At 40.3% G+C, this 144179-nt stretch overlaps 2 protein-coding genes across 2 annotated transcripts; one reads left to right on the top strand and one right to left on the bottom strand.

Annotated features, from left to right (window-relative positions):
• Positions 1–33960: 33960 nt before the first annotated feature.
• LOC137500414 (mediator of RNA polymerase II transcription subunit 20-like) lies at positions 33961–53331 on the bottom strand. Its single transcript, XM_068227237.1, has 3 exons — positions 53087–53331; positions 52667–52809; positions 33961–34854 (listed from the first exon to the last, which is right to left on the bottom strand). The coding sequence occupies exons 1-3, from the start codon at positions 53098–53100 to the stop codon at positions 34775–34777; spliced, it is 237 nt and encodes a 78-aa protein (XP_068083338.1). The 5' UTR covers positions 53101–53331; the 3' UTR covers positions 33961–34774.
• Positions 53332–53527: 196 nt separating this feature from the next.
• Positions 53528–134324, top strand: Mon1 (vacuolar fusion protein MON1 homolog). Its single transcript, XM_067146461.2, has 8 exons — positions 53528–53834; positions 71559–71734; positions 81862–82059; positions 85825–86068; positions 95310–95485; positions 125678–125798; positions 131712–131993; positions 132208–134324. The coding sequence occupies exons 1-8, from the start codon at positions 53550–53552 to the stop codon at positions 132346–132348; spliced, it is 1623 nt and encodes a 540-aa protein (XP_067002562.1). The 5' UTR covers positions 53528–53549; the 3' UTR covers positions 132349–134324.
• The last annotated feature ends 9855 nt before the right edge of the window (positions 134325–144179 follow it).

Raw genomic sequence — 144179 nt, 5'->3', positions numbered from 1 at the left:
TTAATATAATATAAATCCGAATAAGTAAAATAAAATATAATAAATTAATACAGTAATTAAGTGAAATGTCCAGAATTTGAGCGCCAGAGTTCACCTAAATGGAGCATTAAACAGTCAGGAACTGCACCTAGGTTCTCCAATAACTTCTCCACTAATTGAAAATAAACTATCATATTCTGACCTAACCATAATCTATACATTAGCACTTCACCAAAACACAAAAATACAAAATAGCAACACACTTAATAAATATTTACAACTGTTGGAAGACGCCCGATATACATTCAATAATCATCGAACAAAAAGCATTTAGAAACGACAGCGAGGACTGTACTACCATTTGTAGTGAGTCCGATGACCAGTAAATACAATTTGTAGATGCAGATAATTGCTCTTCACTCCTGTGTATCAACACAAATTGCCGGCACTGACCATCAACACATGGTTTATTACTTTGAGACTGTACCTTGGTTTTAGAGAGAATTTCGTTTGCACAAATACACGCACAAATACCGAAAGTTGCCATGAGATACAGAAAACAAAGCACATGTACGAGATAAGTAGCCTACATTATCACAATAAATAATAATGCTATTTGCTTTACGTCCCACTACCTTTTTAAGGTTTTCGGAGATGCCGAGGTGCGTAATTTAGTCCCGCAGGAGTTCTTTTACGCGCCAGTAAATCTACCGACACGAGGCTGACGTATTTGAGCACTTTCAAACACCACCGGACTGAGCTAGGATCGAACCTGCCAAGTTGGGGTCAGAAGGCCAGCGTTTCAACCGTCTGAGCCACTCAGTCTGTCACACCAGAGCCACAATTCTCATCGGTGCCGGGAAGTCCCGGTACCAGTGAGTGATTTTAGCCCGTCGACCCAAATTGGGCCTTGAGTGCTATTTCTTCATAAGGTACTAGCTAGGAACTGTATTTTTGTTGGTTGGTTGTGGACCTTGAAATTTTAAATCACGCTGACCAGGGTATGGTCTGCACCCCTCTAAGGGGTGGGGTTTAGGCTAGGATGTCCTTAGGTCTTCGGTATCGAAGACCCACGGTATCATAATTTCCTATATTCCTGATCAGCGGATTTTTGCTCTCAGTGAGCGCGTCGTAAAATTTCGCGGCAGTGTTGCGAATCCTGCTATGAATGGTTGGGAGTTGGTACCGTTCATGCAGGTCGTCATTTGATTCATACCACTGGGCACCTGTCATTCGGCGCACCGCACGGTTTTGTACGCGCTGTACCTTTAACAGGTGCGTCTTAGCTGCTGTGCCGCAGATAGGGCTGGCATACTCAAGTATTGGTCTGATAGTCGATTTGTTGAGCAGGAGTCGGTTTTCTATAGTTAGCCCTTTGTCGGCTCTAATCATCGGTAGTAATTTTGATAGGCGCACATTTGCCTGCGCAGTGATATTTGAAATGTGACTTCCGAACGTTAATCCTCTGTCTAGGGTGACACCTAGATACTTAGTTTGCTTAGTCCACCTGATGGGTTGGTCGAAAAACATCAGGGGCTCGGGGGTGGGGGGGAAGCGTTTAGTAAATAGCGTGGCGCTACTCTTGTCAACATTAATTTTAACTCTCCACTTCTCTAGCCATGGCTCGAGAGTGGAGAGCGCGTCTTGGAGGTAATCTTTTAGCTTAGGTGTCTGCCACGAGACAGAGGATATCGCCGTATCGTCCGCGTATAGGTGTAATTGCGCGTGCGTTGGTTTTGGCATGTCTGACATGAAAAGATTGAAAATTGTCGGCGAGATCACACTGCCCTGTGGTACCCCAGCCTCTATAGGCCGTGGGTCCGACAGGGCTGTGCCAACCTGCACCTGGAATTTTCTGTCATCTAGGTAGCTCGTTAGTAGTTGTAGTATGTAGGGCGGGAAACCTAAGGTCTTTAGTTTAAAAATGAGTCCTTGGTGCCAAACCTTGTCGAACGCACGCGCAATGTCGAGAAAACACACTCCTGTGTGTCTACGGTCATTGTACATCTTAGTAATTGTCTCAGTGAGACGGATCAACTGGTGGCAGATGGAATGGCCCTGTCGGAAGCCGAACTGTTCGTCGTTCATCACTTTAAGGTCGTCAATAATTACATTTAACCGGGTAAGGAAAAGGGTCTCAAAAAGTTTGGAAATGATACTGAGAAGGGATATTGGGCGGTAGTTCTGTGGGAACGTCTTGTCTTTTAAGGGTTTTGGGATCATAATTACTTTCGCTATTTTCCAGCAGGCCGGGAAATGGCCAAACCGGAAAATAGCGTTAAAAAGTTTAGTTAGACATGTCAGTGCCTTTCTCGGGAGATTTTTAAGAAAGGACGCTGACACGCTGTCAAGCCCAGGCGATTTCCTGTTCTTCAGTCGTTTAATAGCGGCGAACAGTTCGGATGGCGAAATGAATTTAAAGTCTGGGGGGAGGTTAGTCTCGTCAGTCTCGTGTAGTTCGTTTTCGACGAATTCTACGAAATTTTCGTCGCAAGGCTCGTCGTTGGGGGTACACGCCCTCTCGAACGTGTCCGCCAGGGCGTCGGCCTTCTCTTTGTCTGAAAATGCCATTCCATTCCTACCGTGGAGGGTGGGTATGCCAGTCCTATTATTTGTGAATTTAAGAGCCAGCCTGTGGAGGGAGTTGTCAGCCACGTTTAGGCCCGCTAACCTAGACCGCCAGGCGGCCTGCCTGTGGTTCCTAATTAAGATTTGAAGGTTACGCTTGCACCTATTCCACTTACGCTTCAAGTACGGGTCCCTGGTTTCGCGCCATAGCCTTCGAACTCTGTTCTTAATTTTGATCTGGGCGAGTATCTCAGAAGGGAGCGTGTCCTTCTTTCGTTGGACAACGCTCGGTCCCACGGCGGCAGATTCTGCGGCTCTAACGATAGCAGATGAAATCTGCTCCGCTAGGCGATCGATGTCGAACGGGCTTTTTACACTGGGACTGCCATTAATTTCAGATGAGAGAGCTGTACGGAAATCGGTCCAATTGATTTTTCTGTTATAGATGGGAATATGGGTGGGGGTAAATTCGGGCAAGGAGTCTATTGTCATGAGGACAGGTTTATGATCGGAGTCGAAGAGGTCTTGGGTTCGGAGGTCAAGGTACTGGTTGATTCTGCTAGAAATGGCAATATCCAGTGTATCCGGCCTCACGTTCGCAGCGTGAGAGAAGAAGGTGGGGCGGTCAGGGCCGTGCGTAGTGAGGTGTCTCCTGTCACAGTGGCGGGCAAGCTGTCTACCTCTAGTTGTGGTTGTGCGGCTGTTCCAGCGGGGGTTTTTTGCGTTAAAATCCCCCGCTAGCACAGTCGGCACACTCGGGTCTATAATACGGTCCAGGTCAGCAGGGTCGAAGGTGGCTCCGGGGGCGATATAACACGCCGATAGGTTGAGAGGTCCTCTGTGCGTAGTAACCTGGATAGTGGTGGCTTCTAGAGATGTTAGGTTATCAGGGGTGGGTACCCTGTGGTGGGTGAGACCCACCTTAATATAGACAGCCGTACCGCCCCTCTCGCGGCCAATACGGTCGTCCCTGTATAATCTGTAGTTATTGACGTGGCACGCCTTGCCAGGTTTGAGCCATGTCTCTCCGACTAGTACTATATCAATATTTTCTTCCGCCAGATATTCAGAAAATTCCAGGTGGTCTCTCTGTATGCCCTTGGCATTCCAGTAGAGGACTCTCAACTGTTTCGGACGTGTTTGATTAATTTTGCTCGCCATTTTCGAAGAAAGAGAGGGCGGCATTCATGATTACTTCGAGCTTCTGTGCGGGGGTGGGGGCCTGGGCGACTTTCTGCAGAGTCTCCCTGAGGACCTTCAGTATCCCTCTAAGGGAGGGGTCTCTAAAGAGCCTCATGAGCTCCACTAGATCAGACGCTTGGCTGGGGGGGGGGCTTGGGGGGGTACCTGAGATGGGGGTGGGGTGGTGGGTGGGGGAGGGAGCGCCGGGAAATCAGCGCTAGAGAATGCGGGCGAAGGGGCGGGGGTGGCAGCTGGTTGGGGCTCAGCTGAGTAGGTTGGGTTGGCCGCCAGGGCGAAGGAAACATTTTCCTTAAGCTTAGCGGGACGTGCGGGGGTGGGTCCAGTGGCGCCTTTCTTGGAGGAGGGGAGGCGGTTTTGCTGTTGTTGAAGCAGTCTTAGATAATAAGAGCAGCCCCGGTAATTTGCCGTGTGTTGCTCCTGACAGTTCGCACAGCGCGGCTTCTGGGTCTTATCTCCCCTTCTGGGACAGGCCTGCGTGCTGTGCGACTCGCCACATATTACGCACTTCTCAGTGCAGTGGCAACCTCCGGAAGTGTGGCCGTATTTCTGGCACCGGAAGCACTGGATAGGGCCTTCCGGGCTGACGTACCTCTCGATTTTAACTGCTATATCTAGCAGGGTATTCACTTTGAATATAGTATTTACCTCGGAGGTGCCACCTGTAAATGTGACGAGGAATATCGGGAGCTTACGTCTTGAGCGGGTGGAGGTCAGTTGCGCCACGGTCGCCACTTCAAAGCCCTGGGCTTCCAGCTCTGTGCGGATTACCGCAGGGTCTTGAGAGACGTGGAGACCGCGGACGACAACCTTCCTGTATCGCTTGGCTAATAGGGTTCGGGTGTGGAACTGCCCTTTGACATGAAGAAGTAATACCTTCAACGTCTCGAAGTCCTCGGGGGTGGTGGTCTGGACCCTGACTCGGTCGAACAGTACTTTCATCTTGTACTCAATCTGATTATCACGGAGCATGGCGATGAGATCGTTAATATTATTAACGTTCCGGATGTAGACCGGAGGGATTCTGATGCGGGGCCTGGTGGTTTGCTCCTGTACCCCGTCCCGGCTGGTAGCGGGGGGAGGAGGGGGGGGGGGGGGTGGCGTCTGAGTTTGAGAAGTGACGCTTTCAGAAGTCGATACGGTCTGTACCTTTTGCCGCTGAGGCTTGGGGGCAGATTTCTCAGTAGGGGTTGGTTCTGTAGCATTTTCAGGAATAGTATGAAAAATGTTATTATGGTTCTTGAGAACTGGTTGTCTAGCTGCTACTTCCAGCCGACGGGGGCCGCCCTTACGGCGCTGTTGTCTCCCGCTAGGAGAACGGAAACCCTCTTCGTCCCCGGAGGCGGGGGGGGGGGGGTTCGTCTTCGGACGATAAGTCGGGGGCTGAGGACGCAGAAGTGTCCAATTCGTCATCGGTGGTAGGGGGGCGCTCGTCGTCGTTGCTGTGTAACGACGCTGGGGACGGCGTCGGGGACTTTGGGGAATCGAAGTTCATCACGAATACTGGGCTGGGAGGGGTGCTCCCTCCAAGACTGGCATTACTAGGCGCTAAAGTGGCCTGTTCCTTCTTTGAGTGCTGTAGCCTAGTCTGGACACCCGGTGTTATGGACTTAGAAAGGTCCTGCACGGGGGCGCCTAAGGTCCTAGGGCCTAAAGGCTCATTAGGCATGTTACTTTAGAGGTGAAAAGTACTGATAATAATAATAATAATATTGACATCGGTATCCAAATGTGGATATTCAGCAGTGTGGTAATAATAATAATACGATTTCGGGCCTCCTGCCGTAGCAGGAGGGGGGGGGTCCTAAGAGGGGGCACGCAGTCAGTGGTATGTTGTGTTGTACCAACAGAAATGCAGTCGAATTACGTAGAACGTTTAGAGCGGGAGCTGGGGGGGGGGGGGATGTCAAACACCCGTAGGTGGACGGAGTGATGTAACCTTGTTGGTACTGTCGTGTCAGGGCAAGTTTTTCAAGTGGTTAGAGCCACAGACAAGCCACGAGCAGTAGTTCACCAAGGTTACGGACTGTAGTTTATGTTGGCCGCCCGGGCGACGAAAATCGGGTACCTACGACTAGGCCTGAAGCACAACAGGTCCTCCGTAAATTGTACCCTTGGCTTGCGTCTCCCTACCGTATCAGTATACTTCCTCGTCTCCACTCCATCTCGATCTCTTCAAGCTTGTGCCGGCCTATCTGTCCGACCAATCAAGAGCGAGAGATATCCGTGCCATGGTACGCGCCCGCCAAGGCATGGACTCTATGTGTGATTCACTCAAGTATCCCTTGAAGTTTTTCCAAACCTTGAAATGGCTGTGTGTTTCCCAACTGTCTGTACAAACTAAGTAATATATCTAAAATGGAGAGCCTTTCCATCTTCGAATATACTTATATTAATACACCAATGAAATAATACTACTACTACTACTACTACTACTACTACTAGTACTAATAATAATAATAATAATAATAATAATAATAATAATAATAATAATAATAATAATAATAATAAATACAGTGCGGTGGTGTGATATTTGTACCACCACCAAGCTTACACTTCTCGTACCCACGGCATTTAGTGGGCTAGAATGGTTAGCTCTAAGCTCTGGCAATTACGTCCCCAAAAATTAACCGGGAATAGGTTGAGTGAACTACAAGGCCATGTGCCTCTCAGGAAATAGAAGCCCCATTCTATTTTTTTAATTTACTGACAGGGAGTCGAATCCACATCCTTCAGGTAAAACAAGCACTACTGTACCGCCTCGGCTAGGTATCCCATCATCATTATACGTTACAAAAATGTTGCAAAGTTTGGGCTGGGAAGACTTGGGAGAAAGGAGACGAACTGCTCGAATAAGTGGTATGTTCCGAGCTGTCAGTGGAGAGATGGCGTAGGAGGACATCAGTAGACAAATAAGTTTGAGTGGTGTCTTTAAAAGTAGGAAAGATCACAATATGAAGATAAGTTGGAATTCAAGAGGACAAATTGGGGCAAATATTCGTTTATAGGAAGGGGAGTTAGGGATTGGAATAACTTACCAAGGGAAATGTTCAATAATTTTCCAATTTCTTTGCGATCATTTAAGAAAAGGCTAGGAAAACGACATATAGGGAATCTGCCACCTGGGCGACTGCCCTAAATGCAGATCAGTAGTGATTAATCGATTGATGTATTGATTGCTTAACCTTTCACTAAATATCTCTAAATATCAGTGCATTACGAACCTATCCCTCTCCTCAAAACAATGCATCCACAACAAACACAGAAACCCAACATCAGGTCAGGCTACCCTAATAGCCGAGCACTTATGAGCAAAACAGTATTCAGTTGTATAATTCATCCGTTCAGAATGAGCACCTAGCGAGTGAGCAACATTGATTAGCAACCAACAGAGGAACCGTTAGTAGGCATACCACCTGCGCTAATGCATGCTGCTCTATACTGAGTGATTAATTACCACAACATCTAATTATAATATAACTTACACGCATGCCACCGGGATTCCAGTTCAACAATATATAAATCAATCACTAATCCCTGGGTGTAACATCATGTTTCTTTGTTAAAGGATCCGAAATTAGGCGGTTAATGAGTGATAGTCCAATACGAATACAATACGTCTTCCCTATTGTGTTTTAGAAATACAAGAAATAGACAGGCTTATACAGTTCTTTGAAATCGAATTAAACAATTCTGTGCGAGATCTCCTCGAACAAAATGCGGAGGACAAACGCACAGAAACTGAAAGACTGAATTGCCGCTAAATGATTAGTGATATGTTGATATAAAACAACATTTCGAGTCTTCTACATCGGGGCATTTGAATTCGATGGCTCCTAACGAATCGATTAATTTATTCATTCTCCCCTTCTATGAGTGAGGAAAACAACAGAAAATTACCTCTCTCCTCATTTCTCTAGTATGCCTCTTCAGTGACAACAAAGCAATCTATGACTAAGTTTTCCAGATTTCCCGATTTTGGCGATATCTAGGTGATTTGTAGCATAGTTTCATACTTCCCGATTAAATATACATTTGGCTACATATTTCCCAACGTTTCCCTCCTTATGATGACAAATTTCATACAAATATTACAGCAGTTTTAATTGGCTACTTCGTTGGAATAATCAATTCTACGTCATAACATCCAGGACAAGGTACGAATAATCGATTGCACGTACGCTAATCGATAGTTCAATGACGACTAAATAAGAGAAGGGAAATCCGAAAATTCATTTTTTAGAAGAACTGGTTGCTTTGTGGTTTCAGATTTGTGTTGGTCTGTTTTTTAATAATCATCTTATTAATTTGCGTAATTTGTATGTCTGTTCCTTAAATTTGCCGTTTTAGTATATTATCATTAATTTTGAATACTTTATTAGTCTAACATTAAAAATAAAATTTATTCCTTTGAATATATATTAATTGTCATAAAAGTTGGCATCTTTCAGAACGTGACCAACCATCTTTCAGTTCCAGTGTATTACGGATGAGGAATTTCAGCTTCTAAAAAGGGTCAGTTTCCCCTCAGTTTTGCGAAACTGATGGAATTTCCCTATTTCTTTGTGGAACTGTTGGGATCCAACCAGCCTTCGGGCTGAGCACTCAATCTACACACTCTTCATGATACACGCATGACTAGTTTAAAGACACCGAACTGTCGGGCAGTTAAACTGGCGTTAAATGCCCACTTTAGCAGTCCAACGGTTAGCGCCAAGGCCCTACACCGTTGGCTGCGCAGTAGCGTGTGACTGGGGAAGAGCTGGCCATGCGAGGAGATCGTAGTATGGAATGCATGCATTAACTTCAATTACGCACGAATGAAAACACCTCTCGACAGGTTATTTTTATTCCTGCGCTACAGGATAACACAGTAAGACAAGATGTTCATTAGATACATCCAAAATAAAATGTTAAAAAGGTGCCGCTTTAGAAAACAGAACATCCGTACGGAAATGTTGCATTCCAAGCATCAGGGAAACTTAGCAATTCCCAGGTCCTAATTCATTAATAATAAATGGCACAGCCTACACCGACTAACGTGAATATACGCAATAAATATACAAGAATCAAGACGGCAATAACGCGGAAATGATACTTATGGATACAAATTGAACACATTTATATTGTTATTGAACAAATCTCCACAAATTATTTGGATAGCTGGCCTATAAGTAACAGACGTAATAAAACAACATTTAGAAAACTGGATAAGAAGACTTCAAAATACGCTAGTAATGATAGTAAATATATACCTACATGTCTTAAATTTAGAGAACACTCTCTAAAAACAGATAAACATTGTATACCAGTAGATTAATTTAATAATCTTCAAGAAATAATATGTAGCTCACATTACGCCTACTATAATGATCATGTTTTAAACTGATTTGTTTGCATATTCGGAATAGACACATGCAATTAAATCCTAGACTCGGCAGTTAAGCTATCATGAAAATACCAAGAGACAGCAGTTTACAACTTCAGTATGATTTACAGATCATGAGGAGAAAAACAATAGACTTAAGAGACTGGAGAACATCAGTAATCCATCAGTTCTTTCAATATTTACAGTATTTACAAACAGTTGTATCAAAAGCAAGAATATGCAATATTGGCAAAACGAAAACCTGTGAAATAGAATCTTTTCTATGAAAGTTACATGGTTACATGGTTCTTTCTGAAGAGTAATCACAGCAGGTATTATTCAGTACTATAAACAGATTGTTGAAAAGGTACATGACTGCAGAAATCTGTAATAATAATAATAATAATAATAATAATAATAATAATAATAATAATAATAATAATAATAAAGCTATGCCCAGTGTTCACAACAAGTAATTTTACTTACTTTACTAATTCCCATCTGAATGAAATTTTTCTTTTTTATTATTTCCAGGATATGAAACAGTATATCAGTATGAGTATGCCTTCAATTATGATTTCTATATGGTTTGGAAAATAGCTATCTAAAATCTACTGAGATATACTGAGATTTTTATATGTTTTGTGGGGCTTTCTGCACTAAAATAATTGTGCTCAGATGAAATGCACTGTGTAACAACACTGACTGAACTGCTATATGGACTGGGATCTATGATGTTATTCTGTTGATTTGTCCCTCCAAAATCTAACTTTCTTTTTAAAAATCCTATGGGGAGCCTTGTCAATCTGAAAAAAAAAAAAAAATATATAGGCCTATTGGGTCTACCAAATGCAAAGCCCTATCATTGATAAAAAAAAGAATAAAATGAAGTAATACAATATCTAATCCAAATTACTTGACCTACAAAGTACCTTTTAGATGATTTGGAAAGCAAACAGTGTTAGCACTGCATCATCTTTCAGAATTTTATTCCCTTCAGATTGCCAAAAACTTGCTTCTGAGAAGTGAATTGAACATAGTCTATGGGAATAAGTTGGAACAAACTTGTCTCCTTTAACAGCAACAAGCCACTTTGACAGAAGTTCAGGCTTATTCAATGGAAAACTGTAAGCGATGTGTCTAAAAATGTTAGTCATGTATTCAAAATCAAAGAAATGTATATATTTCTATCTCCTCCTTTTTTTTTCTCAACCATTCCTGGTACAATGATAGAGCATTCTCCCATTGATTTATCACAAAATATTCTTCTGCTTCATAAATAGAACCTCATGTGATATATTTCAGAACAGAGTGGTGGAGCCAGCTATCATTCACATTTCACTAAATTATTTTATGTTTTGAAAATATTCTTCCTGAAAGAAAATCATTACTCTACCTCATAATTCTAAATGTATCTAACAATGAAAATACCTAGCTTAGTTTAAGTTTCTGTGGATTAAATATACAATGACTGACAGAGCAAATGCAACACCAAGAAGGAGTGGTCAGAACTTTATGCCAATTGCAGGGTAGACTGACGTCACTGAGGTATGCTCATGATGTGAAATGCGCCGCTGTGCTGCGCACGTAGCGAACGATAAATGGGACACGGCGTTGGCGAATGGCCCACTTCGTACCGTGATTTCTCAGCCGACAGTCATTGTAGAACGTGTTGTCGTGTGCCACAGGACACGTGTATAGCTAAGAATGCCAGGCCGCCGTCAACGGAGGCATTTCCAGCAGACAGACGACTTTACGAGGGGTATGGTGATCGGGCTGAGAAGGGCAGGTTGGTCGCTTCGTCAAATCGCAGCCGATACCCATAGGGATGTGTCCACGGTGCAGCGCCTGTGACGAAGATGGTTGGCGCAGGGACATGTGGCACGTGCGAGGGGTCCAGGGGTCCAGGCGCAGCCCGAGTGACGTCAGCACGCGAGGATCGGCGCATCCGCCGCCAAGCGGTGGCAGCCCCGCACGCCACGTCAACCGCCATTCTTCAGCATGTGCAAGACACCCTGGCTGTTCCAATATCGACCAGAACAATTTCCCGTCGATTGGTTGAAGGAGGCCTGCACTCCCGGCGTCCGCTCAGAAGACTACCATTGACTCCACAGCATAGACGTGCACGCCTGGCATGGTGCCGGGCTAGAGCGACTTGGATGAGGGAATGGCGGAACGTCGTGTTCTCCGATGAGTCACGCTTCTGTTCTGTCAGTGATAGTCACCGCAGACGAGTGTGGCGTCGGCGTGGAGAAAGGTCAAATCCGGCAGTAACTGTGGAGCGCCCTACCGCTAGACAACGCGGCATCATGGTTTGGGGCGCTATTGCGTATGATTCCACGTCACCTCTAGTGCGTATTCAAGGCACGGTAAATGCCCACCGCTACGTGCAGCATGTGCTGCGGCCGGTGGCACTCCCGTACCTTCAGGGGCTGCCCAATGCTCTGTTTCAGCAGGATAATGCCCGCCCACACACTGCTCGCATCTCCCAACAGGCTCTACGAGGTGTACAGATGCTTCCGTGGCCAGCGTACTCTCCGGATCTCTCACCAATCGAACACGTGTGGGATCTCATTGGACGCCGTTTGCAAACTCTGCCCCAGCCTCGTACGGACGACCAACTGTGGCAAATGGTTGACAGAGAATGGAGAACCATCCCTCAGGACACCATCCGCACTCTTATTGACTCTGTACCTCGACGTGTTTCTTCGTGCATCACCGCTCGCGGTGGTCCTACATCCTACTGAGTCGATGCCGTGCGCATTGTGTAACCTGCATATCGGTTTGAAATAAACATCAATTATTCGTCCGTGCCGTCTCTGTTTTTTTTCCCCCAACTTTCATCCCTTTCGAACCACTCCTTCTTGGTGTTGCATTTGCTCTGTCAGTCAGTGTATTTTTACCAGCTGGTTAAATTTAAGAGAGGAAAAATATATCATTTAGGATGTAAAATTCCCTCTCACCCTATTCTCATCTTGAATACCAATATTAAGCCTAGTGATTTCATCAACTCAACCAAAACGAAATTTTCTGAGCACAAATTAAAATTGAAAATGTGTTCTAACTTTTCTATTACAGGAACATTATGATTTCACATAAGAAAGAAGATAAAGGAGCTTGAATATTAAGCATATATGAATATAACAGTTAAACAGGTAGATTGCTTAGTGTTTTCTAGTTTAATGTAGGAGTCAGCCTAGAAAAACTTCTCTGGAACAGCATATTTAACAATTCTTTTACTATAAAGAAGATGTGAAAACATGGATAATGGTATCAATAAATCATTTTTCTGATAATTGTTAATAATCTGAAGTCATGATTTTACCTAAAAATAGATGGGTTTACAAAGCTTTATTAATCATATTTTTCGGATTCTAGGCCCGTGTTTATCGAAATTTTAATACGGGTACACAGTCTGTAAGAACAAAATGTGCGCTTCTTCAGAATAGCTGATTAGTTCTTAAGAATTGTCCCTAATGAAATGAAAAACGCCAAGAAGAAGAAGCCTAAATACTGAGAATGCCACGTCCATACATCCCTGAATCCACCAATCTGTATCCCATTCTCGATTATGGTAATTTTATAACATTTCAATTTCTACTTACTTGTGAAAAGAAATACCAGATCCTTTCTGATACCGACTGTGCAACTGAAAACTGCACAAGAGGTCACCATCGTGAATAGTTCTCCACTCCGCACTTACGGCTTAACTTAGGTCTACTCTCCTTTAATATCGCCGATCAATGTAAGCTCGCACTTATCACTAAAATAGTTGTCAATACTATAAATTATCCTTTTATCACGTAACACAAGCACAGATCCGCTAACCGATAGAAATCACAATGAAAAACACACAAGAAACTGTAAACATCACCACGTGTTAACCATGCATTCAAAACTGAAGTGCCCGCAACATGGCGATGCGCGAAGATATTCCATTTTCCGCATAGCACCAACGCGCTCTGTGAGTCTAGATAAGTAATATTAAAGTCTTTGGTTAGCGCTATTAGCTGCCTTCCTCGGAGGCGCGGGTTCGATTCTCGGTAGTGCAAGAAATTTAAGACTGGCAAGAAAGATCGTATGTGGTTAAAAAGCTACATGCAGATCATCTTCAATGGGGAAGTGCCTGTAAAAAGCTGCACTATCGGGACGAGGACATGAGATTATATTTCTTTAGTGAAATCAATTCGAATGTCGTAAAACATCAAAGGAATACAAGAATTACCATGGTCAATGCTCATCGCTGGAATACATCTCGAGACAGTGAATAAACTTTGTGTTGTGAATTGCTTCGAAGGAGGGGAGTTCGCATGTTGTTATCGTTCCAATGGGGCATACTTTGCCCTACCTGTGTTCTACGAAGCTTGAAACATGTACGACGTAGCTAACTGACCACAGACCTCATCCTCGTCCAACCCAGCACCATACCCAATGCAACGATGCATACGGACTTTTACAGGGTCAAATAAACAAATCAGTCCTTGGAAGTTATCAAGTATGCAACCCTACCATATCCCAGGCAACTGGCTGGTACAAATATTCTCACGTGGGATTCGAACCTCCTACCTCGCCCACTATCCGCCATCACATATCTCCCCGCCCCGCTTGCCATATGAGCTACTGCGATACTTGACCTACGGCGCCCACTTCCCAGCCTGTAAGTACCGTGCTCCCGGCCTGTGCCCCATCTCCTGTTTTAAAGTAAGTGTTCTGCGTATCTGTACTCGTTTTATGGGTTCATTTGAGGTACCCATAATGAATCAATAGTGGCGCTCACGATTCCTGCTGTCTTCTAGCCCGTAGAAACACATCTCGTTAAATTACCCCGGTTTAGGGAGAGGGACCGATGTTTTTCAGAATTGTAGTAAATGTGAAGGGATCACTGATCTCTATACATGGATGGCTGGTAGCTTGGGTAGCAGTAAGCCGAACAGAAGATGACTGGCGTAGTAAGATGGTAGCGAGCGCACGGTGCAGTAGACCACGAGGAGCGCGCTTGCTTTGTTTATGCTTAGTTCAGTGACGCCAGGTCTCCTGATTGAGTTCCACGGGTGTTCTGTGCTGTGTTATTGCAATATCCCACACATTTACAAATGAAATACATCAATGAAAAATCACTAGTTTAGATATTTCACTCGCTGAATTGAAACCACATGTTACTTCTGCATGTTAGTAAAATATAAACAAACAAGGGAGCCATGCTTGTACTACTACGATTAACACAAATACGAATTCCTAAATGTAAATAATACAAATACACAATATATTTAAACTATCAAAGTATGCATCTGTGGCAGATATAAATTGAGTACTATTTGGAAGAGGTACAACGTTCTCTCCGTCAGTTCAAATTACAATATTTCCTAACATTGTATTGATTATGTAGTAAATACGTGACTGGCAGCATGCCGAAATGTACTTCTACGGCAAAAATGCCGCGAAATACTTGAATATCCAGCGAAAAACACACAGTAAACTATCATCATGACGTTACAGGAGAAGTAGGTGTGGTTCTGGGTTTTTAAATGTCCTGCGGGCTCATATTAAATGTCCTCTACAAGCTTTTAATAAGCCGGAATTACTAACATAAAAATATTTTCTGAAAGAGGAAAATAGGGCTATTTTTGTACACTGACTGACAGAGCAAATGCAACACCAAGAAGGAGTGGTTCGAAAAGGATGAAAGTTGGGGAAAGAACAGAGACGGCACGGACGAATAATTGATGTTTATTTCAAACCGATATGCAGGTTACACAATGCGCACGGCATCGACTCAGTAGGATGTAGGACCACCGCAAGCGGCGATGCACGCAGAAACACGTCGAGGTACAGAGTCAATAAGAGTGCGGATGGTGTCCTGAGGGATGGTTCTCCATTCTCTGTCAACCATTTGCCACAGTTGGTCGTCCGTACGAGGCTGGGGCAGAGTTTGCAAACGGCGTCCAATGAGATCCCACACGTGTTCGATTGGTGAGAGATCCGGAGAGTACGCTAGCCACGGAAGCGTCTGTACACCTCGTAGAGCCTGTTGGGAGATGCGAGCAGTGTGTGGACGGGCATTATCCTGCTGAAACAGAGCATTGGGCAGCCCCTGAAGGTACGGGAGTGCCACCGGCCGCAGCACATGCTGCACGTAGCGGTGGGCATTTAACGTGCCTTGAATACGCACTAGAGGTGACGTGGAATCATACGCAATAGCGCCCCAAACCATGATGCCGCGTTGTCTAGCGGTAGGGCGCTCCACAGTTACTGCCGGATTTGACCTTTCTCCACGCCGACGCCACACTCGTCTGCGGTGACTATCACTGACAGAACAGAAGCGTGACTCATCGGAGAACACGACGTTCCGCCATTCCCTCATTCAAGTCGCTCTAGCCCGGCACCATGCCAGGCGTGCACGTCTATGCTGTGGAGTCAATGGTAGTCTTCTGAGCGGACGCCGGGAGTGCAAGCCTCCTTCAACCAATCGACGGGAAATTGTTCTGGTCGATATTGGAACAGCCAGGGTGTCTTGCACATGCTGAAGAATGGCGGTTGACGTGGCGTGCGGGGCTGCCACCGCTTGGCGGCGGATGCGCCGATCCTCGCGTGCTGACGTCACTCGGGCTGCGCCTGGACCCCTCGCACGTGCCACATGTCCCTGCGCCAACCATCTTCGCCACAGGCGCTGCACCGTGGACACATCCCTATGGGTATCGGCTGCGATTTGACGAAGCGACCAACCTGCCCTTCTCAGCCCGATCACCATACCCCTCGTAAAGTCGTCTGTCTGCTGGAAATGCCTCCGTTGACGGCGGCCTGGCATTCTTGGCTATACACGTGTCCTGTGGCACACGACAACACGTTCTACAATGACTGTCGGCTGAGAAATCACGGTACGAAGTGGGCCATTCGCCAACGCCGTGTCCCATTTATCGTTCGCTACGTGCGCAGCACAGCAGCGCATTTAACATCATGAGCATACCTCAGTGACGTCAGTCTTCCCTGCAATGGGCATAAAGTTCTGACCACTCCTTCTTGGTGTTGCATTTGCTCTGTCAGTCAGTGTATAAATAAAAAGAAAAATCGAGTTTTTGGCTTAAAATACGAAACATTCAGTTATAACTCCCCTTAAGAATGCATAATTTCGTGGCATACATACATAAAATTTACAGCAATGTTTCCAGAAACGGTTTTTCACTCCTATTGTATTACCGATTGCTAATTGCATGTATTCAGCACCTAAGTTAATATTTGTGTCGTCGGTAGATGCGGAGTGGGTTGTTGTCCCATATGCTCTGTACTCTGACCGGCCAACCGAGCAGAGTAAAGTTGGCCACGGCTCTACCGTGGCTCTACGCCTCTGCATTCGGGAGACGGGCCTGGGACACAGTGCCGGACTTCACGCCTGGTCCCACCCGTCGGCTGTCCTGAGAATGGTTTTCGGTGGTTTTCCATTCTCCTGCACTAAGGCGAATGCCGGGACAGTTCGTAGTATAGGCCACGGCCGCCTAACCCCTCACCTTCTCCGCACATCTCCTTCACCGTAACAAATCTCCCGGCCTGAGAGACGGCGTCACCGTCTAAGAGGTCCGTCTCTCCCTTCAGGGGAGGAATGAAAACGTTTAGTAGTTAGTAGTTAGTTAATATTTGTCGGCTGTTATTATACACTCATTTTTATTGCCATCCCGGAGATTTACTGACCTCGGAATGACATGTTGGTGTTCCCAATGTCCTTATGCTTTGAGTGAACATGTCCCTATATTTTTAATTATTCCAATGCGCCATTAATTGCGATTTAAAATTGACTATATTATCACTGCTTCCCCATAAGGAGAGCTCTAGGATGGGTACACCAACATGGCGAACCGCGCGCTCAACTTGGCGTACTTTCTCCTGCAGCGGAGAGCTGCCATCAGCGATCCATGTAGAGATCAGTGGAAGGGATGCATACAACTGGATTGCAAGGGGCTGGTGGACCATATGGTATAGCATTGCGCTTCGTGTAACCGCATGGGCGCGTATTGCAATACACTAATCCATGCATTTTAAGTAACGTCATCTGACATGAGAGTGCATGACTCATTCATATGTGTGGAACATTAGTTCATATTATTCTCGGAAATCTTATCAGAGACCGTCCGTCGTACTCGCCCACTTCCTGTAAGGGAATGGAGATAGGTAATTTTAATTTCCCTGTGTTGAAATTGATGAGATGATGGCAACATTAGGATTACTTTTCATTCGATTATTTCGAAAGCATTCACCATCTAATTGCCCCAGTCATTCTGATGGAATTTCAAATAAATAATCGAAAAATTAATCGAATGGAAAACAATGGAATGACCGAAAATATAATCGAATGGTAAATATAATCGTAAAATGAAATTATGGAATAGGCTATTATTTTGTATTTGACTATCCCATCAAATGAACTTTGAAAGTAAATGAGTGAATTAGCAGTCGTAATATTTAATATCTGTAAAATAAACCTTATTTAAGTAAATGACGTCTTCTGGCCCCACAATCGTACTAATCCTCAGCACTACCAATTGACTATTTATTTTAACTAGCAGCAGGCAATATATTTATAATTTTATGTCACCCGGCACCATGGATACATGGTTCGCATGGTGGCCTTTGGTCCAAGGGGTCCAGGATTCGATTCCTGGCCGGGATTTTAACTTTCATTTGTTAATTCCTATTACTTGGGTACTGTGTGCCGGCCCCGCGGTGTAGGGGTAGCGTGCCTGCCTCTTACCCGGAGGCCCCGGCCAGGTCACGGATTTTTACCTGCATCTGAGGGCTGGTTCGAGGTCCACTCAGCCTACGTGATTACAATTGAGGAGGTATCTGACGATGAGATAGCGGCCCCGGTCTAGAAAGCCAAAAATAACGGCCGAGGGGATCAGTCGTGCTGACCACACGACACCTCATAATTTGTAGGCCTTCGGGCTGAGCAGCGGTCGCTTGGTAGGCCTTGGCCCTTCGGGGCTGTTGCGCCATGGGGTTTGGTTTGGGTAATGACTGTGCCGTTTCAGCATTAGACTTCATGGATTGGAAAAAAGGGCGTATTTCTATTTTTCGTAAGATTTCATCTATTCGCTTATTTCCATCGATTATCCATCGGACACACTTAAGCCGAAAGATTTATTCATGACGCATCTGATTATTCTACGCGATATAACTGAATGATTTTTGAAACTCATTGAATTACCGTATTTGATTATTTATTCAATTCTTCAAGTAACCGGATCGAAGTTATTCGATTATTCTATCACTAGTAGGGTGGGCATTTATGCATTCAAAGAAGAACTGGTCCTGCTCGTGGGTTTTGAGACTGGGTCAGGTAGAGAAACCTACTCACATTAATCCTCTTCTTGGTATTCGTGAATTTTAGACTCGTGAGTTCTGAGATGAGACGTGCTGATGAGGTAAAATCCTACCTCACGTCATCCTACCTGTCTAAGTCCTATCCTTGCAAGTCAATATGAGGATCCATCTTAAAGGCGCTTTGAAGGCAGAAGAGCCAACTTATTTCTTGGAATTGGCGATGGAAGGTTAAAGAAAGAAGATTGCAAAAATCCATATTCCAGATTATGTCTATAAAGTTGTTGAAGTTTTGAACGTATTGTGTGTTAAGATTTACCCTGGTTTGATCGATTCACACTTTAAAGACCCTAGTTGGCTTAAGGAGAGTTATTCTCACACCTAAGAAGGACTTTCTACTAAGATGGTCTATGGACTCAGTGGTGAAGATAGAGGACGTGGTTCCTCCATACTTTAAATCCACCAGGTAATCCACCTCACATCTCACTCTGAAAGTTGGAACACCAATAACGCGGCTACGAAATCTGATACCTCCTACGCTTTGTAATGGCACGAGGCTGCAAGTGAAGCTGTTACGTAGTAAGGTGATCGAAGCAACCATCTTCACAGGATGTGGTACGCGAGAAACAGTTGTGAACTCCCACATTCTTTCGACTCCCTCCAATTACCACTTCCTATTCAAACGACAGCAATTTCCCGTCAAAGTATGCTTCGCAGTCGCAACGGTGGCGTGCCAGATGCGACCGTGCCGCATGCGACCCGTGCCACTAGCGACCGCATAATCTGTAACCGTGCCGGATGCGACCGGCGTTGACAAGCAAATTGCCATTTAATAAGTTGTGTCATCACCCAAGAAAAGTAAGCTAAACGAAGTGCAATGACATTTCAATAAGTCCTATAAGCAGCTTCTGCCCCTACTTTACATAACACTTCTGGGGGAAACTCGTTTTACAACACGAAACATGGTGATGCGTTTACGTCTTTTCCCACCGGGCGAGTTGGCCATGCAGTTAGAGGCGCGCGGCCCTGAGCTTGCATCCGGGAGATAGTGGGTTCGAATCCCACTGTCTGCAGCCCTGAAGATGGCTTTCTGTGGTTTCCCATTTTCACACCAGGCAAATGCTGGGGCTGTACTTTAATTAGGACCAGGGCCGCCTCCTTCCCATTCTTAGCCCTACCCTATCCCATCGTCGCCTGAAGACCTGTCTGTGTCGGTGCGACGTAATGCCACTAGCAATAAAAAAGAGCCTAACTGAAATTATTTACGACTTAGGCCTATTAACTTATCGTGTCCTATTAGTACCAGGAGTGTCCGAGGACGTGTTCGACTTGCCTGGTGCTGGTATTTCTACATGACCCCATTGGGCGGCCTGCGCGTCTGGATGTGGGATTATGATAATGAAGTAGGGAGAGATGAAACCCGGTTTCGGCACGTAGCCTACTCCTCTTGAATAATACCAAGGGGTCTGCTCAATGCTTTACGTCGCCATCCGGCCTGCGCGTTTGGATTTGAATCCCGGCTTTTGGCATGCAATCTAGTGATTAGAAACTGTCTACCCCCAACTTTCCTACCCTGCCGGCCAACATTCTGATGGTGATTTTTTTTTTCATCGGCTAAGTGGCTCAGACGGTTGAGATGCTGGTCTTCCGACTCCAACTTGGCAGGTTCGATCCTGGCTCAGTCCGGTGGTATTTGAACGTGCTCAAATACGTCAGCTTTGTGTCGGTGGATTTACTGGCACGTAAAAATAAGACCTGGGGGACTAAATTCCGGCACCTCGGCGTCTCCTTAAACCATAAAAGTAAGTTACTAGGATGTAAAGCCAGCAACATTATTATATTTTTCTTTCGACCAACGGCACTCGAACCTGCTAACAACGGTGTCAGACCTTTATTTTAGAAAAGACCAAGTTAGCTACTTATAAGCAATCTGCCACTTGGTGACAGCCCTTAATGCAGATCAATTGTAAGTGATTGATGGGTCGCATGCGGCACGACGCTTTTCCGCTCGGTCGCTATTGGCACGATAATGGCCGGGTCGCATCCGGCACGGTCGCATCTGGCACGTAACCGTGGCAACAAACAAAGCTCAGGAACAACTGTGACTGGCAGTAGACTCCCCACTTCGAACTTCACATGAGAAACGACGTATGCAGAGATCCTCATGATGTTTCCCGGGTAACGCTTAGAGCCATACCGTTATAGGTCTATAACCACTCACAACTTTACCTACATTCCGTATACAATGTAGAATCGTGTGGCGAAGCACGAAGCTAGTATTGTGGATAAAACTCACCTAAACTATGGTCAAAGAGTTCCTTGTTAAACTGACGGCCCACTCCCGAAGAAGAAAATGAAGTAAGTAGAAGTGCCTTAACAGTGCACTAGCCTGTGTCTTGGAGAGGTATGGCATATGAACTGATGAGCTACCACTCACTGGGCGGAACACTGATTATTTCACTATTGATGAATCCTGAATACTTTAAATTTTTGTTGATTTATTTTATTGTTATTTGTCTGACCGAGAATAAGGTTTATAACTGAATTACTTTAACTGGCTTAAATAATTCGACTGGTCCGGATCAAGTAATTTGATTTGCACAGCACCACTTCGCCAAGAAAAGAACGGTCTTCAAAGATCAAAGTCTAAGCGTGCAAACCGATCATAATTTCTCTCTTTGTATGTACTTTCTGTAAAGCTAGTCTGAGCTCAGTCTAGAGCAAGGCAAAAGAGGAGACTAAAACAGGAAGTACAAGAGTGCAAAAATATGGAAATACTAATTTGGCTATTTGTAGACAGAGCAAGTAACCCGTGCAGAGCTGAAACTAAAAATAACTCCTAAGCATGTATTGTCCTGAGATTAGGATATGTATTGTAGTGGTTACGTGTTTTAAAATATGAACGGTGCTTGTTATTTATATGAAAGTCACATTAAATATAAGCCGCGAATCCAGGTCACGACGAGGAAATTGCGGAGACGGAGTTAAGAGTAGGTTAACCGAAGATGAAGGGGCAGATGATATGCAAGAGCACGAAGACAACAAAGTTGGAGAGAACTGTGTTAGTAGAGGGATGGAAGAAGCTAAACGACGCGGGTAGTGTAATGAATGGCTTCACATTGGAAGTATAAGCAAAACTTTGTTGTCTGGGCTCACATTCACCAGATATTGTTAAGGAGTCAACAGAGAGAGAGAGAGAGAGAGAGAGAGAGAGAAGGCGGATATTTAATTAAAGTCACCCCCCTACCATCTCCACCAGAAGAGAGAGGGGAGAAGAGATTCTTCCTGCTCCGCGCTGCATAAATGTAGGCACATGCATACGAACAGAACCTTTGACTAAGTTTACGAATAGGAAGTTGTAAGCTAACGCACTACCCACAGAGTAACTTTCAATCTGAGAAAGCTTAGAATACTCCAACATTCGTACATATATGCTTGTAGTAAATCGCAATGACCGGCTCGAAATACGGTTTAATATTTTATTGATATCTGAACCAAGAAAGGAAGCTTGTAGTTTTACGTGATTAGATTAAAGCCACGGAACTTCAGTTGTACGTGAAATCCGAACCACAGGGACATAACTATTTATTTCAGAAAGACCTTATGAATTGGTCGGGATGTGAACCACGACCGCATTGGTGGGCAACCAGCGACGAAGTCACACGGCCATCATGGTCCTAGTCTGAACTGAAGAAAGTGACTTATTAGAATCGGTAACACCGCCTTCATCCCCAATACTGAAGCATTCATTCACGTTTAGAGATGTTCTAAATGATAAAATGCAACGATTAGCATCGTACACAGAAACAAACCTGGTGGCGGTGGTCAGTGCTTTAAAGGAAAGTACAACTGTGCAACCATCCTCTATTAACACTAGTCAGAGGGAAAATGGAAGAGGTCCAATACTTCGAAGAATGAAGGGATCGGCAAGATTAAGTGAAGGGCCGCGTAGGGCGTGAAAACGAGACTTCCTGAGCCTGGAAAACCTAATGCCGTCGGAGTGAGAAGAAAACATGAGTTGACCAAGGGAGGTTAGACAGGAAAGGGAAAGCGAGGAGCTTGGCACAAGTAGTCGAAGCAATACCAGACTCATATTGGGGATCGGTGGTCGCCAACCCGCGCTCCAAAATTCAGAGCAGCCCAAAGGCTGGTTGGATCCTCAAATGGCACCACCAAAGGTTATGCAGTTATAGGGAAAAAGCGGTGCCAAAACAAAAAACGACCGAAGTATGATGAGGAGTGAGGTAGTTTGTCACTGCTTTCCTCACTGATCTGAATGGTGCTCTTGCAGCACGACTGGCCCTGTAAGTACCACCATTCATAGCTTTCAGATGGACAAGTCGTGCTCAGAATGTAATTTTTAGTACCATCCATGCCTCAGCTTCCATATTGTCACAGACATAAATGAGACTGAAACGTCGGTGAAAGCTGCATTTTACTCTGCCTGTGCCAAGAGACAGATACAAATACACTGTATTCATCAAGAAATATCAACAAGAGTACACAGGTGAAAATAAAAATAGCTCCCGAATTTGACTTATCCTGTGATTACGGTATGCACTGCAGTGGTAAGCAAAGTTTCTCAGCAATTATTTTATAGTTTGAGTAACTGATTAAGTATGTGGTATAGTGCCTGGATGAAAAAGCAGCTGTCCAGGAGCTTGATATGTATGTTTGAAAATCTGGAGTACGACCAATGTGGAGAAAAGATTACTGGACAGTTTGGAGCTAAACAGCATGCACCACATCTTCAATCCCAACGACTGGAAGATGGGATTCGGAAACCAACTCAGACTTGTGTTCCTCTCTTCTGATCATCTAGGATATAATTTTCCTGCTTTCCGTAAAGTTTCACAAATTTTCCCTGCAGTCAGCATCGCCAAAGGCTGCCTGGGCGAGGCGGTAATGGCGTGCTCGGTTCGCCCGGAAAGACGTGGGTTCGAATCCCCGTCACGAAGTCGTCAAATTTAAGAAACGAGATATCCACTTCCGGAGGTGCACATGGCCCTGAGGTTCACTCAGCCTACACCAAAAATGAGTACCAGGTTAATTCTTGGGGGCAAAGGCAGGCGGGCGTACAGCTAACCTCTCTGCCCCATCAAGTGCCGAGATTACGGATAGTGGAGGCCTTTACTTTCCACCCCTCCAGGGGCCTTCATGGCCTGTACGGAGATGACTTTGCTTTGCTTTTGCAGCATCGCCAACATTTTTTGGAAGTTGGTATTCAGATACCCATTGTTAGATCTCTACTCCCTCATGGAACTTTGACAAAGCTAATTGAAGAAGTTTCTCCAATGAGCTTGATAATAACATCAGATGGATTCCATCTATTGTCAGTAGTAAATGAATCTTTTCAAAAATGGTATTAGCAACTGCAAAAAAGCACATTCCCAGAGGAGTGAGAAAGGAGTATATTCCATGATAGAATATTATGGAATGTGAAAACTTTACAATGAACAAGAAAATGGCTCCGAAGAATAACTGATGCCCTCCGACATAATTCACACGAAGCAAGAAGGAACAGACTGACGAGTCCACAGTGCTTACGCCCACTTTCGTCCACGGGTATAATGTCTACAAGTATATGTGTCCATACTTATAATCCACGTGCAACCCGCTAAAGCTACTGAAATACCTTAACTTTATGTCAATGTAAATAATGCAAAAAATCCAAACTCGTGTCCTCATCCCGAGGTGGTGCAGCTCTTTTCAGACACACCCCCATTGGAGGTGAGCTGCATGTACCATTTCAACTACATACCAGCCCTCCTGCCATTCTTACATTTCTGACAGTACCGGGAATCGAACCCGGGCCCCCGAGGAGGGCAGCTAATAACACTAACCGTTAAGCTACGGAGGCGGACAATGTAAATATTAAAATGTATATTTATTTAAGATTAAATATCTTTCCAACAGATTACATTATAATTTGGATTAAGGACAAAGTTAATACATTTAAACTCAAAATATTTTTGTTGATTTCTTCCATTCGGCATCCAAACACACGACTAAGAAATATCGTCACTGCAGATACATTTATGCCAAAAATTAAGAGTGTTCGCATTGGAGAACAACGGGATCGAACCGGTATGTGTGGCTCGTTTCTCCGGGAAAACACTACAGCCATTTTTTAATTCAAGAATTTCCATAATTGGGAAACTTAAGCAGCTAGGGTTGCCAAATACCAGAAATCAAATACCGGACAGATGTGCGATCGAGGAAATCAAAGGGCTCGAATTCTGGAAGTTGTAAAAGTTTCTGAACGATAAATTGATTATTATGTCGACATCATAGACAGAAACTCTGGCATATTTCTCTCGATGTTCAATATACGCGATAACTGCCGTCCCGGATAGGAACTGTCCGGGAGACGCGGGACATTTAGCACGAATACGGTATTGCCCAGTAAAATCCGGGACGTCTGCCAACCCTGAGCAAGCTTGCCAAGGTCATTACCATCACTAATATGCAAATAATTCATTTTCATTCCACTAGCCTGAAATACTGACAAGACAATACTAACCTCTTCAGATTTCAAATGTCGGTTTTGCTCACCTAAAACAAAAAAGTGTCATGAATCATATACATGACTTCACCATCACCATCATAAAATAGTTCAATAAGCTCTACTGGTTCACCACTGCTCTCTTGGAACCTCTTAGGATGCTGATACTCCTGATCCTGGTGCACTGGAAAATCTTCCTTCACCCAGTCCGATGTTTTCCTCTTTGCTGACGACTTCTTTGTTGTAGCTCTTTGTTAGAAAATCAAAGCAGATGAAGCAGTACTGATAGGAGATGAAGTACAAACACAATTCACAGACATTGTTGAGGTACAAATACTGACTTCACCTGATATACTTATGTGGGCTAATTCTGTGACTAATACTCGTTCCCCGGTGACGTTTTTCACTGATCCATCCGCCTGAGATAATGACTGCTTACCGGAAAGGCAATCCGAACTATCGTCATCCTTATCACTACTGCCCTTATTCTAATTAAACCCACCAAACGGTAAAAGAGTTATTGTACCTTCTAAACTACCATCAGCCTCTGCCAAAATCTGTGCTACTTCGTACAAACTGAACCTGAAAAGGAAAATATGCTACAGACATTACACCTCCCCATTGATATCCGTAATTTCCAAATGGGAACCGCCAATTCAAACTAATTTTAATAAATCAGAGTGAACAAAACTGAAAAATTGCACTTATACGGAATTTTGTAACTCATTCACTACAATAATTTGTAGAAATAGAGAAGTTACACCACAATGTGTAAAAGTTACAGCCTACCTTTTACGGTAGGGCATGATGACCGGAAAAATTATTCCTTTCTGAACGATAAATTGAACAATGTGCTGTGGTGGAAAAGCGAATACATCAGTCTGTTAAGAACTACCAACGTTAAAATACACCACAATGAAAAATTCTCGCGAGCCAACCGTGTAAGAGCAAAGAAAGAATAATTCTACACCTTCCCGTTTGGGAACGACGGGATTAAATTGGAAATTGCGGATGAGTTTTAAACTATTAAAAAACTAATTATTAAAACTGTCGCTTCAATGGCGACCTTTCAGGATAAAATTTGTCAGTAAAACATGCCTCTCAGATGGACAATTTGTTCGTGGACCTATCGTCCTGGAAACGCATTGAAACCATGAAGTCTATGAACTTCAAGCGGACAAAAAGAAGGGCTTGGAGTCTCCCGAAACATTTTGGGAACCACGTCATTGCTCTCATATCAAAAGTAAAAACTATCCCAAATGAAAATACAAAAATTGTACAGAATCCAGTATTTCCGCTCCCTTTAATGAAGGGGAACTCATTACAGCCCTGGAATTGATTAAAAATAGTCAAGCTCCTGAATTTGACCTCATACATATAGAATTTCTTTCATTTGGAGGTGTGATTAGTTACAGGAGTTAGCTGCTGGCTTTCCATCCTTAACGATGAGCTTTAAATCATGGTCTCAAAAATCGCGAGGCAACAGGAAGGGCATCTAACCATAAACCCCTGGCCAAAACCTACATGTCTTTGGGTGTCTCCAGCGACCCCAGTAATAGTTAGGATGAACTGAAGAAAGTTTTTTGAATACAAAGAAAGACAAGGGCCGCGAAGGACGTGCAAATGAAAGACTCTCTAGGCCTCGAAACCTAATACCATCCGGGTCGGAAAAGAACAAGCGTTTACCAGTTCTTGCTTAATCAATCGCTTGTGGTGTTTGTCTGGCTTAACTTTTGACATGAAAGCAATGACTTGGTTCCCAAACCTTTTCAGGAGACCCTAAGCCTTTGTTTTGACTGAAGTGGAATGGATGAAAGTCACAAGTGGAAGCAATGCGAGGATTCAGCTAAGGGCCCCGTGGTCACCAACGCACGCACTCAAGTTAAGAGACCCTTGCGCACATACCTTGGTAAAAGAACAAGGAAATGGCTATTACAGTTCTTTTCAAACATCTTGACTGCAGGGAAATTAAGTAAAATTCTTTCTTGAATAAAATTACTGTGTCCACCTATTCAATACAATTATATTTTGTAGTAATTAAATTCTACATGAATTATAAACACTAGAGCCTTGCCATACTGAAACCTAGAAAATCAACTGACCATGCAGAGAGCTACTGCCAATTGCGTTACTCAGCGTAAGGTTCAAACTTCTGAAACGGTTAATTTATAATAGGACCAGCCCTTTGTTCTCAGCAGTTAATCAGTTGAACAGGCACGTTTCAGACCTCGTGGAAGTTATGAAGTACAAGTCCTTGCTTTGACAACGCACAATGAAGCAGGATTTGAGAAGAAATTGTAAAGTGGAGCTGTGTTTGTAGACCTAACGGTTGCATATGATACGGTCAGGAGAGATACATATTTTTAAACGTGTCAAAATGTAGGCTTGATTGATAAACAACGTGCTTTCGAACAGGGTACTTTAGGTGGTGATGAAGAACACGCTCAGCAAACCTAGAACACTGAACAAAGGTCTCCCTCAAGGATCTATGCTTTTTCCTCTGTTGTTCAACTTTTCGGCCCACACGTCGAGCAACTCCCCTTGCTGACCATCCTCCTTGACATAATGTGATTACGCGTACATGCAAGCACAGAAATGGTGTCCCGACGTAAACAATCAACACTGCCCCACTCCAGTACTGAAAGGAGGTGAGGGAGTGAAGGGGTAGTGTCCAAGGCCACTCCAGTACCGAAAAAGAGGGGAGGGAGTGAACGGGTAGTGCTAAAGGTACAGTGTGTGTATTGATATACATCCACCACTGTGCCCATTTCAATCACAACAGTCTTGTAGCGGGCTGTCTACCTGCAGCAATGCTTTAAGCGTGGAGGTGGGGCTATACCATGCTTTATTTATACCGGGACACCATTTCTGTGCTCGCATGTACACTATCACATGTCTACAATGCACGTCGTGCCATCCTAGACGCTCACTACACTGCTTAGAACACACTTCTACTGCTTCTGTACTAATGCTTCAACTTCAACCGAAATACTGTCTCCCATCTGAACATAGCGTTCTGTCTGCGGGTTGGTGTACGTATGTTAACACACATCCCAAGGGTCGTCTTTCCGGTCTGCATAGAACAGGCTAAGATAGCAACAAAGTTAAATGACACACACGGCTGATGCAAAACATTTTTTAATGTGTGTAGATGCAACTATTGAGAGCACGAATTTGTAAAGGAGAAATTAAAACCTTCGAATATACACTAGCGAAATAGAAACTGTTACACCGTGAAGCACTTCTCTTATAAATGCCAAATTTTATGGAGATTATTAACTAACAAGCAACACGTATTCAATGATTCAAAGTTCGCCTCTTTCAGAAATAATCCATCCAATATAACGGCAAATTTAATAAGAGGTGTGATCATATCAAGCATGCATAGACACTCGTCTCGTAATCGTGAGGGCACTGAATCAAACACCTTCGAATGTCATCTTGAGGGAATTTCTCTCCACGCCTTATGCGCGTTTTGTCAATTTCTGAAGATTTGTGGCTGGAGGCTGGTATTACAACAAATGCCTTCCCATGGCATTTCAAACATGCTCTATGGGAGACAACTCAGAGAAACGGACAGGCCAATCTAGGATCCGTGTATTCCTTAAAGCTTCTCTGCTCCGATTGTAGCGTGTTCTCTTGCATTACAAGGCTGGAACATGCCGTTTGGTATGGTGGCCATAAAGAGTATGTCAAAACGGTGTGCTACTCTTTCCACATACTGGCGTGTAGTAATTTTCCCACTGAAAAACCAAATCAGTCATATGTAATAGCTCATCATACCATAATCTTATGGGTTGGAGAAGTAAGCCTCTCAAGAATCAAATACGGATTTGCCCTATCACCGGTTCCCCTACGGACATGTCGTCGATCTGACAGTCCAAGACAGAAGTGAGCTTCGTGATTAAACACCACATAATGTCATTCATTAGACCAGATCCTTTGGCTCTGGGCATTGCAAGTCTCTGTTATTTGTGGTATTGGCGTCAAAGGTACACGCCACATGGGAAGTCCTGATTTCATTGTCAGCACAGATTTAAGCAACCTATTTCCGATGGTTCGTAGCGATACTATGCATGTAACTGATGTTGGGATTTCAATTGTTGCCATTAGCCTAATGACCAGAGCCATCCGCACAATTCGACGATTTTCTCTTCCTGTAGTTTTTCTAGCAGGACCTGTTCCTGACCACCTTACTACAGTATTCTTCTGAGCCCTCACCACTCGCTCTGCAGTCATTGCACTACAGTCAACTCTCTGGGCTATTACTCTGTTTGATGCTCCGTGTGTCTCATGCCAATCTTGTAACCATTCTCAAATCAGAGGTTGCTGTAATTTCGCTGTGTACGTCGTCTTCAGTCTTCCTGAAAGAGTACGGCGTTACTGCAAATATGCTCGCATAACAGTGAAATTGTAGTCAGATCACCTATTTGGCATAGGAATCACATACCCACAACAAATTTCTTTACAATACGTTAATGACTTAGTGGTATAACACTTTATTTTTTACAATTTGCTTTACGTCGCACCGACACAGATAGGTCTTATGGCGACGATGGGATAGGAAAAGCCTAGGAAGGAAGCAACCGTGGCCTTAATTTAGGTACAGCCCTCAGCATATGCCTGGTGTGAAAAGAGGAAACCACGGAAAGCCATCTTCGGGGCTGCCAACAGTGGGGTTCGAACCTACTATCTCCCGGATGCAAGCTCACAACTGCGCGCCCCTAAACGAACGGCCAACTTGCACGGTATCTGCAATAGGGTTGGGCAGACCGGAACAGTCAGTTGTTCCGGAACATAAGGAGCTTGAGGTGGAGTGTTTCGGTACAGTGTGCTGGCACACGGGACTGTGAGTGCACGGCAGAGAGAACTTCCTGAGGCAATATGACATGCTCCGCGTCAGCAGGAATGTGCTGCTGTACACGACGTGCTGTGTTTAGTTGGGCCAGCATAAAGCTGCACGCAACGTGAAAGAACAGTCGTAACACCGAAATACGTGCCCAATAATCACGTTTAAAGGCTGCTTTTAGATTAAGATTTTTCGGTCAATAAGAAATACATATAACACGGTCACAATGGCATTACCGGTGTTTAAAAGTAACTAATCCGAGGATATTTTCACCAGTTGAGTGTATCGACCTCTATTGTGAGTAATTAGGGCCGGGATAAAACTTCACGGCACGTGAAAAAGCAGTCGGAACTCTGTAATTCTTCTTCTTCATCATCTGTTTACCCTCCACGGTCGGACTCAGCGAGGGATCCCACCTCTACCGCCTCAAGGGGAATGTCCTGGAGCTTCAGACTCTGGGTCGGGGAAACGACTGGGGAGGATTACCAGTTCCTCGCCCAGGCGACCTCACCTGCTATGCTGAACAGGGACCTTGTGGGGGAATGGGAAGTTTGGAAGGGATAGACAAGGAAGAGGGAAGGAAGCGGCAGCGGCCTTAAGTTAGGTACCATCCCGGCTTTTGCCTGACCCAGAAGTGGGGAACCACGGAAAACCACTTCCAGGATGGCTGAGGAGGGAATCGAACCCCCTCTACCCAGTTGACCTCCCGAGGCTGAGTGGACCCCGTTTCAGCCCTCGTACCACTTTTCAAATTTCGTGGCAGAGCCGGGAATTGAACCCGAGCATCCGGGGGTGGCAGCTAATCACACTAACCACTACACCACAGAGGCGGACACTCTGAAATACGCACCCAAAAAATCAAGTCTAAACGTTGTTTTTAAGATATACGCCATTTACGTACAATATACAAGCGAAACACGAAAATAAAAATTAACCCCTACAAGTAAAACAAGAAGATAAAAATTAAACACTATATACAAGCGGAACAGGACATTAAAATTAAAACTATACAAGCAGAACATGAAAATAAAAATTGTGGGATGTTCAAGTTTGAAATGTCTTGTCATTGTGCCAGTTGAAGATCCCTTTGCAGACAAAATAGAAGAACCGTCGAAACAGGGACATAGTGTCCAACCCTAGTATGTAACACTTTCCACGTTCGGTAGTATATATGCGCAAATTGGTTCGTTCCTTAACCTCATGCAATCTGTCAAGTAACTAAGCGGAAAATGAAAATATGTGAAAATATATATAAATTGCAAGGCAAAAATGGAGGTGAAATGCTAGATAATGGAAGAGTTTACACTCTACTCATCGGACTGCCATAACGTGCCAAAGTGGTGATGGTGGTGTTGATTATTATCTTAAAAGGTACCACTCGGCAACCAATCTCTCTTAAGACTCTTAAGAGAAAAATGGAAGAGGTCAGACCTTTCGAAGAACGAGGGTATCGGCTAAAGAAAGGATAAGGCCACGAAGGCCATGAAAATGACAGATTCTCTTGCTTTTACAAACTTACTGCCGCCGAGGACCAAGGAAGGTCGTATAAGAAAGATAAAAGTGAGGAGGCAGGCACAAGTTAGAAATAATGCTAGTCTCGTCCGAGATCCAATGGTGGATACACATGTCTCAAAAGGAGGGATAATCTAGGAGGAAACAATGAACAGATTCTCATGCAGGCACACATTTCTTCACAATCATTAAAATCCTCTCAAAGTGTGTGTATAACAAACAATATTGATAGAAGAACTGAAATACCTTCGGCACACAGGCCAAATATTTTAAAGACCGCTCTGTGCAGAAATCGATATGCCGCCAGGCTGGGGTGTTACCACAGAATACAAACAGCCAGAGGTAGAGCGCTTCCCATTCCATGTGTAAAAGCGAGAAAAATTAAAAGTTGCGATATCCACCAGACAATACAAGCATGAGGCTTCTCTGAGGGAAGTGAACGACGAGAACTAAAGCACGACGAGAAATGCTGACAATGAGAGAAAGTATGTGCTCTGCTTAAAGAGGACAGGGTTAAAGCAAAATATCACACTGCGAAATTATTCCCGTATTTTGATCGCTTAGCACCATAAGCCGGATCATACAACCGCAACTGCGTAACTGCAACTAGAAGTATTCCTGAGTTCTGTTCTCAAGACAACTAACAATACATCAGATTCAATTCTTTCCCCAGGAACGACTGCTTCTAGCATTAGAGGTCAGAAGTTGAAACCGAGTGCGTACGTTATGACAAAAATATAAAGTGAGAAACAAATCCGGAAATGACCAATCTCGAGCTTCAGCTTGCTGAATTCGCCAAGACTTACAAGGCTTGCTTTAGTTTTCCTTCATGTAGTGGGGCTTGGAACATATTAGTCAAACGCCCCGAGTACATTGAATCGGACACTTCGGTGGTACTTCGTATCTAATGGCGTGAGCTTAAGGGGGAGTGAAATGAAAGTGAAGGGGTTTCTTTCTAGAACAAACTGTTTAGTCTACTGGGCAACTAATTTACACTGTTTCCCCGGAGCTCACTCGTTTGCTGCTAACAGTGACTGTCGTAACGGAACAGAGGTTCTGTTTCTGAACGAGCAAGACGTTGGACATGATTGAACTTAATGAACATTAACTTTATTATTGCACTAGAATACGTGCAAACAGAATTACAAATTAAATGGCGACGGAACAATTGTTACACATTGCTGGCACAATTTCAATTATATACTTAATATTCAAATCAATAACCACCTTGTACGCATTTCTAAATTAAACAATGAATATCAACTACATACAAAGATGTAAATAACACTAAACTATGAGCACAAATAATGGTACTATTTTAGGTTTCAAAGCACATACATAATTGAAACGATAAAATACTCGTATAAACAGTTTATAAAAGAAACAAAGTGAAAATAAATATTGCTACTGTTTGAGAAATGGGGGCCGAAGGGGTAGTACGTGGTCCTGTGGGTTCGCTTCTTGCTGGTGGAAGTGTACTAATAAAGAACAGGAAATGCCATTTATTCCTACCAAGTCCGATACATGCATCTCCACGCCGTGACCCCTGGGCAACGGGTACACGGCTAAGTCACGTAAGGGCGAAAAAGCGAGTTCCCGACGCTTCAAAATGGGGACCCACCAGCTAGGGGAGACAACCTCTGCGGAGGTTCGGACCTGCCTTCGGGCAGAATAACCCTTACTTTACACCCACCATGACGCCACCACCTCCATACTGGTCCCGTTCCACGATGTTCCTGTGGTTGTATCGGCTACCCGCTTCTCTCCAGATTAATGTGCGATGGGAATCGTTCTGCAAACTGAAGCGGGATTCGTGTGAAGAGCACATGCCTCCATTCATACATGATCCAGTTTCGATGTTGTCGGCTCCACAGTAAACGGGCCCGTCTCTGTGCTGGAGTGAGCGGGACGCACACCGGTGGACGTCGGGCAAACAGCCCTGCTGTTCTGAGCCTCCGGTACACAGTTTGCCGGGAAACGGCAACCCCTGAGACGGCTGCAAGCTCCGTCGACAACTGTCTTGCAGATGCACTCCGATTTCCTCGGGCGGTTAAGGTCGGATCAGTCCTGCTGTGGGGTGGTTTCCCTGCGTCGACCTGGTACTGGCCTACGACTCCTGTGTCTCGAAATCGTCTTCAAAGCCTGGAAATTACACTTTGTGGTACATTCAAGGATACGGCAACTTCGGTCTGTGTCTGGCCTACTTCCAGACGGCCGAGTATTCTACCCTGAAAATCGGGGTCCAAATGGCGTCGTTGTGCCATTATGTTGTCATGTTCACCATGAGGCTACACTCCGCACACTATAACAGGCCAAACACGTCTGAGAGAATATGGGGCGCAGGCACTGGCTCTGTTTACCTTGCGGTTACGCCGCTGGTCAATGTAGGGAACACTCTTTTCCTACACAGAGAGTATACGTAAGGTTGGTAGGTGCATATGTCGTGCGATTTGCGGTCTATTTTCTGTTGCCCTGTTTACTCGTAACTTATGCTTAACTTGTGGTCACTAGTGTATGTGGGTTAAGAGAAGCCCTTGTATGGGCATCACGGAAAGTTAACAAACCATGTCACGAGAAAGAGACTTCGCATGGCACATGGAAAGGAAACAATATTTGTGCAGTTTCCTTTAGAAACTACGTACAGAATTCTCGCTTTTACGCAAAACCCTCGATTTGCAGACACTTTATACGTTGCACATCATATGCTTGCAGAGGCTCTTCACGCAGACCTCGATGCACAGTCCACTCGAAAACACCAACATCGCGCGCAACACTTCGCGTGCTTCTCTCCGGGTGCCACTTTCCGTGATCTTTGCTGACCACAGTCTCGACAGGGCGGTAAAACACTGCCAGTGTTGCGGAGTCGGTAGTACGCGACAACGAACGTTCTCCTATTGAGTGTGTCTTCTGATGTAACAGTTTAGAAAGGACAACGTCGCCTGTTTCATCTTTGCTCATCGACGCCTTGTCTTCGCATGTTTGGTGGAATGGTATTCTGCCACTCCATTTGTACGAGAATTTCTTCATTTAGATCTACGTCCGACAATAACAGGTTTCCAAAAGTATTGCTAAGAAAGCAAACTATCAGGTTTATGAAATGAGTTGTCATAGTTATTTTCTCTGCGAAATAGTGAAATGTATTGTCTTATGTTGAGAAATAAAACGGGTGACAATGAATCACGCCGTCTAACGCCAACTTAAAAGATATGTAAGTGGAGAGCTCACATTTGCACGGCTTGTTTTCGATCAATCAGTCAAAATGAGGTATCTAAAGGATGAGGAGACTTTTCGAGCGGTCACACTGTTGAAGAATGACAGGGTTATTCGTGCAGAAGCTCCAGACCTTAATGTAGCTGAATCTATTGTTGGAAGGGCCTGGGGGCGATTCACCTCCTTGACAGGGTTTACACTAGGAAACCAAGCCAGGTAGAAAACGTGACACTTCAGCGGAGTATTTCAGGTGAACTCTTATTCAGGAAGAACATCAGGATGGGAAAGATACTCCAGACAGGATATGCAGACCAGGTAGATAATTGAGGTGGCACCTTTGGTAGAAGATCGATACTGAAAAAAAAAAGAAATGCAAGGATAAGAGTTACTCTACAGCTTGGGAAAATATCGCAGTCTTTGATCTAAGAAAGACGATCATAATCCAAAATGACTTACAATGTAAGAAAGGTGCAGATACTTGTCTGTGTGGTTACATACAGTAAATTGCTGCAAGGGACTTAGGATTAGTTTGAATGAATTCTACCACTACGGCAACTATGAAGCGGGTTAGAATATTTTCCAACAAAACAGTGATATACTGTATTATCTCCGGACATCCTGCTTTGTTCATTCTGGAATGGTGCAGCGCGGTTGTTTGCTTACAGGTAGCAATCCTTCACCCTCAAAACTAAACAACGAATTTTAATGTACGATACATAGGAATACGAACAAGAAGAAACACACAATAGGATAAACACAATGACATGTCAGTGTCGAAGAGGGAGACACAGAAAGAGGACATAAGGACAAACACAGGACAAGGATTATCTCAGCATCTTCCAACATTGCTGTCTTCATAAAGACTGGCTCTCTCCTCTTCAGTGGTCTTTAGGATGAGTCCTTCTATCCATGATACTGCTTCATTGAGATTCTCTCTTTGTGGCAACGTTGTTATTGTGATGGTGTCGACACTGCCAAGTGCTTATATGTCTGTCTTTCTGCTTAGCTTAATTGGGGTTTTCGGTCTCTTTTTTACTATGTTCTTGACTTGTAGCAATCTTTCTACTGGCAGGTGCTTCCTTTCCACTTCCGGGATGATGTTTTGTTCTAGTAGTTCAAGTTTGGAGTTAACAAATATGAGGTCAATGGTCTTTGCGCCGTTATGACAGAAGTAAGTGAGAGTTGCTTTGTTATTTACAAGTGCGAAGCCTTCCCCTTCCAGGAAGCTCAAGACATCTGTCGTTTTTCGCGAAGGGGTATCTACACGGCAGTTCAGGTCCCCTGCTAGTATGAGTGGGTCATCCTGGGTGGTAGTATCCAAGCATTGACTTATTTCGTCTATGATATTTACTGTTGTGAGCTCCGGTTGAAAGTAAACACATATAAGAACGCAGATGGTGGTCCTTACTACTAGGGAGTGTCTTGATTTCTGGGAAATTGAGAAGCGCGAGAAAATTTCTGTTATGAGACATGTGATGCCACCCTTGGGTCTGACCATAGCGCCTTGCTCCGCCATAGTATTGATCGCGTAATGCGTGTTTATTGTGTTCCAATCTTCTGTAAGGAAGGTTTCCGTCAGGAACACTATATCGTAAGGCTTGTAGAAATTATTTGGAACGCGTGCTACTGATGTGCTAAGACCTTCAATATACCAGTTTAGTGACTTTATTTTGAGTTTACTTAGATTGATGTTACAGCTGGGCGCCTTCGTGTTTCTTGTTCCGAAAAGGTATTGTCTCACCAGCACTCCTGCTAGCCACCGGTCTGGCTGTAGGGCTTGTTCGCGGCAACCAAGAGGCACCCCGAGTCTGAAGACCTTTAGGCGGCCCTTTGTTTCCAGTTCATCGCACTCGATCTCTCCTGTTATTTCCTTTTCATGGAGGAGTCGAATGATTTTCACCTTTGTGGTATCTTGATTGAGTTTTCCCACATAAAGCCATGCGGATCTATCTCCTGTTCGGAGCCCCGAACCTGTTGGGCGCATCGTGCCTATCATGAAGGGTCGTGCATTGTTCCCTCTCGTCTCTTGTTGTTCCCTGTATCTTCTTCCTGGACTAAAGTATAGCCTTCATTTTCGTCTTTATTTTCTTCATCCACCGGTAGGGGTGTGGCGGTTTTTGTTGAACTCTCTCTAGGACTGGTGGCTCCCACCGGTAGGGGCGTGACAGTCCTCGTTGTATTCCCCTCTCTACGACCGGCCGCCTCGAGATGTGTTGTTTCCTGTCTCTGGTGGTGTTCCGATACCTCATCATTATTGTTTTTACCAGCTGGTGTCGCATTTTCCTTCGTGCTTTGGATATTTCTTGGTAACAATCTCTGGCGCATAATTTTTCGTCTTTATTACACTGTTCCATGAATTTTGGTTCGGTTTTCCCTTATTTTGCAAGATCGATTTTTCTTCTCGAGAGTTGATGTTTACAAGATGTACAACTTTGCTTCCGCCGTTTGCCGATGGGTGGCGACAACGGTACGTAGCGGTCGAACGAAACAGATCGCAGACGTCAGGCAGTTAGCTTGGACCTTGGTCAACATAACCGCATTCGAACTTAGTCGATGTGTGTCTGCATCATAAAATTGTTCTCGACTGAGCATGGCAAGCGCCAAATTCTCGGCATTTGCGGGAGGTGTTACTGTTTTGTTTCAATATGAAGAAAACAGCGGCTGAGTCTCATCGAATTCTCTCACGTACGTATGGTGAGGACGTTATTAGTGGAAGAACGTGTCGTGAGTGGTTTCAACCCTTCAAGAACGGTGATTTTAACGTCGAAGACCCGCATAGTGGTGGAAGAGAGAAAGTTTTCGAAGATGCAGAATTGGAGACATTGCTGAGTGAAGACTCGCGTCAAACTCAAGAAGAACTGGCACGATCAGTGACACAGCAAGCCATTTCAAAACGTCTCAAGACCATGATTCAGAAAGAAGGAACTTGGGTCCCGTGTGAGTTGAAACCAAGAGACGTTGAACGGGGACGAAAAATGGGTTCATTACGATGACCCTAAACGCAAAAATATCCCAGCCATGCTTCAACGTCGACGGCAAAACCGAATATTCAAGGCTCCAAGATCATGCTCTGCATCTGGTGGGACCAGCTCGGCGTCGTGTATTATGAGGTGTTAAAACCCGGTGAAACAATCACAGGTGCTCGTTATCGAACGCAATTAATGCGTTTGAGCACAGCATTGAAAAACAAACGGCCGCAATACAGCGAGAGGCACGATAAAGTGATTTTGCAACACGACAACGCTCGACCCCACGTTGCAAAAGAGGTCAAAACATGCCTGGGAATGTTAAAATGGGACGTCCTACACCCCACGCTGTATTCTCCAGACATTGCTCCCTCTGATTATCACCTGTTTCGAGCAATGGCGCATGGCCTGGCTGACCGACATTTCCGATCTCATGAAGAAGTCACAAACTGGATCGATTCGTGGGTCGCTTCAAAAGATGAACAATTTTTTCGAAACGGGATTCGAACACTGCCCGAAAGATGGGAGAAAGTCGTGGCCAGCGATGGACACTATTTTGAATGATACATGTGTAAGTAATCTGTTTCATTAAAGCCTCCAATATTGAGGACAAAACGGCGGAAGCAAAGTTGTACACCTTGTACTTCCGGTTTGGGATAAGGGGTCTTAATGACTGTCCCAGGTAAATTTCTTAGAATACGTTCTTCATTCAGTCTGTCTAGTTCTGCTGTTATATAATTTAATTTCTTATTTATGTCTGACTATGTGCTATATTTCTTTCTGTATAGCATTTCCTGCTTTATATAAATGGAAGTCCTGTTCACATAGCCACATTAATTTCGATCTCTTTTTTTGTGTCCTTTAAAGCCTGGAATTGACCTTGTAGTTCAGCACATACTTGGTGGTGCCACCTGTGTAAGGTTCCATCACAGTCAACAGCTGTTTCGGATTCTTCCACTTTCTTGTCACAGATGGGGCAAACGTCTACTTCTCAGTCTACTTTACGTACTAGTACTGTTGTTGTTTACACAGCAAAGCCAAAATATAGAATTTATGCTAGGAACAAGATTGGCGTCGAGAAATGTTATATAATGTGAGCGTGTGACACAGTTGTTCGCTTAAGATAATGAAGGTTTAGAAAATTCATATAGATCGAACATACTACCGATTCAATTCAATTTCATATCGATTCAGTTGGCAGTATTACCGGAACCGGGAGAGCTCCCTCCTTACTCCCCACCCCCGTAAAAAAAAAGGTATCACTAAACGTTTCGCGTATTTTAGATGGCCTGTGGATTAATTCATCGCGTAGCATGTTTATGCTACCATAGAATGTTTTCATTTTTCAAGTCCTTGTAAATATGCTTGCTTGCTTACGGCACATTGCTATTTTTCTATTTGACAATCACGGTATCGTAAGTAAAGCCATACTCTGATTTCCAATGTGACCCCTTTCCTCCCAGAGGTTAACCTCGTAAGAGTGTAAGCTTAACAGACTAAGTTCGATACACAGACTACAGATATTTAGGCAAATTAGGAAATAAATGTGGAACAGAATAGTCTTCAATCGCCAGTTGGTTCTTGAGAGAAGCGCTTCTTTTCCTTCTATCACAAATTCGTCAAATTTAACAAATAAACCTTCTGAAAAGTGGGCATCACAGACGTTGGATGTTTCAGTTAAAAAAAAAAAAAACTTTGTAACTTCTCAATGTACCAGTACTGAGATCAGGAAAAGGCTTCTGAAAGCACATGTTTGGAGTTTAGCTTTATACGGCTGTTAAACTTGGATTGTGGGACCTGAGGCAGAAAGGAGGCTAAAATCATTTGAGATGTAGTGCAACAGACGAATGATGAAAATGAAATGGACTGATAAGATAACAAACGAGGACGTTCTTCAAAGAGTGTGAGAGAAAAAAAAGAAAGAAAAAAGGAAGCTGTGGAATTGTATCGTGGAAAGAAGAAGGCATCTTACTGGACACCTAATAAGAAGAAGAATTAATGAAGAACTCCTAAGATATATGAGACAGAAGTGCCATGCGATTTTCGGCAGAATGTTGCTTCACCTGTTCGCAAGAAAGCCGGTGCTGACAAGTGTGAAAACTACCGCACTATTAGTTTAGTATCTCATGCCAGCAAAATTTTAACACGTATTATTTACAGAATGGAAAGACAAAGTTGAAGGTTGAAGTTGCGTTGGGAGAAGATGTTATTTTGGCTTCAGAAGAAATGTAGGAACACGTGAAGCAATCCTGACTTTACGTCTGATCTTAGAGGATGGAATTAAGGACAAGCCCATGTACATGGCGTTCGTAGACCTAGAAAAGGCATTCGATAATGATGGTTGGACCAAGCTATTTAAGGTTTTGAAAGTGATTGAGATCAGATACCGAGAACAAAGAATTATCTACAAACTGTATAAAAAATCAGTCTGCACTGGTAAGAATCGAGTACTTTGAAAGAGAAGCAGCAATCCAGAAAGGAGTGAGGCAGGGGTGCAGTCTGCCCCCCCCCCTTTCAATGTTTACATAGAACAGACATTAAAGGAAATCAAAGGGGACTAAGGAAAGGGAATCACAATTCAGGGAGAGGAAATCAAAACCTTGAGATTTGCTGATGATATTATTTTATCTGAGACTGCAGAAGATCTCGAGAAATTGCTGAATGGTAAATCTTGAGTAAGGAATACAAGATGAAAATAAATAAGTCCTCTTTTGCTAGTGGCTTTACGCCGCACCGACACAGATAGTTCTTATGGCGACGATGGGATAGGAAAGGCCTAGGAGTTGGAAAGAAGCGGCCGTGGCCTTAATTAAGGCACAGCCCCAGCATTTTCCTGGTATGAACATGGGAAACCACGGAAACCCAATTTAGGGCTGCCGACAGTGGGATTCGAACCTACTATCTCCCGGATGCAAGCTCACAGCCGCGCGCCCCTAACCGCACGGCCAACTCACCCGATATAAATAAGTCCAAAACTAAAGTAATGGAGTGCAGTCGAACGAAGGCAGGTGATGCAGGTAATATTAGATTAGGAAATTAAGTCTTAAAGAAAATAGATGAATATTGTTACTTGGGTAGTAAAATAATTAACGATGGCAGAAGTAAGGCGGGCATAAATTTCAGACTAGCACAAGGAAGGAAGAGCTTTCTTAAGAAAAGAAATTTGCTCACTTTACACATTGCGAAGACATAGCGCAATGTAGTGTTTACAGTGCGCTATGTCTTCTGGTATGGGCTAGAATAAAATTGTTACTTTCATTGACAGTCTCAGTTTTATTCTTGGCTTTGACAATATGAAAGTGGCTGAGGTATGAGTGACGCTAGTAATGCTATTCCTTATGCAGCCAGTCCCCGCTATGAATGGTGTGGAAATGTCGCTCATAGGGTCGGTTGGTGCACGCATTTCAGTGGGCTTGGCAGAATGATGTGCAATAGCAACTTCTGGCTCAGTGAGGAAAGCAACGGGAAACTACCTAACTCCTCATTTTCCTAGTACGCCTCTTCAGTGACACCTAGGCCATCTATGACAGCTAAGGATGAACCTGTTGAGGATCCAACCAGCCTTCGGGCTGAATACCCAACATACATAAATAGGAATTAGAAATATGTTTCTGAAGACTTTCATCTTGAGCGTGGCATTGTATGGAAGTGAAACATGGACGATAACTAGCTCAGAAAGAAAGAGAATAGATGCTTTTGAAATGAGGTGTTGCAGAAAAATGCTGAAGGTGGGATGGATAGATCAAATCATGAATGAAGAGATACTGAGTCAAATTGGTGAGAGGAGATTGATTTGGCTAAATCTGAAGAGAAGAAGAAGATAGGACACATCTTAAGACAGCCAGGACTTGTCTAGTTGGTTTTTGAAGGAAGTGAAGGGGTACACCAAGGTATGAATATGACAAGCAGATTAGAGCATATGTAGGATACAATAGTTACATAGAAATGAAAAGGTTAGCACAGTATAGGGTGGCATGGAGTGCTGCATCAATTCAGTCTATGGACTAATGACTCAAACAACAACATCCTATATACGGCAGATGCCGCCCACCCTTGTCGGAGGGTCTGCCTTACAAGGGCTGCACTAGGCTAGAAATGGCTATATGAAATTAAGCCACTGACGAGCAATCAGATATGCCCGACTGTGGTTTTCATTTCACACATTACAGTATTCTGGAGACATCAGTATCTAAACTGAAAAACAAGTCAACTGGATCAGATGAATTGAATGTTGTTGTTGTTTGAGTCATCAGTCCATAAACTGGTTTGATGCAGCTTTCCATGCCACCCTATCCTGTGCTAACCTTTTCATTTCTACGTAACTATTGCATCCTACATCTGTTCTAATCTGCTTGTCATATTCATACCTTGGTCTACCCCTACCGTTCTTACCACCTACACTTCCTTCAAAAACCAACTGAACAAGTCCTGGGTGTCTTAAGATGTGTCCTATCATTCTATCTCTTCTTCTCGTCAAATTTAGCCAAATTGATCTCCTCTCACCAATTCGATTCAGTATCTCTTCATTCGTGATTCGATCTATCCATCTCACCTTCAGCATTCTTCTGTAACACCACATTTCAAAAGCTTCTATTCTCTTTCTTTCTGAGCTAGTTATCGTCCATGTTTCACTTCCATACAATGCCACGCTCCACACGAAAGTCTTCAAAAACATCTTTCTAATTCCGATATCAATGTTTGAAGTGAGCAAATTTCTTGAATGTTAAGATGATCAAAACGCTAGGAAAGGTTGGACAACGGTGGATGTTCAGAGTACTGAACAAAGTTTGGAAAGAGAATGCAATACTCAATGACTGGAACCAGGGAGTTATCATCCCACTGTTGAAAAGAGGTGATAGGAAGAAATGTACCAATTACAGAGGTGTAACTCTACTGTCACATGGCCTCAAAATCTACGAATGCAGCCTTGAGAGCAGGAATAGAAGTACAGTAGAGTCTCGATTATCCGACCTAAACGGGACCTGGAGTATGTCGGATCAGCGAAAATGTCGGATAATACAGAATAACTTTGAATATGAACTAAAACAAACAGGAAGGTCATACTGTATTACTAAAACAATGACATGTTTTACGGTACATTATTTATTGAAGTATTAATTCAATTGTACAGTACATGCAGTACTGAACCAAAATATTCCAAATGTCTTACGAAAAGAAACTTGTCAAGAATTAAGGATGAAAGGAGTTTCCGCCGACATTTCCTCTTCAGTGTTTCCAGCATATGTTGGAACATGAATTTGATGTCACCACTTCTAAGTTGCTGCTCATTTGGGTGTGATGGAGCGTTGTCTAGTTGAGGAAGAGGTTTTGTAGGGAGATTGTTTGAAGCTGGAAATGTTTCTACATCTGGAACAAACTATGTAACGAAACAGTCTTTAAAGATGTCAGCAGACATCCAGGCAGCCTTCTGATTCGTGTTATGGACTGGAAGAGAAGAAATATTTTTAAATGCCCTAGGCTTCTTTGATTTACTAATCATAAACAATTTTCCTTTTAAGTTACCAGTAACATTACTACAGCCAAGAACAGTAAATCTGCGAGGGCTGCGAGAGTTTTTGATGGCAGCATCTTGAAATTTCATCCAGTCTCATAAGAATTAAAAATCTGATTACCGGTTAATCCTTCAGCAAGTATTATTACTTGACGTTCCTTTTAGAATGTCACAACCTCATCGGAGTTTTTCTCCACAGATATTAAACTGCCTAATGCCGTACCGTGTTTTCCACTGATGAAGCCAACCAGCACTGGCAGGCAGCAAATGTAAGGTCGGTCCCCTTCCTTCTGGAAATACACCGCCTTTTCTTGCAGAATGGGGCCAGATATTGGCTGGCCCTTTTCCCGGTTTTGAATGAACCAAAGAAACAGTGCTTCACTTCTTTTTCGTACACACATTTCTTCATTGTTTTTCTAATTTTCAGTGCTTCACTTGTTGCTCTGGTAGAGCACCATTTTTAAAAACCTTCCCTCTTTACTTTTCCACTCTCCCACTGTAACACGCCCAATACCAAATTCTGAAACCACTTTTGAAAGCTTCCCGTTTGTCCAGTCTCTTTAACGCACTCAGCTTTTCTTCCGTAGAAAGAATCACTTTCATCCGTTTACTCGCCATACTCACAGAGGATATGAAAAGTATAACATTCGCACCCAACCGATACTACACTGAACAATGACTGAAGAATCGCTCCACCTGTTCTTGAGAAAAAATCGGTCCTACCGCCAGCAGTCAGGCCAGTGGTGTTCCCACGGTCGCACCCTCCACACCGGGTGTCCCAGAATTTAGTCTCCATCAAAAGTTCTAAATTAAGTCTACCAGTGTCGGATAACACGGAACGTCGGATAAGCGAAGGTCGGTTGAGCGAGACTCTACTGTATGTTGAACACACACTTGAGGAGGAACGACATGGATTTAGCCCTCGTAGATCAACTATAGACCTCAATTTTGTCACCAGAATGGCAGAATGGAAGAAAGGGAAAACAGTCCTATAATTGTTTTTCTGGATATCAAGAAAGCATATGACCATGTACCATGCAGGCATATATGGGAATGAGACATAAGAAAGTGCCCGATGACATTGTAGCATGAGTACAACGATTATATAATGAATCCAAGAGTTGTGTACTTGGTTTGAAATGAAGAGTGGAGTCCAGCAAGGAAGTTGTATTTCACCACTCATCTTCATAATCATAACGGATGAAGTTTTAGAAGCAGTTAAAAGAAATAATCCAACAGCTTATGCCCTGGTTTTTGCTTATCTAATGGTATGGGGTGAGATGGAAGCAGAAGTACAAGCCAGACTAGATCTTTGACATGAAGCTTTTACAACCACAGGTCCTAAAATCAGCAAACAAGACAGTTGGCTCGGTGATGAGTAGAAACTCTCCAACTGTCAATCTAAGAATTGGAAGTGAAGAAAGAGATATTGTAGACACCTTCCAGTATTTAGGTAGTGTTCTGTCTTCCAACAATACCATATATCAAGAGATTAGCAACAGAATACAAAATGCTTCCAAATTCTATAATGCTGTATGTCAAATATTTTCAGATGTAACCTTTCCGTTAGTTTCTAAGATCAGCTCGTACAAAATATATCTGGTACCTATGTCGATGTATAATCTAGAACCAGCAACACTTAATAGATCGACAATGAGTCATCTTCAGGCAACAGAAATAAAGTTCTTCCGTTCTTGTCTACAAAAAATAAAACTGGATAAAATAAGGAATGTGGATATTCGACAGCAGCTTGGATTGGAAAGAAGCCTGTTAGAAACCCTAGAAGTGGAGAGATTGCAATGGTGATATGGTCCCTACAGTACTCCATGAGCATACTTTACCACAGTGTTCCTGAGAAGAGACCTTGTGATGTTTGGGAGAAGCAGATTTTCAAGGACCCGGAGATGTAAACGACATTACATATAGAAACAGCATCTGTGGATGGACAGGAGAAACTGGAGCAAAGAAGAAGAATATACAAACATCAAGGAGGCTCCTTCAGTGTACCCAATAATAATAATAATAATAATAATAATAATAATAATAATAATAATAATAATAATAATAATAATAATAATAATAATAATAATGTTCACAAGAAAATTTTGTATAGCAGCATTATCTCTGTGCAGTTTTTTCAAGTACTGCTGCTGCATGCACGAAGCCTGTCTGCTGCTCTGATCTTCCTCTGTAGCCAGCCACTGAAAGCAAAGCAAGTAGTGTCTTCTCCGTAGAGCAACGAGTTGATTACCTATGTTTATTAGGACTAGTGTATGTTGGATGGAAGAGGCATCTGATCTTTAACCCCGATCATGTCCTAAATCAAGTCTGAATGCTCTGCCGAACTCACTTAATCATAAGAAAGTGGCTTTGAAAAAAACATTTATTGATGTATTTACTGGAATAATGCAAAGCTACATAATATTTTGTGATGCAATCAATGAATAAGCATCACAATGTATCAGCATAAAATTTCTAGGATATGGCCAGAACCAATTCTGTGATGATCCCACAGCATAGCAGATGGTCTGAAATCCAGAAATGTAAACTCATGATGCAGAATGGGCAGCTTGCAGGCAGTGTCTGATCAAAAGTGGGCAGCTGAGTTTATCCCATAGAAGGTTGGTGGCAGGAAGGTTATGCAGCTGGAAAACTTATGCTAATTAACACGTTCACTGCGTGTTAGTAGAGGATGACATATCCTCCAACCTGAGCAAAATATTTGTGTAGAACTCTTTAAAAGTTGTAATCATTGGAGTTTTAAACGTTGGTAGGATGAGTTCTATCGAACTCGTGGACTTAACACACTCATTTGTTAAGAAGGAAGCCATACTTTCCAGTGTCGACGCAGTGAAAACTTTTCAATCTGTCGAACACACAAGTTAAATATAAATATTATACTATAACATGCCTGTAAAAAACATGTTGTTAACAAGGAATAAAAATACACACTATTAAACAAAGAATGACATGTTCAGTTCTTAACAGAACCTCATCAGGCTATCAAGTCACATTCAAATATTTATAAATAACATTTATGTTTATCTCTGTTTAATATTTAGGAATTTAAATTCTAGAACTTATCTTAATAATGTCCTGCTTTGTCTCCACTCCAGCATTAACAGATAAATATAAAATCATTTCTAAATATTTAAGTGTGACTTAATAAAATCTGATGTTGTGCTTTTAAGAACAAAACATATCATTCTTTGTTTAATAGTGTGCAGTTTTATCCCTTGTTTAATAATGTTTTTTTTTTACAGGCACATTGTAGTACAATATATCTATATTTAACCTGTGTGTTCGACAGACTGAAGAGCTTTTAAGTTACATTTATTCCACTCACGCCTGGCACGTGACCCGCACGGTGGTTGAAATCGAGAGATAATACCGACTTCAACATTGAAATAGATCATCTGTTTGGAGTGTGGAAGTACATTTTGGATCACTAGATGTTAGAAAAATGACTGGCAAGGGAATAAGAATTGGGGAATGAATGAGAGAATGTTACGGAATGGACCTAATAGTACACTGGACTTGCACAGTGTGCGGGATGACAAGGAGAGTTTTTCTTACCATGCGGGAAACCTGGGATTCACATTTTCTAGCAACCATCCCATGACGGGCCAGGAGCGTTCTCCGCACATGCTTGTAAACTAGCGACACATGCTTGTAAACTAGCGTCACATGCCCAGCGTGTGATCCACACTCAACGTGTCAATTACTAAAGTGGTATAGATGCAGGGGCATTCCCTTTAAGCAATGCAAAGGAGGCTCACCTGTTCTGAATAGTGAGCCACGGGTACCGTATAACTTAAGGAGTAGTTATGTCTAAAGAAGATAACTCAACGTTGAAAGAGATCATTTGTTTGGAGGGTGGAGGTACATTTTGGGTTACTAGATTTTAGAAAATTGACTGGCAAGGGAATGAAAATTGAGGAATGAATAGGAGAAAAAAGGTTGGATAGGCTATATTATAATTACAGGAAACTAAATGGAACGGCCAGCAAGTCAGGGAAATGAGAGAAGGTTTCAGGCTGTTCTACAGGAGTCAAGATAGCAGGAGGAATTATTTTGGAATAGTACTGTGCACTGGATTGAAGGAGAGAGTTACAGAAGTGAGTAGAACATCAGACAGGATTGCCGTAAGACCTAGCTGTGTCGGTGCGACATAAAGCAACTTGCAAAAAAATCATACCGGATTATAGTAGTGCATAGCAGTGGAAGATGGAGCATTATTGTATTTTGTTAAGAGGGAAGCCATTCTTTTCAGTGTCTACTCAGTTGATGTAACTTCAAAGCTTTTGAAGGGAAAGATGCATTTTAGGATGACTTAAGTTGCAAAATTACAAAGGTAACACAAAACGACAAGTTAATAGTAAGCTCTGTGGTGATTTCATTGGATATGTAGGAGAGAGCAGTGAGTGCTCTGAGAGAATACAGGATGTGCAAGAAATAACAAGAGCCAGTTGATTATTGATTTTACAATTGCTGCTGATCTCACAATACTGAACACCTTCCTTTAGGAGCTGTTAAACCAAAGAACAACCTACAAAAGCAATAGTAGAGGAACATAAATCGGCTACATTATCGGGTTGGACACAACATAAATAAACGGTTGTAAGGTGTTGCCTGGAGGGACAGTGAGACAACAACAGAGACTTGTAGTGTGCTGTGCTAAAGTGACAAGGTATGAAGCTGAAGAATAGCAAAGTGGTTAAAAAGACAAGATGGTTCCCGAGCGATAGAACTGGAGGGATAAATTTGAGCAAAGAGTGAATGCTAGTCGCTTTACGTCGCACCGACACAGATAGGTCTTATGGCGATGATGGGATAGGAGAGGCCTAGGAGTGTGAAGGAAGTGGCCATGGCCTGAATTAAGGTACAGTTCTAACATTTGCCTGGTGTGAAAACGGGAAACTACGGAAAACCACCTTCAGGGCTGCCGCCAGTGGGGTTCCAACCCACAATCTCCCGGATGCAAGCTCACAGCTTGCACGGTCAACTCAACTGGTAAAGTCAGTATTATTATTATGTATGACCATACTGCAATCGCCAGATCAAAAAAAGTCCAAATACTTACCTATCTCAGCCAGAAAAATCTGAGGATGGACGGAGTATGGCAGAGATAAAGAGCCGTACTGCTCAAGGTAAGATTGCTTTTATGCAGAAAAAGGAGTTGCTGTGTAGCAATAAACTCAGTCTGCCCCTTCATATGAGGATCCTGGTACATGCATTTGTTTGGAGTGTTGTATTGTATGTCTCCGAAACACGGACAATAAACGAAAGTTGTGTAAAACATCTTGAAGCCTTTGAAATGTGGTGTTTCCATAGAATCATTAAAGTTTGATGGACAGAATAGGTGACAGATACTGAGATAATGCACAGAGTAGATCAGAAGAGATATCTGATAGAACCAATTAGCAAAAGACGTATTTTTTGGTGGAGCCGCACCTTATGCCATTTGCAACAAATTATTGTAGAAGGATTCATTAATGGAAAGCGCTTGTGCTTGTTGTTTAAAGGGGCCTAACATCGAGGTCATCAGCCCGCTAATGGAAAGCGACGTCGAGGAAAATCAATATATACACATATATCTCTCTAGCACATCCAGGAAGGTACCGAAATGGGAAGCTACGAAGCAATGAAAAGGGCTGGAAACAACCGAATAGTTTGGCATAATTTAGAGACAACAAACCAGTTTCTGGATTGAATTCTCAAAGATGATGATTATAAAGATAATTATGACTATTATTAGCAAAGTACTGAAATTTCTAGGGATATACTAAAAGCAATGTGTTGGGATATAGTAACATACCCCAAGTATTTATGTATTTGATTATTGCTTGCATGAAGAGCTATGCCAAATTAACTGACAGTTGCTGTAGTAGCCCCAGTGTACAACAGAAAGGCTGATAAACATAAAGCAGATATTTACAGATCAGTCAGCTTGACATGTGTTGCATGCAAGCAGTGGGAAAGCAATCTTTCTGATTGATCAATCAAACACAATCAATCAATGAACTGCATTTATAGTTCAGTTCTTATGAGTTTTGACTTGATATCTGAGCGCTGCCTTTTGCCGGAGGCCAAGTGGATTAATGAACAGCCAATCATAGGCAGCCAATCGCTCTGATAGAGCGCGTTAGACTCTAGTTCCGGTTATCAGTGTTGTCAATCTGTTTACCATTGACCACATGCTATCAGCTGTGTGTTGTTCTGTGCTCAGTTCTTCTCGCGGTCTTTGTCATTTCACTCGGTCATTCTTGACTAACAATAATGGCTAGCAATTACGAGTTGATTGAGTGGTTGAAAGAGCCCAATATTTTGGCTCGCAATAACATGAGGAAAGCGGGATCTCGCGCATCTTGTGAAACAAAACAAGCCCTATTGCCCAGTTTACCTGGTAGATGAAATAGCCAGGAGGCGTGGGGATAAAACTGTTTGCCTTCCACCACACCATTGCCATTTTAACGCCATAAAACTGATTTAGGCCCAAGTAAAGGATTATGTAGCTGCGAATAACTGATTCTTCACAGTTTCAGAAGTTGAAAGACTTCTTCGGGAAGCCATAGGCCGTTTACAAATAAGTGCGGAAGACTGGAACAAGGTTGTGAGAGACAATCCGAGATAAGTGAAGCTTGGGAGAAGGAAAGTATAACAGACGATTATGTTGAAGACGTTATTATGTCTTTACGGTCAAACAAGATTGAAACCTCAACAGACGATGACAGTGCCGATAGAGACTCAGAAATGAGTGGTATATTCCCTTTGTAGGATTTTTCCTACCTTAGGAGAAAATGACTCGATTAGCAACGCGAGCTCTTCTAGATGGTGAGTAGACATTTCATTTTCTTGCGTTGTATCTGTTCGAGCATTGATCTATTTTTTATCTTATAGCCTTATCCTAAATACTGTATGTTATGTGTTCTTGTTAATCTTGCATGAGTTACGTGTGTTGCTACAAAGAATAATTGATTCTGGACTTATATTCAGGTATATACATTTCCGTTCATCTTGTGTGTCATGAATCAGCTGTTTGTACTCGTAGCAATTTGGCACCAATGTCTGACTTCCGGTATAATAATTATAATTTCGTGTGGCTATTTCTAGCCGAGTGCAGCCCTTGTCAGGCAGACCCTGCGATGAGGGTGGGCGGCATCTGCCATGTGTAGGTAACTGCGTGTTATTGTGGTGGAGGATAGTGTTATGTGTGGTGTGTGAGTTGCAGGGATGTTGGGGACAGCACAAACACCCAGCCCCCGAGCCAATGGAATTAACCAATTAAGGTTAAAATCCCCGACCCGGCCGGGAATCGAACCAAGGACCCTCTGAACCGAAGGCCAGCACGCTGACAATTCAGCCAACGAGTCGGACTGACTTCCGGTTAACTGTCAAGTCGAAACTCATAGAAATGGAACTATAGGATTATATATTTACTACTACTAATAAGCATTGTCCTGCAAGTGCAGGGTCTGCTCCTTGAGTCCTTAAATGTGATTTTGCACTGTCGTGGACATTGTTTGGCCTCTAGCTAATGTCCCACATATCCTCTTACTGCATCAAGCCAATGCTGTTTTGTTTGTCCAGGTGGGCGGACACCATATAGTGGAGGTCACTGCGTAGGCTACCTGGAGTATCAGGTAAGGTTAATGCACTATGAGGGGCATAAATTTTTGAAAAATGTTATAAGTACATCCCGTGCCATGCAACATTAGTACCACGGGTCTCCACTTGTATTGCAAACATCTATGTGCGGAGTGACTGTAGTTTGTCTCCTCCTTGTAGACAATGTAATCGGGCGGTGCACAAGGCTGTGCTCATGTTAACGTTTATTGGTTGATGCCACCGCAGAACGCCTGCACGGAGACAAGAAAATGGTTCGTTAGCCAGATCATAGCATAATGTGATCCTACGTGCACTATCTCCAAAATAAAATTTCTCAAATCATTTCAGTCAGAATAATATGCAAGAAGCGATTCATTGTCATTAATACCGTATAAGCAAGCAATTGAATATGAAGAATGTGGGGGATCTATGCCCTCATGCTTGACCTGCCATGTTGAATCTCTAGCCTCTATGACATTGTCCGTTACCGAAGGCTCAACGGAAGCTTTACCCCCATTCACCTCCATAGAGTTAGTGTGGAGTGTGGTAAATGAAAATGTTGGGCGTAATAATGGAACTCGTAGAAATCAGGACATTAACGAGGCTCTGGCGAGTGTAACAGCTGAAATGTGGCGTACCTTTTATCACGTGGTGATGGAAAAACTAAGATTCTTGGAATCAGAATGTCTATGCAATATGACAGTCAATCGTCTTGTCATTAATCTGAATGATACGAGCATCAGTGAGAAAGAGGAGAGAGAGGAATCCGACTTGGAAGGTGTTCGTCCTTTATCAAATTCTAATTAGGTACTGGTAAAGTGCTTTTTTTTCCAGTTTTCTTTCATATTGCCGTTTCAAAACTATACTTTCCTTCTAGGATTTATTTTATTGAAATATTAAATATCAAAAGTATGAACTTTTCCTTATATGTGCTGCTGTGAATGATTTATTATGTATTTCCATTTTGGCAATAACCTCAAATCTATCAACCATCTATATCATTTTATTTCTTTTCTGAGATTTAAAATATTCAGGTGTGATATGTCATTCACTTGTTTATTCCTCGCGGGCAGTGAATACAATGTGCTTCGTAATCCGTATCGTCATTGCATTTCATCTGCATGTTGACATCAGTGGTATCTGGCAACAGTCTGATGTAATCGTAGTAATCAAGCAAGGTAATAACAGTTGCTAGACAACCCCATGTGGCTCTTGTCGTGTGCTCGGTCATTCTCCAATCAACATGACCGCGGATGGATACATGATGTTCTTTGTTTACATCAGTTTTGATTTTCTCGATGACGACATTATAGTAAGCCTAAATTACTTTTTTCTTGCCATGCGGACAGTATGTGTCGCGCCCATAGCAAAACGCCTCTTGAAGGGAGTGCGACTCCATAGGGGCTACTGTTCTCACGACAGAGACCGGCCTGGATGTGCAAATATACGCTGCAGCTACTAAATTACCTTTCTCCTTGCCGTGCGGAGACTACGCGCCACAGCCATACAAACAAGTCTCTCGGAGGGAAAGTGACCCTTTTGGGGCTACTGTTGACATGACAGAGATTGGCCTGGAAGTGCAAAAATAGGTTACAGCAACTAAATGACCTCTCTTACCATGCAGACGGTATGCTCCTTTACAGGTTCTATTTACTTGCACTTTTATTCTGTAGGGGTTGGTAACAGAATTTAATTCTCACCATTCCTGAGAATTACATCACAACACATTTTACGTTAGCCAATAGCAATGCTAGTAGGTACTTCAGCAATGGAGAAAACCACGTGATACTCTTCATTAGGTTACAAAATTAAACATACTACTGGAGGCGGGCTGGTAGTTCCTGGACATTGCAATGAACACATCTCTCCTCTGAAATAACATACTGTTTCCTTGCAGTAACTGTCAGAAATTTATCTTTTGTCTGTAACTATCATTTAATTATACATAATTAGGAACTTTCAAGACTCTGTAGTCTAACATAATAACAGCAGGCCTCATAGCCTGAGCCACACCATATAAAATAAGTCAATAAATTAAATAAATAAAAAGTAAACTGAATGCAGCAAAACAACAACTTACCTGGATTTGGCACTGACATAAATGTCTCACAATCTACTAGGAACTGCCCTGTCTGTACGGCACCCAAAGCAACTACTCTCTTGGTGAGAAATTCTATTGTCTGTGGCCCGGTACGGTTTTCCACCATAGGATATTGCTGTAAGCTGCAAAACCACATTTCATTCACTGTCTATGTTGAGGTTAAGTCCATATCAAATGTTCGGTTATGACGCACAAAAGAAATACATTAATGCACACAGTTCGTCAATCTACATCAATTAAGCGTACTTAGGTTTGATAATCTGGCTCATATACAAAATAATACATGAATGACATTTCTTTTAACACCAATGCAACTAAAAATTAGATTAAGCAGATGTAAACTAATTTTACACACATCATTTACACACGGTTAAAGACCAAGCTTACAAAATTACTTACACAGTAACTCCCATGACGATTATTAAATTGCTGTCAGGGCCACGTCTTTTTTTCGAACGAGACACGGCACTATAATAACAATTTCAGTGCGACCGCCACGAGTTGAACACAAAATGATAAATGAAACGCGTTTAAACTTTACGTCCCAATCTCACCAACACTCTCACCAATGATTTATTTACCTGTAATCGGATTTACTTTCTTTTCAACAATATTATGTGCATACATTTAGAAACTAAATAATTAATTTTAGTAACCTATGTGCAGTTTTAACAGATTGGAAGTTTTTATTGCGTGATAACTGACAATTTCTGTTCTGAGAGAAAGAATATTGGGGCAGTTTTGTACATTGTAGTTGTAAGCAATGCACCCTTGAACCTAAACAAATAAAAGACATCAAAGGCGTACTCTCAATGACAGCATGCGTAATTCGTACAATTTTATAGGCTAAGTTTGTTGTATCATGGCGTCAAATTGTTCAGACGACAAGGAAAATAATGCTGAAAATAACGATGAATCGGATGTTGTACCCGACTGTGAACCTGGTGCATGTAGTGAGAGTATGTTGGTTACTACGGACTCCTTTGAAGAACTTGAGCAAGAAATGGACTCTAGTTTTGATGAACGTCAGATGAAGGAAAGTACCACTAGTACTATTAGTGAAATTCAGGAGGAAATTCAGGAAGTAAATGTTCCAGATGATCTGTGCTCTGATCTGGGCGAAAAGCTAATGAAAAATGACGAAGTGGTAAGCTGAGTATATGGGTATGAATCTCATTTCAGTAAGAGTTCATTATTCTGTCTCCACGGTTTTCTTGTCATAGAAACCAAGAGGATGTTTAAAAGCACTGGTACAATTTCTTTCAGGATTTATTACAGACTATACGTACAGTGTCCTAGGTTATGTTACTGTGTTGTTATTTTAAATATTTAATTTGCTTTCAGCTTCCAAACATTTACTGCCTTGTAGTTCTGTGATGTGAGTGAAATAACATTCTGGAGAATTATGGGGCTAAGTTTAGAGGATCTTGCATGGCTTGTCATTGACTTGAATGCAGTTTCAGTTATGTCTTAGGCCTATATAAAACAACTCATTATCATTTTGTAATTAGAGACTGTGATATAACTTCTATGAAGAGGATAACCTCAGTTGTGACGTCAGTATTATAGCGCACAACTTGTGCATTAATTAAATAGAATCAGACATACAGAACTCGATGAGTGACTTAGTCTTTTGCAGTTAACAACGTGATAACGTTCACAATGATTATCGCAGAGTTCACATAAGTACATGTTACTTGGGCCGTGGAAAGACTTCAACTTGCAAGCCCTGAGATGGAATCCATGTATTACTAGCACACTTTTTAGTGATAGACGGACACCCTAGTGCTGAATCGGTCGACCTCGGTTATCTTCGAGATTTGTATTCGCAACCTTTGAAACACAAACAATGAATCGCTGTGCGACATCTAGCGTACACTTTACGTACTAGTACTGTTGTTTGCACAGCAACGCCAAGCTATAGAATTCATGCTAGGAACAAGATTTGCATCCAGAATTGTTATATAATGTGTGCGTGGCACAGTTGTTAGCTTAAGATGATAAAGGTTTAGAAAATTCATATCGATTGATCATATTATCGATTCAATTCAGATTTCATTTCCAATCAGTTGGAGGTATTACCGGAACTGGGAGAGCTCCCTCTGAACTCCTCATTCCTGTACAAAAATCTATCACTAAAAGGTGTGCGAGTAATACAGCCATTGAGGTCACAAAGTGTCGCAGCGCCTGGTTTGTATCCGCCCAAGTCTTGTTCGCCATGGCCTCAGTGGAGTAAAACTCTAATCTGATTTCTTTCTTCTTCCATTGCCTCTCCTCCATTAGCCTTTTCCAGCTGTCAGTTGATGGTAGGGAGAACTTTAAGTCTCAGTGTCTCGATTAGAAAAGGTTCTCTGGCGAGTTCATAGACGAGCCTTGATCTTGTGTATTTAGATACGCCCATGTTGTCTTTAGATAGTGAGCCTTGACCATTTCCAACATCCTAAGATCGTTCTTTGTCGTCTTAATTAATCTCTATACCATCATCGCCATAAGACCTATCTATGTCGGTGCGACATAAAGCAACTTGTAAAAAAAAAAAAAAAAAAAAAATCTCTAGATCATAAGTTAGGATAGGAATTATTTTTGGATCAAATAGCATCATAGCGGTCTTCAAAGATAATCTAGTAAGAAATTAAATGTTGCATATTGCTTTTATTGCCGCTATTGCTCTTCGTCTTACATGTATTCTCTAAGAATGTACTGTCTCCTGAAGGGTTAAGCCAGGGTATTTGAAGTTATTTACGACTCGTAATGGCTCATGCTTAAAAGTCACTACATCTCGAGGAGAAGCCCGCTCCCCTTTTCTAAAGATCATGTGTTCAGTCTTTCTTTCATTGACTTCTAGTTAATTAGATATTGTCCAGACCTCCAGAGCATTTAATACTTTCTGTACTTCAGCAATTTCTTGTGAACCTGTTGCCATGTCATCAGCATATAAGTATATTCTCACATTCTTCGACAATTCTCTTATCGCTTGAACAACCTCATAAGTGGTGATGTTAAAGAACAGAGGGCTGAAGGGGTCATCTTGCAGCACGCCATTTGTCTGGGTAATTTCTTTTTAAGTTTTTATATTGTCTGATATTATGACTGTGTTTCTCCTCAGCATGTTATGGACCAGGTTAATGAGAACTGTATTTTCCTCAACTAGCGTATCAAATTTAGAAGAGATGATGCTCAAGTTTACATTTTGGAATGCCTTAGTGAAGTCGATGAACACAGCATGAAATTTTCCATTCGGAAGCCTGATAGAATTTTCTGTCATCTAGTAAAATACTTATAGCCTGTGTAGTATTTCTACCTCTTTTAAATCCGAACTGTTCTTCTGGAATTTACTTGTTTAGTCTTTCCGTTACAAGTTTTGTTATCAACTTCAATAGGTTGTTCTCCAAAGCGATCCACCTGTAAGAGTTAGGGTCATGTAAATCGCCTTTCCCTTTGTAGAACATCTTTATTATGGAAGTTTTCCATGCATCCGGTATGTCCCCTAATTGTAGACATGCCGGGCTGAGTGGCTCAGACGGTTAAGGCGCTGGCCTTCTAACCCCAACTTGGCAGGTTCGATCCTGGCTCAGTCCGGTGGTATTTGAAGGTGCTAAAATACGACAGCCCCGTGTCGGTAGATTTACTGGCACATAAAAGAACTCCTGCGGGACTAAATTCCGGCACCTCGGCGTCTCCGACGACCTTAAAAAGTAGTTAGTGGGACGTAAAACAAATAACATTATTATTATTATTATTAATTGTAGACATAGGCTCATGAGATTTGTGAGAGCTGGTAGGATGATGTCCACGGCTATCTTTAGGTGCTCGCTATAAATGCTATCTGATCCTGCAGCTTTCTTATCTTTTAGGCTTATTTTCCTATCTTTTAGGCTTATTATGGTTTTGTTCACCTCCTCTTGTGTAAATAGTGCAAAGTCATTGTACTCCGTTCCATTGAGTTTCTTCGAGTAAGCATATGAGGAATATTGTTGGTTCAGGGTCTTGTTAAAATGAACCTCCCATATGTTCATGTCTATTTTACTAGCAGTTTGTGAATTTCTAGGTTTCAAAGCTATATAAGGATCCTTCATTGCCTCCAACACCAATCTGTTAGCTTGCAATTCAATGTAGGCCTAAGCCTTTCACATACTCTTTAAGAGATCCTTATATTTTTTTCTGGGATGGCTATAATTTTCTATATCTTTAGATTTGTTACTTGCTATTGCTACATGTAGAGCATGTAGTAGGCCTACCTGTTTTCTTTGCAAGTACCAAGTTTGGTTGAACCAGTTCTGTGATCTTCTTTTTTTAACTGTTGTAGTTGCAGATTTAAGGAAGATTTCTAATGCAAAAGCTGCAGGATCTAGATCTTTCTTCAGTATTATGTTACTTAGATCATCAAAGCTGCTCGTATCTTGTTTTAGGATGTCTTTATTTAGAATCCGAGATGTAGGGTTACGGAATTTTATCTTATCATTTATGCTTGACTGATCCGTTACCTTGAAACTCACTAGGACCGGACGATGTTTCTTTAAAGGATACTCTGCGACTCTGTAATCCACTTGATGCAATCCGGGCCCTTTAAAAAGTATCAGATCAATCGTACTACCTCCATTATGAGAGAAATTTGACTTATCATATTCCCGATTGACGAGTGTAAATCCTTCCTCATCCATTGTTCAGAGCAGCTCTTCTTTTCTATAATCTTTCCTGTTTAATCTGCAGTTTAAGTCTCCTGCTATGATTCTGTTGTTTGATGGATCTGTCTTTGATAATTATTGTAGCTATTATGTCCTCAATTGGAGTTAGGGGCTCAACGTATAGTCCAGTTATTACTAATCTCTCTGATTCAAGTATCATGTTCATGTCTCTATATACTCTTATTAGTCTTCCTCTTGGACCTTGTGTTGTGAAGATCTGCTCAGAGTAGAAGCCTGGCAGTTCGATCATATTAGTTGCTAGGGTTCCTGTCATGATTAGTATGTCTCGATCGTCAAAAAAGATTTCTTGGGACTAAGTCCAGAGTGCTTTTTATCTCTTCTACATTCCATAGGAGAAGGTTAATTCTCGAACCTTGCCCCTTGTCTTTGCTGTCGAAAAATACAAAATCGTCTGATTAAGACCCCTTCTGGCCAGTGGCTTGGGACAGTTATCTTATTAAGATCTATTAGAGGGATTCTGACTTTAAAAGCTTTCCTGGAACCTTTTGTCTGCAGCTGTTCACATTCTATGCTCTCTGTTATATTCAATTTCCTTAGATGGCATTCTAACTTTTCTTTGGAAGCACTCTGAGTTAGTCGTCCTATGTATAACCAAGTTCTCTTTGGTGCAGCTCTAATTTCTTGATCCTTTGATTCGTCGTTGTCCTTAGATGAGGATTGTTTATTCCTATAACTATTGGAGACTGAATTGATGAACTGCGTTTACAATTGAAGACCTCTGGCCTGGGCGAGTTATTATCATTGATGTTGTCATCATGTGTTTCAGTCTGGTGAGATGAAATCAACTTCGTACTACTACTGGACAAAACTACATCTAAGCTGGAAATATTTTCCTGTTCTCTGAGAGACTCTTCTTTTTTCCCTACGATAATTCTAGGAGATTCATGTGTAACTGCTCCCCTAGATGTAGGATGCTAATTAGTTTATAATATCACCTATTCAATACGGATCCATAATGATCTTGCTCCCCTAGAGTCATTGAGAAGTGTGTGGGTACTGGCCGTTATTTTCCACTGGAAGAATTGGAATTTTTTCTTTTTATAGTATTTTCAATACGGATCCATAATGATATTTATCACTTGCTTCCCTAGAGTCATTGAGAGGTGTGAGGGTACCAGCCGGTACTTTCCACTGGCGGAATTGGAATTTTTTCTTTTTGTTGTTGTTTGTGAATTTCTTCTCCTATTTTCTTAACAGGCTAGATTTCATGCTTTCCAATATATTTTGGTTATGATCAGACAGGTTTCTTACGATTTTCTGTTCAAAATCCAAGGCAATTATTTTTGGTTTGCGGTCATTACATAGCCATGTCAATTTGCAGTTCTTTCTTTCGACTATATCATATTCTCCTTTAGTCATATTAGTACAATGAAAATGTTGCCATTTGTTGTAGCATTCACACTCGATGGCTTCGTTGGCACTGTTTACTGTTTTAGAGCAAATATTACATAAATCCAAATTGGCCGTCGCCTCTTGATGAGAGAGGATTACTCGCTACGATGTCACACGTCACACTAGATTTTGACTTTCAATAATCGACGCTTAGAATTTAAAGATAAAAAAGATGAATTAATTAAGAGTAGACATAATGAAATCAATGTTGCTTCTATTGCTCTCAATTCTTGAATTAGATTAAAGGAAGTAAAAGTGCGGAGGGTATACGATAGTATAGCATTTCATGTCATAAGTCACATCAGTCAATCAATTCGGCATTTAAATTTTAAATTACATCACTCCGAAACTTAGGTGATGTAATGGTGGTTACACTGCATTTTAAAGTAAGTTCAATATACTGAGTGATATAAACTGCACGCGCAACATTATTGAATGCGGGAGGCACTACATTTTCACACAGAGTATTAGAGCATACCACCTAGAACGGTGCTTGTATAAATAGAACTAACCAACTGCAGTTTTTGATCACTTACATACACAATTTCGCACAGTTAAAAATTTAACTCATAGCACTTATCCCACTTAAAATGCACTATTCCATGCATAATCTTCTTTTTACAGTAATATTTATGGATGTCACCTAATAGCTCAAAGAATACAACAGTAATCACAATCACTACATATCCTTTCAGTTCAAAACAACAAATAAATATATCCCTTCCACAAAACTCTGGGTAACTATCCTCTACAAAACACTAATATTCACTTAGAACACTCATTGAGAAAACTACTTTAAGCATATATAAATGTACACTCAAAATAAAGTTCCGGTTTAAATGGCACACCTCCATCATTCACCCTGTGACGTCAATGCAACCTGTTGTGTGTAAAATTAATGGCTTGGGTTTTTTATATCACACCCCTGCAAGCAACAAAGAGTCATTTTTTAGTTATGACATGCACGATACTGTAGGTCTTCGCGATAATAATCACTCTTTCAATCTAGAAAATTGTCATAAGTGTAAATCCTTTATTTCTTGAAAAAAAACCCCCAAGTGCCATTATACCAATTTGTCAGTCAAAACTATTGACACTTCGTATTTGTGATTTATTTCATTGAAAATTGGTGAAAATGTGTTGTAATATATGCTAAATGTTATCATGTAGAAGTAGTCTGATGATACATTATTATCTTTGGTTTGATATGGTGTTTTAAACTTTTAAATTTGTTTTCTCGAAAACACTCACTTTTTGAGTAGTGTCACTATTGTTGCGGAGATGTGATATGTGTATTTATGATTAATAATGCAACAACTTGTGACAAAGCCAAAGGATCACTGGAGGATCTTTTTCTCCAAACTAAATATGGATAAGAGCAGGCCTACATACAGCATAAATGCAAGGCTAGAGTAAATCGAAATGCAAACAGTACCGGTAGCATTGGTACCTCTGGCACTCCAGTGGTCGCGCGGATCACAATAGTGATCCAGCCGTTTAGTTTTTTCGCTCCTGTTTTTTTGTATGACTGTTGACCTTGAGCATCTGTGTACCTTCCTCGCACCCCATCCCCTCAATGATAATGCAATAGTCTGCTAACCTTGACTGATGGTTGTTGCGTTATAAAGCAATTTATTCTTGTGGATCACAACTGTGTTCCGTGCGACCACTAGCGTGAATTTTTTAATTTGTTTGTTTTCTTATTATGGTGTCTAATTTCATTTCATGTGCATATATCTGCTCCATTGTATGAGTTTATATTAATTATTGGTATATAAGTACAAAATGGATGACTATGAGAATATAAATCGATGGCTGAATGAACCAGACAGTGCGGTAACATTATGGAGGGAGGGAGTGAGACAAATCACACCGAGCTCAATAGCTGCAGTCACTTAAGTGCGGCCAGTATCCAGTATTTGGGAGATAGTAGGTTCGAACCCCACTGTCGGCAGCCCTGAAAATGGTTTTCCATGGTTTCCCATTTTCACACCAGGCAAATGCTGGGGCTGTACCTTAAGGCCACGGCCACTTCCTTTCCACTCCTAGCTCTTTCCTGTCCCATTGTCGCCATAATACATATCTGTGTCGGTGCGACGTAAAGAAAAAAAAAAAGAGACAAATCACAATGTCCGGTAATTTTTCAGGTATTTCTTATAAATGCATGCATAATGATATTATATTGTACAGAAAATAAAGTTCTTTTCACAATTCATAATCATATTCGTTGAATAAATAGCAGAGAATGGCCTTATATCTCAAAGAAAGTGTGATCCGCGCGACCACTGACGTGACTTTTCTTTGTGCGACCACCGGAGTGTTAACTCTCCTCGTGCTGTGGGAGAGGTTTGTTATTTATATCATTATTAGGCAATTAAACATTATGTATCGCAGTTGACTGTATCACAGTAAAATGTACAATCATTCCCATAGGCCTATGTTAATATTTATAAAGAAATTCCTCTATAAAAATATTGAAATTTTTACAAAACCGTTTGGCTATGGCTAAATAGCTGCCATACCTGTCATTGACAGCACAGATGAATGGCAACAGAAGAAATAGAGGCCATCTCAGTGGTAGTCAGCGAGTGTAATGTTATTGTTAACTTGGGGGGATCCAGAAGGACTTGCCTTACCTTTTACTTTCTCCTCTCTTATTTTCTGTCCTTCTCATGGTGAACTTCTGCTTTCTTCTGGTTTGGCAATAAGAGAGCATCTCAGGCCTAGGTCCTTAAGTGATGATTCTTTTTTTTTCCTTCTCTTTTCAAGAATCTTAATTATCTTCCTGATCATTAAGCTCATGATAATGCAGTTTTGGCCCTTATACAGTAGCTCAAAAGAAGTTCTGCTTATTCTGGTTTAGTGCACTTTGTAACTTATTGTGCTGTGTATATATGTGCATTATACATTATGTAGGGTATATAAAATTATATTTAACATTAAGTTGAGCTTAATGGTATAGGGCCTATTCAAAGAAAAACAACATCCAGTTCCTTGTGCAAAAGCAACTGAAAAACAGAAATGCAACAAAAGCTCAAAGTTGGTAATGTGAGATTTTGAACACAAAATTATAATTTATTGTGTCGCAGATCATTACCACGTGTTGCCACCTCAGACCCAGAGGTATGATGAGGTATATTCAGCACCAAAGAATCCAACTTATTTTGGACCTGAATGTTAGCAGGGGATTTAGGATGGTGGGCAGTTGCCCTCTTCAGTCCACGCCATGCATATTGAATACAGTGTTCATGTCCGCAGAATAATATGTTGGCCACACCATTCACTTTATGCCATGCATCTCTGGGATCCGATTGACCACTCTGGCCGTTCGGTATGCATGAGCATTATCATCCACTAGTGTAAAGCCCTTGCACACAGTGGCAGCAAATCCTGTAATACCGGGTGAGTTGGCCGTGCATTTAGGGGTGCGCAGCTGTGAGCTTGCATCTGGGAGATAGAGAGTTTAAACGCCACTGTGCCGGGCTGAGTGGCTCAGACGGTTGAGGCGCTGGCCTTCTGACCCCAGCATGGCAGGTTCGATCCTGGCTCAGTCCGGTGGTATTTGGAAGTGCTCAAATACGTCAGCCTTGTGTCGGTAGATTTACTGGCACGTAAAAGAACTCCTGCGGGACTAAATTCCGGCACCTCGGCGTCTCCGAAAACCGTAAAAGAGTAGTTAGTGGGACGTAAAGCAAATAACATTATTATTGAACCCCACTGTCGGCAGCCCTGAAGATGGTTTTCCATGGTTTCCCATTTTCACACCAGGCAAATGCTGGGGCTGTAACTTAATTAAGGGCATGGCCGCTTCCTTACCACTCATAGCCGTTACCTGTCCTATCGTCGCCATAAGGCCTATCTGTGTCTGTGCGATATAAAGCAAATAATTTAAAAAATCCTGTAACTACAATGTTATTTCTGTATACCAGACCAATCATGTCATCCTGGATAGGAATTAGAGGTGTACATTGGCCAAACATGATCCCACCCCAAAACATGACAGAACCCCCCAACCTCCTTGCTGCTGATGACACTCCGGGATGAAAGACTTGTTCCATCTCTCACTGGATCGAATTGCCTCCAGACTCTAATGCTCGTGTTGTATGGGTGCAAGCTTATGGTGACCTCATCAGAAAAGAGTGTACTTTCCACTGTTCCTTACACCATTTGCTACAAATTGTTGCTCACCTCACACAGATTCTCTAAGGTGTGGTTGAATAGGAGCTTCTAACACAGGCCTCCTTGATGTCAGTTCTCCATTGTGCAGCTGTTTTAACACTGATCTGACATATTCACTCGGGTGGCCTTCCAAAGATCAAGGCAGAACGAGGTGGCAGTATCAGTGGACCTATGATGTGCTGAAAACAACAAATACCGATCCTTCCTGAGAGTTGCTTTGTGTGGGTCTCTCATCCGTTTTCGATCAGTTACCGTTTGTGTCTGCCTGAACTTATTCCAAACTACGGAGACATTGTTTGGACACATTCCAACACGAGTGGCGACATGCACTTGTTGCCATTCTTCTCGCATTAGAGTCACAATTCAAATGTAGTCATTAGCAGAAATGGGTTCTCTTGTCATGTTTACCTCAGTCCTACACTTGCTGTCTTTTCAGCACTGACCTTATGAGTGTATGTATGTCCAACCCTTATCCCGTTTCTCTACAGGGTGTAGTATGATGTGATATGAATCTTCGTAGTGAGTTTTTACGACCGGATGCCCTTCCTGATGTGAGCCTCATCAGAGGAGTTAGTGGCATGAAATGAATTATTTGATATATGATATTAGTGCCAGCACATAGCCTAATCCTGTCGAATAGCACCAAGGGGTCCGCTCAGGGCTTAATGTCTCCATCCAACGGACATTGCTTTTAAAGTAACTGACACGACGAATACCTTCTGTCTGACAAATATCAAACCTGATTCGGGTTAAGCATCACTGTGTGTCTCAGACGGTCTACAGTTCATACTGTTAACATATTTGAGGTACCATGGCATATAGCCTATTGTATGAAATTGTAATATGCAAAACTTTTTTTTGACCACTATAAAAATAATCACGACAATAACCAGCAGCATCACCATTTAACTTGTTACCTTGAATACTGAACGTAAGCAGTTTTCTCCGTTGATGGACTTATCAGTAAAAGTTCTAATTTGTGGATGTCTCTATTATTTTTCTTCATACAGTAAAAATATAAAATAGGCCAATAAGAAAATAATTTTGCACAACTTTTATTAAGTTACATAGGCTACAGTATTTTTTTTGTTGTTGATACTTTTAATATTAAGGGAAACATTTGGAACTTCTTGGTTTGTTCCCCTTAATATTAGTACCATTACACAACTGCATACTAATCAATTTATATACTTCAAAGTTAAAATAGGCCCAAGTTCATATATGCAATACAGTTTGCAGCCACAAACTCATGAGGGTTTTTACAGAAGCTAAGTTAATATTGACCTTCAGCAAATTCTGTTAAATGTTTTCCCTTGATATCGTAACAAACAGACAGATTAAAACTGAATTGAACATATTTGCTATGTTTGTATGCCTAAACTGGGATACAAATGATCTATGAGGCAAAAATGACAAATCTGGTGTCATTATTTTGTAATGGCTTTTTAGGTGTCTATATCCTAGTGTTCAGCCATCATTAAATACCAAAAAGGACTATGTCAGCAACGTGGCAACATTTTTACGGATAGTAGCAAGGCTGGGATGTAGGAACTGCTGGGAGACTAACTAGAGTTTAGACAGGCTCTCAGTTTGAGGTAAATTTACAAATAGGTGTGATGTTCTCTGTGGATTGTCTCATTATCCCTTTCAGACCGTGTACGCACAATTGTGCGGGTTCATATTTTATTTATGTCTGAGCTTATTTGACGTTTTCTTGGCTCTAGACCGGACTGCAGTGATTGTGCGGGACAGGTACCATGTACTTCAGTTGTTTTTATTTAGTGCTTGGCCACCAGGGGGCAGGAAGAAGAGTTTAAAAATGCTGTTTATTAGCAAGGTGGCAGGCAGCAGTAAAGCCTAAAGTAAATATTTATTTATTTATCATTCATATTAATCTGGAAGCTTCACTGAATATCAGAATGTAATCTATGAAGTGTGTAAATTGTTTAGCAAATGTAAAATTGTGAACTTATCACATCGTACATAATATCATGAGGTTTTGAATGTTGATATGCACAATTGTGCGGGCTAGGTTTTCCTACAGACAATGCATGCGGGAGTGCTGGGTGCTGCCACAAAAAGCACTGTGAAAGGAGAATTCATATTCTATGTGAGAAATGTAATGTATAAGATTTTAATTGTTTTAAAACGTTCCATACTGTAAAATGGAACATCTGATCATGTACATGTGTATATTGACATGTGCTGAGCTGAATTTTTTCTTTTTTTTTGTAAGTAGTGAATTACGTGCACTATGAGACATTGGCACTGCTGGTGGCTTCAAATAGCCTATGCAGTGGCCTCCACGGTATGCACTAGCCTTGCGTCTTGGGTGGTGTGCTAAGTCCCAACTGACGAGCCTAACTTAGCACACGAGGGCGAAATGCAAGCAACCAAGAATGAGTTAGCTGGAAAATTTATAATGTCCAATAATGGACCATTATATTGGTATTACAAATAGCAATATCAAAAACAAAAAAATAGAGTACTGTAACTTGAGGTCTATGTGAACGAAGAATCATAGTGATACTAGCACCAAGCCAATGTGGCAACTGGCTGATCCCAGCGAGAGCAAACTCGCTTGGTGGTACAGACAATAGTGACTGATGAAAATCTGAGCAGTTTCGATATCTCCTGAACACATCTGACTGTACTGCCAACCACGGTAAGCGCTAAATCTCTTAACATACGTGAAAAAAAAAAAAGACTAAATTATGCCAGATTATTGCAGTCCTACTGTACATAGGTTGAATTTTTAGTTGTAGCAACTATTTATTTTCTAGATATATAGGATACATACAAGGTTGTAGGTTTTACAGACCTTCGATGTAGCCATCATAGCCATCAGCATTACGTACAACATTTTTCATAGCAACGCGGAAGCCTTTGGATACCTTCGGCACTGCCTGATCTATGAATAATGCGGAGAGAAAAATTGATTGCCTGCAGAATGTCTTCAACTGGCATATACATGGAATGCATCAAACATAAAGAAAAGCAACCACTTTGGTTTCTCCTGTATCCCTATCAAGAAGTAATAAAAAGGAAAAGATTTATTACACACCAAATTTGGACTGGTTACATCTCAGTTGTGAATTTAGCACCATGGCGACTGTGCTGCGGCGATGCTTCTCGAAATGCTTTGAGGTTCGCGTTGATTTTGACTGTTGCCCCGATGCTCTTTGCATGTAATTACACAAATTTATAGTATGACTTACCCTTTAAGTTATATGTTTTCTAAACTTCTCAGGGGGCACGTGGTTGGGGGCACGCAGCTGTGAGCTTGCATCCGGGAGATAGTGGGTTTGAGCCCTACTGTCAGCAGCCCTGAAGATGGTTTTCCATGGTTTCCCATTTTCACACCAGGCAAATGCTGGAGCTGTACCTTAATTAAGGCCACGGCTGCTTCCTTCCCACTCCTAGGCCTTTTCTATCCCATCGTCGCCACAAGATCTATCTGTGTTGGTGCGACGTTAAGCCAATTGTAAACAAAAACTTCTCAGGCTAGTTTTCATAGTTTTTATACAACATTTATTTGAATATTGGTTGTTGCCTCTGAATATTAAGTAGGAAATACTCAAGAACATGATGAATGACTGTCCATGAGACTTATACTTTCTTCTGCTGTTCAGTTTTTTATAAAGAAGGTGCCTGATTACACTACTGTAGAAAACCAAGTAAGTGGTTGTTTCTTGTGAGTGACATATTAACACTATTGCCTATAGGTAAAGGCTTGTGTACACAACACAAGGAAGAATGAGCAGCATACAAGAGCAAAACCTAATGTTCACTGGGCTAGGTTTTTTTTTTTCACACAGAGGGGAAATTACAGTGCTTTTAAGTTAGAAAATAAAAAGAGTATGTGCACTGTTGTTAAAGATTACTTTAGAAGAATCTTAGGATGATATATCTCCAGAGAGCATCATCAATAATGATTAGATTTGCCTCAGTGATGATCCTGGTTATATTCAGGTTCTTGTGAAATGAAGGTGTAAACATGTTGAAAGAGATACAGAACCAAGTTGACAATACTGTACCAAAAGATGCATTTCCTTTACATTTGCAACAGTTCTTGGGTAAAATATTAAGTAGAAGGAAAGCTAAAAACTACACCAGTGGATTTATCACCATTCTGTACTTGTGAAGTAATCAAAAAATAGTCAAGACATTGGCAATGGGAATAGCATTACTGGATAGGCAAAAGTTTCAAGGACATGCTAAATCATGCACATGCTAACGTTCACTCACACCCAAGCCCTGCTCGTTCATCAGGTGGAAGTGAGGGAAAAGTGTATGTTCCTGCAGGAGGATATAAGATTGGTCAGAAATGTTATGATCTGGAGAATGACAACGGAATAATGACGAGAATAATCGTTTGTAATAGAATGACAACTTCTCAAGTTATTCGGAAAGTGTCCCCTGAAATGAAAAAGAACCGTCAGCAGTGCATGTGACATTGAGAACTGTTTCATAACACCAACAGGTATCATCAAATTCGTTTTGATCATATGTCTTGAGGTGTGAGTCACAGTTAGGTCAGTATTTGGCCTGAGGATTGCTCTTGTTGATAGCGTTGGACTAGTTAAGTGCAGGAATACCATTTACTGCTACTGAGTCAATTGCATGCGTATCCATGCCAAGGCCTCTGGGAAACATTTACAGTATATGGCTAGGTCTTGAGAGGGCAGAAAAGTAAGTTTTTTTTTTTTTTTAAGATGGGTACATCAATGAAACAACCCTAACAGAAAACACCAGCCCTCCAGGATTGCTACAGTTGCACAGTATGATGGTAATCCTGATGTTCATGCAAGTGTTAGATCAGAGAACAAAACCTGATTAGGAACAATAAATATTTTAACAATCAGTGGGAAGGAAAATGAATTGATTGACCTAATGGAGAGATGAAAATTGGATATCCTGGGATTAAGTGAAGTAAAATGGAAAGGGAAAGGAATGAAGAAACTAAGAAAGGGGTACACCTTGTACTGGATGTATGTATGTATGTATGTATGTATGTATGTATGTATGTATGTATGTATGTATGTATGTATGTTCAGTCCGTCAGCAATGCCGCTGGTGGAATCCTCAACAGCTCTGCCATCAGCTGTCATAGATGGCCTAGGCATCACTTAAGAGGCGTACTAGGGAAATGAGGAGTGAGGTAGTTTCCCGCTGCTTTCCTCACCGAGCCAGAGTTGCTATTACATATCAGTCTGCCAAGCCCACTGAAATGCATACACCAACCGACCCTATGAGCAACATTTTCACACCATTCATAGCAGGGACTGGCTGCATAAGGATTGGCATTACTAGCATCGCTCATACCTCAGTCACTTTCATATTTTCAAAGCCAAGGATAAGACAGAGACAGATCTATGAAAGTAACAAAATTGCTCTAGCCTATACCAGAAGACATAGTGCACTGTAAACACTAGGTCCTGCCAGCAAAGGCGGTTGTACTGGCTGGGTAACAGTAAAGAGAAAAGAAATGTAGTGGGATTTGTAGTGAACCAATAGCTGAAGATGAGTATGCAAATGAAAGAATTATAATAATGCACATACATGTAAACAAGGAACTACAGAAGATAGTACAGGTGTATGCTCCACAGACAGGATGTAGCGTGGAAAAAAAGAAGAGTTCCTCAATGAACTGGAAACACATATTGTTGGAGATGGGATCATGATAATAGGAGATCTGAATGCTCATGTGGGAACTGATAGAACGGGATATGAGAATGTTCTGGGCCCGCATGGGTATGGCGATAGAAATGAAGATGGAGAGAAACTGTTGGACATTTTTAAAATCAGAAATAACCTGATAATAAAGAACATATGGTTTATGAAGAGGAATAGCCATAAGATCAGCCGATATAGTTGGGATGACGGTATGGAACACTTATCAATTTTATAATAACAGACAGAGAATGGGGAAGATACGTCATGAATACCAAGATAATCCCCAGTGAAATATGGAGGGTGATCATAGATTATTAATTGTGGAATTAAAACAAGTAAAAATTCCTAAAATTGTATTGAAGAAGAAACCAAAGATCAGGTTTTGAGAATTGGAGGAGGATAAAAGAGTGGCATTCCAAGATTGAATAAAAAGGAAGTTGCTTAACACGGAAGTACGAAGTGGAGAAGAAGAGTGGGACAATTTAAGACAGACATTTGTGGAAGCAGCAATTGAGGTATGCAGAAAAACAAAAGCAAAGGTTAAGGGAAAGGAGACACGGTGGTGGACAGACAAAATAAAAAAAGAAATAAAAGAAAGGAACAAGGTGAAGAAAGAAATGGATAAGGAAAAGCAAAAACATCAGAGGGATGAGAATAAGATAGAAAGGTTACATGTGGAATACAAAAGATTGAAACTACAAGTAAAGAGGAGTATCAAGGAAGAAATGGAGAAATGTTGGGGAGAGTTTACCAACAAAATTGAGCAAGATAGTCGAGGAAATCAGAAACTATTATACAGAGTAATAAAATCGAAAAGAATAAGTCAAGAAAAAATCAGGGCATTAGAGAGAGAGAAGATGGATTGATAGTACATGACGAAAAAGGGTCTTCACAAGGTGATGGCGAAGTATTTTGAAAAACTTTATAATGAGGATGACTGCTCGGAGGAAGAAGGCGATAAGAAGATGGAAATAATAGATGGAGAAAAAGAAGAAAACCAGATAAGATGGTTGGAACTTGAAAGGGCAGTGAAAGCAAGGACTAAAGGTAAAGCAAGTGGAAAAGACGAATTCAATACTGATATGATTAAGGCAGCAGGAAGCATTGGACTACAGTGGCTATACCGAGCCCTCAATGCCATATGGAAGGATGAAAGGATACCTGAAGATTGGCAACAAGCAGTAGCGGCGATTGGGAATTAAAAGTGCAGGGGAAAAAAAATATACAGACATCAAACAGTACCCGGGTTTGTGGGATATAGCGGACAGGGGGGGTATATACATCAAAACTAATAAAGGCCACAAAATGGTAAGCTTTTCATGCTCTTTCAGCAAATTTCGACAGAGAGGTGAAGATGGACAGTTTACCAACTTAAATGCGGTAATAATAGTTTTTTGAGATTTTTATTCAACACTGTACAATAAAACTTTCGCCAAAGGAACAATATTTATTACAATTAAAAAGAAATACGGTATGATTGTATGTACAGTTAAAACCATTCAGTATTTGACTATACACTAAAACACTAACAGACACTAAAGAGACCACCTGACTGACGAATGCACACGGCAAGGTGGTGAATCGTACCTCAGTGTCTATGGCCTTAGCAAAAAAAAACCTGGTACCCTTCCTCATAGCACAGGCAGTCTCTCCACTATTTGCTCTGGTGCTATACAAATCCTGTGGGACTAAATTCCAGCACCTCAGCGTCTCTGAAAATCGTAAAAGTAGTTAGTGGGACATAAATCAAATGATATTATTATTATTATTTGTTTTTCAGTACAAGCCCACTGGCCTTAATCAAAAGTGGGTGCGTGTAAAGCGTATTTCTTATAACTTGAAACTACTGAAGATTTATAATACCAGTATAAATGGTCCGTTATTGGACATTATAAATTTTCCAGCTAACTCATTCCTGGTTGCCAGCGTTTCGCCCCTGTGTGCTAAGTCGGGCTCATCAGTTGGTAAATAGCACACCCACGAAGACGCATGGCTAGTGCATGCCGTGGAGGCCACTGCGTAGGCTATTTGGATGCACCGGCAGTGCCATTGCACTATGAGAGACTTTGCCTCATTACCAAAAATTGTTGCCTGCCTGGCCATCAGATGATATAGGGAACCTGAAATATTTCTCCGGAATGAGTAAATTTATAATACCAATATAAATGGTCACTGTCTGTTGTATCAGGCATGATGTGTCAAAAATGCTGATCTCCTGAAATATTTCATTATAAGGCCAAAATACTTTTGAATATATATGGGCATAGCTCAAGAATGATAATCTTTTCAACTGAAACAGGATAAGGTCCATCATAAAAAAAGTTGAGGTTTCTTGGTACTGAACGTGCCCGTCCTTCTGAAATTCATTCTGCAGAATTCCTTATCTGTACCAAGTGATTTCTGGAAGAATAACATTCCTGGGTCCATGTTACTGAAATGAAGCCACCTGTTTTGAGTCTGTTTCAACAAAAGGCGTGATGACTTAGATTTTAGGCCCCTTTAAACAACAAGCATGTTTCAACAAGAATTTTGTCTTCATACAGAAGAAAAAAAACCCAACTCTGTCTCTATTTGAGTTGCTTTAAAAGGTGTGTGTTTTCCTGTGAGGCTCACAAGCTATTATCCCCTTGGTTTTAAAGGTGAATGTGCATTATCAACACACAATGTAGAAACTTGCCTTACCAATTTGTACTTTGTCTTAAAACAATAATCACCACCACTTAATATTGACATTGGGCATCTTTTATGCACAGCTGTAGACATTTAAATATTCTATAAATTACGATACATACTCATTTTTCACTTTTAGTGGACCTATCTCATACATTCCAGCCAACAAATTTAAAACACTCCAGTGTTGTAGTTTACCTTAAAAGCACTTGTGACGTTGGTATTATACTTTGATAAATATTTTGCAGGAGGAAGTGGCTTCTCAGCTTAGTGAAACAAGCCTTACATCTAATGAAGAGGGAAACACAGCAGCTACACCTGTTGGATCTATGCCAGAGGAAGAATACTGGAGCAGCACAGAGTGGAAGGAAAGGAAGAAACATGTCTTCATACTAAGTGCAGCGGGAAAGCCAATATACTCAAGGTGATGCATCTACTATACTCTTTATACACCCCCGGAGGTACGCGTACCACAGTTTGAGAATTGCTGATAGAATGCCTCGAAAATCCATTGTCAACTGATGTTATGTAGTGACTAATTTGCCTAATGACTCTGTTTGTGCTGGTAGTAAACAAAGCCAGTCCAGAAACATTCCAGATTGCTCTTAGTTTTTATGCCTGCCACAATGTGTGAAATTCCTCAGTTTCTATAAAAGAAGGAAAATGGAATGAGAGAAGATTCAGCTTACTAAAAAGCCTTGTAAAGAAAAATAGGTGTGAAGTAAATGATAACTTACATGTTTGAATGAGATGGCTGTTGTGAGTCGTGTGGTGGACTGAACGGCACTGATTGAAAGCAACAGACCATTAAACGAAGGTCGTGTCGACCTGGGGGAAGGTAGGTAGTAGGGAGGGGACACATGCTGTATGGTGGGGGAGATGTTGGCTCTGTACTATGTCATCCTTAATTTTTTAAATTTTGTTTGTATACTGATTTGCCAATTTTAATCAAGGATTTTCCTCTGTGGGATATTCATTCAGATTATTGTCCTTATTTTGTTTTTGTGACATATAGATTTCTAGGTTTTTTCAGTATATTTGTGTATCTTCCTTTGTGCACTGGATGTAATAATTTTATATCCTGTTCTATATTCATGAAATGATAATTGTTACTGTGCATATTATCGCACATGGCTGAATATCAGGCATGTTTTTTAGCGTTGATAAGTTCTTTGTAACATACTGAAATACTCCTCTCAGACTGTCCAACATATTGTTTACTGCATTCCTGACATGTTAAAACGTTTACGCCCTATTCATTATACAGACTAGTTTTATTCACGCTGTGTGAATGAAACAGAATTGTGCTGCTGTTATTATTTGTCTAAAATGACATGCTGATTTTAAGTTTGGTAAATATTTTTGATATTTTTAATCTACATCAATAGACCTGTTTGTTTCTAATTGAAAAACCAAACACAAATGGAACATAGACAACCAATAGAACTTTACTGAATATCATCACGTATTTGTACATCAAACTGGTGATTCGGTGTTTGTGAACAGACTTACCTATGTTTTTAAGAGATTTTAATTTGAGATGTAAACACTTATGGAACATCTTATTTATTATAACTTTCTATGATATCATCACACGCCGTTCATCAAATTTGTGATTCATTATGTTTGTAAGTGTAACAACCACAAGAACCTTACACCACAGTTTATATTGTATTTTTGAGTACATTTCATGATTATATAATTATAAGAGGTTTTCAAATTTGTGAACTGATGAAGAGAATTGAAGGTTCTTGAAACATGTAGGCCTACTCTTAGAATTGATGTAGACAACCATTGGGAGAAAGAAGACGAGCTGCTCGACTAAGGCTGAATATGCCCAAAAAGGGTGAAACATGTACCTGATAAGTCTATATAAATTCATGTATATTCAAACCACATTAAACGTGGAATGTATTGAATAGGTGGTTTTATTAAATTATCCTTGAGATATTTATTCCTAAGGTCATCTTCAATAGGGAACAGTAATGAGAGTTGTTACTTGTAAGTGGTATGTTTTGAGCTGTCAGTGGAAAGATGGCATGGGATATCATTAGTAGACGAATAAGTTTGAGTGGCGTCTTTAAAAGTAGGAAAGATCACAATATGAAGATAAAGGTGGAATTCAAGAGGACAAATTGGGGCAAATATTCATTTATAGAAAGGGGAGTAAAAGCATGAAATGGCGTATGGCTTTTAATGCCGGGAGTGTCCGAGGACATGTTCGGCTTGCCAGGTGCAGGTCTTTCGATTTGACTCCCGTAGGCGACCTGCGTGTCGTGATGAGGATGAAATGATGAAACAACACATACACCCCGTCCCCTTGCCAGCAAAATTAACCAACGATGGTTAAAATTCCCGACCCTGCCGGGAATCGAACCCGGGACCACTTGGAGAAATCACTGGCAAACATAATCATTCCGGAAAGGCACTTAAACTCGGGGGTGAAGCGATCCTACCATGTTTAATAAGAATCCTTAATATATCACTGAACAACACGAAGGTTCCAGAAGATTGGAAATCTGAAAGTGCTTGTTTACGTGTGTTCTTCGTAACGACTTGGGCAAAGCCATTACTCCACACTAATAAGTTGACTGCTTCCTGCGATAGGCCCCCCTTAATTGACCCAGCCCAGTTTATTGACTGTATGTTTAGATCACCTGCAATTATAGTTCTTTTCCTGTAGCTTATATTTGTACATGTCAGTTCTGAAAGATGAGTTATCATGTTTAAACCTGATTTCGATGGGCGATAAGCTCCAATAATGACTATATTTTGTTTATTGTGTGAATTATTTACCTCCACCTCAATTATAATTACACTACTGTAAGTGACCATTGCCACTGGGATATTTCCCATTTGTGATGTATTTGTTAATAATAATAATAATAATAATAACCTCATGCACGAAAAAAAAACCAGTATTCAAAGAGAGGGCAAATTATGCTGGCTCCCCTGTGCAGTTGCCTTATTTTTTGGATTAGTGTAATATATGCATTTTTTAGATGCCTTGTACTTGCACAGAAACATCGTAGCTTACTGAACTTTCTAATGATGAGGGGAGAAAGTCTTTTGCGTCTGTCTGCATTGCAACATGGTACAGTGACCCCATCTCCTTTAAAGCCGTTTCATCGGCATTGACAATATTGTTCGTTGTGTACAAATTGATTATAATTACGATTTTTCGCCAACTGTCGGCATTGCCAGTGTTCGCGGATTCTGCTCCGCGTACTGCCTGCTACGTGATGATATGGCATTCCTTAAAACGCTGAATACAAATGAATTACGATTTCAACTCAAACTTAGCAACTATGAAACACACTGTAGACACACTGAAGCGAGGAAAAGTGCGAGAAGCTACCCCTGCACGTTCCGGAAGACTCGTTCTATCATGACGCCAAGAAAATATGAATTTAAGTTACTCTGTAAAATACTACTTTTAAAAAATGTAAAGGCAGTTTTGAATTAAAAGTCTGAATTGCTTTCTGTTTAAATATGACATATGGGGGCAGTTTTTTCCCTTCTGCGGTTCCACAAAGCATAACTGTGAACCCAGCATCGAAAACTATGTGAACCAGGAGCATGTTGCCAACCTTGGCGCAAATAAAACCCACATCCCAATTTCGTGTCTCAAATTTTTTAAAAAATATGCGGGGATTGTTCGCGTAAATGCGGTATGTCATTTTAAAGGTTTAGATATGTTACAAGGATTTTACATTTGTTAGCTGATGAAGAGAAATCGAAGGTTCTCTAAACATGTACTCTTAGAATTAATGTAGACAACAATCTTTGTAATTGTATTTGTGTTGTCAGGGCGGATCCAATAAAAGAAAAAGGAACACCAATTGCAACGGTGGACCAGTTGGACAAAAATGATTTAAAAAATGTGAATTCTATATTTTAAAAACTCGGACACCCTAACCGTGCCGGTTTGGTTTCCACCCAGTGTCCGCTGAAAAGTATTTGACATCTTGCAGATATCACACTTCACAGAGTGCTCCAAATTGTTATTAGATGAAATAAGGAATGCGATCACAGGATGACGAAGTAGAGACTGTCCTTATCTTTCATGTTTGTCATCTCCTTTCCTGTTGACCCCTCTTCTGATGCTGACCTGTCGTCGTGTTCATTTTATTGTGTGTTTCTATTCATGTTCCTGTCTTTGTATATATAACTTGATTTGTCTCATTTTTGTTCCTGTTTATGTTGGCTGGTGATCAAATGTGCAAAGTGCCAGAAACAACAATGTGGGTGAAATGTCCGTCATCATTGATTTTACTGAAATAATGTAGTAATTTTGACTGTTCTAAGTCTCAGTCCCAACACTGTCACTGTCATTTTAATGTGCTTAAATGTGAGTTGCAGGAGGTTTCCAATACCTTAATTTTGATAAGCCTCTGAATTGATCCATCAATGAAACAAGAGGAAAACAGATGTTTACTGTTGTGCATTTGGTAATTGCACACTTCAGAAAATTGACAAATTGTTGAGCTGAATCATAGAACAATTATAGAAGTGGGCAGTGACTTACATGATGTTCGCGTGTAATATTGTCGCTTGGAACTATTGAATAATCGGTCATTCTAAGCTAAAATTTACCGTCTGAAGCACCAGAGTGAAGCTGCTAAGTACTTTTGTAGTGAGTGTGGTTTTAAATCTGCGTTGTGGAGATTAGTGTTCATTAAAGGATCACTCTCATACCTATAACCTCATCTTGTTAGCTAACCGATAATGGCCGCCTCTGTTGATGGAGGTCAGCAAGTTTTTTCTAACTCAATGAATCTAAATAATGAAAATCAGCAAGTCTCAAGTAACCTCACGAATGGACAGAATAAAGAAAGCATAATTCCCACCCGTACCGGTGAACCAGGTAACCTCATGACAACCTCTATTACTGTTCCTAACACACTTAATCAATCTCCTAACAACCCAAGGTTAAGTTACTCTGCAGCAATGCAATCCTACCCTACCAAAGATCAAGCTATTGTTATTGAATCTTGCGATGGTATTAGTATCCGAGATTATATACTAGCAATTGGAAAAGTCACTAGCCCTAGTAACATCCGATTTGTCTCACGGATATCTAATGGAAGAATACCGGTATGTATCTTCCTTGCAAGTCAAAAGTGTGTTGAAGAATTAATTTCAAAACATCCTAAGATTCTCATAAATAATGTCTCCTTGGAAATAAGACCTCTCCTAACTAAAAACAAACGAGTTATTCTATCCAATGTTTGCCCTGTGATTCCTAATATTGTTATTGAAGAAGAATTTCTCAAACTCGGCATTAAACCAATGTCAAAGATATCACCTATTAGAGCAGGTTTAACAATCCCCGGATTTTCTCACATTCTCAGTTTTCGGAGACAGATTTATATTCAAAATGAAGACTTTAACAAACTTCCAGACTCACTCCAAATCGAATATGAGGGTACCAATTACTGGATTTATTTATCCTCTGACACACCCACCTGCTTTCTTTGTAAAACTGAGGGGCACTTAGCTAGAAACTGTCCTGATAATGATGAAATAATAAATGAAGGCTCCTCATTAAATCAAAACAGTCATTCTCATGGCAAGATCAATCTAACAGAATTTCCCCAACTAGTAGAGGATACACAAAAAATTGAAACAAACTGTCAAGAAAATATTACCTGTACTCCCTCACAAACTACTGTTCAGACAACTGCTACATCTACATCTCTTCAGTGTTCTCAAAATCAAAACTGTGGGCCTTTACCCTCAGGCGAAACGACTCTAACCTCTCATTTGGAATGCCCTCAAAACCCCTCATATGTTCATCTTGCTGGATCAAAGAGACCAATATCACTATCTAGCAGTGAAACTACAGGCAGAAAAGACCTTGATTTTAAGGAACCTCCCCTAACAACTGAACCTAAGACAAGTGTACAGACAGGGAAACACAAGACAAAACAAACAAGAAACCAAAGACAGAAAAAGAAAGCACAACTATTAGTGATATGCTTAAGCCAATTAAGCAAGTTCTAGAAGCCAACCCTCAGTCCTTTCCCCTCAATTACTTACAACTCCAATCCTTTTTTGAAAACAGTATTGGAGTTAATGACATTGCAGCAATAGCTTCCAATTACACCCAAGATCTAGAGGGTTTAGCCCAAGCCCTTCAAAAACTATATCCATACTACACTGAAAAATCCATTAAGAACAGGAGTACTCGAATAATCAAGAAACTGCTTAAGGCTAGCAGTGAAAACCAAGGTGAAACAATTAACAGTTTAGTTCCAGATTACTCCAGCGATGACTCTACTTCCCTCACATAATAATGATAAAATTCCCTCTACACTTGTTTGTCATTCTTATGACTATATCATTACTTCAATGGAACCTCAACAGTTTTCGATCACAGCGAGAGTATTTACAACTTCTACTAAATAAACATCAGCCTTCAGTTGTCTGTCTACAAGAAACTAACTTTAGAGACAACTTTGTTTCCCATTTAAGACAGTTCAACATACATTATAAAAACCGAATTAATCCAAATCATGCAAGTGGAGGCGTAGCCACCTATGTTAAAAATAATTTACACCATCAAGAGGTTCCTTTAACTACTGATTTAGAAGCAGTCGCAGTTTTATTATACCTTCCACAAGCTATATGTGTATGTAATGTTTATTTTCCTACGAATAGTACATCTCAGCTGATGATTTAAGAAACCTAATACACCAACTCCCCAAACCCTTCATCTTGATGGGTGATTTTAATAGCCACAACAGTTTATGGGGTAGTCGCAATACTGATGCAAGGGGGAAAGAAATAGAGAAGATACTAGATGAATTTACTCTAGTATTATTGAACTCAACTGCTCCAACTCGTTTTGATATAGCACACGGAACATACAGTAGCATAGATTTAACTATATGTACGCCAGACATAACTGCACTATTTAACTGGTCCATTTATTCAACTCTACAAGGAAGTGACCACTTCCCCATCATAATTAATGATGATCAAAGTTCTTCAGACAACACATCAAAACTCCAATACTGTAAATGGAATTTAAATAAGGCAAATTGGCAATCATTTAGAAAGATTGTAAATAACTATCTAAATGATCTAACTCCAACAAATAAATTTCCTTCTAAGCACATCAATGATATTGTTCAAGACTTCACTGAATAATAATTAAATCTGCTGACCAGAGCATCCCAAAAACAGCTCCTATGCCCTTCAAGAAAACGGTTCCCTGGTGGAATGACTGCTGTAAAGAGGCTATCAAAAATAAAAACCGTGCTTACTACCTATACAAAAGAAATCCTACGCCTGAAAATAAAATCAATTTTCAAAAACACCGTGCAATAGCACGAAATAAAATTAAGTAAGAAAACCTCCTGGTTAACATTTATCTCCTCCTTAACCTGCCAAACTTCACAAAAAGTTATGTGGAATAAAATCCAAAGAATAAGTGGCAAATACAATAAATTCTGTATTACCTCTCTAAGAGATCCAGTCGCTGGATCAATTGTAAATGAACCTCAACAAATAGCTGATCAACTGGCTAAATCATTTTCAAAAATCTCTAGCGATAACAATTATGAACCTGAATTTCTTCGCATGAAAACAACTCGAGATCCAATAGACTTAAGTGAAACTGTACCTACACCGAACTATGCTTATAACGATACTTTACAGTTACAAGAAATGGTTACAGAACTCAACAAATGCGGCAGATCTAGTCCTGGCCCAGACACCATTCCATAAGAATTTTTAAAACAGCTTCCACATAGTGCACTCAATTATCTACTTGCTATTTTCAACTACATATGGAGTTCCAAACTATTTCCAGATCAATGGCGTTGTGCTATTGTAGTGCCTATACTCAAACCAGGAAAGGATATTTTGATCCCAGATAATTATCGTCCCATCGCCTTGACAAATACAATGTGTAAGCTACTGGAGAAAATTGTTACCAAGAGATTACGCTGGTATTTGGAACATGTACACTTTTTTAGTGATGCACAAAATGGTTTTCGTCTAGCACGTTCAACAACAGATACTCTGATATGTTTAGAATCAGAAATCCGAGAAGCTTTCCTAAATAATCAGCACCTCATAGCTGTTAGTTTAGACATTGAGAAGGCATATGACATGGTGTGGAAAGACTATCTAATTGAAACACTGATGAAACATAATATTTCAGGAAACATGCTTCACTTCATTTATAATTTCCTTAAAGATCGCCGAATTCAAGTCAGGACAAATGGAACTCTTTCACATGAAGTAACCATTGACAATGGAGTTCCCCAAGGATCAGTCATCAGTGTCACATTATTCCTCGTTGCAATAAATGGCATTGTCTCCAACATTCACCTACCAGTAAAGGCTTGCTTTTTTGCCGATGATTTGACTATACTAAGTGCAGGAAGAAATAAATTAACTACTCAACAGTTACTTCAAGAATCAATTGATAATATCCAAAAATGGGCTAAAGTTACAGGGTTCAAGTTTTCCAAAACTAAAACCAAATGCATACTCTTCTCCAAATGTAAACATACTGTACAAGACCCTGAGCTGTACATGGACAATCACAAAATTGAAACAGTAACAACTATGAAAATCTTAGGAGTTTTATTTGACACTACGTTAAGTTGGATACCTCACCTGAAAAACTGAAAAACTGCTGACTGCTTGCGAAGGCTGAACATAATGAAGATCCTGGCAGCAAAGAACTGGGGGGCAGATTACCAAGTGCTAATAAACACGTACAAAACCATTATTAGGGCTAAATTAGACTATGGCAGCATTGTATACAATTCCGCAAGAATATCTTCACTCAAAATCCTTGATTCCATCCAGTCCTCAGCTCTTCGAATTGCTCTAGGAGCCTTCCGTACCAGTCCAGTAGCCAGCATTCAAATAGAAGCATATGAACCACCACTCACAATTAGACGTAGACAACTAAGTTTGACTTACGCGCTCAAGGTAGCAACTATGAGTGAATCAAGAATTAAGTTGTATGCTTTTCCTAACAAGCATCAAGGTACACTCATTAAATCAGGATCACAACCACAGCTTAGAATAGCCAAATTTCTTGAAGAACTAAATTTAAATATCCCTCCAATACTCCTCACAGACAAGTCTCTTAATGTCCCACCATGGACTATTACCCTTCCAAAAATTAACTTTGAAATAAATTACAGTGTCAAAGATGAAACTGACAGATCTCACTACCATCAATTATTTCTTGAAATTTCTAATAAATACCCAAGGCACACTGCAATCTATACTGATGGATCAAAATGTGAGGAAAGAAATGGATGTGGGATTATATATCCTGAACGTACCATGCTATACCGATTGCCTGACTACTATACAGTCTTCTCTAATGAGCTGTACGCAGTAAAGCAGGCTATGCTATATATTTTGAAAACCAGCACCTGTAATAACACCATCATTTTTTCTGATTCAAAAAGTGCATTAAACGCAATAGAAAGTCCATCATCGAAACACATCCTTGTACAAGAAATTCAACTGTTGTTTAACAACATCATGAAAGAAGGCAAACAAGTCATCTTTGTGTGGATACCCTCTCATAGAGGTATTCAAGGCAATGAATCTGCTGATCAAGCAGCTAAAGACGCTACTTACCTCCCGTTAGGCGATCTAACAATAGCTACCCCTCACACTGACATTATTGCCTATGCTAAAACAAAATTATACCAACAGTGGAAGATAAAATGGCTTCAAACCGAACAGCAAACTCCACGAAGTAACAACGGAATCTACAGTACAACACTATCTTCACAACCTTCACAGGCAAGATCAAATCCTAATAACTAGAATACGGCTTGGCCACTCCAAGATAAGTCACATCTACCTCCTTGAGAAGAAACTGCCTCCCATCTGTACAATATGCAATAGTGTGCTGACTGTGAAGCACATCATAACAGACTGTTCACTGTATGACAAATGGCGCCAGTACCACGGTATACCTAAGGATATTAAGGGGATACACTCATCTCCTTCACTGTGCAAACAAATTATCAAGTTTTTCAAAGACACTGGTCTGTATTCAAAAATTTAACTGTTCAGTTTAAAATACCACTTTTATATTTTTTTCATTCTTCACCCTATTGTAATTTAATGTAAATTCTACAGTTAGAAGTCACGATAAGACCTTAGGGTTAAAGTGACTCTAAATTATCTTAATAAAAAAAAATTATAGAAGTTCTCCAGAAGGAAAAAAGTTTGAGTTGAGTTGTGATGACTTGATCAAGATTGAAAAAAATTGTGCTGGGTCAATCTCCTTCCTCTTTTATTTCACCTTCAGTGAGTTGCTGTTTAAAACTTGTATTTAAGTGTTATTCAAATGAAATTATTGATTTCTCAACTTAAGGATGATTCTGTGATATTCAAAATATTGTGATTTCCTTCAATAACTTACCATTTATGAAGGAAGATCATATTCATCTTTTATTTCTTGTTTCTCTTTGTTTCTGTCAATGCATATTTCATTATGAATGTTTGTATTCCTACTTTTCTAACTGTGTCACTTTACCTTCTCAATTATATTTGCAGGTATGGTAGTGAAGATAAACTAGTCACCATTTTTGGTGTTATGCAGGCTCTTGTCTCATTTGTACAAGCTAACCAAGACACCATACGATCCATTCATGCTGGAAATACAAAGTTTGTGTTCCTGTTGAAAGGACCCATCATTCTGGTTTCTGTTTCTCGTGGTACAGAAAGTGTATCACAGTTGGTACTTCAACTCACGTAAGTGTAATAGTTTATGCTCAGGTCTTGTATGTTAAAATATAGATCATGGGGGTCTAAGATAAAGAGTGTTACAAATAAAAAACTGATTCTTTAATCAAACTAATTTAATCTAGGATGACCCAGTCAGTATATATTGTAGATACTGTATATTGATATCTCTTCACTCTCTCTCTCGACAGTGAAATATAACACTTACTGGCTATTTACAAAGAACTCTTGTCCTCGCATCAGGTCTTTGGCTGGCAGTCTTTACCTGGAATGGACAGTCTTCCATAATCTTGACTGGCAGGTATCACCTTCACTTCACTGAACACGCACCGCAGTCACTTCACATGGTTCCATATTGTCATGTTCATTTGCATCACAATGTTTGACGACTGTACACTTTGGATCAACTCCAGACAAGACAGAGATAACTCTCACAATCAACTTACATGACCGCTCCACTACACTACACTAACCTACACTCTCAGCTCACGAAACGTACTACACCATCACCACTCCTCTTTGAAGCAAGCCAGCTTTTATATTCATGTTGGTGAAGTTGTTTTGTCTTTGGGATATGGCCAGAATTTGAATGTTCTAGTTTTACCTTTCTGAAAATTTACTGAAACACCAAATGAATGGGGCGACAGAAGCAGAGATTGTCACGTGGCCACAGGCTTGCTGGTAGTTTTCATTTTTGTCTCACCCATCCCTTTCAGGGACTACCAAAGGGGGCTTAAAAGAAAACTGTCATTTGCATTACCACATAACATTGCCCTTCTTTGAAAGCTTATCACTCCGATCAGTTTTGTTCTTCAGCTGTTCCTCTGTGAAGTGCCAATCAATCCAGATGCTCTGCCGTCATCTTGCATCTTGGGCTCTGTTGTATGCGATGGATGATGTCTTTTATTCCCTTCAGAATTCACTAAGGGCCTTACCACACTGTTTCAAGTTTGGAAGATAGGCCTCTCTTCCTTGTGGGATTATATAGCTACACTAGGTTATTCTTTTCATGATATCCTGTAGCATTCGCTTGTTGGTCATATCATGCTTTCACTTGGTCATTTTCTATCCTCAATCTCTTTCAGACAGCAGCATGTAAATTCTCCAATTTCCTTGCCAGATCCAGGCAGTACTGGTCAATCAGGGCAGGATAGTCCTGAGGTCGGCCTTCCATATAGCGTCCTTGCACCACAGACCGATACACCAAGAGGAATACGGAAAGATAATGTTCCCTGATGCCTATTCACAGGTACCGAGCAAGTGGCCGGACTTGGGTCACGTAACTATCAGCTTGCATTTGAGACATAGTGGGTTCGAACCCCACTGTCGGCAGCCCTGAAGATGATTTTCCGTGATTTTCCATTTTCACACCATAACAAATACTGGGACTGTATTTTAATTAAGACCGCAGTCGCTTCCTGCCCACTCCTGGCCCCTTCCTAGCCCATTGTTGCCATATGACCTATCTGTGTCGGTGCAATGTAAAGCAAATTCTAAAAATAAAATAAATATTCTCAGTGGCCCTGTTGAATTGTTCCACCATTCCATACTATTTGGGATGTATAGGTATGGTTCTGGTTTCCTGAAAAACCTGCAGTTGGCACAGAGTTTGGAAGACTGCTGTCTTGAAGTTCTGTGGTCGGAATGTAGCTTTAATGGTAGGCCTACACAATATCTGCTGACAAACTCATTCACAAAGATTTTCTCGGAAACAATTGAAAATATAGATATAATGATTGGTTGTGGGTATACACAGGGTTTGTGTCTACATGGGAGGTGAATAATATTTTGATAATTAAAATTAAGATTGATAATACCGTATTTTCTTGCATAATTATAGCACTTTTTTGACGAAAAATACAGGTAAAAATTTCTGATGCGTAAATTATTCAAGGAATTCAGATATTTACAAATTATTTACATTTAAAGGATACATCAAATATAACATAAGCAAAATTGTTACAACTCATTTGCAGTTATTGCCATTTGGCATAAAATTCCAGCGTGAAATTTTTCTGAAAAGTCAATTAAGGTACATCAAGTAAGTGGGACACGTGGGTTTGAAGTACCGACACTGGAAAATATTCTTCCCTTTACGAGCTGACAATACGACTGGAAGTGAAATAAACATGAACTAATAAAAGTACAATTTGTGTAAGTACATAATAATGACATACCGGCAAACAAAGAATACTGTCCAACATGAGAAGGGCCGGGCATCGAAGGAGGGGCCCTGCTAGATTTCCCCCAAACCATTTGTATCCAATCTTGTACGAGTGACATGTCCTTCCGCTCTTTTTCTTGGATATGAACGTGGATCCCTCGTGAAAATTTTACTTTAGGCATTGCTCTTTGTTTTAGAACAACGTAAGGTGCAAGCTTTCTGCCATCAGCTGTTACAGCAAGTATTGCAGTACATCGTTATTTTTCACTTCCGGTAGTGCATACAATAACACTCAATGTCCCTTTCTTATCGATTGTTCGACTTTGTGGCATATGGAAATTGATTGGCATTTGATCTGCGGTTCCTATTTGGGAGATCAAATATTCCTTCACTTTACACTTCTCAGTCGCAAAGCGATGAAAATTGATTACTGTTTGGTTGAAATCATTCGGCATTTTTTGGCATAATGTTGTTCTTTGTCGAAGAGAAAATCCATTTCTCTTCATAAAATTAATAATCACCGAGCAAGTTGGCTGTGTGGTTAGGGGCGCGTGGCTGTGAGCTTGCATCATCCAGGAGATAGTGGGTTCAAATCCCACTTTCGGCAGCCCTAAAGATGGTTTTCCGTGGTTTCCTATTTTCACACCAGTCACATGCTGGAGCTGTACCTTAATTATGGCCACAGCCACTTCCTTCCAACTCCTAGGCCTCTCCTATCCCATCATCACCATAAGACCTATCTATATCAGTGTGACGTAAAGCTACTACCAATTAAAAAAAAGAAAAAATTAATAATCCAGCCGCGGCTAACCTTCAAATCCGAGACACTGATTTCATCTGCAGCAGCTCTTTCTCATCCTTTAAAATACAGCATTTCGTGAAAAACAGCATATCCAATGTTGCATAACAAAATCATATATTTATCAGATCTTACTCTACTTGCGTAAACTTTCCGCTTTTTGATCCGCGAAATGCTTTGCGAGACTTGTTGGTCACTTGAAATGCACTTCTCTGTTGCACGTTGCACTAGGACACTGGAAACTTGCGGCCCGCTGCCCTTTTCCTGTACTTTTCGGCGTAACTGATCACAGAGAGTTTATATGATGCAATATTACTCAAATACTTCTCACTGTGGACTTACAAACAATTTTGAGATCACAGAAAACGCATGTCCCATACCCAAAACACTCGTAAAATATGTTTGTACCAGATTGGAATAGAGCGTCACTAGTCTTTTCTGCACTGATTCTCTCACTGATGTAGTGCAGTCGTATTTCCTACCGGCTGATAACAGCACGTTGCTCAGCATTTGGAATGCCCTGTTTTGCAATAAGAAGGCTGCTACTTGAGTAGTTGACATCTTTATTTCGAAACACATCCGGAGCTGCGTGATGGACGTTCAAAGAAGCGGGTGCGTCAAATACGTGAACTTTTTTCTGCACTTTGGACCCAGAAATATTGGGATGCGTAAATTATGCAAGGGCGTTGATTATGCAAGAAAATACAGTATATTCAATGCGATGTATAAACAATACCATGTACTTTTTTTTTTTTCTGGGCAACTTTACCTTATGAATCATATATATTATGAAGTTTCTTTTTGTCTCCAGGTACGTGTACAGTCAAATAGTCAGTGTATTGACTTCCACACAGCTAACTAGGATCTTTGAACAACGTCGAAATTATGATCTGCGCCGGCTTCTAGCTGGTGCTGAGCGTCTCATAGATCATCTTTTAAATTTCATGGAACGTGAGCCAGCTTTCTTTCTTGGTGCTGTGAAATGTCTTGCATTAACTCCATCAGTGAGAGATGCGATCACACAAACTATCATTCAGACATGTGGCAAAATAAAGGTATGTAAGATATTTATAAATATAAATTGTCTTATTTTTTATTATCTGCACCTGTCTTAAGGAAGGGACTTTTGTGATATTGTTGTGTAGTATTAACAAGGTGTTCGATCCTCACCACTGGAATCCCTGAGGATGTTTTCCGTGGTTTCCCATTTTCACAACTGGCTGTACCTTAATTAAGGACATGCCCTATTATGTTATCATAGGTTCACCAATAGTCACCCTTTAATTTCATTTTTATAGAAACCATAGTTTCCATTTAGAAAGGCCATGCAAGCTGTCAGAAGTCGCTGCTAACTGTGTCACTTTGTGTTATTCAGTTGATTTACAACTACCATAGTTCATCTTTCATGAATATTTTTTGTAGAAAGTTTGACATTCACATAATCTCATACTTGCTTGTTTTCATCATCATCATCATCATCATCATCATCAATTCCTTTCAGCGAGCCAGGTAGGATGTTTAATAAGGATGTGCCTCCATTTATTATGGTCCTGGTATGCCTCCTTTCTCTCTAGGACATCCCATGTTTCTCCTCTCTTCTCTAGGTCTTCTCTTATCTAAACTAACCACCTTTTTCTAGGGTGTTCAATTGGTCTTTGTCCCGGAATAATCTTTTCAAAATACTTCCTTGGTGTTCGAGTCACCTGCATCTGCTTAAAGTGTCCTAGCCACATCAGCCTTGCTACACTCAGCCTTTCTTCCACGGTCAGGTTGACCTGCAGGACTCTTCATATTTGATCATTCCTAATTCTGTCCTTCCTTGTTTTCTGTACAGATGATCTAAGGAACTTCATTTTATCAGCTTGCAGTTGGCTTACTTCTCTTTTATGTATGATGCAGCTCTCCAGACTATACGTCATTATGGGCAGAAGATACCGTATTTACTCGTGTATTAGACCCCGTCGCGTATTAGACCCCCCTTGCTTTTTGCAGCTCTGATGACGTCACTCAAATAGGTGAATAGGCCTAGCTTCGAGTCCGACTCGCACATTGCAAGCATGCATCAGTCATGATATATGTCTGTGTTTTTAGTTAATAATATCCGCCAGCGTAATGGTTAGCACAATTAGTTGCTGTTCTTGGGAGTCTGACTTCGATTCTCGGTACCGTACTGCCAGAGATTTACGAATGGCAGGAAGGTTGATATGCGGTAAAAGCGGTACAGTACATGTAACTCCCGTCCACTGGAGGTTGTGTCTAAAAAGAGCTGTACCACCTCGATAAAGTTTACTTTAGTCGAGAAATATTCACGCATTTGCGGTTATTGCTATTTATACAGCAGGCGAGATCATTAACATTAACAAAGTGGTCGTTTAATATCTCGTAACTCGGGCCAGTATAGGTATATAGGTATATATTTGGAGAGAAGTAAGTTTAAAACTATTGTTTTACTCGCCGACATACCTAACAAATAATAATAATAATTTTATGTCCCCACGTACTTTTAACAATTTTCTGAGACGCCAGACAAAATACTAGGGCATGCGTTAATAAAAAGAAGAGACAACAAACATATGAAATTAAACATTCAATCAATCACTACTGATCTGCATTTAGGGCAGTTGCCCAGGTGCCAGATTCCCTATCTGTTGTTTTCCTAGCCTTTTTTTAAATGATTGCAAAGAAATTGGTAATTTATTGAACATCTCCCTTGGTAAGTTATTCCAATCCCTAACTCCCCTTCCTATAAATGAATATTTGCCCCAATTTGTCCTCTTGAATTCCAACTTTATCTTCATATTGTGATCTTTCCTACTTTTAAAGACACTATCCAAACTTATTTGGCTACTGATGTCCTCCCACGCCATCTCTCCACTGACAGCTCGGAACATACCACTTAGTCGAGCAGCTCGTCTCCTTTCTTCCAAGTCTTCCCAGCCCAAACTTTGCAACATTTTTGTAACGCTACTCTTTTGTCGGAAATCGCCCAGAACAAATCGAGCTGCTTTTCTTTGGATTTTTTCCAGTTCTTGAATGATAGTAAAACACATTACCGCCACACCTGTAGATATTCATAAATGCGGTATATTTTCCTGTTATTTATTTTTATTCTTTCCTCGAGGAACTTTTGCCACCATCAGGGCGATAATATACCTAACCTAAACAATGTGGTCTGTCTTATCTCATGGACACTGTTTATAAAATCCTGATGTGATAAATATAGAGAACAAGCATGAAATGTACTTAAAAATAGGGGTCTGTGTTTCAACAGCCATAGTTATCAAAAGAATGTTTCCAGTTACTATGTATTACATTCGGAAGTACAACTCGTAACATACGCTAGTTATCAGCTGGTGGTTTGGCACACAGAACACTGGTTTGGCATGCCTTCTACAGGCGGCTTTATTCGGATGGAGTAGCTTCCGCTACATATACACCAACTGGGAATATAAGAGACCATCTCCAGAAACCATTTGGGAATAGATTCACACTGTTTAGACTCTGTAGTCGGGAACGAAATGATTTTTAAAAGGTTCAAAAAGACGGGACCTCGTATGCTCTCGATTGCAGTGCATGGCTCAAAGAGAATGAAGTATGGCTTACACGACTGATGAGATGGCAGTGAAGATGACGTCACTTGGAATTCCGATACGCCGGTAGCAGGGCAGGGAAGTTGGTGGCGCAAGGCGATAATTCAAATGAAAGCAGTGATCAGGTTTACTGTGTGGTAGGCCTACTGCTGAACTGACAGAAACAAATGACTGGCCATTTAGTTATTTTGTATCAATGTTTAATTATATGATAACATGATACCCTTATCCCCGTCTTCTACAGGGTCGAGTATAAAGTGAGACGAATCTTCGTAGCGAGTTTGTATGGCCATATGCCCTTCCTGACGTCAACCTCACCAGAGGAATTAATGAGATATAATGAATGACGTGATATGAGTAGCTAAAATGGACTTTTATATGTACTGTAGGCCTAAAAGTTGAGTTAACCATTTATTGTCTTTTTACGTTTACTGCCTTCCAACGAAAATAGGTAGTATAACTTAAATACATTCTAAGCTTGTTAAATAATAGTATAGAATGTTTACGCGTACAATTTATAGCTCTTTATAGCCTAGAAGTCGTGTGTTCATCGCACAAAATTTTGAGTTTATCGCATATTGGATCTCCCTTTACTAATTTTGGCTGTAAAAGTGGGGAAAAAAGGGGTCTAATATGCAAGTAAATACGGTAAGTCTTAAACAGGCTCTGTTTAGCCCTCTGAGGAACTCCCTTGTCCCATACTATGTTCTGTACTTGATGGAAGAAGTTGGATCCTTTTTGCACCCTGTTCAACACTTTGTTTTTGACACTTCCATCATTTGATATCGTATATTGTATTGTTATTGGTTTTGAACAACACATTTCTAGTCTGGTGTAACATAAATGTTCAATGATTAAGATATGTATTCACTATTTTCATCTGTCATTCACTTGTGTTAAATCGTACAACACGGTGGAATTCTTGCCCGTCACTGACAATGACGGACAAGTAGGAGGGTTCTTGATTTTGGGGCCAGTAGGGTTTGGAATGTGGAAACAGCAGTAAAAGGAAATAATACTATGTACAGTACTGCTTTTAATCACACTCTATATTTAATTACTGTATTTACTCGTGTATTAGACCCCCCTCGCGTATTACGCTCCCCTGGCTTTTTGAGACAAAGAAAATGAAAAAATAAATCTTGCATACAAGACCCTCCAACGTAATTCATCACAGAAGAACAATAATTCTGCTTTGAAGCAGGTACAAGCCTTACTGCAGCTCCGATGAAATCACACAAATTTGTGAATAGTTTCTCTCGTACGACCCGTGCAATGCAACATGTCAGATTTATGCGGTACATCTGTATTTTGTAGTTAAGAAATATCCACCTCCCTAGCATAGACCTAATGCAGCTATAATGACATCGTACAAGTAGGTGAATAGTTTTGTGTCCAACTTACGCATCGCACTCATGCTGTGTGTGTTTTTTGTAGTTTTGAATGTCCGCCAGCATAATGGTCGGTACATTTAGCTGCCGTTCTCGGTGGGGCTGAGTTCCCATCGGTACTGTGCTGCCGAATATTTAAGAATGGCAAGAAGGTTGATGTACGGTAAAAATGGTACATGCAACTCCCCTCCATTGGGGGGGCGTGCCTAAGAAGAGTTGCACCACCTCGGAATGAGGAAACAAGCTTACTGTAGTTTAGAAATATTCACGGATGTTGCTATTAATATAGCAGGCGAGTTCATTAACAAAGTGATTGTTTAATATCTCGTAACTCTGGCCAATATGGGTAATGTTTGGAGAGAAGTAGGTTTAAAACGCGATAAAAACCATCCAATCATAACAATTGTTTTACTCGTCAACGTGCCTAATGAATAATAATAATAATGTTATTGATTGTACGTCCCCACTAACTACTTTCACGATTTTTGGAGATGCCAAGTAAAACATACTATGCATTAATTAAAAAATGGAGACAGCGAACATACAAAATTAAACATTATGGTAATAAAACGTATTACTGCCGCACCTGCAGATATCCATAAATGCAGTAAGCTTTGCAGTTATTAATTTTTATTCTTTCTGCCAAGGAACTTCTGGCACTATCCGAGCACTTGAAAGCATACCTAACCTAAACAATGCGGTCTCTCTTATCTCAATTACAGCTGTTTAGATAAATCCTGATGTGATAAGTATGTAGAGAACAGCATGAAATATAATGAAAAATAAAGACCTGGCTTTTAACAGCCGCAGTTATCCAAAAAATGCTTCCACTCGCTATGTATTACATTCGGAAGTACAACTCGTAACATATGCTAGTTATCAGCTGGTGGGTTGGCATGCTTTCTACAGCACAACTTTATTCAGAAGGGGTGGCTTCTCATACACATACACCAACTGGAATAACAAGAGACCATCTCGAGAAACCATTTGCAAATGGATTCTCACTTTTTGGACTCTATAATCGGGAACAAAACTATAGTAGAAGTCCGCTATAGCGAGAATTCACAACAGCGGAAAATTTACTTGTTATAATGGATTGTCGTTATATCCGATTTTTTGTATAAAAGTTGGAAAACTCCCATACACATTAAAAACAATATGAAACGGCAGTCAGTTTGTTCAAAACTTGCGTTTCCGTGGACGATATCCACACTACGCTTACTTGTTCGTTATTTTTTGAAATCCGATACTATGTGAAAGTGTACGTTTAATTTCATTCTGAAAAAATTACAGTACCGTATTTCTCCGAATCCAAGACGAACCCCACTTTTTCCTTCAAAAAATTTTAATCAGGCTTGAAAAGTGCTTTGTAAAATCATATGAATGCCTTTGTTGTACAGTACGCATTTTTAGACTATCTTTAGACACCGGACATTGGCTTTCGTTATGCCGCATTTTTTTGCAGCTGCACAATTATTCTTTATTTCCGTGGTAATGACCATTAACTTAAAATTGGCATCATAATACCGAAGAGAACCCGCTGAACATTTGCCAGCAATACCTATTCCATGCGTCTCTACAATACGGCGATCCATCAGGAAAATATTCTTGTTGTCTGTAAAACTGTTACGGTACTTTTATTCAGCGTCAGATATAACCGCTACACGCACGTCTTGCTTGCCGTGTTCGGCCAACTTCAGCGGCTTGCAATGTACTGTATAGACCTAATGGCGGACGTTGAAGATCAACGAACGAGTTTATTGCGCCACGGTATGGTCATTCCGCTCTTCTGTTTTATCGTGCACATACCTCACAATTTCATCTTTGACTTCTTTAAAGTGTCCTTGTTGCGGACCACTGAATGCAATTTTTTGTACAGTACACGTTTTTTTTAGCTTTCTCTGTTTTCACGCTGACACCAAATATTGGCTTTAGTTAGGCCTATGCCATATTTTCTTGCAGCTGCACAATTATTCTACATTTCCAAGTGTTTAATAACCATTAACTTAAAATTGGCATCATAATATCGACGAGAACCCGTTGAAAATTTGCCGGCAATACCTGTTTCATGTATCTTAACGACTGCCCATCATGATAATATTCTTGCTGTCCATAAAACTTAATTTTACTAAGAGTCAGGTACAGTAGACACGTAATAACACAGCCACTGTACAACCGTTTGTCACGGCTAGCAATGTATAATAAAGAGGTGGTCATTTACTGTCAACGAATTTTGTGTGTGTGTGCGCTTGCGGGGGTGAAAAGAAGCAGTGTGGTTACCGCGAGAGTTGCCGGTGGTATTCATTACTGTTAGGTCGCGAATGCAAGACGACCCTTCATTTGTCGCGTGAGATCCTGAAGGAAAAATGTCATCTTGGATTCGGAGAAATATGGTTATCACTCCCGAGTTTTCTTCTTTAAATGGCGTCACCTAACCGTATATGTGTCACGAAGACATCTTTCAAACGTGTGTAGAGAAATGCGTTATCCTCGCTAAAAATTTCCATGTGAATAGCCTTTCTGAAATATAACTAGACGCGAGAAAATATTCATTATCCTCTGAAATCAGTGATCTACTCTGCCATGAGGTGTATCACATTCTTACTTAAATTTCAGTATATAACATTAAAATTAAGAGATTGTTTACTTCAGCCGTTATTTTTAATGAGTTAACAACTGCTATCAGTCACGTTATTTGTGCATTTATTACGAAAATTTATTATCTTCTTTCATTTCGAATTTTCTTTAGAGAACAGCAGTTGTTGGGTATTACTAATCGATTCCAACATTGCCTTCGAATGTCTATGAGAGAGCTTGCAAATGCATATAGTGAGAAAGCCATACCGTACCAAAGATGATCAATCGCATTTTGTGGCGAACGTTTCAGTTTCCTAATTCAAACTGCGTCACCCATCCTAACTTAACCGTACCATACATATGATGAAAACATATTTCAAGTGCCAGTAGAGAAATGATAACCTTCTCGCTATAAATTTATATGATAGTGGACACAGTGAGGAAATGATAATGAAGACAAACGAATGCAACATAATCGCTGGGGTGCATAAAAAACAGAAAAAATCGCGCGCGCTTAATCACTCATAATAACGGATGCGTCAGTGATAGGGCTCTTGCTGTAACTGAAGGATAATACACAGTTCAGTATAGGAATTTTGAAGGGACAGCACAACATTGTCGGTATAACGGAGTTCTTGTTATATGCTGTTCTCAATGGCATTGCATGGCTGACCAAATGGCAGTAAAGATGACGTCATTTGGAATAAAGACACACTGGTAGCAGTGAAGTTGGAGGTACAAGACGACGATAATTCAAATGAAAGAAGTGATCAGGTTTACTGTGTGGTAGGACTACTGCTCAAGCGACAGAGACAAATGACAGGCCATTAAGTTCTTTTGATTAATATTGCATCCCTTTTCTCGATGGGGTCGATCGAGTAAGAAGTGAGACGAATCTTCGCAGCGAGTTTTTACGACCGGAAGCTCTTCCTGACGTCAACCTCATCAGAGGAGTTAATGAGATGAAACGAATGACGTGACATAAAGGTACTTACTCGTCCACGTTGCAACAAAACTTGCATGCCACTTTTGTGTTGCGCAAGAAAAATGGCACGCACTGTTTACACACAGCATGCAAGTTTGCCTTTTTTTTTTGTTGCGCAACACGAAACGTTGCCCTGCCTCTCCCTCATTGTCCCGCCCTTTCCTTTTCCTTTGAATCTCACAACCGTTAGTATAAGGCGCACAACAATACACCACACACCACATGCCGCAATGAGAGGTAAGTCTCATATAACCTATGCCAATTGCCAAACACGCTCTCTCTCTCCTTATATTAATTAATTTTATCTATAATTTATTCAGGTTAACTTCATGGTCACCGCAAAGAATTGCACATTTATACCAGCCACAAACTAAGAATGTGTCAGTTTTAATCATATCTTCATGTGCCGTCCTGACAGTGTCCAACAGCATTTCAGCACGTTTTTAACAAGCACTACGGGAACATTTTATTTTATTTGCGTTGGTCAATGTGAAACACCATCTGGCAGTTCTGTGTTAGCTGGTGGTTGTTTACAGTGGCATTGAGTGGCTTGCATACTGCTAACACCACTCAAGTAGATTTGGTGATTGATGATCTGAGTACAGAATCAACATTTACCAGTTCCCGTTTTGCAATTTAAATTGTAATGATTAGCAGTCATGGAACTAACAGTTCTATGAGTATCAATACAAGAAAGAGTCTGGATGATCAGCATACTCCAGATGCTAAGAATTATAGACCCTAATTTATTTTTCAGATTGTACACTTAGTTTATCCCAGATTTTAATGTTAGTTGTGTGTTTGTACATTAGTTTTCATGTCAGTTGTGTGTTTTTACATTTGTTTAGTTATTAGATGTATTACATTAAGGCTGAAGATGGCCAGCCAAGGCCGAAGTATTAGATTAAGGTTGAAGATGGCCAGGCAAGGCCGAAACTAGTCCCTAGTTTAGTAATGTAATTCAATTATATTGCATCATATAGTATTGAAAAAGGTGGACCATACAAGATTATTTTAATAATTATTATTGTGATCACAATTCAATACGGATCAAAATCATGAAGTTTATGTCCTATCATTCGAGGTACCCATAATGAATGAATAATGGCACTCACGATTCCTGCTGTCTTCTAGCCTGTAAACACACATCTTATTATATTACCCCGGTTTAGGGAGAGGGACCAATGTCTTTCAGAATTGTAGTAAATGTAAGGGATGCATAAAACTGGATCGCAAGGGGCTGGTGGATCACCCAGTATATTTTCAAAGAAATTTGCTGTTGGTCCATAAATCTTCTTTTCTTGATGTACCTCTGTATCATTTTCATTTCCCTATTCAAATGTTACTGTGGGATCCACAAATTCACCTCGCTTTGCATTTGTGGAGTACACAAACATGTCGATCCTCCGAGTTGATCCATTCACAGCAAGGCAGGAAATTTCCTCATTTACTGTCCAACCCTTCTTCCTCAGGGCATCAGCTATTTTTGAAGTTACAATGTGGTGATGTGAGTTCGGAATGAGCAGTCCACGATCACACTGTCCCAAGACGTGTGCCAGGGTTTCAATCTCTGGGCAGCCATGTCTGCACCAGATACTGTTTAAGGATTGACCACGAATGGCTCAAACTACAGCAACATATGCTTTCATCTTTAAACATGTTGATAACCCAGTCTTGTTAGATATCCACTTGTTGGCATCGAGCACCGCGCTCTACATTGGTATCCCCTTAACAGAATTCGTCTTTGTTTCAGAATTTGGTTTTTGCCATATTACTTGCAAATAATCAGCTGATTACGTTGGTGCGAATGAAGAAATATTTCATCCATCCTGCTGACCTCCACCTAATTTTCAATTTAGTTAATTCATCAGAATCATTTAAAACTGCAGAGAGCTGGACTCCAGTTTGTCTTCCCAAGTTTGACTCAAGGTGAGTAGACATGAAATTTGTTCTTATATCTTAATATCTATAGAACAAGCAGGCTTTGTTGAAGGCAAAGAAACACAGTAGCTGATTTTCAGCATGAGGCAAATTATTGAAAAAAGCACAAGAATTCTGCGTCCTTATCTTCGTTTGCTTCTTAGACTACAAGAAAAGCCTTCGACACTGTTGTCTGGACTAAGCTGTAGCAACTACAGTAGAAGTCTGCTATAGTGAGCACGGCATATAACAAGAACCCCGTTTTAACGTCAGTTTTTGTCTATCCCTTCAAAATTCTTATATTAAACTGTGTATTATCTTCGGTTACAGCGAGAGCCCTAGCATTCATGCATCTGTTATTACGAGCAATTAAGCGTGTGCAATATTTTCCATTACCAATATTTATGCACTCAGTCATTATATTACCTGCATTCGATCATCTTCGGTATCGTTTCGTCGCTATGTCCAGTAGCAAGCTCTTGTTGAATTTCGAAGGCGATGTTGAAGTCGATTAGTAATACCCGTCAACTGCCATTCTGTAGAAAAAAAAAAAAAAATTAGAAATGAAAGAGGAGAACATGTTTTCTTATCAAATACGTAAATAATGTGGTCGGTAGCGGTTATTAACTCGCTAGAAATAAAGATTAAGTAAATGATAGCTTAATTTTAATACTCTACACTGAAATTAAGTAAGAATGTGATACACCTCAAGATATGGCAGAGCGCATCACTGATTTCAGAGGTTAGTGTATATTTTCTTGCGTCTGGTTAAATTTCGGTAAGGCTATTCCCATGTAAATTTATTGCGAGAAGGTTATCACTTTTCTACTGGCGCTTGATATATGTTTTCATGGTACATACGCATTTAAGTTAGGTGACACTGTTTGAATAAGAAAACTGAAGCGTTTGCCACAAAATGCGACCTTCGGTATCGTTTTCTCGCTATGTCAACCTGCGAGCTCTCGTTGACATTCGAAGGCAGTGTCGAAGGCGATTAGTAATTCCCATCGACTGCTGTTCCGTAAAAAAAAAAAAAAAAGAGAGAAATTATAGAGGAAGACATGTTTTCATAACAGAGACGTAAATAACGTAGTCGATAGCAGTTGTTATCTCATTAGAAATAGAGGCTAGGTAAACGATCGCTTAATTGTAATACTCTACACTGAAATTAAGTAAGAATGCGATATACTTCAAGGTATGGCAGAGCGCATCTCTGATTTCAGATGTTAGTCTATATTTTCCCGCTTCTGGTTAAATTTTGGAGAGGCTATTCCCATGTAAATTTAAAGCAAGAGTGTTATCATTTCTCTACTGGCGCTTGGAATGCGCTTTCATGATACATAAAGTGGGGTTAAGTTAGCTTAGGCAACACTGTTTGAATAAGAAAACTGAAACATTTGCCACAAAATGCGATCGATCATCGAACCGTATAGTTTCCTCTTTATGTACCGCTTGCGAGCTCTTTTGTTGGCTATCGAAGGTGATGTCAGAGTCGATTAGTAATACCGGTCAACTGCTGTTTTCTAAAAGAAAATTCAAAGTGAAAGAGGAAAACACATTTACGTAATGAATGCGTAAATGACGTGGCCGATAGCTTCATGGTCCATATCGCACTTCAATAGATTCAGTAGAGTTTTTTGTTTGTTTTAATGTTGTCAATCTTATGTTAATTTTAAAGACACTTCCTCTAAAGCATTACTTTGTGAATTTATGTATTTTTCTTGTTGCGGACCACTGAATGCAATTTTTTGTACAGTACACATTTTTTAGCTTTCTCTGTTTTCACGCTGACACCAAATATTGGCTTTAGTTAGGCCTATGCCGTATTTTCTTGCGGCTGCACAACTCTTCTACATTTCAGAGTGTTAACTTACAACTAGCATCATAATATCGATGAGAACCCGTTGAAAATTTGCCGGCAGTACCTTTTCCATGTATCTTTACAATACGACTACCCATCACAAAAATATTCCTGCTGTCTATAAAACTGATTTTTACTAAGCGTCAAGTACAATAGATGCGTTATAACTCTGCCACTGAGTAGCCGGCCTTTCTAAGAATTCGAAGGCTCGCATGTTTTGATGCCATTCTGCAGATTTGAGAAACGTTTTTGTAGTAGAGGCTAATAGAACGTCATTCTCTCTTCACTATTTCCCGAGATCCAGTGACGTTACACTCGCGGCTAGCGGTGTATAATAAAGAGGCGGTTGTTTATTTTCAATGTGTTTTGTGTGTGCGAGCGCGTGCGGAGGTGAAAAGATGCAGCATAGTTACCGCGATAGCAAATACAGTCTCTACTGTATTTGGCAATAGTTGCCAGTGGTATCCATTAACTTACTGTTAGGCCGCGAATGCAAAACAACCCTTGAGTTTTCACATGAGATTCTGAGGGGAAAAAACTTCATCTTGGATTCGGAGAAATACTATATCACTCCAGAGATTTCTGTGGCAAACACTTCAGGTCACTTCTTCAAACGGCGTCACCTAACCTAACCTAACCGTATATGTATCATGAAAACATATTTGAAACGCATGTAGAGAAATGATAAACTTCTCGCTAAAAATTTACATGTAAATAGCCTTTCCAAAATTTAACTAGGTGCGAGAAGATATGAACTATCCTCTGAAATCAGTGATGTACTCTGCCATATCTTGAGGTGTATCCCATTCTTACTAATTTGCAGTATTTAGCCTTAAAATTAAGCGGTCATTTAGTCAGCCTTTATTTTTAATGAGTTAACAACCGTTATAGGACACGTTATTTACTCATTTAGTACGAAAATATGTTTTCCTTCATTTCGAATTTTCTTCGCAGAACAGCAGTCGACAGGTATTACCAATTGACTCCAACATCGCCTTCGAATGTCGACGAGAGACCTCGCAAATGTACACAGTGAGAAAACTATACCGTACCGAAGAGGATTGATCGCATTTTGTGGCATATGTTTCAGTTTTCTTATTCAAACAGCGTCACCTATCCTAACGTAACCGTACTATACGTATGATGAAAACACACTTCAAGCGCCAGTAGAGAAATGATAATCTTCTTGCTATAAATTTTCATAATAGGTTTTCCATCATTTAACCAGATGCGAGAAAATATAAACTAACCTCTGAAATCAATTATGCACTCTGCCATATCTCGAGGTGTATCCCATGCTTACTAAATTGCAGTATTTAGCCTTAAAATTAAGCGGTCATTTAGTCAGCCTTTACCCTTAACGAGTTAACAACCATTATCGGACACATTATTTACGCATTTATTATGAAAATATGTTTCTTTCATTTAGAATTTTCTTTACAGAATAGCAGTCGACAGGTATTACTAATCGACTCCGACATCGCCTTCGAATTACAAGAAATCAGTTTCATGGTCCGTATCGCACTTCAATAGATTGACAGTTAAGTATTTATTATTTTCCACCTAGTCGATACAATGATTGCTTAAGGCAATTTAATGGTTAAAAGTGGTACATGTTTCGTATTTTATCAACATCTTCAGCCACATAACACTGTTTAGATGAAAAATATATAAAATTGACAAAGTAATGCTTAAGAGGAAGTGTCCTTAAAATTAACATAAGATTGACTCACTAGTGGACATAGCGTGCAAACGATACTGAAGTTAATCGATCGCATGCAATCTAATCGCTGGGGTGCATAAATATCGGGAACGTAAAAAATTGTGTGCGCTTAATCGCTCGTAATAACGGATGCATCAGTGATAGGGCTGTCGCTGTAACCGAACGACGATACACAGTTTAATGTAGGAATTTTGAAGGGACAGAAAGAAATCGTCGCGATAACGGAGTTCTCATTATATGCCAAAAATAGTAAAGGTGGGGTCCAGTATGCGATAACCTCAAAATTTTGTGCAGCAAACACATGACTTCTAGGTTATAAAGAGCTAAAATTGTAAGTGTAAACATTCTATACTTAGAATGTATTTAAGTTATACTGGCTATTATCGTCGGAAGGCAGTATTTCTAAACGTAAAAAAGACTATAAATAGTGAACATGTCTTTTAGGACTATGGTACATATAAAAGTCTGTTTTAGATACTCATATCACGTCATTTGTTACATCTCATTAATTCCTCTGGTGAGGCTGACATCAGGAAGGGCATACGGCCGTAAAAACTCGCTACGAAGATTCGTCTCACTTCATAGTCGATCCCGTAGAAGAAAGGGATAAGGGTATCGTTTTATATAATTAAATATTGATACAAAAGAACTTAATGGCCAGTCATTTGTCTCTGTCAGTTCAGCAGTAGGCCTAGAACATTGTAAACCTGATCACTGCTTTCATTTGAATTATCGCTTTGCGCCGCCAACTTCCCTGCCTTGCTACCGGTGTGTCGGCATTCTAAGTGACGTCATCTTCACTGTTATCTCTCGCCACTCGCCAGTCGCGTCGGCCATGATTAGTTCATTCTCTTTGAGCCATGCACTGCAATCAAAAGCATACGAGGTCCCGTCTTTTTGAACCTTTTAAAAATAATTTTGTTCACGACTATAGAGTCTAAACAGTGTAAATCTATTCCCAGATGGTCTCTGATATTCCCACTTGGTGTATATGTAGCGGAAGTCACTCCTTCCGAATAAAGAAGTGCTGCAGAAGGCATCCCAAACCATCAGCTGATAACTAGCTTATGTTACGAGTTGTATTTCCAAATGTCATACATAGTAACTGGAAACATTCTTTTGATAACTGCGGCTGCTGAAACACAGACCCTTATTTTTAATTTTAAGTACATTTCATGCTTGTTCTCTACATTTATCACATCAGGATTTGCGTAAACAGCTGTCCATGAGATAAGACAGACCACATTGTTTAGTTTAGGTATATTATCGCCCTGATAGTGCCACAGACGATACTGCCAAAAGTTCGACGAGAAAATTAAAAATAAATAACAGGAAAATATACCGCATTTATGGATATCTACAGGTGTGGCGGTAATGCGTTTTATTATCATAATGTTTAATTTCGTACGTTCGTTGTCTCTTTTTTTATTCACGCATACCCTAGTATGTTTTGTTTGGCGTTTCCAAAAATCGTTTGTTTGAAGTACGTGGGGACATAAAAATTATTATTATTATTTGTTAGGTACGTTGGCGAGTAAAACAATCGTTTTAATTGGATAGCTTTTATCGCGTTTTAAACTTACTTTTCTCCAAATATGTACCTATATTGGCCCGAGTTACGAGATATTAAACGACTACTTTGTTAATGATCTCGCCTGCTGTATAAATAGCAACAACCGCGAATATTTCTCAACTAAAGTAAACTCGTTTCCTCATTCCGAGGTGGTACAGCTCTTTTTAGACACACCCCCAGTGGAGGGGAGTTACATGTACCACTTTTACCGCATATCAACCTTCCTGCCATTCGTAAATCTCTGGCGGTACGGTACCGGGAATCAAAGTCAGACCCCCGAAAACACCAACTAATTGTGCTAACGCTTGCGGACATTAACTACAGAACACAGACATATAGCATGACTGATGCATGCTTGCAATGCGCGGGTTGGAGACAAAGCTAGGCCTATTCATCTATTTGTGCGACGTCATCAGAGCTGCAGTAGACCTACGCTACAGAGGCGGACATTACTTAACTGCGAAACACAGATGTACCGCATGGATTCGAAACGTTTTCATTGCGCAGGTCATACAAACGAAGCTATTCACAAATTTGTGCGATGTCATCAGAGCTGCGATGAGACTTGTACCCACTTCGAAGCAGAATCGTCGTCATTCTCTGACGTTTTTTTTTTTTTTTTTTTTTTTTTGCTAGGGGCTTTACGTCGCACCGACACAGATAGGTCTTATGGCGACGACTGTGATGAATTGCGTTGGGGGGGTCTTACAGGCGAGATTTATTATTTTCATTTTCTTCATCTCGAAAAGCCAGGGGGGGGGGGTCTAATACACGAGTAAATACAGTATCACACAGAAAAAGTTATCAATCACAGAACGATAGTCAACACTTCATTAGTCATCAGAAGTACCAACTTTGGAGCTTTCACTATCACTTTGACTATCACTTTCCCACACAGTGTCGTCTTTGCTGCTATCCATAGCATTAGAAATACTGCACTTCTGGAAACCTTTCCAGACGAGTTCACCAGAGATACGATCCCACGCCATCTTTACTCACGAATGAAGCAGTTGAACTTCTGGGTGCTTAATATGACCAGTTGGCGTCAGTGCATGATTATCAGCCGCCACCCACTCAGTATACAACTGTTTTGAGACTGTTTTGAATGGACGGTTTACACAGACATCCAATGGCTGTAACATAGACGTCAGTCCATCCGAAATGAGTGCTAGATTGGTTTTTGCATCCTTGGTTTGCTTCTTCACAGCTTGTGTTGTGTGAACACTGTAGCTGTCCATAACAAGCAAGCTTTTCTGTCCAAGCAAAGCACCAGGGCCACATTGCTAAACACATTTCAGGCAGTCTTCCACTAGTAGACTGTCCATCCAACCAGAGTCCTGAGTTCTGATGGTAACAACAGCAGGTAGGTATTCTTTTGGAAGCGTCTAGTTTAGTTCCATCAGCAGGTATACATAACATTACTGTACACCTCTGTTTTTCATTACCACCTGTTCTGATGGTAACACTTTTTGACCCCTTAACATTCACAGTACTGTCCATTGGCATTTTCAGAATAGTTGGGCTTCTGATCTGCATTTCCAGTTTGGGAAAGCAGATACAAATTTATCTTTCGCAACCAAATCAAATGGTGTTGGAAGGAAAACAGTGTGTGTTTTTTTTTTCATAGACAGTAGGAACACGCTGTGAAATTGTGGTATGCCTTATAACGCTCAGTCCATTCCTCTTATAGAAATTTCTGATCCACCCTCAGCTTGCTTTAAACTCTGGTGTAGAAAGTTCTTTTGTGATTTCTAATGGTTTTAATTGGCTCATTTTGGTAGACACACTATATCCCATATCCACTTTCTGTTATGAATCCTTTCAATTTCAGGAAACTGTGAACTCTGCACGTAGAAAGCTCTATGATCACCACTACCATTTAAAAGAAAATCCTTCTTCTTTCTCCAATCTCGAATACAAGATTCATCTATATCGTATTTCCTACTGATGGCACAATTTGTGATAATTTCAGCTTCCTTTATAACTTTCAGTTTTTCACTTACAGTAAAAGACCACAAACACTTTGTTGAATTCATGTTTGTATGTGGCACTTCAAGAACGTGAGACTAGACTGACTGCCGCCGAGTGCTTATGGTAAAAGAAAAGCGTTGGGGTTGGGGGAGCCCGTGTTGAGAAGCTCGGTTGCCAAGTCATGGCAAACTTATAAACTACAGCTGACTTTTAGGAAAGTTTTACGCACATTTACGTTATAGAACAAATCACCATTACCACATGAAATAAATAAGAGAGAACAATACGGTGCACACATGTCCACTTGTTATCTTCAAACATATGCTGTCGGAAGATGTGGTTGAATCCAGTGCCAACCCTTAAAACTAAAATACACTAAAAAATGTGTATCGTGCTGCGAAGTGGAAGGCTTGAATAAGACTGGCACCCAATTTTCGGAAGCGGTATTGTCGGGAAAAAAGTGCGGGGGTTATTCGGAGTTATACGGTAGTTGGTGGGACGTAAAACCAATAAAATTATTATTATTTTTACATTGTTGTGCCCGAGAAAGGAGCGTGTTTGAACTTACTAGATGATGTTTTTGCTTTCTTCTTCTCCCAAAATCACTTCATCCTCTCACTGAGATTTTTCCTGCGTTTTTCTGTCCAGATGTTACTTGTTCTGGTACTGCTTTTGTCTGCAAATTGGTGATTATTGATTAGTGTTCAGAATTGACATCTGTTCCATATAATTGGTTGATGTTGATTTCCTGGAGATCTGTTTCAATTTCACTAAGCCAGTTTTTAATGAAAGGACTAGGTTGAAAATTCTTTAGTCATTCTATCATTGCTCGTTCTGAGAATATGCCCATAGAATTTCATTTCCCTTTTTACCGGGCGAGTTGGCCATGCGGTTAGGGGCGCGCAGCTGTGTACTTGCATCTGGGAGATAGTGGGTTCAAACCCCATTGTCGGCAGCCCTCAAGATGGTTTTCCGTGGTTTCCCATTTTTGCACGGGGCAAATGCTGTGGCTGTACCTTAATTAAGGCCATGGCCACTTCCTTCCCACTCCTAGGCCTTTCCTATCCCATTGTCGCCATAAGACCTATCTGTGTCGGTGCGACGTAAAACAAATAAAAAAATCCCTTTTTCTGAAAGTGAGTGAGATTTTTTCGGCATGACAATGTATTTCCTAAGATTACCTTTTCGTACAGATTCCATCTCTACAAACTGGGCCGAAGATTTTCCATAGAATTTTTTCTTTCTCGCTCTTCTATGTCTTCGATTAATGTCTGCGACCCATGATTAAGGTTTTCGATGCAGATAATGCTTCGGGTTTGACTATTGTACAATATTGTCTTAGTTTTGCTTTCCTAGATATTGATTTTTTGTTGTACAAATTCCAGATGCATCCCTAGGTTTTTTGTGGTTTAGAGATTCTCTCTTTATTTGCCTCACAATTCAACCCACTGGGTTGAATGACTTCTCCTAGGTATTTAAACTTGTTTACTTGAGAAATTTTGCCGAATTTAATTATCAAGGTTGCTCATCTAAATACCGTGTTTCTCCGTTCCAAGACATTTTTTTTTTTCCAGAATTTCATGTGCAAAATCCAGGGTCATCTTGCATTCACAACCTAGCGCTAATGAACTCCACCACCACCACCACCACCACCACCACCACCACCACCACCACCACCACCACCACCACCACCACCACCACCACCACCACCACCACCACCACCACCACCACCACCACCACCACCACCACCACCACCACCACCACCACCACCACCACCACCACCACCACCACCACCACCACCACCACCACCACCACCACCACCACCACCACCACCACCACCACCACCACCACCACCACCACCACCACCACCACCACCACCACCACCACCACCACCACCACCACCACCACCACCACCACCACCACCACCACCACCACCACCACCACCACCACCACCACCACCACCACCACCACCACCACCACCACCACCACCACCACCACCACCACCACCACCACCACCACCACCACCACCACCACCACCACCACCACCACCACCACCACCACCACCACCACCACCACCACCACCACCACCACCACCACCACCACCACCACCACCACCACCACCACCACCACCACCACCACCACCACCACCACCACCACCACCACCACCACCACCACCACCACCACCACCACCACCACCACCACCACCACCACCACCACCACCACCACCACCACCACCACCACCACCACCACCACCACCACCACCACCACCACCACCACCACCACCACCACCACCACCACCACCACCACCACCACCACCACCACCACCACCACCACCACCACCACCACCACCACCACCACCACCACCACCACCACCACCACCACCACCACCACCACCACCACCACCACCACCACCACCACCACCACCACCACCACCACCACCACCACCACCACCACCACCACCACCACCACCACCACCACCACCACCACCACCACCACCACCACCACCACCACCACCACCACCACCACCACCACCACCACCACCACCACCACCACCACCACCACCACCACCACCACCACCACCACCACCACCACCACCACCACCACCACCACCACCACCACCACCACCACCACCACCACCACCACCACCACCACCACGCTAGTCGCGACAACAGGTTGTACAGTGCTTTTGTCTAATGTTACTGGTTCTCGAAAATTAGCGAAGAGAGAACGACATTCTACTAACCTTTACAATAACGTTTCTCAAATCTGCAGAATGGTATTAGAACATAGCTCTCTTGAGCTAATTGTAAGGTTGACCTTATGGTAGACTTCCGAGCCCCAACTGCGCAGGGAATATCATTTGAATTGGAATAGCAAGGATGTGACCCTTCATATTCTTAGAAAGGCCACGGCTACTCAATGGCATAGTTATAATGCATCTACTATAGCTGGTGCTTAGTAAAAGGAACAGTTTTATAGACAGTAGGAATATTTTTGTGATGGATGGTTGTATTGTAGACGCATGGAACTGGTATTGCCGGCAAATTTTCAACGGGTTTACATCGATATTATGATATGAATTTTAAGTTAATGGTTATTAAACATGCGGAACTGAAGAATAATTGTGCAGCTGCAAGAAAATATGGCATAACTAAAGCCGGTGTTCGGTGTTAGTGTAAAGATAGCTTAAAAATGTGTACCGTACCATACTGTACAAAAAATGCATTTGTTGGCCTGCAGCAAGGACCTCTTTAAAGAAGTCAAAGATGAAATTGTTAAGTATGTGCGCAAAAAGGTCAGGGGTGGAATGGCATTACCACAACGCACAAAATTTTTTGACCTTCAACGTTTGCATCTTTATTATACATCGCTAGCCGCTGAAGCCAGCGTCTAGCGGCGTAATTAACAACAGAACATATCTCAATAAGAGAGAGTGTGAGAGGCTGAAGCCCGTGTCTAGCGGCATCATTAACAACAGAACATATCTTGATAAGACAGAGTGTGAGAGGTTCACCAACAGTACTTGGGAAACTGGGACTGTAAAATGATGATGATGATGACGATGACGATGTTTATGAAATTATAGGATTTACAAAGGGAAACCAGCAAATTTCCTCTGTACCAAATCAGTACAATTTGGCACTGGAATTGAAATCAGTAGAAACATCATAAATTCAGTGCTCGACTTTACTTCTCCTTCTGAAATAATTTTCATATGGACAATTACATCATGAAACAAAAACTATACACTAATGCACATGCACCCACAAATAATTACAACCAAAAAGATCTGGAAAAAGCAAAGAACTTCTGGCACTTTCTAGAAGAAACTACAGCCAAAATTCCAAAACATCATATAAAAATTCTATTGAGAGACTTCAGTGCCCAAATTGAAGGGAAAAGATATTTAAAGCGACCTCAGGTCTTTACCCTGCATACAAGAGAACTAATATAAATGCAGGAAGATTAAATCAGCTTCTGTGAGTTTTTCATTTCAAATCAGTGTAAACACATGGCACTTCAAAAAAAATATGATAAACACGAGATCCCCAAATTTTCTTTAAGAGAATTTAAAATAGATCATCCTGCTATTCGCAAGAATAAATCGAAAAGAAATCCTGAACGTAAAAATTTAGAAAGAAGTGATTGACTCCGACCACCATGTATCTACACTCAAAGTAAAATTTTAACTTAACAGATCCAAAACCAGACTAAACAGAAACATGCAAACTGATCCAGAGTTTTTTAAACAAAATTCAATTACATTTGTTAAAAATATTCCTAAACCCATCCTTCCAAAGGGTTGGAACTCAAAGACATGCTTTTGAAAGCTTCTCCAAAGCTTCACTGTACACACACTCGCAGACACGCAAACAGCATGGATGGTGGAATGAAACGTTATAAAGCCATAAAATTTATAATTAGAGCCTGGAAAATTAGAATTTATATAATACTGAACAAAACCGATAGTTGTACCATCCTCTTGTGGGGCTTTTTTTTTTTTTTTTTGCTTCACGTCGCACCGACAAAGATAGGTCTTATGCCGACGATGGGATAGGAAAGGCCTAGGAGTTGGAAGGAAGCGGCTGTGGCCTTAATTAAGGTACAGCTCCAGCATTTGCCTGGTGTAAAAATGGGAAACCACGGAAAACCATCTTCAGGGCTGCAACAGTGGGATTCGAACCCACTATTTCCCGGATGCAAGCTCACAGCCGTGTGCCCCTGACGGCACGACCAACTTGCCCAGTACTTTGTTATTTTTAAGTTCACGGATTATTTGTTTGACTTCTTTCAATGTGGAATGCGAGGAATCTAGGTTGGAATTGGATTTTTTATTGGTGAGTTGATCTGTGGACAATTTCACAGTTTTAAAGTCCCTTGAATTAATTTGCTATGAGTTTTCAGTTTTCTTGATTATTCGTTTCTAGAGTTCCATCCAGACGTTTAAAGCAAAGAATTGACGCAAGTGTAATAGACTAATATCACTTGGAAACAATATTCTTTAAGCCATGGGTAAATAATGCAAATATTGATGATGATGATGATTATTATTATTATTATTATTATTATTATTATTTACATAGTTATGTACGGAGAGGTTATGTCATGAAACATCTGCTGTATATCTTCTTCTTCTTCTTCTTCTTCTTCGTTTAGCCCTACGATGGGCCACGTGGTTCTTAACTCTGGTGAGCCCTTTTCTTCCTCTAAGCCCAGTATTCCTTCATGCTAGCGCTATGGATGTCTTTTCTTTCTTGAGTCCATTTCATTCCTACTCCTGGACGCAGTGATTTAGCTGTTAGTGACTGGAGAGTCAGATGTCTTGACTAACTTTCTGAATTTATCTCGGTTGTAAATGTCAACGTGATCAATGTTTAGGTATTGTAGGTCTTTCCGCACTAAATTCGTCCATTTGGCATTTGTTGCTTTCCCTCTAGATACAGTGTTGAAGATTCTTGAAGTGAGTCTCTGGCTGTCCATCCTGACTACGTGACCATAGAAGATTAGTCTTCTTTTCCTCATAGCTGTTGTAATGCTCTCTATTTTACTGTACAGTTCCTTGTTGTGCCTGATTCTGTAGCCATCTCCTTCTTTAATGGGACCCATAATCCTTCTGAGGATCTTTCGCTCTTTCAGTTCTAGTTTTCTGAGTTGTCCTTTCTGGGTCATGTTTAGGCATTCTGAGGCGTACAGTACAGATGGTCTTACTACGGTGTTGTAGTGTCTAAGTTTAAGATTCAAGGAGAGGGATTTAGACTTGTATATGTTCTTATAAAGATGATAAGCTCTTTCTAATTTAGTGCATCTACTCTTCATTGCAAGATCCTCATTAACATTTGGGGTTATCCACTCTCCAAGATATTTGAATGAGTTGGCCTTGTGTATTATTTTGTCCCCCAAAGAAATGAAGTTGGGTGCTTCTCTGATGTTGGTCAGAAATTTTGTTTTATTGACAGCGATCTTTAGCCCTGCTTTAGCTGCTATGCATTCTAGGGAGGATAGCTGGTACGTAGCTTCTTCCATACTTGAAGCTAAGAGTGTGAGGTCATCTGCAAAGGCTAAGCAAGTAACTGTTAACTTGTCTTTTTTGTAGCCGATTTTTAATCCAGAGTTGTCAGCTAGTGTGTTCGTCCATTCCCGAATGACCTTCTCCAGCAGACAGTTAAACAGGATAGGGGACGAACCATCTCCCTGTCTAACACCTGTTTTGATCTCGAAGCTTTTTGATAATACCCCTCTGAATTTGACTTTGGACATGGTGTTAATTAGAGTAGCCTTCACAAGATTCAAAGTCTTCTTATCCAGTCCCATTTCAGTCAACGTCTCAAAGAGGGACTGTCTGTCTACCGAGTCGTAAGCCTTCTGGAAGTCAACGAAAATTGCTACATAGGGTGAGGTGCTGAGGTTTTTGTAGGTAAAGATAGTTTTGAGGTTCAGAATCTGCTCTGTGCATGATCTTGACTTCCTAAATCCAGCTTGGTACTCTCCTATGCAGGAATCTACGCTGCACATTCAAAATTAGCGCCTAAAGAATTCTCTATGCACATTCAAAATTAGTGCCTAAAGAATTCTCTATTGGTAAAACAGTGAAACTGAAACTATACCTACTTAGAACTTTACTCAGAATATGTCACCACAGAAATATAATGTAATTTTGTTATTGTGCAGTTGCCTAAACTGGGTGAATTTCTCCTTGTTTTGTTTGCCGTTCATCATGAAATTTGGACATTCTTCCGCAGATAACACTACTAAAAACTATGATCAAAAACCCTGGTGCGAGGTATAAGAACTTATAAATCAAAGAAGTTTTGTATTCATAAGTTTTTTTTACTGATTGATGTTCATTTATTTTTGGGTTGGCAATATTTCTTTTTTATTTCCGCCAGTTTTGAATCTAGCCAACCTATCACAGCCTTCTTCTTCGACTCTGAGTGTAACTTTGAAATTGACCAATTAAAAGGAGAGGGTGTGGCTGGTTTATTTGTGAATGATCTCGAACCTTCCCTGAGGGTTTATAAACTGCGGCTTTTCACGTCTCTTGGCCAATTGATCGTCATCTTTCTGAGTGTGTGTGTTAAGCAGGAGACGGGCGGCCCCTTTGTCGGCAGCTAGAACATCTACAAGGTAATGGCCACATAACTTTATTCTTTCTTGCTACCTTCGCAGTTTAACCCGAGGAAAAGGTCCGAATCCTTAACTATGTAACCAACCTTTCTAAAATGTCAATCTTATTTTGGCTAATATAAAAATTTCATAAAATATTTAACTGTAAATCGGGGATAGAGAGTGAAGTGCCCTCTCGAGCTCCCCTTCATCTTGGTTTGAGGTGTCACGTTTTTGTAACCTTTCGTTTCTGCAATGTATTAAAGTTATTTCCGTGCGTGCTACCTGAGTAGTTTGGGAATAGCCCCTGTTTCGTCGGCCAAGCGCCCTCATCATCATCATTTCCCTTTATCCTGCTGTAGCCGGGTAGGGGCAAATATGGTTCCTCTCCACTTTCTTCGGTCTTTCCACCACTCCTCCTCCAATACTGTGTCCCAGTCCAGGTTTCTTTCTATAATGCTGCGTTGGATGGTATCCTTCCATCTCAATCGTGGTTGTCCACGGCCTCTCCTTCCTTGGATTTGCATTTCCATCATCTTTTTTGGCATTCTTTCGTCGCTCATTCGCTTTATGTGCCCAAACCATATTAGTCGGCTATTCTCTATTCTACAAGTACAAGTAACTATTCTCATTTTGGTTCCGTATTGAAGTTGACGTATGTCTCAAGTATTATTACAATATTATAAGTCCACCTGTTCAATACAATACAATATGATCCACTATTTCATATGGTCAAATATATTTTTTTTTAATACATAATACATAAAAGTCAAAGGTACATGTTTCACCCTCCTTACGGGCATCATCAGCCTATATCAATCTTAAAAATAATACATATACTTATAAATTATAGGTTAAAATGTTGAAAAATGATTTCGTAAAACATTATACAATAACATCTAAAACAACGATAATGCACCAAAGTATGTTAAAAGAGAGTGAATTGACAGTTTTGAAGATTAAAACGTGATTAAACATGAAATTTTGAGAGTTTAAAACTAAATTGGATCCATATTTTTATAATATCATTAAGACTGTGATGGCCTTGAGTGTAAACACAATCATCAAAGGGGGGATGTTTCTTCAATTCCCAAGTTGAATCCAAGGTGGTAAAATCACTGTCAGTTATTTAAAACGGAAGTGTGAATGTAATAAACAAGTTAAAATGTATATGTTTGGGATATCTGAAAGTCGAGAAGAAAATGGAACTTCAGTAGAGGCGTTGGACAGACTGGGCGCAGCTTTCATACGAGATATATGGAGCATTATAATGCCTTAAAGCACAACAAATATTCAGCGATGAGCTCACACATGAGTGAAACAGGACATCAGTTTACATCAATTGATAAAGATCTCACTATTCTAAAATGCATAGGCAAAGGAAAACTTATGAATGAATTAGAAAATCTTTACATCTTTTTAGACCAAGCCTATAACAAAGACCATAATCTTAACGATATCACGGAAGCAAAAAATCCTTTATATGAGCTAACTCCAAAGTTATTAGGCATGGTGAATTCAAAACATAATACAATCCCGCCAACTTTTAGAACTTCTTGTTCTAAAGCTTCCACCACCTCCTAACAGCCCGCCAATAACAACACATGTGCGCAAGGATCCACCCAGCATTACCCCCACTCCATGTCCTTCACTGCCTCAGCCACACCGTTATAATACTAGAAGTTGAAAACCCAGTCAAGCTAGCGCTGCTGTAACAACCTGATGTACTTAATACGCTCCGTACGAGTAAGTACCGCCTTAGCCATCTTTGACGTACGGGAAGTCTCTTGTACAGTACGGTATTATTCACCAACTTTCTTCTACATTTTGTTTCAGAAAATCCTGAACATTTCTTCCAACAAATGTTTCAACGGAATTATAACATCAACTTGACTATCTTTTAGATCCATTCGACTACCACATAATTTCCGAACTCCGCTAGCTTTGACATACGTTTTATCATAAGCAACGCCTCTACTGAAGTTCCATTTTCTTCTCTACTTTCAGATATCCCAAACATATACATTTTAACTTGTTTATTACATTCACACTTCCGTTTTAAATAACTGACAGTGATTTTACCACCTTGGATTCAACTTGGGAATTGAAGAAAAATCCCCCTTTGATGATTGTGTTTACACTCAAGGCCATCACAGTCTTAATAATATTATAAAAATATGGATCCATTTTAGTTTTAAACTCTCAAAATTTTATGTTTAATCACGTTTTAATCTTCAAAACTGTCAATTCACTCTCTTTTAACATACTTTGGTGCATTATCGTTGTTTTAGATGTTATTGTATAATGTTTTACGAAATCATTTTTCAACATTTTAACCTATAATTTATAAGTATATGTATTATTTTTAAGATTGATATAGGCTGATGATGCCCGTAAGGAGGGTGAAACATGTACCTTTGACTTTTATGTATTATGTATTAAAAAAAAATATTTGACCATATGAAATAGTGGATCATATTGTATTGTATTGAACAGGTGGACTTATAATATTGTAATAATACTTGAGACATACGTCAACTTCAATACGGAACCAAAATGAGAATAGTTACTTGTAACTTGGTAGCCAACCAGGCAAAATCCAAACTAAATAGGTTTATCAATCTTAAAATTAAAATATCCAAGTTGTCTAAAGATATAACATTTTTAAAGCAATGTTTAAAACTAAAATTGATCCCAAAATTTTTGAAACCTACACAAAGAAAGAACTTAACCGTCCCAAGTATGAACAAAGTCCAGGATAAAGTAAATGTAATATGGTTAAGGAATGAAATTAGGTCACTATACAAGAAGAAATCCCAATTGAACTTACAACTATATAAAATTCATTTAACGGTAGCTCAGACATTAACCCCATTAGAATGGAACTCTTTCCAACTTCACGTAGACTACAAATTGATGGTTTTACTCGACAAGAAGCAGGCCACTTTAGACAAGAAATTATCACATTTAAAAGAATCTCAAACGCTATCCATTGTACAGAATACAGATAAACAAAGAACAACTACTTCAAATGTCCACACACCCACAATTGTTAATTTAACCAACGTGCAGTTTTCTGGAACAGAAACGGAACTCCTGAATAAAGGTCCAAAGTATAACTGGCCTAGTGAAAAAAAGGACTTAGATATTATTACCACAGTGGCTGAGGTAGAAGCTAATATCTCTAAACTCCCCTTTGAAGTTCAAAATGACATTAGATTTGACATAAAAAAGAAATTACCTACACTAGCTAAAGAACTTAATGCTAAACCCGACTCTAATCAAAAATCTTTACTACGTAATTTGAGAACGAAAATAGAAGACAACAACATCATAGTCACAATAGCTGACAAGGGAGGGTCTATGGTGTTAATGGATAAGGACCATTACATAAATAAAACTGAAGAGTTTTTTAAGGATAAGATTTATACAATAGTTAGCAAAGATCCTATCGTAAGAATACAACGTAATTTAAAATCTCTAATTAAGAACTCCACATTCCTTCTCAATGAACAGGAACAACAGAGACTGATCAACATGAACCCCAGCATTCCAATAGCCAGAGCCCTACCTAAAATCCATAAAAACAACATTCCCGTACGTCCGATTATTAACTGCCGTAATAGCCCTACCTATAAAGTTTCCAAATATATCCACGGTTTTCTAAAACAACATTATAAGTTTAATAATAAACTTCCTTTAAAGAATTCAATCAAATTTTGCGATATTTTAAGTAAATTTGACTTACAACCTAACCATATAATGTGTTCCTATGATGTCATAAACATGTACCCGAATATACCTACTAAAGAAACAGTCAAAATTATCTATGACAATATTTCAAAACATAGCAGCCTGAGTAAGCTGGAAATTGATGAATTTATGAAGATCCTGAATTTTGTATTGAATAACAACTTTTTCTCCTTTAATGGTAAGATTTATCAACAGACTGGCTTAGCCATGGGTGACCCTTTGTCCGGCATCTTGGCTGATATTTACATGGACTCAATAGAATACACGAAAATTAAAGAACATATAAAAGGTATATGTTTATGGCTGAGATTTGTGGACGACACTTTTGTAGTTATTGACAAAAATGTTACTAACAGCGACGAAGTTTTAGAGATTTGAAATAAAATTGATCCTAATGTAAAATTCACTAAAGAAGACGAAGTTAAACAGTCCTTAAATTTTTTAGATATAACGATCACGCGCGCCAATAATACTTTCGATTTTCAAATCTACAGAAAACCCACACAGTCTCCTATAACCATAAATAATTCCTCTTTACATCCTAAATCTCAAAAACAAGCGTCATTCTATAATTTAATACACAGAGCCTTAAAAATCCCACTATCCCCTAACAACTTAAAAATAGAATTAAACTATATAAGGAACTTGGCCAAGCTTAATGGGTTCAAGGTTGAAATGATTAACCAGTTAATCAATAAAGTTAAATATAAACTATCCACGAATCTCATTCCGGATAAACCTAAAAAAACTAGTTTCGCTACGTTTACATACAATAACCCAGCCATCCACCAGATCGCCAACACACTGAAGAAATACGACACTAATATTGCTTTCAGAACAGTAAATACAAATCAAAGTATATTTTTTAATCATAATAAAGTCAATTATAAAAACAGCCGTTTTTCGAGATCTGGTATTTACAGACTCACTTGTGCTCAGTGCGGATTTAGTTATGTTGGACAGACTGGGCGCAGCATACGAGATATATGGAGGATTATAATGCCTTAAAGCACAACAAATATTCAGCGATGAGCTCACACATGAGTGAAACAGGACATCAGTTTACATCAATTGATAAAGATCTCACTATTCTAAAATGCATAGGCAAAGGAAAACTTATGAATGAATTAGAAAATCTTTACATCTTTTTAGACCAAGCCTGTAACAAAGACCATAATCTTAACGATATCACGGAAGCAAAAAATCCTTTATATGAGCTAACTCCAAAGTTATTAGGCATGGTGAATTCAAAACATAATACAATCCCGCCAACTTTTAGAACTTCTTGTTCTAAAGCTTCCACCACCTCCTAACAGCCCGCCAATAACAACACATGTGCGCAAGGATCCACCCACCATTACCCCCACTCCATGTCCTTCACTGCCTCAGCCACACCGTTATAATACTAGAAGTTGAAAACCCAGTCAAGCTAGCACTGCTGTAACAACCTGATGTACTTAATACGCTCCGTACGAGTAAGTACCGCCTTAGCCATCTTTGACGTACGGGAAGTCTCTTGTACAGTACGGTATTATTCACCATCTTTCTTCTACATTTTGTTTCAGAAAATCCTGAACATTTCTTCCAACAAATGTTTCAACGGAATTATAACATCAACTTGACTATCTTTTAGATCCATTCGACTACCACATAATTTCCGAACTCCGCTAGCTTTGACATACGTTTTATCATAAGCAACGCCTCTACTGAAGTTCCATTTTCTTCTCTACTTTCAGATATCCCAAACATATACATTTTAACTTGTTTATTACATTCACACTTCCGTTTTAAATAACTGACAGTGATTTTACCACCTTGGATTCAACTTGGGAATTGAAGAAAAATCCCCCTTTGATGATTGTGTTTACACTCAAGGCCATCACAGTCTTAATAATATTATAAAAATATGGATCCATTTTAGTTTTAAACTCTCAAAATTTTATGTTTAATCACGTTTTAATCTTCAAAACTGTCAATTCACTCTCTTTTAACATACTTTGGTGCATTATCGTTGTTTTAGATGTTATTGTATAATGTTTTACGAAATCATTTTTCAACATTTTAACCTATAATTTATAAGTATATGTATTATTTTTAAGATTGATATAGGCTGATGATGCCCGTAAGGAGGGTGAAACATGTACCTTTGACTTTTATGTATTATGTATTTAAAAAAAAATATTTGACCATATGAAATAGTGGATCATATTGTATTGTATTGAACAGGTGGACTTATAATGTTGTAATAATACTTGAGACATATTCTCTATTCTATCATTCATTTTTTCCACTCCAATTTCTTCCTGGATTTTCTCATTCCTTATTTTGTCTCTTCTACTGTTTTGTATCATACTCCTCAAGAACTTAATTTCGGCTGCCTGTATTCGACTCTCATCCTTCTTTGTCATTGTCCAAGTTTCTGCTCCGTAAGTTGTTATGGGTACGTAATACCTCTTGAACATAATATCCTTTGCTTCCGTTGGCACATCTTTGTCCCATAACATGTTTCTTACACTATGATAGAAACAACTTCCAGCTTGAATCCTTTTACTAATCTCAGCATCCAGTCTAGCATTCTCCATTAATTCACTCCCCAGGTATTTAAATGTTTCCACTATTTCCAGGGGCTTGTCTGCAAGTCTAATCTGACCTTTCCCTTCTTTCGCCCCTCTAGTCATAACAAGAGTTTTACTCTTTTCTACACTTATTTTCAATCCACATTCTTCGATCTTCCCATTCACCACATTCAACTGTTCTTGAACCTTCCTGTCGTCTTCTCCCCAAATCACAATATCATCTGCAAATAACATCATGTTCATTTCTCTTCCTCCATATGCTGCTTTTGCTGTTCTCATGATGTCATCCATTACTATTGTAAACAGGATTGGTGATAGAACACTTCCCTGTCTCAGCCCACTAGTTATTTTGAACCAGCTTGTCCTGCCAACTTGTGTTTGCACGCAACTACAACATTCCTTATACAATGCCATGATCATTTTTATTAATCCCTGTCCAATTCCTTTTTGCACCAGACTGTCCCAAACTTTCGTCCTGGGGACACTGTCATATGCCTTTTCAATATCAATGAATGTCATCACCATATCATTCCCATACTCCCAATGCTTTTCGATTAGTTGTCTCATAATGAAAATGGGTTCTATTGTTGACCTTCCACTTCTGAAACCAAACTGATTTTCCTGTATCTGATTCTCAAACCTCAACCTTATTCTACTTTCCAATATCCTTTCCATTATCTTAGCAACATGGGATATTAGAGTAATTCCCCTGTAGTTCTTCAAAACTTTCTTATCACCTTCATAGGTTTCAAATTTTTGGAGCTCAGTCTTCACCTCCATTCAAATTGTACTTGAGCTGTTTATTTAACCTGTTCTTTTTCACTAAGGCCCTGTAGATTGGGCACTAGATACCTCTGTGTAATAAGACCTATTTGTAAATAGTGCCTTGTAAGGCCAGAGATGATCAGATTTTCATGCAATGTTGCCTTGAGTAGGCTTGAGAAACTGAGAGCCTGTTAGCTCTTTTCAGGTTTTGGTAATTCTAATGAGTGCCTCTGGAAGACTAGATATTGTAATTTTAGGAGCAAGTGCTCTTTGAATTAGAGGATTTCTGCCCTTGAATAAATTTGTTCTCATTTTTTAATTGTAAATTTGAGCTGGAAGCTCAGGAATTGTAAGACGAGGTGCTTGAAGTCCAGAACCTGCAAAAATCACTAAATTTTGGATTTTCCTTGTCTTGCTTCTAGATTGTCATTGTTTCATTGTTATGAAATATTGTTAAGTTTGAAGTCCTGAAAGAAATATAACCTTTGTTAAAGTTCTAAATCATTTCTTGATATCGTAGTTAGATCCATTCAAGCCTGCACCTTCTTTAACCTCTTTCTGCTCCACGAGTAACTCCTGTAACAGGAATGACTATCACTGAAAAGCTTTACATTGTTGTCTCGCGATAAAAAAAGTTAGCTTACTAACGGTGGTTTTGATCGGTGTGTTAAAGGGCAAAACATTGAGATTATCAGCTCATGCTCACTGGACTTCAAAACGTTTGTGTGATTGTCATAAGTAAACAGCACATTCAATCAGCATGTCAGAACCTTAGTAACATAGTTTTATGGAAGGTAGGAATGTCATTGCAAGTAATGAAAATCATTTTATTTTCCGTATTGAAAGAATCTCAATAATAATAATATAAAAGAATTTATTGGACTCCAACCTATTCAATACATTACTGGATGTTAACATTTTTAGTTAAACATCGTTAAAATGGAGACATGTTTCGCCCTCCATGTGGGGCATCATCAGTCATATCAAAGCACCTCAAAATTAAACCAGACGTCTGGTTGAAAATTATGAGCAATATTTGTAAGAAAGAATACATTAAAAACACGTACAAAGTCCTATCCAAAACGAAATAACAACAGACTAGTTACACATAGTAAAATACGCTAGTGGTTTCTTAATATTAAAATGAGGTTATCATATGCACAGTATAAAAATGGAAGTAATCAAAGTCCGTATGATATTGAGTTCGATGGTAGTTCTGCGTAGTATATACAAATGTTGGCAAAATAAAACACAATTTATAATTACTGTACACTTATTTCTAATTGTTAAAAATGATGAGGTAAAACATTCCAATTTGACTATTTGTAATTTGGCTCCAACCAAAATAATTCGCCCTAGGATTCATGAGGTAGTCAAACTCCGTTGGTCACTCTCTATTTGAATGGAGTGCACAGTGCAAATGAACAGCTTTTGTTGATTGTAAACTGAGGCTGTGCTAAGACAGAGTTAAAACAACACCAGCTTCAAATGAAGATAGTTAAAAACATCATTAGGTTCTTCCTAGTTGACTGAAAATTTGCGTATATTTTGTTGTTGAAGTGTGCAGTGCTCCACAAACCTCCTAACAATTAGGCAACAGCTCAACAGCTTTCAAGATTTCCCTCACATGTAGGACAGCTCAAACACCGATTGCACTGCACAACATTTTCGACCGTTGCCCATTCAACCAACAACTGACTTTCCCACACTTCAACAACAAAATATACGCAAATTTTCAGTCAACTAGGAAGAACCTAATGATGTTTTTAACTATCTTCATTTGAAGCTGGTGTTGTTTTAACTCTGTCTTAGCACAGCCTCAGTTTACAATCAACAAAAGCTGTTCATTTGCACTGTGCACTCCATTCAAATAGAGAGTGACCAAGGGAGTTTGACTACCTCATGAATCCTAGGGCGAATTATTTTGGTTGGAGCCAAATTACAAATAGTCAAATTGGAATGTTTTACCTCATCATTTTTAACAATTAGAAATAAGTGTACAGTAATTATAAATTGTGTTTTATTTTGCCAACATTTGTATATACTACGCAGAACTACCATCGAACTCAATATCATACGGACTTTGATTACTTCCATTTTTATACTGTGCATATGATAACCTCATTTTAATATTAAGAAACCACTAGCGTATTTTACTATGTGTAACTAGTCTGTTGTTATTTCGTTTTGGATAGGACTTTGTACATGTTTTTAATGTATTCTTTCTTACAAATATTGCTCATAATTTTCAACCAGACGTCTGGTTTAATTTTGAGGTGCTTTGATATGACTGATGATGCCCCACATGGAGGGCGAAACATGTCTCCATTTTAACGATGTTTAACTAAAAATGTTAACATCCAGTAATGTATTGAATAGGTTGGAGTTCAATAAATTCTTTTATATTATTATTATTGAGGTAGGAATGTCGTTTGAGGATAGTTCAGCTTCAATTTAAGCCCCCTCTAGGGACACCATGACCTTGACGTCGGTGTGGGGGCTTGTGTGCTTGTTGATCCCGAGGGCTGTGCCAGCTTAGGGTTACCCATGCTGGATTGGCCTCGGTGTAGGGCCAGACTAACAAGGTGTCCCCCGAGTTGCTTGAGAGGTGTCTTTGCTCTTTATTCTTCATCACTATTTCTACCCATCTATTCTCACCTTCTTAAATTTCATTCCTCTTCCTGTCTGGCCACCCTCTCTGCCTCGGGTAGATTAGGTTAGTAAGGAGGTTCTATCCTCCCCCAATCACAAGTTTTGGGTCATGGCGAGGTGATGCATGGCTACTGGGAGAGTAGTTCCTAGCGAGCCCCTCCAGATACCGGGCGCCCTCTGGAGTATATAGCCTTGCCTTCGGTACATCTCCTTGGCTCTACCGAAGGTCGACCTTATTTCCGGAGTACTCATGGGACCAAAAATGGAACCTCTCTCTTCTAATCCTTCTGTTCCAAAGGGTGGCACCCTTCAAAAAACAGCATCTAAAATTGCTAAGAAACGAAAGCAGTATACTCCAGTTCCAGTGGATTATGTAAGTGACAAACGTCTTCCTCGATTCCTGGTTGCTTCCAGGGTCGATGGTAAGAGTTTTCTTGATGAATGTTCTTTCATGATCAGCAGTTCCGTCGAAGAAATTGTTGCTGGTGAAGTCGACGTGATGCGCAAGCTCCGCGATGGATCCGTACTTATCAAGACATCTACGGCTGAACAGTCCAGATGGCTACTTAAAGCCAAGTTATTCGGAAAGGTAAAGGTGAAAATCGAGAAGCACCAAACCCTTAACTCCTGCAAGGGAGTTATATTCCACAGGGATTTGATTAAGTCTTCCGATAATACGATGATCCGGTACCTAGCACGTCGGGGTGTAACCGACGTGAAGAGGTTGAAGAGGCGTGTGGGAGATAAGCTACTTGATATGGGTGCTTTCATCCTTACCTTCGACGCCGAGACCGTATCTGAACGGATAAAAGTGGCAATGTATCGTCTGACTGTTCGTCCATATATTCCGGCACCAATGAGGTGTTATAACTGTCAAAAGTTTGGCCACACTTCATTGCGATGTACAGGTTCGACGACCTGCAAAATGTGTGGGAAGTGTGAGCATGGTGGCGTTGAATGTACACCACCACCTGTGTGCGTCAACTGCCCGGGTACACATGCTCCAATCTCCAAGGATTGCTCCACATTCAAGCGGGAGAAGAAGATCCAGGAGATAAAAACGCTGGATAAGCTATCTTATCCAGATGCCCGGAGGAAGTTCAAGTCCATGGCTGCTCCGGAGTTCTCCATCTCCTTCGCTGAAAAGGTTGCAAACATGTGGATCACTCCACAGAGTTTTGTACAGAACACCAGCACTGAAAATACATCGAAAAGTCAAAGCCAGCAACAAAATTCAGTAACTAAAGAAACTGGAAGTTCAAATCGTGAAGCACTGAAAAGAGCGTTACTGTCGACGTTGCCTGGGAAGGGCCCTTCCCAGGAACGTTTGGCTGGGATGTCCTCCCCCAACAGGGCATGGGGAAAGACTTCCCCAAATAGGGCTGGAAAGTCCAGCCCTCCTTCCAATGCCCAGATCATAAAGGAAGAGAAGGTGAAGCCACAGAGCTCCCTTAAAAAATTGGAGAAGAAGCCTTCTCCAACTCAGTCGGGGTCCATAGGATCCCGAAGAAATCCGGCAAGCGATCTGCCAGCTCTCCTCCAAAAAAGAGAGAAGCGGTGGGCAAGTACGAGAGGCCCCGACGCCCTCCTGTTCAATCACTTTCTGGAGAACCTAGTTCTCCCAGTTCCCGAACAATGAGATCACCGTCCACAGAGGGTCCAGTCACCGTGCCTTCCTCTTCTGAGGAGGCAATGGAGACTGAACCACTCATTGTCGTGGATGGTGATTGTGACAATAACGATACCGACAAAGACTGCGGAACCTGGCAGGTAATGGACCGAACAAAGGGCAAGAAATTGCTCTGAATTCGAGGCATTACCTATCCACACAATGGCTCTGTTGCAGTGGAACTGCAGTAGTTATCACTGTCGCGTAGCTGAGTTACGTCTATTGATATCCATCTATGCGGCCTCCATAGCCTGTCTACAGGAATCTCGTTTGAGACCTGGACACGACACGACTATGAGAGGATATTGTCTTTATTTCAAAGACAGAGTAGCTGTGGATGGCGCGGCAACTAGGGGCGTTTGCACCCTAGTTCGCTCCGACATCTTCAGCGAAGAAGTACCGCTCCGTACTCAGCTAGATGCAGTTGCGTTCGCATTCCATTGCCAGTAATGACAACGGTTTGCAACGTCTACATTCCACCGGATTACGACCTTGAAATTCGTGCACTACAAGATTTGATCAATCAGTTGCCTCCTCCTTTCCTCATGCTGGGATATGTGAATGCCCGTAACATACTATGGGGTTATCTGTCTTCCTGTGCTAGGGGAAGGATGCTCGAGTGAATGATCAACTTGTTTGATCTTTGCGTGCTTAATACAGGGGAACCGACACATTTCAGCAGCTCACATGGCACATTCTCACACCTAGATATCACTTTGTGCAGCCGTGCGCTAGTTGCCCTGTTGCGGTGGCAAGTACAAGACTACCTCTGTGATGGTGACCACTTCCCGATAATTCTATCTCTCTTGAATGAAAGACAGTATGAAGTACCCAAGCGCTGGTTACTTCGGCGGGCAAATTGGCAGGAATTTTCTAAACGCGCAGTGATGGCTGATGATATGCTGGAGTCTGTTGACGACCACGTTTCTTCCATTACTAATGGAATTTTGGCTGCTGCGGAGGAAACAATTCCTTCCTCATCCCGTATTCGTCGCCGGAAACAAGTCCCATGGTGGACAGATGAAATTGCAGCGGCCATACATGATCGCCGACGGGCTTTTAAGCATTATCGTCGGAATCCTACGATGGCCAATCATGTCACTTTTAAGCGTCTGTACGCGAAGGCCCGTTTTTTGACTCGAGAAAGTAAGAAAGCTACGTGGGAAAAGTATGTGTCATTCATCACGGCACATACTCCGTCATCACAAGTGTGGACAAAACTCTGCCATATTGTCGGAGTACAGAATGTGCCCTCAGTACTCAGAATCTCCATTAATGGAGATATAGTTACGATTACTTCAGTCATTGCTGACCACATCGCGTCACATTTCGCAGATACGTCAAAGCTCTAGGAGATACGACTCTGCATTTCTTCCAATTAAGCGCGAAGCAGAGGCACACCATGTTTGTTTTGCCTGTAGTGCTTCGCATCCCTACAACGTGCCCTTCTCAGAGTGGGAGTTGCGGGGTGCACTCGCGCTATGCAGAGATACGGCTCCCGGACCGGACAAAATCCATAATCAAATGCTTAAGCATTTGAGCGACAGATATCTCAAGGATGTCCTCACCCTATTCAACAGATTATGGAGTGAGGGAGTGTTTCCATCTCAATGGCGCGAGGGAATTTCTGGATAGTTATAGGCCAATATGCCTTAAGAATGGCCTCTGTAAGCTATTTGAAATGTCCAATAACGGACCATTTATATTGGTATTATTTGAAAGGATGGTTAACCGGCGTCTTGTGCGGGCCATGCAAAAGGAGGGTCTCTTGTCTAACTACCAGTGTAGTTTTTGCTCTCATCGGTCTGCCACTGATCATCTGTTCAGACTGGAGAGCGCCATTCAGGAGGCCTTTCTCCGGAAGGAACACCTAGTCGCCGTGTTTTTTGACCTGGAGAAAGCTTACGACACTACCTGGCGATATGGGATTCTCTCCAGTGGGGATTTCGGGGAAATTTGCCAATGTTTATTGAGAACTTCATGTCCCTCCGTCTCTTTCGAGTCCGAGTAGGGAATGCATTTTCTCAATATTACGTTCAGGAAAATGGAGTACCCCAGGGATCTGTACTGAGTGTCACGCTGTTCGCAATCGCCATCAACGGCATAGTTGCCGCTGCTGGGCCCGCAGTCGTTCCATCGCTGTACGTAGACGACTTACAGCTCCGGAAGGGTGGCATTTGCTGAGAGACAGCTACAGCAAGCTATTAACCGAGTCGACAGATGGGCCTTGCAACATGGTTTTCGATTTTCAGCAGTGAAAACCTCAGTTGTACATTTCTGTCGACGTCGGCCAGTGCATCTCGAATGAGAGTTCCGCTTGCGAAACAGTGTCTTACCAGTGGTTGACACCTGCAGATTCCTGGGTCTCCATTTTGATAAGAGACTTACGTGGCAGCCCCACATCTGTCCGTTGAAGGTTGGCTGCACGAAGAGACTTAACATGCTTAAATTTCTCAGCGGCACTTCGTGGGGAGGCTGACCATGTGGTACTGCTACGATTTTACATGGCGACGGTCCTCTCCTGAATTGACTATGGAAATGCGGCTTATGGCTCAGCATCGAAATCTACGCTACCATAGTGGAGTAAGGCTGGCAACGGGTGCTTTCCGTACTAGCCCCATTCCCAACCTACTCGCTGAAGTGGGAGTTCCACCTTTACGGATAAGGAGGCAGCAGTTACTCCTCACGTACGCTGCCAAAATTCGTGAAATGCCGCTACATCCAAGCTATCAATGCATCTATCGTACCCAATACCACCAGCGGTGCCAAGACCGGCCGAATGCCACACGGCCGGTTGGGTTTCGGATTGATAGCTTTTGTCAAGATTTGAATATTGATATCAGTAGTTGTCTTGAACGAACTTTCAGCGAGGTACCTCCATGGTTGGTTCCGCGTGGACCCAAGGTGAACACGGATTCCTCCGTTTATCGGAGGTATTTCCAGGACTTCGTTCACGAATATCTGGCTGCAAGACATATCTTCACGGAAGGTTCTAAAATCGGAGATAATGTTGGTTGCTCTTTCGTCATTGATGATATGAGCACGAAGATCTCGCTTCCTAAGGTATGTAGCGTGTATACTGCAGAGCTTTACGCCATCTTAGAGGCTCTGCAGTGTGCGCTGTATGACGAAAGAAGCCACTTTCTTATGTGTACCGATTTGTTAAGCTCTCTGCAGTCTATTGAAACCTGTTTCTCGCAACACCCACTGGTACAGCAGATACATGACCTAGCTAGGTTACGGGATGCTGGCACCAGAATCACTTTTGCGTGGCTTTCAAGCCACGTTAGGATTGCGGGAAACGAACTTGCGGATGAAGCTGCAAAGGATGCTGTACTTTTACCTCCCAGACCAGTCACTGTACCTGCTAAGGATATTTGTTCTCAGCTACGTCGAACCATCTTGGCGTCCTAGGAATCGGAGTGGCTAGATATCCGAACTCCCAACAAGCTGAGAGCAATTAAGAAGACAACTACCATGCAGCGGTCCTATTTCCAACCTTCACGGAGAGAGGCCATTGTATTGTGCAGGCTGAGGATAAGTCATTTACGATCCACGCACTCTTATCTCCTAAAGAGGGAAGACCCTCCAGTGTGTTCTTGTGGTACCGACTTCACCGTGGCCCATATCCTCACAGAGTGGGCCGATCTCTCTGGCCTAAGACGGAGCCTCGGCTTGCAGGAAACACTCGAATGCATACTAGCCGATGACGCGACTACTGCTGATCTTGTCATCCGCTTTATGTGCGACAGTGGGCTTATCAAGGGTATATAAATTACGAGTGTACTGTTACTCAGGGAACGTACGTTCCCTTTTGATATGTTAGTAATCTTTTCGGCCTAATTCTATAATTGTTTTTTAATTTTTTAAATTTTGTACTGCATTTCCATATTCCTTTGTTGAATAAATAATTTTGTTTTATATTTTAAATTTCTTTTCCACTAATTTATTCAGAGAGGATGATTACCTCGTTGTACTTCCTCTTAAAACAAAAATCACCACCACCATCTTCAATTTAAACAGTTGTGTCTAAACAAAAATGAGTTTGAAAGATGGCCACCTTCAAAGTTAATGTCTAAATCATTCTAGATTTCTTGAATTCAATAAAATATGTTGCCTTGAGGAAGGTCTTTTTATATGTGAGATCATTTTGAAATTCATTTGCCTTGTAATGGAATAATGATCTCCAACTAGTTTTGGTATCCTGATGTAGGAAATTAATGTTTGTGTACTGCTTTTGATCTCGATAACTTATTTCACTACATACCATATTTAAATTTTAGAATATCATCCTTGTGCTTCGAAATAACGCTATGTGACAATGTTGATGGGATAAATACTGGCCCACAGCACATGTATCACTTACAGCAAAAATTTGTTGTTATAGTTCATGCAATACTGAACCTTAGATGACAGAGTTATAAGTTGAAATATTAACACATAGTGGTTTTTCTAGGTGCAGCGACAATGTGAAGATGGTTATCTATTATTTTTAAATTTTAGGGATGCATTTCCAGTTAGTTTAATGTTTATATCCATATTTGTAAATTTCAGTGGATTTCTTCACGGCCATGTATCTTACTTATCTGATGATTGTCAAGCTTGTCTTCTCCTTCTTACTGTGGATCGAGAAGTCTTTTTCACATTATCTGAAGCCAAGCAGAAGATTGTTGAAGTAAGTATAGTTCTTTATCTGATTCGTATAATAAGAAATTGGTGTGAAATAGAAGATAATAAATTATTAAACATAGCAGCCAGAAGTCGAAGTGGATAGGTAGTAATCATAAAGCTAACTTCATTGGCCAGTGAGAGAACATACTTAATCTACAATAATAATTTATGCTTCTGGCATATTTTTCAGATTTTCTGTGTTTGTACTGATGGCCAGCCCATAATAATTCTCTAAATTGTCTTTTACCTTTGCTATCAGTGTACCTTAAGCTGACAGTGATTTCCCTGTCTTGAAAGAGATTAACCTTGAATTCTTGCCATAACCTATAAAGGCAAGAACCCATTCTCTTCTGGACATTTTTCAATATTGACATCCTCATAAAGATTACTCTCTAGCACTTTCTTGAAACCATTACTGTCCCCATCACCCAGATATTAATTTCTAACCCCATACTTTTTCACTGACTGGTTGAATATTTATACAGAACTAGCTGCTTCCATCCAAACACTGACACCAGTAAAATTTGCCTCAAATCAATGCTTCCCTGTGTTCACTCAATTTGTACTTGTCAGATTTCAGATTTTAACACATTTGACAGTTTGGTGGGAATCTTCACATCTGTAACCTTACACATATCTACACATTTATTTTATTATTTCTTTGTTGTTTTTTCATCATTCACGCTACCTCTGTGCGCTTAAAGATGCAGGTGCCAGTCAACTTTCTGGTAGATTTTAGTCCTTTCTTCATAAGTAATTTCACGTCTTTTTCCGAATCCATAACTAGGCTGTCACAAGACAACTATCCAACAGGGACATGGAAAGACTAGGTGTGATATATTCCGATATGATGGCATTTAATAGGTTATGATTTTCATTTCCATGTTGACGTATAACTAATATAATAGAGGGATGTTCCACCATTCAACACAATGTAAAATATTTGAAACTTATTAAGCGAAGACTGGTTTCGACTCCCTTGGAGTCATCATCAGTTCTTGTAGAATAATTAAATCAAAGGGAATCTGATAACAATTATCATGAGGATTACCTACATACATCTCAATAGGTTGACATAAAACATGACAAAATTATGTACACAATGGCAGTTGCCTAAATACATATCAATAGGTTGACATAAAACATAATGACAAATTGTGTACACAATGACATGAAACACTTGGTACTTGAAGAAAGTTCTTGGATCTGAGTTAAAAATACTGTCATGTGTTTGTAGAACTCGGAACAGACTTGTTGGTCTTGTTTCAATCAACTTGAAAACATGTGAACGAGTTGAAATAACACCTAATGACAAATTATAGGTGGGCCAGCGTAAGGATGCACACAGGCGCAACAACAGCTAACTGCACGACACTCAAGTTTTTAAAAACATGGGAGAAATTCTTTTAATGTCATCGCGATGATACACAATACAAATGAAATCGGCCGACAAAAATCGAACTTGCATCACATCGATTAAGTTTACAATAAAAAATTTCGTCACACACAATTATACGAGATACATATACTACGAAGTTCTTATTATCGCGCTGTTAGAAAATACAGAAAAAATTGGCTGACAAGTATCTCACTTTATATACACCAATAAATGTTAGAATACTATACGTCGGTGCTAACACAAAAGGTTTCAAGTAAACTCTATAAAATTTACGAAAATTCAGAAACCTTACGTTCATACCTGATTCATACAGGTAGAGGCTCGATACCCTCCAGATACTACTATACTACCGTCGCCTTCGTTGTTATTGTCGTCTAGGCAGATCATCAATGTAGTTGTAAGGTGCATTGTCCATAACAATGGTAAAAGGGACTTTGAGCTGTAATAATCATACACGTGTCTTCGTATTGTATCAGCCTGGAAAGAATTAATTCATGTTGCAGGAGCTTAATTCGTTTCTTTCCCGGAGTGCTGTGAAACAAGTCCCTACTATCAGCCCCGTTTCTGCTATTGCTATGTTCCCCAGTCCCTCTTTCCTTCTGTTCCTGGAGGCGATCACCTGTCTGAATAACAGTACGCTTTGAAAGCCCTAATGTTTGATATATGCATTCCATAGCTTGATCTACGGCTATACAAACGTACAAATTTATTCTCCCTCTCGTAAAACTCACGAGTTCTCTGCACTAATTCTAATGCCTGACTATTAAGGGCCACTCCATGGCGTAAAGGATTATCGCATCGCGGTTCATAACTATGTTTTTGTTTTTGTGACATCGCACTGCATTCGTTAAAATAAAATTTCACAATTATCTCACAAAGAAAATAAAACTTTCATAAACGTGCAAATCATACCTGACCACGTGCAAGCGACGACAGGCAAAACGGCAACACTTTAATACAGTAGTCAAGCTAGATATAGATGGCACCACTATACTACCCATATTGCCAACAACAATCAACTGAAAATAGTTCGTATTTATATTGTGACTCACTTAAACCTTATAATATTTTTTAAATGCTCATATTTTGTAAGCAAATAAAAGATTATAAGCACTGTACGGAATTAAATAAGAATTAACATTAATAAAATGTGTAACTGTATCTGACATAAAAAGTAGTAGATTGGTGATTCTGATTGATGGGTGACGTTCTTCATTTCATTTTTGTAGTGGTGCCAACATGAATTACAACTGTCAAGTGCAACCTTGTGCCGGCCCACCTATATATACATAATGACATGAAATGCTTGGCACTTTAAGAAAGTTCTTGGATCTGTCTTCAAATTACTGCCGTGTGTGTGTGTAGAACACAGAACAGACTTGTCAGTCTTGTTTCAGTCAATTTGAAAACATGTGAACCAGTTGAAATAAAACCTAATGACAAATTATATACACAGTGACAGGAAACGTTTGGCACTTCAAGAAAGTTCTTGGATCTGGGTTAAAAATTCTGCTGTGTGTTTGTAGAACACGGAACAGACTTGTTGCTCTTGTTTCAGTCTACTTGAAAATATATGAACTATTTGAAATATACACATTGACCTAAAACGCTTGGATCTGGGTTAAAATTACTGCTGTGTGTTTGTAGATCACAGAACAGACTTGTTGGTGACCTAGAGCAAAGCAATGTCTATATTTGTCGTATGTTTCATTGTCAAACGAATTTTTTATTCCAACTAATTAACTATGATAAAGAGGCGGTCTTTATCATACATCGCTAGCCGCGGCGACCGGTTGTACAGTGCCTTTGTGTAACAAAATAGTGAAGAGAATGACATTCTATAATCCTCTACAAAAAAAAAAAAAAAAAAAAGTTTCTCAAAACTGCAGAATGGCATCAAAACATGCAAGATTTCGAATTCTTAGAAAGGCCACGGCTACTCAGTAGCAGTTATAACACGTCTGCTGTACCTGACGCTTAGTAAAATTTAAGTTTTATAGACAGCAGTAATATTTTTGTGATGAATCATCGTATTGTAAAGATACGTGGAACAGGTATTACTGGCAAATTTTCAACGGGTTCTCGTCGATGTTATGATGCCAATTTTAAGTTAAGGGCTATTAAACACTCGGAAATGTATAATAATTGTGCAGTCGCAAGAAAATACAGCATAGGCCTAACTAAAGCCAATATTCGGCGTTGCCATAAAGACAAAGATAGCTAAAAAATGCGTACTGCACAAAAAATGCATTCAGTGGCCCGCAACAAGGACGCTTTAAAGAAGTCGAAGATGAAATTGTGAGGTATGTGCACAAAAATGCAAGGGCAGAATTGCCATACCGCGGTTAAGACCTGTTTGTACATCGCTAGCCGCTGAAGTTGACCGAATCCGGCAAGCAAGACGTGCGTGAAGCGCCTGAGTGAAAGTAACAGTTTTATAGTAAGCAAGAACATTTTCCTGATGGATCGTCTTATTGTAGAGGCGCGTGGAATGTGTATTGCCGGCAAACTTTCAATGAATTCCCTTTGATATTGTGCCAATTTTAAGTTAATGGTTATTAAACCCGCTGAAATAAAGCATAATTGTACGGCCGCAAAAAAAAAAAATACGGCATCTACAAATAGTCTAAAACACGTACTGTATCAGAAAGACATTCATATGATTTTACAAAGCACTTTTTAAGCCTGATTAAAAAATTTTGAAGGAAAAAGTGGGGGTCGTCTTGGATTTGGAGAAATGTGGGGATATATATTTCAAAATGAAATTAAACACACGCTTTCACGTAGTATCGGATTTCGAAAAACACACAAGTAAGCCGTAGTGTGGATATTATCCGCGAAAACGCAAGTTTTGTGCAAACTGATTGCCATTTCATACTGATTTTAATGTCTATGGCGGTTTTCCCGACTTTTACAAAAATCGGACATAATGACAATCCCATATAGCGAGTAAATTTTTCGCTATATGGATTCTCGCTATAACAGACGTCTACTGTATTTGTTGAAACTAGTTTCAGTCTTATCAGAGACCATCATCAGTCAAAATCAAAGTTAAGGCAAGACATGAATGTAGATAAAATTTATGAAGCAAGCATGAAATTTAATGCAAGACAAGTAAAGATTTGAAAAACACTCATCGCAATCACATGTCCTGTGCAAGCTCTCAGCTTTCTTCCAATTTGAAGACTGCACCTCACAGAAGACTAGGTGAAGAATCTTCTAGAACTCAGCTCAGCTGAAACAAGTGTGAACAGAATGATGTTGATAGGAAAGTGTTGAGATATTCATTTGTTTCCTGTATGGATTGTTGAAGAAGCACTTAAAATACCAGTACTTGAGGAATCTTCTAGAACTCAGCTCAGCTGAATGGAAACAAATGAACATCTCAACTCTTTCCCATAACATCATTCTGTTCATACTTGTTTTCAGCTGAGCTGAGTTCTAGAAGATTACTCAAGTGCTGGTATTTTAGTGTTTCACCTGATCTTCTGTGAGGTGCAGTCTTCAAATTGGCAGAAAGCTGAGAGCTTGCACAGGACATGTGATTGTGATGAGTGTTTTTCAAATCATTACTTGTCTTGCATTGAATTTCATGCTAGCTTCATAAATTTTATCTGTATTCATGTCTTGCCTTAACTTTGATTTTAACTGATGATGGTCTGTGGTAAGACCAAAACTAGTTTTAAGAAATATATGTAACTTTTTTTAGGTTACAACAAATAGTATTGATTAGGTGGAAACCTTTAGCTTTTGTTTGTACTCGAAGGTGCGAGTTTCAACATTCACGCTACCTCTTTTCCTGAATCCATAACTAGGATGTCACAAGACAAATATGCACCACACTAGTCAACTTCACACGATGATGTTCCTAATCCAGATGTAGGCTGTCAGGTGACAAATATTCTCTACCCTTCACTGTACCACTCAACAAAATAAATTTCTAATTTCTGAATGGAATGCAAAATACAAGCACAAACAAGCTCACTGTGGTATTCTGCAATCTCGCTGCTAACCGGCAAAGAGAACTGAACTTGGCTGAAGCTAACGACCTGCTCTCCGAAGTTGCAACTTATCCTCTGAAGTTCAGGAATTCAAGGTCTTTTCCCATTACAGGTATCACGCAACTGTAGTGAGGGCTCTTTCTTATGCGAGTTGGAAATCATGTTCCTTTCACAAGGGGCAACAAATAACCTTTCCAGGGCTAAGAAAAATGTGATTGTACTCTGTGTTAATGGCGAAAATTAGTGACGTGATAAGTGAAGTATTTTTATATAGATTTAATACGATGAGAATCGGGACTTCGAATTGATGATGTGCTAAGCGGGAAAACATGTTAAGAGGAACGCACTCATGAGGTTTCACTGTAGTTGTTTAATAACATAAATGTCTTTGTTCTATTCAAATACTTTTTGGTTAATAAGTGGACTGTTCATAATGTGTGATCTGTACTTTCTTGAAAATGTTAATTGAGTAAATTGTGAAAAAAATAAAGTATACATGTATTTGAATTACTTCCAGAAACTGCGAAGAGGAAACTGTTTAGAAGCAATCAATGAATCAGTGGCCCGACCGGGTTATACAGCTTCTCAGGTAGGAGTTCCAGAAATGAGACATTTCCTGTACAAATGTAAATCAACTGCCCAGTTTTGGAGTCCTTCTGTGGAGCCTCCATACCACACTCCAGAAGAGGTGGAACGTCTGTTAGGATTGTATAGAGCCCTGCATCATCGATTACATGCAGCATCTCGACCTCTGAAGCTACTCCATCAGCAGCTGGACAAAGAAACAATGCTTGGATGGGTGAGTGATTTTTGACTGCAGTTAATTCATTGTTGTTTCTTTTGTCAAGTGATATTAGTAACTCTGTACTTCAGGTGCTAAATGAAAGATTTAGAAGCTGGTATACTAGTCTATTAAAATCAGCATAGTCTTTAGTCTAAGGAACATTAAATGCATAGTTCTTTAAAGCATATCCTTCAGTAGATATTATCTTACATACTCTTCTTATTTTCAGGTTACGTCAGGATTTGAGTTGTATGTCACATTTGAACCTCTAGTTACTAAACACGGTGCTATCAATGCTGTAAACAAGCTTCTGCGATGGATTAAAAAGGAAGAAGATCGGCTCTTCATCCTCAATGCACCAACCTTCTAGCTCCCATTCGTTCTCTTTTTAACGTTGCTGTGATATATTACATCATTTCCATGTTCATCAGGTTTTATAGTCATAGTATTATTACTTTCGTCAACAAACTTGAGTCATTTCGATGACGTTCTGCCCTGTTAACTTTAATTTTACTGTTTGTTATGTTTAGTTACTTTAATGCGATTTTTATGTAAAATATTGATCGCATAGTTTACCTGCAGAAAGGTAACTATAAATTGTACTGAAGGAGTTCCATTATTTCTTTGGTTGAATGAGGATGTATTTAATGCTGCTGAATGAATTGATGTGTGGTTGATTGTAGGTGTATTAATGCATGGTAAGGATGAAGAGTTTCCTTTCCGCTAATGCAAATCATTTGGTACTGTTTCAATATTAAGTGTGGGAAAACTAGAGATAAAATTTAATTTCTGTAGGAAAGAATTATGTTCCAGTTGTGTTTAGTTACTACTGGGTAAAATGTACTGTATTTAGAATCAGGTGTTTTTCACTTTTGGTTGGATTTGTACTTGGCATATTCAGTAAGTCCTGAGTTTTTAATATTATTATATGGATGATAACATCTTAAAATCTCTTTGGCATAAACTGCTTCATTTAAACACAATTTCTCCAATTTGGGAAGGTTTTGAAGTCCCTCCTGAAATTGTTTGGTCAGTAATTGTGTATTATACATATAAACTTGTGAATAGGCAAAGAAAGCAAATTATTTACTAAACAGTAACCAAGCAGGAAATTTTCTTTTATGAATTTAGTTCTGATTTACTTAGTACACGATAGTCGTCTGTACTGAGTTAGAAATACAAGCCAACCATTATTAAATTTACTATTTCGCCCATTGATGTATACTGGAGGGAAGGGAATAAACTCTGGTTCTGGGAGCTACATAAAGAAGAGTTCGCTAAGCTGTGTTGCTGGTTGTGAGTACATAATACAGTATATACATAAGTTGAGGTACAAAAAGGAGATTACTCGATTATTATCCTTTATCTGTCATAGTAAACCACTTGGTTATTATGTTCCATAGACAAAAAAGCCTCTAATTGCTACTGCTCTGCCCTATTGGAGCTGTTTTTTCTTCTGTTGTATTGTCTGCATTTCTACGTTGATCATCCCTAGATTACTCTTCAATAAGAAGTACTTGGTATAGGCACTTTATCTGAACATGACTAGACTAATCTGCTTGGCAGACAAAAAAGTAAAACAAAAAATTATAGATATTTCAAGGCATGAAACAGATTCCAGGAAGAATATTTCAGGGATTATTAAAAAACAAGGGGAGTGTATATGTGAGGCCTTACAGAAGACAAAAGTATTCAGTCAGAAGTATGTAGGCCTAAAGATAGTTAGATATAAAGATAATAAAGATAATGTTCCAGCAGAGGAGGTGACTAATACTGGTAAATTACTGAAATTTACTACAATAATAAAGACATTTACAAATGATAAAAGTTGAAAGCTAGAAAAGCAGTTGGGATTGATAAGATTTCTGGTGATATACTAAAGGCAATGGGTTGGGATGTAATGCCGTATCTGAAATATTTATATTATTACTGTTTTGCATCAAGGATCAATACCAAATGAATAGAGAGTTGCAATATTAGCCCCAGCGTACAAAGGAAAGGGTGACAGACATATAGGGCTGATTGCAGAAACGGTATTTAGACAATGTTTACGATTAAACAATGTCTGAGTATGGCTGACATATTGCAAAGACGTTATTTATCACTTAGACACTGTCTAAAACTGATGTTCAACCGGCCATGTTTAAACACTGCCAAGAACACTGTTTAACCTCTAATTTTAATAGTGAATCACAATCAGGGGTTATGTGCTATGAAACATATAACAGAGTGGACAGTCCGGTAACTATCAATGTGACTAGACTACAAGTCTTAGCAACCAATATATTTTATTATATTTGGGATAATTTCCCTGGAATTATACGTCTCTTCGACTACATCCATATCAGAATAACTTGTCCCTATCGTCAGAGGACTGTCACATCAACCGGAAGGGATTCAGTTATTACATTTACTGCCAAGTAAGCACACATAATAGCAACACTAAAAAGTAGGTTGTGTGGTGGTGGGGAGGTTGCGCATAATAGTCATGCTAATTCAGGTAACGTTTTAGCAACTCTGAGATGGGAAAAGGCAAGGACTGTGAAGGAAGAGCTGTAGCCATAATAACAGCCCCAGTATTTGCCTTGATGTAAAAATTAGGAAACTATGGAATACAATCATCAGGGCTGCCAATGGTGCATTTTGAACGTGTGATCTCTAGAATGGAAACTACATCTATATGGCCCATAATACTCATTCCATTATATTATAGTAATATAGTTTCATCTTCCCTTCATAGAAGCTATGTAGATTACACTCACCATAATGACACTATAATCAAAGCTACACTTCCTCATACAGTGGCGTGTCGCTTTAGTGTTGATAATATTATGAGATTTAATTTCCACCTAAAGCGATATTCGTACCCATGGGCAAGTCATGCTCATGCTTAGCCCTATTTGAGTAATGTGTAAAAAGATGACAGCTGATTAACGTTTGGTACACGCACTGACGAATTTCGTTGTTTGCGACCAATGTAGCTGTGTTGCGACAAGCAAAGAGTTGCATGGAAGATAATTCTATTTCCATTTTCGATCCAAAATTGAAACCCTAAACGACATCTAGCTAAACACTGGCTGAACATTGTTTATGCAATGGAAGATCGTGCTCGACTTAAGACATTGTCTAAGGCTTAAAACTAGTCATCGTTTCTGAAATTGGCCCACAGCGGATAATTACAGGACAGTCAGCTTGACGTGTTGTTTGTAAGCTCTGGGAAAGCATTATTTCTGATTATATTAGACACATTTACAAAATTACTAACTGGTTTGATAGAAGGCAGTTTGGGTTTAGGAAAGATGATTTCAGCGAGGCTCAACTTGTAGGATTCAAGCAAGTTATAGCAAATATTATAGATTCAGGAGGTCAAATGGACTGTATCATTATTGATGTATCCAAGGCTTTTGATAGGGTTGATCCTGGGAGACTGCTGACAAAAGTGAGGCTTATTGAACTAGACAAAAGAGTGATTGATTAGGTGTCTAAATTTCTAGAAAATAGAACTTAGATGATTACAGTAGGTGGAGCATTATCTAATTCTGTAACAGTTACGAGGAGGTCCCGCAGGGCAGTATTATTGGACCTTTGGTTTCTTTATGTATATAAATGATATGAGTAAAGAACAGATAAGGTTATTTGTGGAGGACAGAGTAATAAGTTACAGGATTTTGGGCGACTGCAAAAAGACCTCAACAACGTTGTGAGATGGACAGCAGACAATGGTATAATGGTAAATGGGATGAAAAGTCAGGTTGTAAGTTTCACCAAGGGAAAAAGTCCTCTCAGTTTTAATTACTGTGTTGATGGGGTGAAAGTACCTCATGGGGCTCCCTGTAAGTACCTAGGTATTAAGGTAAGGAATGATCTTCTTTGGGGTAATCACATTAATGAGGTTGTACAGAATGGATATAGCTCTCTTCACATGGTTATGAGGGTACTTAAGGCTTGTAGTAAGGAGGTAAAGGAGAGGGCGTATAAGTTCCTGGCAAGATCCCAATTAGAGTACGGTTCCAGTGTACGGGACCCACATCAGCATTACTTGATACGAGAACGGGAAATGTCCAAAGGAAAGCAGCCTGTTTTATCCCGGGTGATTTCCGACAAAAGAGTAGTCTTACAAATATATTGGAAAAAACTTTGGGCTACGAAGACTTGGGAGTAAGGCAACCATCTGCTCGACTAAGCAGTAAGTTCTGAACTGTTAGTGGAGAAATGACGTGGAATAGAATTAGTTGACGAATAAGCTTGAATGGAGCTTGTAAAGGAAGGGAAGATCTTAATATAAAGTTGGAATACAAGAGTACAAATTGGGGTAAATGTTAATTTATAGGATGAAGAATAAGGAATTGGAACAATTTATGAAAGGAAATGTTTGATTAATTTCCAAGTTCTTTGAAAATATTTAAAAAAGGCTAGGTAAACAACTGATAGGGAATCTGCCACCTAGGCAACAGCTCTAAATGCAGATCATTGATTGATTGAATTATTATAGCTGCTGTGTTATGGTATGTATAAATGATTTAAAAACTACAATTTTCTATAATTGTTATAGGCTATACACTTTTTACATAGAACTAATAATATGAGAGATATATGAAAGTTTGTGAAAAATATAATAATGGTGAATATCTCTGTTATTATTCCTCTCACAGTAAAAATGCATGAAGCCTGAAAGAGCAGAAATTATATTTTACACAACTTTTATTTGTTCAATTTTATGATTACAACAAATATTAACAAAAAAAAAAAAATCTTGTTTTGGCCGCTTTAAGATTGCTACACCACTGTATACCAATCATACAATATATAGCCTATTACTATATTACTGGCTATTCCTGAACAAGATAAATCTCCATAGCCTCATCCATTTTTGCATAGGTGAGGTGTCTCCACTAAAATCCCACTTCTACATGCTCATCAATATTCAACAGCAGTACGATTGGCACTGCCGGTGGCTCCAAGTAGCCTGCGCAGTGGCCTCCACGGTATGCACTAGCCGTGTGTCTTGGTGGGTGTGCTAAGTACCAACTGATGAGCCCAACTTAGCACACGGGGACGAAACGTTGGCAACCAGGAATGAGTTAGCTGGAAAATTTATAATGTCCAATAACGGACCATTTATATTGGTATTATTTACTCATTAGGGACAAATATTTCAGGTTCCCTATGGGAATCAATATCTATATCACATATACTTAGTCGAACAGCTCGTCTCCTTTCTCCCAATTCTTCCCAGCCCAAACTTTGCAACATTTTTGTAACGCTACTCTTTTATCGGATATCACCCAGAACAAATCGAGCTGCTTTTCTTTGGGTTTTTTCCTGTTCTTGAATCAAGTAATCCTGGTAAGGGTCCCATACACTGGAACCATACTCTAGTTGGGGTCTTACCAGAGACTTACATGCCCTCTCCTTTACATCATTACTGCAACCCCTAAACACCCTCATAACCATGTGCAGAGATCTGTTCCCTCGTAATCTGTAGACCTTCAGGCTGAGCAGCGGTCACTTGGTAGGCCAAGGCCCTTCAGGGCTGTAGTGCCATGCCATTAAGTTGGAATTCAAGAAGACAAATTGGGGCAAATATTCATTTATAGGATGAGGAGTAAGGGATTGGAATAAATTATCAAGGAAAATGTTCAATAAATTTCCAAGTTTGTTGAAAATATTTAAGAAAAATCTAGGTAAACAATTATAAATAAATGTAAATATGAGGTCAACATGGGCAGATTGATAAGTTTCAAATTATGTTCCCATTGTTAGTCACAAAATGATAACATTGAGTTAGAGAGCTGTTTATTTAAATCATAGGTACTTCTCTGCCAGTTTTTATATTGTGTTTTATTTTTATTTGTCGTATGGCTTTTAGTGCTGGTCCGATTTCATGTTCAGCCTTCCTGGTGCAGGAATTATATCCGTTATATTTAGCGATGGAACGTATATGGAACATTAAATATAACGGATATAATTCCTCTTTCATAGAACGTATCATCAACAGATGCAAATGCAGGTATTTCTATTTGATGCCCGTGGGTGACCTGTGCATCTGGGTTGTAGGAGGATGATGATGATAATGCAGTAGGGAGATGGTGAAACCTGATGTCAGCTCATAGCCTACTCAATGATTTAATGCCTCCATCCGATGGATGAATCCCCACCAACAGTGCCATATGAACACTGTGGAGAGGTTTGGAATTGCATGCAGGCTTATGACACCAATCTAGTGATTATAAATTGTACACCACAGTCTCTCCTACCTTACCGGCTAGCATTCTGATGGTGAATTTTTTTCCCTCCTGCAGGGTTCAAATTGGTTAACCACAATTTCAGAGCATGTAGATTTGACACCTTAACAATTATGGCCACCAGGCAGGTAGTAATTATGTTGAAAATGTTAATAGAAATACATACATTTAAAATGTTAAGTAATGACTTGATAAACTAATAAGCAGCTTTAAAGTATTTCTTTGCCAAGTATGTTCCAGTTTCAAAAGTCATTTGCCTGAATATTACTCAGTCACTGGCATTGCTTTTAGTTCAAATGCATCCACATGACTGAAGTGCACACTTGATAGACCAGCAGTTGAATATCAGAAATGTTCTTTACAGTCATCTTAATATTAGAGGTAATAGCAAGTTAAACATCATCATCATCATCATCATCATCATCATCATCATCATCATCATCATCATAATCATCATAATCATTATCATAATCATTGAACCCTTCCAGCATGCTGGGTAGGATGGTTGTAAATGAGCACTCTCCAATGCTGTGTGTCCAAAAACATTTTTTTGTTTGTGACAAATTCCCCACATCTCTTAATTGGTCTATCCATCTTTTTCTTGGCCGTCCAACCAGTCTTCTGAATGTTAGTCTTCTTTCCATATAAGTACGTGGTATTCTTGTGCTGTTCATTCTTTTAACATGCCTAAACAGTTTAAGTCTGGATGATCTTAGTCTTTCCTCCATAGATTCAGTTAATCATAGGTTTGTTTAGATCTCTTTGTTCTTTATATGATCAAGTAGTGTCTTTTGGAGGGCAGTTCTAAGTCAACTCACAAGCTTCAAGCTTGCTTATGTTCTTAGATGTTAGTGTGCCTGTAGTAAGTTTCACACAAGACTACAGAAATTGGACCTTGTGGTTACCCTGTTCAGTACTTCAGGCTCTGCCCTGACATTACTGGCCATCATGCTGCTTAGATATCTGAACTGGTCTACTACTTCAACCTGTCTGACATGCAGTTGTAGGTTCCACTCAGAATTCTCCCTGAAAATTTTCATTGACACAGTGTTTGTTGTGCTCACTTTCATTCTGTACTCTTCCAATTTAATTTTCCACAAATTAAGTTTGCTTTGTACTCCATTTTCTGAAAGAAGAAAGTACTTCCCTATCCAGAATATTAATTTATGCTCCTTCCTACCAAAAAATTCTTCAGAAATTCCTTGGTGTTCATGGATCCTACTTTGAGAACCGCTATGCTAGTGGGTACACGCAGCCAAATTACTGTATATTTGATGATGATGATGATGATGATGATGATGATGATATTTCTTTCACTGACCTTCAAATGCAATATTAATTGTAGCTTTCTGCGTATGGGAGGTAGTTTATTTAATCTGTAATATTGTTCTAAATTGGTTTGCATGGATAAGGTACTAATACATGTTGTCCCTGTTTGACATTATAATGTTCAAGTAATTCGAATAGTTTAATAATTTGTTGAATAATTTTAGAAAATGAATATGTTGTAATCTGAATTTTGTATTATATACAAGATGTAAGTTATTTATACAAGACTTTAGGGTGATGACAATAATGCAAGGTTGTCTAGCATGGTGCATAAAGAAATAGATTACATGTGAGCTATAAAGTTGCGTGTTGATGCATTGTACAATGTTATTTGAAGTATTATCTTTTGAGCTGTTCTGTATTTTATAAATACATTTTATTTCTACTTTAATTTTCTTTTTCTTCAACAAATGCATGAACTAATTAAACTCACTTTCAGTTGCCGGGTAGATCTTGGGATCTGGAGGCCGACACTCACTATCACTGATCCACAGAAGGAGCTAAGAAAATGAGTAGGAAGGTCAGATGATAGATCTGTTACAGTTTTACCTGCCTATAAGTTGTCAAAATAATGCTTTTAGAATATTATTCTTGGGCACTTAAGTTCTTGCAACATTTTTATTAATTGTATGTCCGTTTATTTCTTGCCTCAGAAGGTCTGTCTATTCTACTTATCTGAGGTTTGGTACTTGGATTTATGTTGTATCAAGGTCACTTAACTGTAAAATGTAACTTTTCCGAGATATCCCTACTCCATCTGATAGTAAGAAGGTCACATTTTCTTATAGGCCTATGTATGATCTGTTGTCAACCCATATATGTAACTGAATGCTAGTAGGTCTGTAGGCCATCCTCAGCAGATTTCCCAACAAAAAACAAAATACAGAGAATTCCTTACCCTTATATAACTTAATATTTTACTCACATAATTTAAAACATAATGTGTTTATTGGTTTATAGACTCAAAAAGTATGAGAGACTCAATAAATCTATGGTTATCAAGTGACTGATGGTAGTGGTGGTGATTATTGTTTTTTAGGGGAAGTACAACTAGGCAACCATCCTATATATAACACTAATCAAACAGGAAAAAAATGGAAGGGATCCGACACTTCAAAAAATGGTATTGGCCAAACGAAGACGAGAGCCACGGGGGAGCGAAAATGAAAGATTCCCTAGGCCTCGCAAGCTAATACTGTTGGGGTCAGAAAAGAACAAAAGTTGATCAAGGGAGGTTGGATAGGATAGATAAAAATGAGGAGCCTGGCACAAGTAAATAGAAGCAGTGTCGGGACTCATCTAAAGGCCCGATGGTTGTCAACCCACGCTCCAAAGTTAAGAGCCCCTGGGGCCCCTTTTAGTCGCCTCTTACGACAGGCAGGGATTACCATGGGTGTTATTCTACCGCCACCATCCACAGGGGGTTCAAGTGAGTAATGTCTTTGGGAAATGATATACTGTAATTACCGGTATTTATTATTTAAGTTCTTTTTCATTGTGGTTTTAGTTTTAACTTAAAATGTATATAAAAGTTTATTGAAATTTCTACAATCCTCACAAAAATTAACTTGAAACTAGGACATTCATTAACATGGAACTCAGATCACACTAGTGCCCTCCATGGATCACTGGTAGGATGTTGGCCTTTGAATACCAAAGTTACCAATTCAAACCCGGCAGAAGTAGTTGGACTTTCTATTTTTTACAAATTGCTTTACGTCACACCAACACAGATAGCTCTTATGGCGACGATGGGATAGGAAAATGGGGAAACACGGGAAACCATCTTCAGGGCTGCCGACAGTGGGGTTCGAACCCACTGGCCGCAACTAAGCGACTGCAGCTATCGAGCTCGGTAGTTGGACTTTTGAAGTGCAGAAATAAGTCCATCCAGCACGCCATATCATGCGGTATCAAAATGTAAAAGATCTCTGGTGATACATTTGGTGTTTATCCAACAGAATTAATTAAATCTCGGCCATAGATCACTCAACAGAGATCCATTTCGCTGCCATCTGGTAGAGTAAAATGGAACTTCAAAATTTATATGCAGGCAGCCTAGATGGAGTCAAATCAAAATCCCTGCACATGGTAGCTGAGGCTATAGATATATTAACATACCGTTTCAGCCTCTTTGGATCACATTTAACTCTCATCGGCTTTTCTGAATTTCCAGCATGCTTTCATCTTGGTGTGCAGTTTTTCCCTCTTTGGACCACATACGCCAGGTTGTCTTCTCGCTCCTTCCATAAGATCCTTTATCCCATTTACCCAGGTCCTGAACTTCTTTCTTGAAGCAATATCTTGGAGACACCAGCCTGATCCTTCTTTACTGTAGTTGCCCATGAAGTGACACATTTCCAAGTCATGAGATGATGATGATGATTATTATTATTATTATTATTATTATTATTATTATTATTATTATTATTATTATTATTATTCTTTCGAATGGGCCACCAGAGGACCACGTGCCAATTTCAATTCCTTCTTCTTTGTTCTTTCCTTTTCTTCCAGTACGCTTTCGTCTGTTCACTATGTTTCTTCTTTCTGTCTTCAGACCACTTTGAACCAGTCTTTTTTACTTTCCTACCTTGGAATCCTTCTATTTTCAATACTTTTTCCCGAAAGCCTTCTCTATTATGTATTTCTTCTGTTGTTATATTGTTTTTTCCTAAATCCTTTCTTACTTCATTGACCCAGCTTGTCATTGATTTCTTACCCCACAAATATCTGAAAATCTTACTGGTTAATCTACTATCTTGCATTCGATATAAATGTCCAAAAAACATAAGTCTCCTTTTCCTCATTACATCTGATATATTTTCTATTTTTTTATATATTTCAGCATTACTTCGTAATTTCCAACCTTCTGCTGTGTTTTGTGGGCCTAATATTTTCCTCATGATTCGCCTTTCTAGTATTTCTAGTTTATCTAAATTATAGTTTAATGCCAGACATTCGCTTGCATATAGGCATTCTGGCTTCACTACTGTGTTGTAATGCCTTATTTTTGCATTTTTGGATAGGCATCTTTTATTGTAGATATCTTTGGTGACACCATAAGCTCTCTCCATTTTATGTACCCTCTCCTCTACTGCAGATTTTTCTAAACCATTTTCTTGGATTATTTCCCCTAGATATTTGAATTTTTTTACCATCTCTATTTGGCCAATATCTGTTTTCAGAAATTTTGGTGCATCCCAAATATTTGTTAAAACACACTCACGAACAACACAAGCAAGGAGCAAAGGCGAAACCTGGTGTCAATTACCAATTCTTCAAAAGAAAAACAACATATACTTCTTCAAAAGGAAAAGTAATAAGTTTTATTTAGTTAATATTATTATTCAGGCCTAACTTATGGACTGAAGTTTAAATATGAAAAAGAAAATTGTATACCTACCTATTTGTCTTAATTTTGGCATTTTGCAAGTTCTGTGAAATATAAGTTTTCTTTCTGATGCCTCCTTTTGAAGAACATATTTGATAAGTAATTTATTTTATTCCAGTCAGCTACATATGCATATTATTTATTGGTACTTAGTCACGTGACTTATTAGAAAATTACCTCCATTGCCCTAGATTAAATCTGAACTGTTGGTTGACATTTAAATAGAGTTTATTTTTGTACATTCACTGATAGGTTCCTTTCAGGGCAACATTTGAATAACCTAGTACCCTACATTTCTTAAGGCCATAACAGATGGTATCCATCCATAGCACTCCAGTTCTTGAGCAACTTGAGTGAGTCCCACTCTAGAGTGGCAGTCCCTTCTACAATTAGAACAGATAAAGCACAAGGAACTTTCCTTTTCACCTGGCCCTCTTGGCAGTCAGCTCACTTAGCTCAATCAGCTTCTTTTCTTCCCTGCTGACTGAATCCCACTGCGCACACCTTTCCGCCAGGCATCTCGATCATCTGCAGAACTCTCCCAGTAGCAAGGGTCATTGTCGCTCTGGACCAAGTCTATTGCATACGTCTTTGAAGTGAAGGTGTGGTCTTCAAATTGGCCTCACACCTTGGCGTACAATAAGGCCTTTGGCATTTTTGCAGCGTCCATATGCCTGATGTGACCCAGCCCTCTGAGTCGCCTATGACTAAGCAAGGGCGTATATACTGGAGACATGGTGTGCTGCAAGACTTTGATGTTGGGCATTCTATTTCTCCATGAAATCTGGAGGATCCTTCGAAGACTGCAAAGATGATGAAAGCCATGAACCCATTTCACATGCCTAGCAAGGGTTGTCGGCACTTAGCTGCTGTAAAGAAGTGTGCTGATGACATAGATGTTGTAGACTTGCACAATTCTATTTTCTCTCAGTAGTCTGTTCTTCCGCCGACCCCGTGGTGTAGGGGTAGCATGCCTGCCTCTTACCCGGAGGCCCCGGGTTCGATTCCCGGCCAGGTCAGGGATTTTTACCTGGACCTGAGGGCTGGTTCGAGGTCCACTCAGCCTACGCGAGTAGAATTGAGGAGTTATCTAACATTGAGATAGCGGCCCTGGTCTAGAAAGCCAAGAATAACAGCCGAGAGGATTCGTCATGCTGACCACACGACACCTCATACTCTGCAGGCCTTCTGGCTGAGCAGCGGTCGCTTGGTAGGTCAAGGCCCTTCAAGGGC

Source organism: Anabrus simplex, chromosome 4, assembly GCF_040414725.1.
Source record: "Anabrus simplex isolate iqAnaSimp1 chromosome 4, ASM4041472v1, whole genome shotgun sequence".
Classification (NCBI taxonomy): Eukaryota; Metazoa; Arthropoda; class Insecta; order Orthoptera; family Tettigoniidae; genus Anabrus; species Anabrus simplex.
This window is presented reverse-complemented; position numbering and strand designations above follow the sequence as displayed.

Bases quoted from the DNA above. Each gene is read 5' to 3' on its own strand.
- LOC137500414 (XM_068227237.1), bottom strand. The intron at 34,855-52,666 runs GTAAGTTGTTGT...TTTTTTTTTCAG, and splicing joins TATGTCAGTGCCAAATCCAG to TATCGATCTTCTACCAAAGG.
- Mon1 (XM_067146461.2), top strand. From the start codon at position 53,550: ATGGCGTCAAATTGTTCAGACGACAAGGAAAATAATGCTGAAAATAAC. The intron at 53,835-71,558 runs GTAAGCTGAGTA...AATATTTTGCAG, and splicing joins TAATGAAAAATGACGAAGTG to GAGGAAGTGGCTTCTCAGCT. The intron at 86,069-95,309 runs GTATGTAAGATA...TCTTTGTTTCAG, and splicing joins AGACATGTGGCAAAATAAAG to AATTTGGTTTTTGCCATATT.